Source organism: Mesocricetus auratus, unplaced genomic scaffold (assembly GCF_017639785.1).
Source record: "Mesocricetus auratus isolate SY011 unplaced genomic scaffold, BCM_Maur_2.0 Super-Scaffold_4256, whole genome shotgun sequence".
In the NCBI taxonomy this organism is placed as follows: Eukaryota; Metazoa; Chordata; class Mammalia; order Rodentia; family Cricetidae; genus Mesocricetus; species Mesocricetus auratus.
In genome coordinates, this window is record NW_024429182.1 from 116,286,669 (window position 1) to 116,430,418 (window position 143,750).

The following is a 143,750-nucleotide window of genomic DNA, read 5'->3' on the forward strand; positions in this document are numbered from 1 at the left end:
GGGGGTCGGTATCAGATATTTACATTGTAACTCATAACAGTAACAAAATTAGTTATGAAGTAGCAATGAAAATAATGTTACGGTTGGGGTCACCACAACATGAGGAACTGTGTTAAAGGGTCGCAACATTAGGAAGGTTGAGAACCTATACCCCACTCTTGCGGAGGACCTGAGTTTGGTTCCCACTCCAAGGGACATCTCTGATCTCCGTGGACAACTGCATACACGTGTACATATCCACACACTTATACATAGTTAAAAATAAAACGAATCTTAAAAAAAAAAGGAGCTGGCAACTTCTGAAGCTGGGGTTTTGAAGACACCATGGGGCCACTTGCAGAGATTGGGGGCTGGTGCTCTGGCTGTGAAGGGAAGAGGCTGGGGTGGCCTGGCCTGCGTAGTGTCTCTCGTTGGAGTAAAACAGAAGCTAGGGTTAGAGACAGATCCAGGCTTAGGCTGATTTGGTGGTGGTGGTGATGACCTCAGAAGGCCGCCAGGAAACTAAAACGGAATGGGTAGGAGGAGGCAGTGGTTAGGCCCCGGGCTGGTCCAATGAGGTCCCCAGGTACACTCTGGTAAACTCCTCAAAGTGAGGTCGGTCAGGTGGTAGCCGCAAACTAAATTACGGCTCGCTTGAAGAGGGTAGGTGAATGGGCACAACCCTGTCGCCAGCGAGTCACCTAAATCCCAAGGCCATCCCGGAGCTGGGGGTGTGGGCGGTGGTGCCCAGCGGCTCCCACACGTTGGCGCGGTTCAGCTTTGCTGGCTGGATGTAGGTGTGAGGGGGTCAGCAGCCTGGGGACAGTGGGCTGGAGCACTCGGTCCGCGCGCGCCGGAGGCCGGGCTCCGCGGCTGGGAGGCCGGGCTCCGTGGGCCGGGAGGCCGGGCTTCGCGGGCCCGGAGCCCGACAGGCGGCGCCGAGGGCGGGGCCGGCGCGTGGGGGCGGGCCTCGGCGCGCTCCCGGCCGCTCGCTGGCTCTGGGGCCGCGGCGGCTCCTCTGCCGGGTCGCGCCGGAGGACGAGGCTTCGGGCGGCGGCTTGGGCGGCCTGCGGACCGAGCGGGTGGGCCGAGCCGCGGGGCCCCGCGCCTGCCGTCTGCCCGTCCCGCTCGCGCGGGGCGCGCGCCATGGCCGCCTCGCCGGGCTCGGGCAGTGCCAACCCGCGGAAGTTCAGCGAGAAGATCGCGCTGCACACGCAGCGGCAGGCCGAGGAGACGCGGGCCTTCGAGCAGCTCATGACCGACCTCACCCTGTCGCGGGTGAGGGCCGGGGCCGGGACGGCGCGGGCGGTGCGGGCGGGCCCGCGAGGCGGGGGAGAGGTCGCCGGGGCCGAGAGGACGGCGGCGGCGATGGCGGGGCCGGGCGGGGGCCGCGGTGGCGAGCGGGGCCGGGGCGGCTGCGGCCTCGGTTCTTGGCGGTCTGGCGACGCCGAGCGCGGCTCGCGATCTCGGCGGAGGTGCGAGGGTCGCCGGGCCTTCGGTGCGGGAAGCTGGAAACCGCCGGGCCGGGGGAGGCGGGCGGCGGGGCCGGGCGGCCTAAGCGGGAAGATGAGCCCGAGAGGAAATCGCACGCAGCTCCGAGGCGGGACCGGGACGCGCCTGGTTCGGGCGGTGCGGCTTCTCCGTGCCCTGGACACCCTCGACTGTCGGCCTCGGGGGTCCGGGGGGTCGCACATCCTCCCCGGGGGAACGCTCCGTGCGCACGAGTGAATGGACGGTGCCTCCCGAGTGGCAGGGGGGCCTTGGTACCACGATGTGATTCCGTGACGGGTTGGTTTGTGGCTTTCTCCGTTTCGCCTCTTGGAGGTGCTTTTCTTGGTCCGGTGCGTTTGTTCAACATCAGATGTTAGTGGAACCGACGGGGTGCCGAGCGTAGACGGTGACCGAGGAGGGACCCAGAGGGAATAAGGAGCGAGTCGGGACAAACGCCCGGGAGGCTAGACGCCTGGAGCGAGCGAAGCTGCGGAGGATGGAGAGCCCCGCTGGTGTCTGTGCAGGACCGCAGCGGGTCAGCGTGAGTGGGCAGCAGCGAGGATTCTGAGCGCTGGCCTTGAAGGCGTGTTGTCAGAGGGAGAGGCCGTGAAGATGCTGGGGTGGGCAGCTGGGAGGAGACGTGAGAGCAGATTGCGAACTGGTTTCCCTGCTCCCTGGTTTGCAGACATACTGTTTTTTTGGCCATCACGGTGTTCAGGAACTCAAAAAAAAAATCTGTTGCCAGGGTTTTAAAATTCGAAGTGTTTTCTTTAAACATACATTTAGCATAAAGTGAACTAATATAAATTTATAATATAAACTAGATTTACTTTAAAATTGAGAGACCTGTTAACAACCTTGAATTCTCATGTTGCCACCCTCAAGTAGAGTATGAACTCTATTTTTATTTTGCTACAATATAATCCACACCACTCACTGTCACAGCTCCCCACACCGGGACCATTTATCATGTTTATGTAATGTTTTCTTTTGGTGTAGTTAAGGGAAAAGTGAAATACTTTCCGAGCTTTCATTCCTACTACACCAAGGTTAAAAAAAGAAAAGAAAAGAAAAGAAAGAAAAAAGGGATAGATAAAGACCTGACCAGCTCCACCCCTTACCAGTTGGCACCCACAGGCCTTTACATTTTGTGACCTTGGTTAGACTGAGCTTGACAGAGCACACTGAAGAGAATGTGTGGGTAAATGCTACGGATTAATGTAAGGCCTGTGTTGTGCTCTAGAGGCATACGATATGCACAAACACATGCTCTGTATGTGTCTGTGTGTCTACAGTTGACTCAGTCACTCATTCGATTTTGAGTAATGCACAGATTATTTTTATTTTTATGAGACAAGGTGGCATAGTCCAGCTGGCTTCTAGCCTGCCATCCTTCTTCCTTAGCCTCATAAATGCTGGGGTCATAGGCGTGTGCCATCATACCTGGTTCAGGTTTTAAGCAGGAAGCCCTCACAGATGCTTAGTGGTCACTTAGTTATGAATTTACTCCCGTGCTCACACATAAAACTTGTGTATGAACTTCTTCAGGTAGAACTTTGATACACCCATAAATCAAAACATTTATGTGTTCAATGTAAACTCAAGGTTACAAATGCAATAAATCCAAGTAAGATTTAAGTTACCATGATAAATGCTATTCTACTGAACTGAACTGAGGCTCTCTATGTGAATATGTTGACTTTAGCAAGCCTGATCAACTAACTGTGGCTTATAAGCCAACCCAATTGATATTTTCTGCTAATTACTACAAAATTATGTCACTTTGCCCTTTACCTGCTACAGGGAACCATTTGCATGTTAATTCTGCTTGTGTTTTCTCCTTGACCAATTGGTTCCATTGTGTTCCCATGTACACAAGTGACAACACTGAATTTGCCCAGGAGTTTTTGAGTATTTTATATCTTAAAGGATTATTTTCCCAAAGAAATCACATAGTGGAACACTTCTTATAAAGAACTCCCAGATCCTCAAATACATGAGTATATGTTAATTTGGAGAACAATCCATATAGTTCATAGAGGGTAGTTGGATGTCTGGCTGCTCTACTGATTTTCCTTGCTGCATAATTATAGCAGGCATGCTGTTGATAGACAGGCATTGATTGATGTGGGCACCCTTTCTTCTCAGACTCTGCCAGTCTTTCAGGGCTGAACTTGAACTTTACTTGCCGGGTAGGTAGGATGTTCAACCTTTGGCCTGCAACCTTACTGGGGTCTCAGTCTGATATTTACATTACAATTCATAGTGGTAGAACAATTACTGTTATGAAGTACAATGAAATAACTTTATGGTTGGGGTCACCGCAGCATGAGGAACTCTATTAAAGGGTCGAAGCATTAGGAAGGCTGAGAACTACTGCTCTAGATTTTGGAGAATTTTTTTCTTTCTAGCTTTAGCCGTTCAGCTTCATCAGGAAGCAATGTGAAAGATTTTGTTTGTTTGGTTGATTTTGGTTTTTTAAGACTAGACTTCTCTGGGTAGCTATGGCTATCCTGGAACTTGCTCTGTAGATCAGACTGGCCTTGAACTTGGAGATTCTCCTGCCTCTGCCTGCGGAGTACTGGGATTAAAGGATGCCTGGCTAGTAGTGAGAAAGTTCTGAGGCAGGTGTCCATGGTGGCACCTGGGATCTCCTGGTAGGAGAGGGAGGAGAGAGGAGGCAGGTCTGCTTGAGAAGAGTACCATGCTGCCCATCGTTTCTGTGTTGTTTGTGAGTTGGGTACCACCGGTGGGGTCAATGTATGTGTGCGCGCTGGAGGTAAAGACAGGTGTGCCCTGTGACGGTCTCCTCAGTGTGCTCACAGATGCTGTGCCTGTAGTGTGTGCCTGGGGTTATTATGGTTATTTGGGATGCCAAGTGGGCAAGCAACAGAGTCTTCTGAGGGACATTAGGATTTAGAGAGAAAGATATTTAAGAAGTAAAGACCCATTTTGGTGAATGTGATAAAAAGGAAGTAGCTGAAACCCTGGGCATGTATAGTCAAAAGTTCATGCCACTTCTGATGGCCTGAAGGAGCAAGGGGTATGAGGAAGGAATGTGGGGCTATGTGTGTGGGAAGGGAGTGTGCTTCAGGCCAGAGTCCTAAGGTCCATCCAGCAGGAGGATTAGAAGAGAGATTTGAGATGCTAGAGACTTCACAGGTTGTAGAAATGGGATTTGGGGCTTGGCCCTAAGAACAATAGTAGGCCATTGAAGAGGTCAGACTTGGATTGATCTGCATCTTAAAAGGATCCGTCTAGCTCCAGAGTAGTGGCTAGAATCTAGGAGGCCACAGTGGAGAAGCTGTTTGGAGGCTGTAACAGTAAGTTCAGGCAGGGGGTTGGTGGCATTGACTAGGGTGAGGGTGAGCAATACTTAGAAAGTGTGAGGAGCTTTAGAGAAGTGAGGACTGTGAGAGAGGGAGGGTCCAGATGATCCTCAGGCTTCAGGCGCCTCAGGTCCTTCATGGAGAAAACCCTGGCAGGAGCTAGGCATGGCTGTGAAGATGCTGAGTTTGAGGGTCTTCGAGGCAGGGAGAAAGCATGTTCAGCAGGCATTGGTTCATATGGATGATACAAATGTGGGGCTCTTTGGAGTTTAGTCACAGGAGATTGGGCTGCTTGGGAAGTTTAGAGGCCACATCCTGCAGGGAGGTCTCAAGATGTAGGTCAGGTCGCAGAGGCCTTGCACTGAATGCTCCAGGTTCTCAGTTTGGTCCCCAGCATAAACCAGGTGTGGTGGCTCATACCTGGAGTCCCAGCACTTGAGAAGTTGAGGCAGGAGGATGAGAAACGTAAAGTCATCCTGTGCTACATAAGAAGTTTGAGGTCAGCCTACCCTGTCTCAAACAAAAGAAAACACCCCCAAAACTGCAAACTGACTGTTTGCCTACACCCTATTTTTGGCTCTCTGACATGTTTTTATTTTGTTTTCTTTGCCCAAAATATGTGTGTGTGTATGTGTGAGTGTCTGTGTGTCTGTGTATCCGTGTGTCCGTGTGTGTCTGTGTGTCTGTCTGTCTGTCTGTGTCTGCGTGCTTGTGTCTAATGTGGGCCAACAATGAGCACTGGGGTTTACATTAAAGTCTGTCTCTGAATTTTGGAAAATGAGATCACTTAGCAGCACTCTTCTTTTTACATTAAAATGTTTATTTGTATTTTTATTTTATGTATATGAGTGTTTTGCCTGCATGTATGAAAGTATACCATATGGGTGTCTGGTGCTCATGAAGCCAGAAGAGGGTGCTGGATCCTTTGGAACTGGAGTTAGGGATGGTTACAAGCTGCCCCGTGGGTGCTGTGAGCCTCTCTGGGTCCTCTGCAACGGCAGGAAGTGCTCTTACCTTTGGAGCCACCTCTTTAGCTCCTCTTTGCATTTATTCACGTTGTGCGTGTTGGGGGAGGTATATACATGCACACGATTGTGAAGTCCGATGACAACGGGCAGGAGTCAGTTCTCTCCTTCCACCACAGGGGTCCCGAGGTCAAACTTACATCATCAGGCCTGGCAGCAAGTGCCTTTACCTGCCAAGTCATGTCCCTGGCCTTTCCATCATGTTTCCGAAAGCTTGGCAGTGACAGTCTGGTGATGCCCCATGAGATAGGACATATATAAGTGGTCTTTAGTTTGCCACAGTCCCCACCATCTCTGTGGCATGCCTCATGATGCTCTAGATTGCTACTGACTTAGCTTCCCTACCTCGGGTTTGAGTCTGTCCCACTGCTGTAAAGTGAAGTGTGAAGAGGGCCTAGAAGCCAAAGCGCCCTACCGTTTCAAGGGGGGAAGACAAGGAGCCATCAGAGACTAAAGGACATCTAGAATGGCAGGAGAAAAGCCCGCCGTATTACTGTGAAGAGAAGGGGTTGCCCACTGCTGAGTCGGTGCTGCTGCCAGGGTAAGGGCGTGCCATTTGGTCGAGTTGTGTGCAGATCGGTTACCACTGCCTGTGCCAGTGTGGTGGAAGGTGGATCGTGAGGTGTGGAGAGATGGATGGACAGAGAGGGAGACTGTTGGAAACCTCAGGGTAAACTGAGCTCTGAACCCCAAGTGTTGATTTGCCTTGAATGGTTGGAAAAAGCCATTGTCTTCTGTTTTGTTTTTCTTTCTCTCTTTTTTTTTTTTAAGACAAGGTCTCATGTAGCCTTAATAGTGGCCTCAAACTTATTGTGTCATCAAAAATGTGTTGAACTCCTGGTGCTCGTGCCTCTGCCTCTGGATTGTTGGGATTGCAGGTGTGTACCACCATACCTAGCTTACACAGCACTAAGGAGTGAGCACTGGGCAAGCCTCTCCAGCTGAGCCACACTCCCGGGCTCAGGCCATCCACTGGTCTTCTGTTAAAGCAAACAATGCATATGCTGTAGAACGGTGAGGCCTCTCAGCCAAGAGAACAGAAAGAAGCTGGGAAGACCAGGCTGGGGTTAAATCTGAGGGCTCTGACAGGCACTACACTGATCTCTTCCCATGCTATCTCAGACAGTCTTAGGGTTTATCTGTCTAGATTTTCCAACACTTTGGGAAGTTTCTTTCCAAGATCATAGGGCAGAGCTAGGACTGAATCCGGGTGTCACACTGGGTGTCCATGCACTCCAAACCTTTCTCCCTCTGTCACATTCACTGATCTTTCTCCCTACCCCACCTCCTGGGATTGAACCTAAGGATTCATACATGCTGGGCAGTGCCCTACCACTCTGCCATTACCTCTACCCTACACAGTTTTCACAACAGCACCCTGGGTGTACTATAGCTTTGTAATAGATCTTGAAACTATTAACTTAAACCTTGTAATTTAGCCAGGTAGTGGTGGCAGCAGGTGCCTTTAATCCCAGCACTCGGAAAGCAGAGGCAGGCGAATCTCTGTGAGTTCAAAGCCAGCCTGGTCTACAGATCTAGTTCTAGGACAGCCAGAGCTGTTACACAGAGAACCCTGTCTCAGACCCCCTCCCATTAAAAAGACTCTGGGGACTGGAGAGATGCTCAGTGGCTAAGAGCATGTGCCACTTTTGCAGAGAACACAAGCTTGGTTCCCAGAATCCACAGCGTATAACTGGCTGTAACTCCAACTCAGAGGACCCAGTGATCCTTTGGACTCTATATGCACCTACACGCATGTGTGCATCCCCCTACACAGACACATAATTTTTTTTTTTTTTTTTTTGGTTTTTACGAGACAGGGTTTCTCTGTATTGTTTTGGAGGCTGTTGGTTCAGCCCAGCCTCGAACTCACAGAGATCCGCCTGCCTCTGCCTCCCAAGTGCTGGGATTAAAGGCGTGCGCCACCGCCACCCGGCCACAGACACATAATTAAGAGTAACATAAACCTTTAAAGTTTCCCCTGTTAAGATGGGTCATTTGTACTTGCATAATTTTAGAATTATCTTGTCAATCTATAAAAACAAGACTGGCTGGGGTTTTTTCACTTTTATTTTTGTTTTGTCCTGGAGATCAAGCCTTTGGTATGTTAAGCTGTGCTCTGCCACTGAGCTCTGCTCATAGCTCCCTGCTGGGATATTGATGGAAGTTGTGTTGACTATTGGGAGACTTTTCCAGAAAAGAATTAGAGTAGATTCTATCTCATTTATGCAGGCATTAGAAGACATTCTACTGAAGTGTGTGACCTTAGGCCAGATCTTGCTAATGAAAGGTTAGAGTGAGGTAGAAGAGGAAGAAGAATGGAGGGCCAGGAATTGATGGCAAATGGTAGTTAACCCTTAGCCATCGGGCGGATAGCCAGGTTTATCAAGGCCTGGGGCAAACGGAACAATCCAGGCCCTGGCTGAGGAGCAGGCAGTGTTGTGGTGCAAGAATATGAGTTTAGGGCTAGTGGGATGGCTCTGTGGTGAAGGTAGCTGCTGGGAGCCTGCTGATGTAAACCCAGTCCCCTGGACCCACGTCGGGGAAGGAGATACTCAACTCTTAGAAATTGTGTTCTGACTTCTGCCCACACCAATGCACAACTATGCATTCAAAACTCAAGAGTGTGCATGCACCACACACACACACACACACACACACACACACACACACACACACACACACACACACAGTGTTGCTTGCTCTTTCAGTCAATAAGGTTAGAAGTCTGGATTTTATACAGTCTCCCAAGTTCTAAAATTGAAATTGAGAACATTGAAGGAGTCAGAGCTCCCTGTAGACTGCCAGTCTGTGACCTCTGCCTTAGTCTAGTCATATTTTAGTCTTATTTTCATCATCTGTAAGCATGGAGGTGTTGAATTCAGTCTCAGGTTTCTTTCTAGTTTAATGATTCAAAATTTCAAAAGAGGAAAGTGTCAAAATAACCAAAAGGTTTTTGAGGTAGCTGAGAACATCTACAGAATTAGTAGCCAGAGAACTTGTCCGGGTCTCTACACTTCACTTAACACCATCGTATTTTTTATAGTTATCCTTATATCCTTTGTGAAGGGCACGGGATGACTCGGCTAACCACATGAGAGCTCACTCTGGGGTCACACAGTCTTTGAAGGCTCTGGAGACAGGCTCCTCCAGAGGGCAAGCAGTTGTGGGGTCTTTTGCATGCGAGAGCCTTAAGTAGAGTGGAAGGCAGGTCCCTAGCTAGATTTATAACTGAGCCTGGTTGAAGTGTCAAGGCTTTTGGGTAACGGTTGAAGCCTTGGTGGGAACTCTCAGGAGGGAGGAGCTTTGGCACACATGTACCTTTGTAAGCTTGTGCCTTGCATGGTGTCTAACACACAGTTAAGTTTTTTGTGTACACCAAGAAATGGATTGAGTGATCCTTTGAAGAAGGAGTGAAAGGTTTTAGATCAATCTTGTCTTAGCATTTCAAGGATTGTGAATATAAGGAAGTTAGACACCCAAGGGCTTCATTCCAGTCATCCCTAAAATTCTTTTTTTGGTTTTTGGAGACAGGGTTTCTCTGCATTGTTTTGGAGGCTGTCCTGGAACTAGCTCTGTAGACCAGGCTGGCCTTGAACTTACAGAGATTCGCCTACCTCTGCCTCCCGAGTGCTGGGATTAAAGGTGTGCACCACCAACGCCCAGCTCATCCCTAAATTTTTTATGTACCTGAAAACTTTTATAATAGGTATTACTAAATCAGAGATTCATAGGCTCCACAATGTATTGAGTCTTTCAGACTTTGTAAATAGTATGGTCATTGAATTCTTCTTATCATAATTTCCTTACTGCCATTCTTTTAGAATATTTACCTTGTATTAGATAACCTTTGATAATTAACTTTAAGATTTATGTGTATGTGTGCCTGTGTGGGTTTATGTGTGTGGAAGTGCTCTTGGAGACCCTAGAACTGGAATTACAGGATGCTGTGGGATGCCTGATGTAGGTCTGGGAACCGAACTTGCATCCTCTGCAAGAGCAACTCACTTTCTTAACTGCTGAGTCACTACTCCAGCTCATACACCGTATCAGATATTTTAAGTAATAATAATAGTAAGTAGTGTGATCATTAAGAGGAAAATGGAAAGCAGGAATCGAGTGTGTTAGGAATGTGGGTGTTGAGTGAAACAGCTGTGGCGAGGCCTTGGGCAGGGCATTGCACGTTTCTGAATCTGGATCCCAGGACTGTACATGCAGTAATGCAATTTCCCTGCATTTCTGTGGAGAAAGCTAAGGGTGAAGAGGACCAAGAGTCTGAGGACAACACCTGGCCTTCCCTCAGGGCTCGGGTCTGGTATACTTTATTTTATAATTAGAGGGCAGAGTAATGGAAGGGTAAAAGTCTGCCTCAGGGATCTCGCTATGACTTTTCTTTCTTGTATGAATTATAAGTGCCAACGATTGTATAATACACAGTTGATGTATTATTTTAGAAACAGAACTCATGAAGATCAGACTGCATCACTGTAGGCCTTACAACAACTCTGACAGTTGACTATCATCTGAAAGTAAATAAGAATGAAGCTGTTAAGTCCGTAGGATACTGCCTAGTGCCTGTTTGCCTTGGCCTCCTTCCTTAACTATTTTTATTACAAATCCATGTATGTGCACATGTACACATGATGTGCACAAGCTGTCAGAGCACAGCTTGCTGGATGTTGGTTTGCTTCTTCCACTATATGATCCTAGGGATCAAACGCAGGTCATCAGGCTTGGTGGCAAGTTCTCTCACCTATTACGTTATCTTATCAGCCTGATGTGGCCTCCTTTAATAAATCCATGTCTAGAGATTTAATAATCATTCCTTAGGATGTCACATAGCCATTAAAATCACACACACACACACACACACACACACAGATTATGTAATGGTCTAGAAAAGGCTCATGATGAAAATATGCAAAATGGTACCTATGTTGGCTGAGTGTGGTGGTGCATACTTGCTATCCCAGGAGATGTGGCTGTGGGAGCGGGGGTGTTGGGAGTTCAAGGCCAGCCTCTGCTACATAGGGAGTTTCAGGCTAGCCTGACTATATGAGACTCCAGGTAAAAAAAGATAAAAAGAAAAAACCAAAACAAACAACCCTCCCCAGCAAGAGATATATATATGCTGGGGTCCCTCATACATAATTATGACACATAAGTGTATATTGGGGAAATCTATGGAAAAGGAAAACAATGTTTTTGGTTTTTAGATAGCTTAGTTTTCTTTTAAAAAGTCTTTTATTGTTAAATATTTATTATGCCTGCATGCCTACATACCATGGTGTGTAGGTCATTTGGAATATTCATAAATTCTAAAACTAATAAATTAAAAATAAAATAAAACAGAAAGAAGCCAGGCTGTGGTGGAGCACTCCTGGAATCCCATCACTTAGGAGTTACATAGTGAGGCTGAGGCCATCTAGGTTGTGTGAGACTGTATCTCAAAACAAAACTCAAATGAAACAGATCCCAGAAAACTCTGGGAACCTAAAGATTATGGTCACTTAAGTAGAAAAAGAAATCAAAACCGACCTTTTCTAAAAACGTTCTACAAAATACTGTACTTGGATGCCTCTTTCAGATTTTGCTGAACATTCTTGAAATTACTCTGTTTCCAGGTTCAGTTTCAGAAGCTTCAGCAACTGCGCCTTACACAGTACCACGGGGGATCCCTGCCTAACGTGAGCCAGCTTCGGAGCAGCACATCAGAGTTCCAGGTACCCACTTGCCTGTTTTTGTGATGCTGAATAGGGTACAGAGAGAGAGAGGGGGGTGGAGGGGGAGAGGGAGAGGGAGAGAGGGAGAGAGGAGAGAGAGATTATTGTTGTATGGATGTATGCTGTGTGTAATGTGTGTAGACATGGCCTGTGCCCAGTATGTGTATGGAGGTCAGAGGACAACTTTCTTTTCGTTTGTTTACTTTTTATTCAAGACAGGCTATTCTGGAACTCACTCTGTAGACCAGGGTGGCCTCAAACTCAGAGATGCACCTGCCTCTGTCTCCTGAGTGCTGGGATTAAAGGTGTGTACTACCATGCCCAGCTTTGGAGGACAACTTGGACAACTTTCAAGGGTCAGTTGTCTCCTACCATGGGTTCTGGGAATAGAACTCAGGTCATCAGATTTTTACAAGTCCTTTGACCTGTCGCTATCCTGCTGGCCCTTGCTTAGGGTTTTTGTGATAGAGTCTATGTAGCCCTGACTGCGCTGCAACTTCTGTCTAGACCAGAGTGGCTTCAGATTGTCCTGATTCTCCTGCCTGTACCTCACGAGTTCTGAGAATATGGGTATCTCACAACATCTGGCTTGTTGTTCAGCTTTCTTTCCTTCTTTCTTTCATGTATTTATTTTTTTGAGACAGGGTCTTATGGGTGTTAAGTAACTAAGCTGTGTAGCTGCGCATAGCTGAGGATGTCTTTGAGCTTCTCATCTTCCTGCCTCTGTCTCCAAAGTGCTGGGATGATTGTGCTGGGGATGGGACCTAGGACTTTTGTAAGTGTCATGCCAGGCAAATGCTCTGCCAGCTGAGCTGCGTCTTCAGCCCTGGTCTTGAGGTCTTGATTTTCTTACTGTAGCTCTCAAAGTCCTGGGATCACAGGCATGTGCTAGCATTCCCAGTTTTATTTCAATTGTTTGAATACTTATATCTTAATACCATTTCAGCATATAGTCAACATGCAAACCATAAGAGATCTCATATGTAAGTGTGTATTTTACACTTAGAGCACTTCTCAGTCTTGACTACCATCCCCAGATTCATGTGACTAATGATGGCCTCACTGGGTCGGTAGGCCAGAGGCATAGATAACAGTCCTGCTGCACTGAGATTAGTGCCGTCTCAGGCACTGTAGTCATTTACCAGAAGGGCCTTACTTAAACAATGTGGAATTAGTGTTGCAGACAATAGTGTCGGGTACTCTAGTTAAGATCTGAGTTAGATAGACCTACTCTGATATCCTATCAGATATCCTAGAAAAGTTAGAAGCCTGCTATTTTTAATTAAACAAGTTAGGATCTGATGTTAGAGCTGATATATAACCTTTGTGATAAAGCGTCATAACTCTGTGCCTTTGGATACCCTTCTATCTTATTTTTGGGATGTGTACATATGGTATATGCAATGTGTATGGTATCTGTGTATTTGTGTGTATGTGTGGTATATATGTGATCTGTGTGATGTGTGTATGTGGTGGGTGATATATATGGTGTGTGTGTCTGCATGCATGCACACCAGCTCTCAAGAATGCCCATGCATGTGCATGTACTTATGAACTTTGTAATGCTGGAGTCATGTGCACATGAAGCTGTTCTTAGCTCTTTACATGGGTACCGGGGATTTGAGTTCAGGTTCTCATGCTTGTGGAGCCCGTGGTCTTACCCGACTGTCTTCATAGCCCACCTCCCTTCAGTCTTAAAGCTGGCTCTTCTTTATTGAGGAGACTGAGTTTGTTGTTTTCATGATATCCAAAATATTATGGAGCATTTTGGATTTCTGGCTTTTAAAAATCTCTCTCTCTCTCTCTCTCTCTCTCTCTCTCTCTCTCTCTCTCTCTCTCTCTCTCTCTCTCCCTCCCTCTCGTGTGTGGTGTGTGTGTGTGTGTGTTGGGGGTGTGTGTGTTTGTGTTTCTGTGTTAGTATGGCCACAAGCATGTCGTGACACACATGTGAAGGTCAAAGGGCAACCTCAGTTGTTAGTCTTCATTGTCTGCCTTTTTGAGACAGGGTCTCTTTACAGCTGTGGTATACCAGGCTAGCTCTTTGTTGCTGTGTACACCAGGCTAGCTGCCCTGCAAGTTTCTGAAGATTCTTCTGTCTCTTTCTCCTACCTCATGGTAGGAGTACCAGGCTCCCAGATGCGCGTAAAATAACAGTAACGCTTTGAAAATGGTTGTTTGAGGAAGCAGAGGTGGCTGCCACACCGACGGCGCTTGGTGTGCTCACATTTCAGCAAGAAACACTGCCTCAGTACAGTGGCCCGAGACTGAGGCAGACGCCAGTGTCAGCTTCAGGTCTTCACGTACGCCACCCCCCACATGGGCCTGCACACACGTGACGAATGTGCTTTAATTTGATTTTTGATATGTATCTCAGGCTGGCATCAAACTCCCTATCTTCCTGTCTTGGCCTCTAAGTGTTGGAATCATAGGTTTGGTCACCATGCACAGTCAGAATATTGTTTTGGGGTAAGGATGCAGCTCAGTTGGTAGAGCACCTGCCTTACATCCACAAGGCCCTGGGATGGGTTTCCAGAACAACATGAGCAAGAGGATTAGAAGTTCAAAGTCATCCTTGACTCTGCAGCAAGTTTAAGGCCAGCTGCGATTGATGATAACCTGCCTCCAAAGAAACAAAAAACAAACAAAAAACCAGTTTTGACTTTTGTGACCTGACATTTTTGACAGCTACAGGCAATTGTTTTGTAGCCCAATCCCAGCTGTTTTTTAACACTTGGTGGTGCTTGAGATTGAACCCAGGGCCTCACATGTGGCAGGCAGGCATTCTCCAGCTCCGCACAGGGCTTGTGTTCCATCTTCGTGATGAGATTCAGATGATGAATCTGTAGGAAGAGCTCAGAAGTGATGGTTGGGTCCCATTAGGCGTGTGATTCCAGTCTGTCCTGTGACCTAGGCTGATCCTTTTACCAGCTGCAATCAGTCATTCAGGCTTCCCACTCTGAAGTTGCTTTCTCCTTGTAATGAATGACTGTTCTATGCACAGCTACCTTAAGTCTTCATTAAACTTCGTTAAACTTCGTATTACAAACACATATGCATACACACAAATATATGTATTTATTGATATATATATATAATATGCTTATTCATGTATATATTTATAGTGTATCTGTGTGTGATTTTATGAATTCCCATTCTGTTTAGTGGCTTATGGTCTGTAACTTATTTTTATTTTGATGATGATATAATCACTCATTAGACTAGTAGGAGCCTTCTTCCAAATAGGAAATTTTGTAACAAACTGATGTAGAAAGGGGAGTTTGGGACATAGGTTTTCTTCTGTCACCTTGTTTTGAGGTATAATTGACCCCTTTAGATGTGTAGTTCTGTGTCATGGAACCACCATCACAATCATTGAGGTATAGAATCCTTCTCTCACTGCAGAGTGGCTGTGTCCCTTGGTAGTCATTCTCCACGCCCTCCCCCAGAGTGCCCTGGGAGTGAAATCAAAAGAATGTGGTCTTCTGGCTTCTTGTTGCCTTTAACTGATCATTCATCTGTGTTGTTGCAGTCGCTGGCTTCCTGTGGCTGCTGGTACAGGGCACCACGTGGTGGCTTCCAGGAGCAGAACTTCACTTTCTCCAATTCTTAGTCTGAAATCACGGAATCAGCAGGGCCAAGCTCCCTCTGAATGCTCCTGGAAGTCTTTCCTTACCACTCCCTGGCTTTTTGTTAATAGCCCTGTCACTACAATCTGTGGCCTGTTGTCATGTGACCTTCCCATGTATTTGTGGTTAATAAATAGCCCCTTCCTCCCTCACTTATAAAGACACCAGTCCTTGGATGTGGGGCCATGATACTCTAGTATGACCACCTTCTGAATTAATGAATGTTGTGGAAAGATCCTGGGGTCTCCCTCTCCCTTCCCCTCCCCCCCTTCTTTTGTGACAGTGTCTTACCTGCAACCCAGGTTGGCCTGGAACTCACTATATAATACAGAGTTGCCTCAAACCAGGAGCAATGCTGCTGCCTCGGCCTCCTGAGTGCTGGAATTACAGGCACCCCTACATCCAGCTTCCGTGCAGTTGTGCCAGGTGGGGCTGGTGGCTCTTGTGGTAAACTGATCCCTCTCCCTCTCTGGCTCTGGGTATTTCTGATGCGGAGGGGGTGGGGGACTGACTGGCCTTGGCTTTTTAGTATGCTGACCAGGCGCCTTTACCCCAGCCCCTACCCCAGATCCTACTTTACCTTTATAGGAGGTTACCACCTGGTTTCCAGGGTGGCTGTACAGTGTCACACTCCCACCATTGAGACATGAGTTCCAACGGCCCGGTATCTTTCTTATCACTTGACGCTTCAGGCTTAAAAAACAAAAAACAGCCAGGTGTGGCAGCACGTGCTTTTAATCCCAGCAACTGCAGGCACAGGCAGGTGGATCTCTGTGAGAAGGGAGGTGTAGTAAGATGTTTAAAAAAAGCCGGGCGTTGGTGGCGCACGCCTTTAATCCTAGCACTCGGGAGGCAGAGGCAGGCGGATCTCTGTGAGTTCGAGGCCAGCCTGGTCTACAGAGTGAGTTCCAGGACAGCCTCCAAAGCCACAGAGAAACCCTGTCTCGAAAAACCAAAAAAAAAAAAAAAAAAAAAAAAAGATGTTTAAAAAAAAAACTGCCAAAACTAACTAACCAAACAAAAGCCAACCATATACACACTAACTTGCCACCTTAATAATTTTTAAAATTCACAATTCAGTGGCATTAAGAATATTCATATGATTGTGCAACCACTCTCCAGGACTTTTTCACTTTACAAAACTTGGTACTTAGTGAGAAAACATAGTTTCTGTTTTCCCTTTCCCAGCCTGATAGCCGCCCTCTGCTTTCTGTGCATGAATGGGGCTGCTCTGCGTGCCTCATTTAATCATACACTGCTTGTCTCTTTGTGACTAAGCTGTTTCGCCTCACGTAGTTTCCTCAAGTTTCATCCACATTGTGACAGGATTTCCGTCCCTTTTAAGGGTGAGTACTATTCCATTGTGTGTGTGTGCGCACGCGCCACATTTTGCTTACCTGCTCATCTGGTGGACACGGGCTGTGCTCCACCTTTGGGCTGAGGTACACAATGCTGTTGTGAATGTGCTGTGGTGTGCAGAGATCTCAAGTCTCTGCTTCCTGTTTTGTGACAAGGCTCAGGTAGCCTAGGCTGACTTCAAACTGGCTAGTAGCTGAAGATAACGGGGAATTTCTAATCCTCCTGCCTCTCCCTCCCAAGTTTTGGGATTACGGATGTGTGCCACACACCTGGTTTAAGAATCTTTTGTTTTAGGTATAAATGCAAAAGTGGGATGGCTAGGCCATATGTAGGTCTCAGGAACTGCCTGTCTTCTCTAGCAGCTACTTTAGCTGGTATTCTCGCCCCTGGTGAACAGGGTTCCAGCTGTCCCTCCTCCCCAAAGCCATCCTAATAGATGCTTTGGTGTCTCATTTGAGTCTTGAGTTTGCATTTTCCCAGTAACTGATAATGTTGAGCTTTTGTGTTTGTTTGTTTGTTTGTTTGTGAGACAATGCCCCTTACCTCTCCTTCCTTGTCTCCCTTCCTCCTGTAACATTCTCATTTAGTCTTCTTCATCTTTCTGATAACAACAAAGAGCAACTATCTTTACTGTTGTTTTCATCCTTTGTAGTCCAGGCTGGCCTTGAACTGCTAGTGATCCTCAGCCTCCCTGGTGCTAGGATTTCAGGCTGCGAAGATGGGACATCTTAATAATATGGAGTGTTTATTCTTGAGTATGGTTCCAATTCCAAACACTGTAGAAACACAGATTTTAATTAAGTTGCTTATATCATTTACTTACACACAGTCCTCTTTCTTACATGTTTTTTCTTTTACTTTCTTTTTCTTTTTTTTTTTTTTCCGGTTTTTCAAGACAGGGGTTCTGTGGCTTTGGAGGCTGCCCTGGAACTAACTCTTGTAGACCAGGCTGGTCTCAAACTCACAGAGATCTGCCTGCTTCTGCCTCCCGAGTGCTGGGATTAAAGGTGTGTGCCACCACCAAAAAATGTATATTTATAATGTACAACCTTTTTTTTTCCTTTGCTGGGGATTGAATTTAGGATGTAAACATGCTGGCTAAGCATTCTTCCACTGAGTTCCATTTCTCAGTGGTTACAACATGTTTTGGTGCATGGGGAATGGCTAATTAGCCATTCAAGCTAATTAGCATCCAGACTGCCCCATATCCATATCACTTTTTGTGAGACTATTCTCAGAAGTTTCTGTTATGCAATGTGTTGTTAGTTATTTTAGTCACTATGAGGTCCAGTAGATCCTCCTGTCCATTCATGTTTATGTTTTGTTTTGGGACTTGTATCTATATAGTCCAGGCTAGCCTACAGCTCACTATGTAGCTTCAGGCTGGCTTTGAACCCTGTTCTCTTGCCTCGTCTTCTGAGTGCTGGATTGCAGGTTGTACCTCCACACCAAGCACAACCTGTGATTTTGCTTGTTCTTACTATGCCGTTGGATGGCAAGTAGAGTACTATTTTAATGTGGTGAAAAGCCAATTCTTTATCCCAGGGGCCGATCTAAAAGCACTTTCTTTTCTCTATTCTAGAGGTCCCTCACAGGAGATACAGATTAGCACTGAGTAAACCAAAGTATGCCACTCAAGTTCTCTTCTGCTAGTCCTTAGCATGGTGTGGGCTGTCAGTCAAAGCTGTCTAGTGGTGGAACTGGCCTATGCATCCTGCAGGCAATGAGGAGGAAGTGGGCAAATCCATTGCCCCTTTTGGTCAGAGGAGGAGTAATTCTTCCACTGTCATCTTCCAGTCTGAATCACAGCTTGGGCACCTCTTGGCTTTGTGACCTGCTTATTAGGCAACCACAGAGCAAGGGACTGAAGGCTTTTATCTATCTAGACTGGGCTCTCTGAGTGTAACTGTAGCTTTTTGCAGCCTGCATATAACATACCTATCCTTTCAAATTGTATCACCAAAACCAGCTGCGAATTGTATCACCGAAGACTTCTGCATTGTAACAAAATTGCATCATCATGTTTGTAAACTGAAGGTTCCTAAATTCTGACTGAATTTGAGAACAGTTTGGTAGCCAAAAGAGAAAGCCCTTGTTGCATGGTGGCATAGGCTTTCTGGGAGGATCCAAAAAGGTGTGGATATAATGAAGCCAGAGTTTGCACAGCAAGTGTGTTAAAGAGCCAAGGCTTAAAGACAAAGGCTTTGATCTAGTCCATTCTCAGTGGGCTTCCTCTACTACATTTCCTTCCCTAATTCCATGAGGTTCTAAGAAAAAGGAAAGTAAAGCAAGAAAACAGATTGGTAAAACCCTGCTAGTACCCACAGCAGCATATAATAAGCTTGCACTGTGTGCCAGACACTGGATTAAACATATACTATTAATTCTTCCAGAATCCTCTTGGGGTTGCTATATGGATTTGGTAGTTGTCAAACAGCATAGAACAAATTGCCCAAAGCAAAAACCCCTCCCCTACTAAATAATAATGGGACAGTAGTACAATTATAGATTTTAAATTCTTTGTAATGGCTTAAGTCATTAGACAAAGATAGTGAGATGGTTGCCGTAAACAAATTAGTTGCTATCTACCAAAGTGTGTGTATGAATGTATATATATATGTGATTATTAAATTATTATTAAAATACACATATACATATATGTAAATTATTCTCTAAAAGAAAAATCACACTCTTAGATACTCATAGAAAAAATAAATTTTTTTTCCTGATTTCAATGTAATAGTTGGGTATTGTAGAAGCAAATAGCATCTTTCTTTGTATTTTTATTTTTTTCCAGTAGCTTTGCTGTGATGAGTGTTCTCAACAAATAAGTATCGGATTGTATGAATATTTCACATCTTCTCCTTCTTTCTGTTGTGAACAATGCCCCCTGTGTTTTAAACAGTTTTCTAAAGAATCGCCTAGTTTCTCATGGGGTTTTATCACATACATGCAGCACAGTTGACTTAACTGCTCCCCATGGTTGGGCATTTGGTTGCTTTTGTTGTTAGTTCAGCTGGCAGATACATGCTTGTGTAAGTGTGCATGGGTCATTTACTAGCAAAGTAGTTCTCAGGAGAAACTGAACCTGAATGATATAAAATTATAAGCCAAAGTTCAATTTAAAAAAATCCTGGCTCGGCAGTTAAGGGCATTTTTATTGTTATGAAAGACCCTGGTTTGATTCCCAGCACCCACATGGAGGCTCATCAACTCCTTAGGCACCAAGAACACACATATGGTGCGCAGACACAGACACAAAAAATATAATAGTAAAACTTTTTTTATATGTTTTGAAAAAAACTCAACCATTTGAAAAAAATTGAATTCTTAAAAAAAATCAGATATATTGTTAGAGACCAATTAGACTATGTCAGTCAGAAAAAGGACCACATTTGAATAGCTTATATATACATACAAAGTATATTATATAACTATATAGTTACATATTATATTAAAACAGAATGTATTTATATGCAAGGTACTAATTTTTATTTAAATCTAGACAAACTGTTCACACCAGGAATTCTAGCACATGGGAGATAGAGGCAGGAGGATTAGGAATTCATGGTCAGCCCGAGTTATATGAGACCCTGACACATAGAACAAACAAACAAAAAAGCCTGAACTGGGGGCTGGAGAGATGGCTCAGAGGTTAAGAGCACTGACTGCTCTTCCAGAGGTCCTGAGTTCAATTCCCAGCAACCAGATGGTGGCTCACACCATCTACAATTTAATCTGGTGCCCTCTTCTGGCATGTAGGCAGGACACTGTATATGTAATAAATAAATAAATCTTTTTTAAAAAGCCTGAACTGTGTGAAAAAATACAGCTGAGGGGTGTGTAACAATGACCCCAAGAATGTCTTCACACTGCTTAAGGCTGTGGATTTCTCTCCAGAGGGGCGGGGATGCACATGCATACCTCATTCCCTTCTCTGAAATTACATTTTTTTTTTCAAGACAGGGTTTCTCTGTGGCTTTGGAGGCTGTCCTAGAACTAGCTCTTATAGACCAGGCTGGTCTCGAACTCACAGAGATCCGCCTGCCTCTGCCTCCCGAGTGCTGGGATTAAAGGTGTGCGCCACCAACGCCCTGCTGAAATTACATTTTTAAAAAAGTTTTGAGATAGCATTTGTTAGCCTGGAACTCGCTCTGTAGACCAGGCTGGCCTCAAAATCACAGAAATCCACCTGCTTCTGCCTCCTGAGTGCTGGGATTAAAGGTGTGTGCAACTACACCTGACTTAAAAAAATATTATTTTAAAATTTATGCATACACGTGTGTCTTTGTATGGGTATGTACGTGGGCGGGTACCTTTAGAGACCAAAAGAGCTGATGTTATAGGTGGTTGTGAGCTGCCTGATGTAGGGTGCTGGGAACTGACCTGCTGAGCGTCTCTCCAGCCCCCAGTACCGCCTTTTAAAACAGACAGGGTCTGGCCAGGGAGCTCAGACTGGCCTTGGAGCTCCTATTTCTCCTATCTCAATCTCCCAAATGCTGGGACTGTAGAGATGCAATCCCCCTGAGAGAATACACCTTTGAATAAGTAGAACTTGAAGTGTCATTCTCATTTTTGTCTATATATTTATCCTCTGTCAAGAACTCTTGGCCTAAAGTGGTCTACACTGTAAGTTGTATTACATAGAAAAATATCACCAAAAATGGTGGCTTGCACTTGAAGCCGTCAGCTTCAGGAGGCTCGGCAGCACAGAAAAGGAGTGACTTAAAATGCCTGTTTCTCCACTGCCCCTTTAACCTCTTCAGTAGCTTTTGAAATCCTTTTGTCCTCATGTAGAAAATCCATTCCCCACTATGTGTTTGCATGTCAGCTCTTGGGAACTTGTGTTTTTGAATTTCAGAGAAGTAGCCTAAGTGTCAGGAACGCAGCCCCACGGAGCGGCAGAGCACACTTGCTTTCCAAGTGGAAGCTAACCTCTCAGCTCTCTGGCCCTGAGTGTTGGAAGAGGGATGCCTTGCTTTGGTTTCTGTGCTGTCATAAAGTACACAAAATCAGCTTGGGGAGGAAACGGTGTATTTGGCTAACATATTCCTGGTCACAGACCATTGAGGGAAGCCAAGGCAGGACCTCAAGTCGGGTCCTGAGAGACCTGAAGCAGAGGCCATGAAGGACTGCTGCTCACTCCCCATGGGCTTTCCCAGTTTGCTTTCATACTGTACTGGACCTCCAGTGCAGGGATGGTACGGCCTACTGTAGCCTTCACTTGACCGATGTCAGGTATACGCATTTTATCAAGGATACCTGCAAACTCAGGCTGGTACATCTTCACACTCTGTTGGGGGTCTTCCTCCTCCTACTGTGTGCACAAACTGGCCCATGAGGACTTCCTGTTCTGCTCTCTCCCTCTTCTGAGATAGTTAAATACTTTCTTTCTTCCTTCATTCCAAAGAAAGAAATTTGGCAAACATTCCCTCTTTCCTTTTTTCTTTTTGAGACAAAAATCTCACTGTGTAGCCCTGGTTGTCCTAAATTGTTTCCACTATGTAGATCAGGCTGGCTGTCAGACTCATAGAGATCCACCTGCCTCTGCCTGAAGAGTGCTTTGATGAAAATCCTGTGCCACCACCAATCTTTGTTGTTTGCTTGTTTGGTGATAACTAGGAATTGAGCTATGGCCTCATCTGGCGAATGTTTCTTGAATTCCAACTGTGTGACAGGCTCAGTGTAGGACCTAGAAACATGGAAATGAGTAAGACACCCCCCCAACAGTTGTGGCCCCATTAGTTCCCGTTTAAAATCCCCAGCTCTGCCTCTCCTCATGAAGAAGGGCTTCTCTGCTCCAGCCACAAATGGCCTTGAAGTGTCAGTCAGCGTCTGTGGAGACCACCCAGCAGTTAGTTCTTTGTAGCATCTTAAACCCTTTCCATATCTCTGGGATCAGCTCCTGCCTCCTCATGTCTCAGCAGCTCTCACTTTAGTCTTGTGCAGTTTTGCCTATGGCTTGCTCTCAACTGCTGCTTAGGCTGAGTCGTCTTCGAGGACGAGTGTGGCCTGGCATGTCACACAAACCTAGAGGGCATCATCATCTGTGAGTCTGTGCTGCGGGCATGACTCTCTGTTTGAGGGGAATGCTGCTGATAATTGAATGGAGGGTAAACGGAAACCACTGGAAGCAGGAGGCATTGACCAAGGTTTTGGGAACTGGTGTGTGTCAAGGGAACTAGCGTGTAGAGATAACGGATTCCTTCCAAAGCCACTGGCTAAATTCTGCTTATATATGCTCACTCGTCATAGTTTGTGGCTTTTGTGGCGGAGTCATCTGCTCAAAACTGAAGCGTGAGAGGGATTTTGTCTCCAGGGACATAGGCCTTGGTAGCCAGCCCTGTTCTCCAGCACTAGGCGCTCCCTGCCAGCCCCGAAGCGGCACTGCTGGTTCAAATGCTACTTCAGAGAACGAGGTAGGGCAGTGGCCTTGGTTTCTGCATGAGATTTAGAGGACCGCTTTACAAGTCATCTTAGTATGAATTATTTCCAGGAAGGACTTCCACTGGTTACTAACAGTATTTTGTTTTATGTTGCGTCTTTTTTTTTTTTTTCTTACAGAAAGTGACCTTGTTTCTAAGTTCTGTGTGGGAGTCTGTCCCTGGCAGCCCAAATGCATTTTGCAACTGGGACTTCTGTGTTTTGCTCACTGTTTGCCTTTGATTTCTACTTTCAGCAGCATCGTCGTCTTTTCTGCTGAAGGGAATAGTGAGAAGCACAGAAAGGGGCTTACTTAATACTTGTGGAATGTGCATCTGTCCCAAAATAGGAACTGTGACCAAGGATATAGTTGTCATATTTTAATACAAATTTGAGTTGTGCTTCCCTTTCTTTTTATCTAACCATATGTGTTGAATAAGAGACTTAGAGAATAAGAGAGAAAAGTAGACAGCTCATGAATCTCCACTAATCTGCAATAAAACCTTTGTTTGAAATTATAGAAGGAGCAAGGAAACGCTGGCCCCAGCCCTGAATTAGGAACATCTGTATCTATGAGAACTTGAGCAGGAACACTGAGCAACTGGAGCAGTGCCATGTGCATCTGCCCTTCCATGCGATCCCAATCGTCTCTGCACTGAGGTCAGCAGTGGCACAGATGCTTGAGGGGCTGGGCTGGAGCTCATTGGTGCAGTGCTTGTCTTACATCCACGAAGCCCTAGGTTTGATCCCCAGCACCGTATGTGAAGGCGCACACCTTTAATCCAAGTACTCAGGAGATAGAAGCAGGAGGATCCTAAGTTCAGGGTCACCCTCAGCTACATGGCAAGTTTGGTGTTAGCCTGGGACACATGAGACACTATTTTTAAAATAATATTCCATAGTGTTTAAAAAAGGCAGTTGCCAGAATAGCACCCACCTGTAGTCCCAGCTTTTCAGGAGGCTAAGGCAGGAGGCTCTTTGCCTAGGTGTGTCCACCTCTGAGCTGGGGTTAATGAATAATGCCGGTGTCATTGGAGTTTTTGTTTGATTGGGATGTATAAATGAGTTCTTACGTGTAACACCCTTGAACAGTGCTCGGCACAAGGTGAGCCAGGTAGGTGTTTCCTCAGTGTTGTTTCTGCTACCCCTGCTACCGCCCCTGCGGTAATTATTTCCACCATCACTGCCCCCCTACTGCACCATGCACACGGGCAGCAGCTCAGAGTCCAGTGTAAGGCTAGACATCACTTCTGCTGATAGTGCCTACCTTTGAGGACTGTGGTGGGGTGAGGTAGCATCTACATGGCAGTGTGGGTGACTGCTAGGTTGCAAGAAACACTTAAAATTGATGGTACCAGAGCTTGAGAGTTAATTTCTCTCAATGATGAGAGGCAATGAATTCAGCAGTTAAGCATGGTACTACTCTTGCAAAGGACCCAAGTTCAGGTCCCAACAACCAGATTGGATAATTCACAACTGCCTATGACTTCAGCTCCAGGGTCCATTTTCTCCCCCCTTGCAGTCATGTGCACATATCTCCATGTAGACATAGAGACACACATGCATACACATACACACACACACACACACACACACTTACACTTAAAATAATCTTTAAAAATAAATTAAAAGGCTAGGTATTGTAGTGTATGCCTTTAATCCCAGCAGAGGCAGGCTGATCAAGGCCATCCTGATCTACATAACAAGTTCAGGACAGCCAAGCCTCCATAGAGAGAGACCTTGTCTCAAAAAGACCCAAATAAATATATAGATAAATAAATATATAAACAAATAAATAAGAGCTAAATCAACGTTGTCTACATTCTCACATTACTACACTTCTGTCTTGAAAAATAGGAGGGTGTTTGCATCTGTAGGTGGGTCACAGTTTGGCTACACTCTGGGTACAAGGGTCCCACAGCTACTGGTGAGTTATTTGTATGGGCAGAAAAGAGATTTGAAAAGCACAGGCCTGGAGTCTGTGTTCACATTCACCATGTGGCAAGCCTTGGATCCTAATGATTGCCAGGCCAAAGCTCTATAACCCTGTACAGCCCAACTGTGCTTATCTTGTCCAAACATACTTATATGCCAGGAAATACTTGTTCAGATCATTAAAAATCACTTTTCTATTACATTAAGCAGCTATTGTTACTTGACCTGAATTTGTTTACTAATGTTACTGAGTGCCTGTTATGAATAGATCTGTGGGTTTATGAAGATAATTCAGAGACTATCTGTTTAAAAAGTTTATAGTTGGACATGATAGTGTATGGCTGTAATCCCAGCACTTGGGAAGCAGAGGGAGGAGAGGGCAGCCTGGGTTACATAGCCACACCCTGTCTCAGAAACTGCAATAAAAGCCACTTAGAATCAAGTCTGATAAACTGAGTATTTGCATAATAACTATAGCACAATATCATTGACTCTAGCATATCCCTCCCTCCCTCTCTCTCCCTCCCTCCCTCTCCCTCCCTCCCCCTTCCTCCCTCCCTCCCTCCCCCTTCCTCCCTCCCTCCCTCCCTCTTTCATGACAAGATGTGATAGTGTTTCATGTGACCCAGGCTGGCCTCAAACTTCCTATGCAGTCAGGGCTGACCTTGGACTCTTGCTCATCCTGATTCCCCTGCTCCTGACTCCTAAGTAATGCCTGGCAGTTTTAGCTTTCATTTTGAAGCTTAGTGTGTGTGTTGGGGGAGCGTGTATTTTTACTATTTTTAATTTTTATGTGTATGGGTGCTTTGTGTGCTTTATGTCTGTACACCGTGCTCATGCCTGGTGCCCATGGAGGCCAGAAGAGGGCATAAGATCCCCAGGAACTAGAGTTACAGATAATTGTGAACCGCCATGTGGGTGCTGGGAATCAAACCCAAGTCCTCAGAAGATCAGCCAGTGCTCTTGACTGTTGAACCATCTCTCCAGTTCCCTCATTTAAAGCCTTGTCTGTTCACTAAGAGTGTGGTAGTACCCACGGGTAATCCTAGTACTTGGGAGGACAAGACAGGAGGATCGAGACTGTCTCCAAAAATAAAACAAAATTGTTTATATTCAGGGAAAGTAATAAATACATTGCATTTGTGCGTAGCTTGCTTCTTAAGTCTTTCACTATAAAAGAATATATTCTCATTATATAAAAATCCAAATTAGAAAATATCCAAAAGTAAATAAAAAGGATGGATGTGGCACTTGGGAGGCAGAGGCAGGAGTATCTCTGTGAGTTCAAGGCCAGCCTGGTCTACAGAGTGAGTTCCAGGCTAACCAAGAATGCACAGAGAGACCCTATCTCAAAAGGGGCATGGGAGTGGGGACAGAAAAACTAGTCACATATTTATGTATATATGTATGTGTGTGTGTGTGTGTGTGTGTGTGTGTGTGTGTGTGTGTTTTGCTATTGAGACAAGGTCTTATGTAGCCCAGAATAGCCTGGAATTTGCAGTGTAGCTGGAGATGACCTTGAACTTCTGACTTTCCTGTCTTCCCTTCCTGACTACCAAGATTGCAGGTGTATGCCACTATGCCTCGTTTATACATCAAACCCAGGGCTTCAAGCACCTCAGCAGCAGAGCCACATTCCCAGCCCCCAGCCGTATCTTAGGAACTGGAAAATATTATTTTAGTGTTTCATTTTAGTCCTCGTGTATCTTTAAACAGATGATGTCATTCTCTCTCCCTGTCTGTCTCTCTCTGTGTGTACACACGTGTGTGCATGTGTGCACATCTATTCCTGAGCATTAGACTCAAGACCCTGTCCCAGTAATCAGACCTTAGCTGCTCCTCCTGCTTCAGTTTCTCCAGCCCTCACTTTCCATGCTTGTGCTCTGGCCCGCCCCTTTTGCTTCAGTGATTATATAATAATTATTCTCCCGAGTCATTAACATACTTTGTTAATACAGTCGTAAAAGTCAAACAACATTTCATCATCTTTGATGTATAATTCACACCCATTCTCAAAATGTCAGAATTTGATTTCCTTTGATTAGAAATAACAGAGTGGTAAGAAAATTTATGTGTGACACATCTATACTTTGATTATAAATTTCTGCCAATAAAATCAGACAAGGGAACTGTCTGCAAGGGTTTTTCTATGTGGTCTCATTGCTTTTGGCAAGGATGTTTAGTCTCACAAAATTTGTGGTGTTGATTGATATGGATATTTATTATTTAACTGCAAGAGACTCTTAGCTTTTCTAGAACTCACATTCCAAGTATGTGTTTACTATTCAAGATTAACTCCAAAGTCTATGACATAGAAGTATTAGTGCTTACTGAATGAAGCTCATGGTTTAATTACATGGACTAAGCAGCTGGGAGGTGACCAACCCCACTTAGCAAATGTCACTGGGATTTCCTAACCCTGTGCAGTACTTTTTATATGTTTATTGACTTAAATACTTACCTTTTTTAATATAGAGACCTTCTGTGGGGACTGGAGAGATGGCTCAGCAGTTAAGATTACTGGCTGCTCTTCCACAGGACCTGAGTTCAATTCCTAGCATCCACATGGCTAAAAACCATCTGCAACTCCAGTTCCCAAGGATCTGATGCCACCTTCTGGTCTCTGCAGGCATCAGGAATGCATATATGTGCACAGACATATATGCAGACAGAACATCTTAACACATAAAATAAAAAATAAATCGTTTAAAAAGAGAACTTTTACTGAGCAGTGGTGGCACATGCCTCTAATCCCAGCACTTAGGAAGCAGAGGCAGGTGGATCACTTTGAGTTCAAGGCCAGCCTGGTCTACACAGCAAGTTCCAGGATAGCCAGGGCTATGAAGAGAAACCCTGTCTTGAAACCACTCCAAAACACACACACCACACACACACACACACACACACACACACACACACACACACACACACGCACGCACGCACACACGCACACACACACAAGAGAGAGAGAGAGAGAGAGAGAGAGAGAGAGAGAGAGAGAGAGATGAAAGGAGAACTCTTGTGAAACTGGCAAGACTATTAGTGTATGGTATACAAACCCGTAGAGGAAAACTGTCCCTGCCCCAGAAATGTACTCAAGGAAAATCCCCAAGGACAATGATACTTGTAACCAAAGGCCTGCAAATGCCACATGGTTCCTAGTTGGTAGATTGTATGTATTCATCTTTTATTTCTAGCAAATAAATCTGGTTTTATTCTTAGTATCAACCAAACTAATTATTTTCTTTATTAAAAGTTATGAAATTACATGTGCAGGTAATTAAAGAGGAAAAATATATGCATCAATGAAGTTGTCATTTTTTAATTGAACTGCTGATGTCCCTCCCCCACTTACTTGCTTTAATTTTTTTTAAATACTTTATGTGGCGAAAATAGTTTTTTGTTGTTGTTGTTGTTCAAAGACCAAAATATATGCTGCTATGGTCATGGTTTTAAGGGTGGTTTAAGTAGTCTCTGGCTCCTCAATTGTGCAGTGTAGTGTAGGTTGACTTCAACCCTGGCTTCTCCAGCTTCAGTCATTTATTAAAGCTAGACTCATACCATAGAGGTACATGAAGAAACAGCAGGTAGAAGCCAAGCTTGATCATTGCTTCTTTCATGTGGGGCTTTAACTGCCCCAGATTGTGTATTCTGTTGGATCAAACACTCCCATGTTACCACTTGGCTCCATAATGAACCTATATATATATTCCAAGTGGCAGCAGGTAAGTTGAGAAGGAAGATGAGCCAGTGCAGTGAAACAGGCATTAGTGCAGTGAAACAGGCATTAGTGCAGTGACACAGGCATTAGTGCAGTGACATGGCATTAGTGCAGTGAAACAGGCATTAGTGCAGTGAAACAGGCATTAGTGCAGTGAAACAGGCATTAGTGCAGTGACACAGGCATTAGTGCAGTGACACAGGCATTAGTGCAGTGAAACAGGCATTAGTGCAGTGAAACAGGCATTAGTGCAGTGAAACAGGCATTAGTGCAGTGAAACAGGCGTTAGTGCAGTGAAACAGGCGTTAGTGCAGTGAAACAGGCGTTAGTGCAGTGAAACAGGCGTTAGTGCAGTGAAACAGGCGTTAGTGCAGTGAAACAGGCGTTAGTGCAGTGAAACAGGCGTTAGTGCAGTGAAACAGGCGTTAGTGCAGTGAAACAGGCGTTAGTGCAGTGACACAGGCGTTAGTGCAGTGACACAGGCGTTAGTGCAGTGACACAGGCATTAGTGCAGTGAAACAGGCGTTAGTGCAGTGACACAGGCATTAGTGCAGTGACACAGGCATTAGTGCAGTGAAACAGGCATTAGTGCAGTGAAACAGGCATTAGTGCAGTGAAACAGGCATTAGTGCAGTGAAACAGGCATTAGTGCAGTGAAACAGGCATTAGTGCAGTGACAATGGTGTGGCCAGTCAACTCAGGTGTTACCCACTTGTTTAATTGTGAGCAACATGACCTAATGTTAATGTAATCACATTCTAAATCAGACAGCATAATGATGAAGTAGACAGAGAGGAAGATGAGCGTGCAACAGTCGAGGAGCGAGGAGAGGAACACCATCGCCTCCATCCTCCCCCGCGCTCCGCCATCAAACCAGCTCCGGGCCGCACCGCCGGGTACTTGCTTTAATTTTAAAGGAGGTCCTTTAGGAAAGGAAATACGTAGAAAATAGTTTAATCAGTTTCTGAGAAAAATTTAGCAAGAGAGGCACTGCTTCGTCCAATTACAAGTTTGTATTAGTATTTTTGCTTAACCTTGCAAGTCTTTTCATGAACATGTGTATACTTTTTGTTTTTTATATGTGTACTTTTTATTTGTTTGTTTTGTTTTTTCAAGACAATGTTTCTTTGTGTAACCCTGGCTGTTCTTGGAACTCGCTCTGTAGACCAGGTTGACCCTGAACTCACAGAGATCCACCTGCCTCTGCTCCCCAGTGCTGGGATTAAAGGTGTGTGTGTACTTTTAAGAGAACAAGACCGTCTGTCAGCCCCCTGCACCACCGTCTAGCTTCCCTCCTTCCCTCTGCTGACAAGGCGGGTGGTGAGCTACGGTTGCCTCTTGTCTGGTCCCCAGAATGCTTATCTCCTTTAGTTCATAGTCTCAGGAAAACTTGTACCCCCAATCCTTCCTTTGATCTTAAATACACACAGAATGGTGCTTCTCTTGGCCAACTTCATCTTCATTTCTGGTCTTTCATATATGATCTGTTCCAGGCATGAACTTGATCTGTGACGTGCCAACCTCCCCCAGTGTTACGGCTGTTACAGGGGTATAAATGGAGTCAGGTCTGATTGGCTTCTGGTTCCTGTTGTTGCCTCATTCCCAGGCTCCTGGGCTACTTGACCCCCAACTAGCCTTCATCTTGCCCATCTCGAGGTTCCTGTCAGAGCTGAGGTAGAGGGGCTCAGAGTGCTGCACATTCTGTAATTTGGCCTCCAGTCACCGTTGTTGGCCTTGTGCCTTAGCTCTGAAAGCTGGACTCTGGTCCAGTCCTCTGTGCCAGAGTCCCATGGAAACAGCCTCATTTCTTTGTGGCTGGTTTTGATCAGCCCCATTCCCAGGGACTGAATCCAGGGCCCATTGCGCTTTCCTGGTGTCAGCCTCCAGCCTGCCGTTTGGACTGCACTCTAGAGCACTGTTGATGCTTATTCCGGTGCCTACAGCCAGAAGTCCCTGTCCTAGACACTTACCTCAGCAAAGGGCAGCTGCGCTCTTCCAGCTCTTCAGACCAGAATTTTGGGGTCTTCCTTCACCCCTCTTACTCATTCACATCTGCTTTTGAGCCTCCAGCAAATTCTTGATTGTACTTTAAAAGCACATTCAGTGCTGAGGATGTAGCTCCAGTGACCGAGTGCTTACCTAGGTAGGCAGCGTGCATAAAACCCTGGGTTCAGGCCCTGTACTGGGTAAACAAGGCCTGGTGATACATGCTTGTACTCCCTGCATTGGGACCAAAGGCAAAAGAATCACAAGTTCAGGGTTATCTTTGGCCACATAGTAAATCTGAGGCTAGCTTGGGTTACATGAGACTCTGTACCTCCCCAGAGCTCTCTAAAATGAACACTACAAGTTGGATCTGATAGTGTACCCCTGTGATTTTAGTACTTGGAAATTGAAGTTCTGAGGATCAAGAATGCACGGTCATCCTTGGCTAAATAGCTGGTTTGAGTCCAGCCTGGGCTCCATGAGATCATGTCTGAAAATAAATAAACAAATATATCCATACAACAACCACAAAAAAAGAGCCCTCCGGAACCTTGACTACTCTTGTCTGGCCTCCATCCTCCCTTCCCTGGATTCTTGCAATAGCTTTCCCGCTGGGTTCTGACAGGAGACTCCTGCTAAGGTCCATCATATTTTCCGAACTGCCTCTGAGTGATCCTTTAAAACATGGTCCAGATGTATCAGTTTGCAGTCTTGGAGTGGCTCCATGGCGTTCCAGCATCCCGTGCCCCACAAGCTCCCATCACTCTGCTCTTACCTGCCTGCGGGCCCCCCACCCCCCATGCTCTCATCACCCTGCACATTTACATGGTTCTTTGCCTGTAGCCATCTCTAGGAATTCTCTGACAGGGCCATTCTTCCAGCTCTTCGAATGGCGTATTTCCTCACTTTGCCCAGCTCTTCAACCCATCAGGTCCTGAAAGTTACACTCCAATCCCAGTCTTTGTGGGTGTGTTTTTCTCCTTAGCTCTTATCACTGTTGAATACATGATACGTTTTTATCTGTCATTTACACCCTGTCTCTTCTATTAGAATGTAATCTCCAAGAAGGCAAAGGTGCCGAAGTCTAAAGCAGTGCCATCTCCAGAGCTTCCCAATTGCTGACTGGCTGAAGGAATAAGAAGTTGAGAGTATTTTGCCTGTGTGTTAATACATTGTGTCTGTGTTAACAGATTCTTACAGTGCTCTCAGGATTCACATTTCACATGTAGAAAACAGGCTAAGTGACTTATCCAAAAGCTTCTGAGTCCCCAGATAGATGTTCAGTGTGCATCATGACCGAAGGAGCAGACTTTACTGTGTTACTAACTCTATCTATGTTCAGGCCTCAGCCCTGTCAATGATTGAGTTTAAAACTTTACAGTCTCCTTACATATAAAGTGTGGGCAATGAGTCTTCCTCTCAGATTACTGGAAGGGTTATGGGAGGTCTTGAGTATGTCCTTTTATTATGTATTTCTCTGATTATTGGTAAGGTTGGATTTTTTACATTTTATATTATTTTTTATTTACATTTTACATTTTATTGGCCATTCAGGCCAATAAAACTCTCTGGAGAGTTTCTGTCTATAACTTTACCCAGGTTTATTTTTGGTTTCTTTCTAATTAAGTTGGGAGTTCTTTGAGTACCAGAGATCTGTGTTGTCTTACAAATAGTCTTTCTCATGCTCTTTCACTGTTTAATGATGCTTTTGGTAATAGCTTCTCTTCATGTGGTCACAGGTCTAGTGCTGTTGGTAATGAAGTCAACAAGAATTCACTCAGCAGATATTTCCTTAGGGTTAGAACATTTGGGGATGCCCATACAGCTAGGACAGCTGTAAACCCTGACTTCCAGTTTGCGCCACTGATGGCAGCCCTTCAAGTTGGTTTTAGCAGATTCTTGAAAGAGAATATATTTTCACAGAGCCAAAGAGACCCAAACATTTTCCACATATTGGCCACATAATCAGAAATTTCAAAAGAGTTCTGGAATTTATGGGCTGGCCTCCAAGTTATCAGGCATCTGCTGTCTTCTCTGGGAGCAGTTCCTTTCAGCTTGCTCCACCCTCCCCCAGCTGTGCAGCACAGACGGGCAGATGATGAATGCTTCACATGTCCCCTGTGGGATGAGCTCCAAAGGCAGTCTCATACGGTCAGAACTTGGCAGACTCTTCTGAATCATTGTGACTTCCTATCAGACCACCGGCTCTGCAGACCCTCCAGGTCTAGGTTGCAGCTTTGGGGAGTGAGTGTGGCACCCAGATGCTACTTTCCCTAGCTCAGGTGTGCTTGCAATTTGAACAGAAAATCTGGAGCCTTTGACTGTTGCCCCGAATGGCCCTCCTAGACCAGATTTGATTTGTGCAGATGTCTCACACAAGAAATATCTTGTAGGTTGTACCACTTGCTGTTCAGTGAAATAGGTCTTTAAAATACCTCTTAAAAAAGATTTATTCTTTTACTTTTAATTAGTGCATGTGGCAGGGGTTGGGGAGGTATGTGCACAGGAGGGCAAGTACTGTTGGAGGCCAGAGGCGTCCCTAGAGCTAGAGTCACAGGTGCTTTGAGCTGCCCAATATAGGTGCTGGGAACCAAAGCGCTCTTAACCACTGAGCCATCTCTCCAACCCCTCAGATACATTTATTGCGCAAGTCCATCTATTCCTCTTCTTTCCTCTCAACCCCCACGTGCATAGTGTGTGTGTGTGTGTGTGTGTGTGTGTGTGTGTGTGTGTTTCTGTCTTTCTTTTGTTCTTTATTTAGACAGGGTTTTATGTAGCCTAGACTGACCTCAAACACACTATGTGTAGTCTGGGATGACTTTGAACTCCTGTTCTTCCTGCCTGTACTTTCAAAGTTTGGGATTATAGGCACATACCAACATTCTAGGTTTATGCAGTGCTGGTCAAAACCAGGGCTTCTTCACAGGCTAGGCAAACACTCTACCATCTCAGCCACATGCCCTATCTAAGGGGTGTGTGTGTGTGTGTGTGTGTGTGTGTGTGTGTGTGTGTGTTTCTTCACATGCTACGCAAACACTCTACCCACCCAGCCACATCCCCTAGCCAAGGTGTGTGTGTGTCAGAGGGAGCTGAGTTACACATGGTTGTGTGGGTGCTGGGAACTGAACTCAGGTCAAGAGCAGCAAGAACTCTTAACTATGGAGCCAGCCATAGACCCGTGGCACATGTCTATAATCCTGGCACTCTAGAAATTGAAGTAGAAGGATCACAAGTTTTAAGTTTGCCTGAGCTACATAGCAATACTCTGCCTCAAACAGTACAAAAAGATTAAAACTTGCCAGTCAGTCTGGAGGTGGTGGCGCACACCTTTAATTCCAGCACTCAGGAGGCAGAGGCAGGTGGATCTCAATGAGTTCAAGACCAGCTTAGTTTACAAACCAAGTTTCAGGACAGCCAAGACTGTTACATAAGAGAAACCCCATCACAAAAAACCAAACCAAAACAACAAAAACAAAGTTGCCAGCTATCTGATGCATGAGATATATAAGTTTCATGTCCTGATTTGGTGTCTTAGATTGACCAGTATCTGGAGTGTTGTCCCTGTATTAAGCTGGATCTCATCACCAGCTTCTCAGTAACAAATATTGGGACCTTAGGCAAGATTGTTAGCCTCTCTGCATTTGGCTTACACATCAGTAAGCTCTGGTGACTAAGAGGACCTAAGGTAGACTGCAGGATTTAATTAGCTAATACATGGATATCCTCAGAATAATGCCCGCCATGTAGTGATTGCTCAATGAATGTTGCACAATTCCTGTACCAACTTCTCTTGAGTGAAATGCTGGAGGCTGGGCATGTCAGCCTTCTTGTGTGATCTCAGTAAATTGTTGATACCACTCTTCCTCTCTGTGTAGGTATGCTGTCTAGGGCTAGAGAACTAAATTTTGCTATTTATATAAAGCTTCTTTTATTTTTATTTTTCTAAGGTGAGGTTTCATGTATTCTAAGCTGCACTAGAACTCTGTGTGTGTGTGTATGAGAGAGAGAGAGAGAGAGAGAGAGAGAGAGAGAGAGAGAGAGAGAGAGAGAGAGAGAGAGAGAGAGAGAGAGAGAGAGAGAATATATCTCTCACTGTGTAGCCGCTGGCTGGCCTGAATTGACTTTGTAGATCATACTGGCCAGGTCTTCATAGAGATCTGCCTGCCTCTGCCTCCGAAGTGGTGTTTGGGCTAAAGGTATGAGTCACCAAATCTGGCAACCTTGAACTTCTTCTGACCTTCCTGTCTCTACCTCCCAAGTGGTGAGACCACAGGCAGTGCCACCTTGCCCAATTTATGCCTTGCTGGGGATTGAACCCAGGGCCTCACGCATGTTAGGTGAACACTCTACTAATTGAGCCACACTTTAGTGCCCTCTCCTTCCCCTACTCCCATCAATCAGATCTTACTGTGTAACCTAGGCTGGCCTGGAACTGATAGTCCTGTGTCAGCCTCTTGAGTGCTAGAATTACAGGCATGTGCTCCTACAGTGACTCTTACATAAAGCCTCCTAGATTCTGTGCAGGCTGGTTAACATCTGAGTGATTCCTCATTGGCTGGATAAAAATACCCCTGCTGGAGACTTAGCTGGCCCTGTCCAGGGTCATGCACACTGTATGTGAATGCCTGGACTCACTCAGTGCAGCTTTTGGAGAGGCAGGAACTACCAGAGAGAAGACACACAGAACAGTGACTGAGGTGGACAGGGGCAGAAGCTGTTTCTCCAGGTGGCCTTGTATTTGGACTCTGGAGTGCAGTGCTCCTTCCTCGGTCCGGAACCGGCTCTGATTGCCAGGCCATTTAAGAGAGGGGGAGGGGCAGCAGTCAACACAGTGGCTGTCTCTAAACTTCTAAGTCACCACATATTTTGGCCCTAGAATCAGCCAAAGTTTTGTTCCAGTTCCTTACAGAATTTCACAATGTTCAGGCGTTAGAATTGGTTCCTATGTTGTGAAATGGCTAAAGATGAAGACTTAGCTGTTGATTATTACTTTGGATGTTTTCCAAGAGTCAGAATGCCATCTGTGGAAGTTTCTCCACAGGCCTTAATGCCAGATACTGTAGCGGTTTCCCTGTTCAAAGACAATAGTCTGCGTTTCAAGGCACTCCCCGGGTACAGAAATTGGTTGCCTTGACAACAGATAGCTGATGTCTTAGCTCTTTTCTTTACTCCCAACCTCTTGGGGATGTGACTTCAGAAAGCTCTGCTCTCCCATTTTCTCCCGGAAACCTGTTTGTAACAGTAGTAACCATTTTGTGTTCTAGTTCCTCTATCTCCTACCCCCATCTCCCAGGAGTGAAGACTGAGCACAGTTTTTGCTAAGTGTCATATCATTGAGCCATCTCCTCATCCCTTTTTAGTTATTTTATTTTGGGACAGCATCTCAGTGAGGTGCCCAATGTGGCCTTGCACTTTCTCTGTAACCCAGACAGACCTTGAACTTTTAGCTTTCCTGCCTCAGTCTCCTGAGTAGCTGCAATTACAGACTAGACCACCAGGTCTACTTCAAATGTCTCTCTTTTTTTTGAGTGGGGTTGTGGGTGTTGAGAGGTAGGGAGGGTTGAGATGCTGGGTATTGAACCCCGAACTTCATGAGTGCTGGCAAGTACACTATCACTAATATAGACTGGTAGCTAGTTTTTTTAGTTATTTGGTATGTGTGCGTGCGTGCGTGCGTGCGTGCGTGCGTGCGTGCGTGTGTGTGTGTGTGTGTGTGTGTGTGTGTGTGTGTGTGTGTATAGACATTGCAAGCCACAAAGCATGTGTGGAAATTAGAGGACAACTTGCAAGGGGAATTGGTCCTTTCTTTCTACCACGAACCATCATGCCCGCCCCTATTCCCACTTGTGTGTGACTTTATGTGGGCACATTTTATTATTATGTGTGACATGTGTGAATGTGTGCACGCATGCCCCACCTCCACCTAGCACACATTTGGAGGTTTTCTTCTTTTTTTTCATGGGTTTCAGGATTGAACTCAGTCTTGGGTAACAAACTCTTCTGTGCACTGAGTCATCTCACCAGCCCCATTCTAGTTTTCTTGAGTGAAAGGAAAACACTTCCCACAGATGTTACAGATGTTAGCCAGGAGGTAGTGGCTTGATTGAGACAGTCTTACTATGTAGCCATGACTGGCCCAGAATGCTCAACATAGACCTTGAGTTGTGTTGATTCTCCTGTCTCTGCCTCCTGGATATCTGGGACTCCAGGAATGGGCCATTGCAGCTGCTGTTTTCTGTCTTGTTTTGATGCTCTGGACTGAACCCATCTTTGCAAGTTGCACTCCAGCCTCTAGGCAGGAGTCTCATGATTAGCCGACAGGACCACTGAGTACTGAGTTCTACTCTGTATGTCCTGTTTCTTAATTCTCCTGCTGGAATAGACACTGGTACCTTATCCCCATTTTACTGCTGCTTGGACAGTAACACACCTAAGGTTACAGTGGCAAGATTCTGACCCAGAATTTTTATGTTTTTGTTATCTTTTCCAGGCCTGTGCTCTTATTTAGCAAATAAAATAGGACACACAGAATCAATTTGTTTTCTGTGGAAGTGAATTTTATCCATTTCCAGTCAGTATAAATGCCCTTTTCTGGCCTCTTGGAACCTTCAGATGGCTACTTAGTATTACTTTTTCTTCACTCCCTTAGTCACCTGAGATATATTTTTGTTAATATAACCCTACTTTAAGCCCTAAGCAAACTTCTCTTCCCCCAGCCACCAAAGCAGTGTTTCCTTTTGGCAGTCCCAAGTCCCCTGCCCTGAGGATTTCACACTGGAACCTACTCAGGAGAGGCAGAACTGGGAGTCTATAACCCTCATGGAAGTGGTCCGTTAACTGGGACCAAAGCATCCAGACCAGAAGGACAAGCAGGGTCCCAAAGGTCAGAAGGCCAGGGAGACTGAGTGGCCAGCAAGGACAGACATGCCACACAGAGCTCAGTTCCTTCCCTGAAGTGTCCATGCCAGCACTTAATCTCCTCGCCATCTTGGCATTCATGAAATCGCTCAACAGACCCACTGAACCAGTCTGTGCCTGTTTAGGCTCTGAGTAATTTTTGAGGTTTGCTTAGAGTTAATTAATTAGGGTAGTCATTTAAAAGTCTTAGTGTGTGTAGTCATTACATGTTAATTAAAAAGAAAAAAATTAAAAGCTTAGAAACAGCTCCTGAGTTAACATGTAACTTAAACAGAGCGGAGAGACTGTTGGAACAGGGTCGAGGGCAGCACAGCTCAGCCTTGACTGGGTGTCTGCCAACAGCAGTGGCTCCGATTTGTCACAGCTCTCTTTCCACTTTGATTACTTGCCCTGGAATAACAGAATTTCTAGCACCAGAGGGGACTCTGTATTCTTTCAGTGCACAGGTGGGAAACTGAAAGCAAGAAAACCAAGCAGCTAGCCAGCCAGAGTGAGGGCGTGAGGACAGGTCTGCCCCAGTCTGAAGTCTTTCAAGCACTATAATCTTTGCCATCATATCTGCCTTTGTTTCCCCATTAAGTGGAAAGGGAAATTTTACTTCTTTCTTCTTTTCTTCTCTCCTCTACCCTTTCCTCTCTTTTACCTCTTTTGTTTTTGTTTTGCTATTGAAACAGGATCTTGCTATGTAGCTTTGGCTGGCCTAGAACACACTATGTAGACCAGGCTGGTCTTAAACGCGTGCTGATTCTCCTGCCTCTGTGTCTCTCATGCTGGGATGACAGGTGAGTTTCAACTTCACAAGGCCTGACTCCCTTCCCTCCTTTCAACCAAGTTTCTATCAGGAATATTGTGTGTTCCTGCTAGTGTCACTACCATCACGGGTTAAAAAGCACGTTCAGTCTGTACCATGTGTTACACATGTGTTACACACTGTGGCTACGTGCTTTGCATGTTATTTAGTCCTCCCAGTAACTCCTGCGTAGTAGGTGCTGTTACCGTACCTAGTTTATACACGGGCAGAGACTGGGGTAATAGGGCTTCAGGACCTCCCTAAAGGCAGATTTAAGCCAAGCACTTTCTTCCTAGAGTTTATGCTTGTAACCGAAGCTGTCCTGCCAGGAGCTGTTTTCTTTTGTTGGTTTTCCGAACCAGATCTGTTTTCTCTGAATGCAGAAGTTGAAACCTGTTAAGGAAATTCAACCAGCGTATTTCTTGAAGAAAAAAGAAACCATTTCCTGATTTCTTCATTTGTTAACTCCATGACATCATCAGGGCTGGCCCACTCTGCCCTCTCAACTTCATACTAAGAGAGAAGTGGAGATAGTCCTTGGGGACCCGGGGAGCTGTGGGGGCAACACTTGGCACCCTTTGACTTTTTCTTTCCACCCTCTGTTTGATTGTTTTTCTGTGTTATGTTTGGTTCTTGAAGCTTGTGGAACTGTGCCTTCTTAGTCATGGAGTAAAAGCGGGAGGTCTCCATTGGTCCCTGCAGTGACTGAGGTCTTCTGATGTGCTAAGTTGTGACCCTAGTCTGATACCTCTGGATCCAGCTATCTCTGACCCTTTGCGTTTGTTTGTATTTTCCCTTGGGTAGAAAAATCAGGAAACAGGAAGCTAAGCCCCAAAGAAACGCTTGGGAGTGTGTTTGTTGTCAGTGGCATGCCACACTGCAAGGCTTGATTGGCAGAGCTGGACTTAGAGAGCCTGGTTCAGACATTCTCCCCATCCCAGGATTCGCACTCAAGACCTGGAGCTTTCCAAGCCTCAGTTTCCCCGTCTGTTTGATGGGGCAGTACTAGGCTCTCTTCACAGAGTTGCTGTGAGGAGTAAATATCAGAGTGTGAGTGTCAGCACTGTTCTGGCACATTCTGAATGACAGTACAGGTTCATTATCAGGCCAACAGTTAGTTACAAGACCATCTGAGTTACTCTTTGGTGCTGGTGAGAATACTGAAATTTGTCCCTAGATTTATTACAGACACTGTAATTTGTTACATGTCTTTTAAAAGCAGTTTAAGACCATGTTTCACATTAGTATAAAGAATATTAAGACGTTAGCTTGGTGATGGCAGCGGCACACGCCTTTGAGCCCATCACTTGGGAAGCAGAGGCTTGCTAGGTGAGTGCCCCACCCTTGGTCTCACACTCCAGAGTAACTCACTTTTCAGCACATACTCAAGGAAACTTGTAGTAGTTTCTTCAATAACATACATATAATGCTACTGTCCTAATGACACCCAATAGTGATTACTATAGCTAACCCAGAAGGCTATAATTTAAACCGTTATCTTTTAGAGCTACTATTAGGACAGACATAGTGGTGCATAGCTGTTATCCCAGGTCTCGGGAGGCTGAGGCAGGAAAATATTCAGGACTACATAGTGAGTTCTGGGCTAGCCAGGGCTATGTAGTGAGACTCTGCTTCAAACAAACAGACTGGGTGGTGGGGGTGGGGAAGAAAACAAGCAAGGCATGGTGTACACAGTTTTTAAACCCAGAAACTTTGGAGGCAGAGACAGCAGAAATCAGGAGTTCAAGACTGTCCTGGCTACACAGCAAGTTTGAGGCCAATCGGGACTGTATGAGACCCTGTCTGATAAAACAAACCAACAAAAAGAAGTGATTTGGAAAAAATTTTACCACATCCTCCTAAGAACTCAGCAATGCTGTCATGCTAAGTACAAAGTCAGTCTCCAGGAGTGACAGCAAGGTGACACGTTTGGCTTGCATGTATATTACTTGAAAATAAAAGGTGCTCTTTATTTTGACATAGAAAGGCTCGGGCTTCAGCAGGACACAGCAAAGCATTCCCTAACCAGATGGCTGTCGGAAAGGTCCTGTCACAGTGTCCAGCTTGGGAACACAGCTAAGAACAGACACAGGGACAAAACCACTGGGTACAAACAGTGCTTGTATCTGGATGGAAGGAATACAGTCCTCTCTCCTATGTGGTAATATATTATTTATGATTTATTAAAGCTTGCCTGAGGAAAGCAAAGTCAGCCTCAAGCTATAGAGATCAGGTAGTGGTGACATACACCTTTAATCCTAGGACTCAGGATCAAGAGACTCTCATCTCTATGAGTTCAAGGCCACCCAGATCTACACAAGATTGATCCAGTCTTAAAGAGAAACAGCTCACACAAAGATGAGCTCAGCACCTGGGATCACATGCCTTTAATCCCAGCGTTAGGGAGGTATATAAGACAGGAGCAAGGTCTCAGGATCAGGTGTGACTCCAGCCACACTGAGGAGAGGCAGCAGGATCAGCCCATTCAGCCTGAGATAGGTAAGAGCTAGTGCCCAGCTACTTTGCTTTTCTGATCTTCAGCTTGAAGCTTGAACCCCAGTATCTGTCTCTGGGTCTTTTATTTATTGTGTTTCACCCCTCTCCTGTCCCTAAATTATATATAATGTGGTTATGTTTCTTGACAGTGAGAGTCTTATTCAGCACATTGTAACCCAGGGGTAGGGAAGCTGAGGCAATAAGACTGTCACAAGTTTGAGGCCAACCTGGGCAACAAAGTAGGACCCTTTCCCAAACAAAGCAAAATGCTGAAACAAGAAGCCTTCAAATATTTATTGCATACAGTTTATAGTCTAGACACTCTGCTCGATACTAGGGATACAGTCATGACCCAGACATGCTGGGTCACTGCGAGGCGGAACTTCAGGCCAGAGGGACAGATGGATGATTTTACAACTTTTAACACCATGTGATAAAAGCATACAATTGAGGGCAGAGCTGGAGCACCTCAGAGTGGTGCCAACTCCAGACTGCAGCCAGGAGGCCTTCGTGGAGGAGGAGGTGTTGAAGTGTGACCCAGAGGCAGTGCCACTGAAACCTGGAGCAGGGTTCTAACAAGAGAAGCACTGTTTGGCCAAGAAACCCAAGAGGTAGGAGAAAGCTTGCACTGTGAGGAACCGAAAGTGTGGTGAGTCTGAAGTGGCCATCGCTGTGAAGAAGGGGGGGTGGGAGCCAAGCCAGAACCATACCTCTCTCCTTTAGAAGGACTTCCCAGTTTGTCGTGAGGACAGTGCAAGGGGTGTTTATTGCTGTCGCTTACTTATGTGTTTGTTCTTCCAAATTATTTAAAGTAAGAAATACATTCACACCTATACTTAACTAAATAAACTCAAATAAGAGCCAGGCAACTTGTTGCACACCTTTGATCCTCCTAGCACATGGGAGGCAGAGGCAGGTGGATCTCTGTGAGTCTCATCAGAATCACGGGGGATCATTTTCTCCTCCCTCAGGGTAGCCAAATTGACTTTGTGGGTAAAGCACTGCAGCATCCTTTTGGAGCAGCAGCTACTCTGAGTTCCTCGAGGCCATTTCATGTCATGTGGACATCTCCAATGTCTACTTGCTGCCCAGCAGCTTATTCCTTAAAGCCAGGGAAGGGGAGGCTTGCTAGTGCTTCTGCTAGGAAAACAATAGTGTTGTCCTGGGGACGACGCACCATCACCATAGCTGTATACCGTCAGTAGGAGCATGTTGCAGGGAGCCCTGCCCATGGTCAAGGGCTGAGGATTATGCCAAGGCATGAAGGCATGAAGACTGGGAAGTGGGCATGGTTGGGTTCCCCTTTGCCTTGTTTACAGCAGTCTTCTATGTATATTCTAAACAACCTCTCCATTCAGAATGTGTCTGGGAGTTTTCTACTCAGTATATCCATGACACTGGTATTTTGTAATGCTGGGTTTTCATTTCTAGTACGCTTCGAATAGACTGCACTCTGCTTCCTCATTCACTCTTTGCAAGATCCATGTTCTATCCTAATGCTATTACTGTTTTGGAATTTACTTATCACCACTGCCACCTTTTGAGACAGGGTCTTGCTTTGTAGCCCAGGCTGGCCTCAAAGTTAGAGCCTCTGTCCCTCAGTCTGGCATTACAAGCATGTGCTACCATACCTTATTTATTATTGTGTGTATGTGTGTCTGTAGTGTGTGTTTGTGAGTGTGTGTTTGCATGTGAGTGAAGGTCCGAGGACAACTTTCAGTAATTGGTTCGGCGGGGTCAAACTCAGGCTACCAGCACACAAACCCTTTTACTAGCTGAGCAATCGTGTTAGTCCATAATTAGTTCATTTGTTTTTCTAAAATATTTATTTTTAATTATGTGTACTTGTGTGTACCTGGAGGGGGCACACAAGCTTAGGTGCCACTGGATGCTAAAAGAGGGTATTGGATGTCCTAGAGCTGGAGTTATAGGTTTTTGTGAGCCACTATGTGGGTGCTGGGAACTGGACTCAGGTTCTCTGCAAGAGCAGTGTGCTCAAACTGCTGAGCCAGCTCTCCAGCCCACCACCATTTATTTCTTACATGTTGTTGTTGTTGTTTTACAAGTTTTCTTCCTATTTTGATCCACTGGTGTGGCTGTCCATTTGTTAGTGTGTCTTTGTAACTCTGTATTACTGTAGGTTTAGAATATAGCCTTTGAGTTTAATTCTAGTTGTATGTTTTTCAGTTATGTGAATACATGTTCACATGGTCCAGAATTAAGAACAAATGAAGGCTGTTCAGTCCAAGTATACTGTAGGACTTTGCTATAGCTCCTAGTTCCCTTCTCACCAGCAACAGTGTTTTCACATTTTCTTATTCCTTTAGGGGCAATTTACATATACATCAGCAATGGTCCTCTGGCTCTTTTACCTATGTTTCTGGACCTGGCTTTTTCCACTTAACATTTATCTTAAGGATCTCTTTATACCATTTTTAAAAGTGTGTGTGTGTGTGTGTGTGTGTGTGTGTTTGTGTGTGTGTGCGTGGTGTATTCATATGTGTGTATGTTCATGTTTGTACATGCAGGTACTCATGTGTCACCAAGTGTGTATGGAAGTCAGAGAACAGCCTCAGGTGTCAGTCTCACCTTTTGCTTTGAGTCAGGGCCCCCTGTTCACTGTTGCATGTGCTCCCAAGGGTCCTCGTGTACCCACCTCCCATGTTGCTGTCGGAGCCCTGGGATCACAGATGCTGACTCCATGTCTAGTGTACAGAGATTCTGGGGATCTCAACTCGGCTCTTTATACTTGGGCAGTGAGCTCCCCAGCCCAGTCCACCTTGGTTTTTGAGGCAGAGTCTCTCACTGCTTTGGAGCTCACTGATTCAGCAAGGCCAGCTGGTTAGTGAATGCCAGGGATCCTCCTGTGTCTCAGCCTCCCCCCTGCTAGGGTCACAGGCATATACCACCAGGCCTGGCTGTTAGTGCAGGTACTGGAGATCCAAACACAGGTACTTTGCTTGAGTGGCAATCACTTTACCAACTGAGCCATTTCCTCAGCCCTCTTTAAAACAAGACAAAATAAGACAAAACCCAGTCTTCTAGATGAATGGTTTACTCTTGCTACACACATATGGTTTCATATACATACAGGTATAGCTGCAAATACAATTTCTAGAAGTGAATTGACGGAACACCTGTAGATTTACTTTGTATTGTCAGTTCATCCTCCCTAAAAGGTGTACCAATTTATACCCGTGCTGTTTGGTTAGAGAGCCTGTTTACCCACATCCGCCCCAGGGGTTTGAAAACTTTGTGGTCTTTGCTAATCTTTTGTAAGCTTATAAATGGCTCTGTGTGTGTGTGTGTGTGTGTGTGTGTGTGTGTGTGTGTGTGTGTATGTGTGTACAGGTTCACTTTCATGTGGAAACTTAGGTCAACCTTAGGTGTTATTTCCCAGGAGCCATCAACCTTGCCTTTAAATTTTTTTTTTTTTGGTTTTATGAGACAGGGTTTCTCTGTATTGTTTTGGAGGCTGTCGGTCTAGCCTGGCCTCAAACTCACAGAGATCCGCCTGCCTCTGCCTCCCGAGTGCTGGGATTAAAGGCGTGCACCACCACCGCCCGGCTGCCTTTAAATTTTTTTGTTTTCCTTTGGAGCATGCACTTGTCTGTATGTGTGTGTGCATGCTTGTATGTTCATGTGTGTGAGTACAGGTGCACATGTGTGTTCTGTGGACAACCTCGGGTGTCAGTCCTTGCCGTCCACCTTACTTGAGGCAGGGTCTTTTAGTTATTTGCAGCTGCACAGGCCAGGCCACCTAGCCTGCAAGATTCTGGGGTTCTGCTGTGCTTCTCATCTCAATGGAGGTAGGAATGCCAGCTTTGTGTGGGCTCTAGGGAACCCAGCTCCAGTCTTTTTGCTAGAATGGCAGACACTTTACGCACTAAGCCATCTTCCCAGACCCTTGTGGGTTTTTGGTTTTCTTTGTTGACTGATTGTTTTTGAGAGAGGCTCTCTGTAATCTGGGGTTGAATAATTAGGCTAGGCTGGATGGCCAGCAAATTTTAGGGATTCGCCTGTCTTTGCCTCCTGAGTGTGAGGACCCCAAGTGCACGCCACTATGCCCACACTGTACATCAGTACTGGGGATCAATTCCTAGTGTTCTACCAACTGAGCTGTCTCTCCAAATCCTCTATCTAAGTTTTCTTTGTTTGGTTTGGTTTTTTGTTTTTCAAGGCAGGGTTTCTCTGTGTAGCCCTGGCTGTCCTGGACCTCACTCTATAAACCAGGCTGGCCTTGAACTCACAGAGATCCTCTGCCTCCTAAGTTCTGGTATTAAAAACATGCACCACCACTGCCTGGCTCTCTGTGTAGTTTTAATTTGTATTTCTCTAATAAACAAAGTGTGCATTTTCCCCATGTTTTGAACCATAATTTGTCTTTTGCCCTTAATTTTGGTGATGGGTGTTATGTGTCAGAAAATGTGGCTATTCTGTGATTTGAATCATACATATTTTCACAGTTTATCATTAATTACTAGACTTTATGATGGGCTTATTTTCATGTAATTTTTTTTAATGAACAAAAGTTTTGGGACCTGGAGTATAAGGTGACATGGTGCTTGAGTTCCAGACATGTGCCATACACAACTTCCTTTTTATTGATGTTTCTGTCCTTGTACCAGTGTCATACTGTTTTAACTAATTATTGTAGGTTTATATTGCATTTTAAAATATTAGTCTACTTTCATGTGGTTTTTCAGTTATTTTTCTTTCTAGGGTTTTCTTGAATGTTTGTTTTCACGGTGACTTTTAAGTTGGCTTATTTGGGGGTTGCGGTGGTTTGAAGAGAATGACCGCCATAGGCTCATGCATTTGGTCCCCAGTTTTTGGAACTGTTTGGGAAGAATGAGAAGGTGTGACTTTGTTTAAAGGAGGTGGTGTGTCAATAAGGAAGACTTTGAAGTTTCAAAATCCCATCATTTCCATTGAATGCTCTGCCTCATGCTTGTGGATCTAAATACACCCTTACCTACTGCTCCGGCACCATGCCCATCTGCCTGCGGCCATGTCAAGATGGTCATGAAGTCTAACTCTCTGAAACTGTAAGCCTCCAAAAGTTGCCTTGGTCATGGTGTCTTATCACAGTAACTAAGAAGTAACTAAGATAGAAGATTTTTCTTGTTGTTTTTTTTTGTGGGGGGGGTTCCAGACAGGGTTTCTCTGTATTGCTTTGGAGGCTGTCCTGGAACTCGCTCTGTAGACCAGGCTCTGCCTCCTGAATGCTGGGACTAAAGGCATGGGCCACCACCACTCAGCTCAGAACTGTGTTGTTAATAACTTTACACTATTTAGCAGTGCCATCAGATTCATGTTTTAGGGACTTATTCTGACCGTAGTGTGGAAGCAAGGTAGGAAGTAACAAGAAGTTATAGCTCAGCCTGGTGGCACACACCTGTGGATCAGGTGCCTTTTGGCCAGGCTGGGCTATTCAATGAGACTTTGTCTCAAAACAGTCAAAAGTAAAACACTGAGTCACAAGGCTGTTTCACATTTCTTGGGGAGAATAAATGGATGGGGATTAAGGGTCAGGGTGGGTGATGGTCCAGATGAAGAGGAAAGGGACAGGTGTTCTAGGGAGATAGCTAACGTCGTGGGTTAGGCAGCCGGATAGGGCTGCTCCATGAGGTCCAGAGTGTACAAGTCAGGGCTGGTGTGAGAGGATGGAGTGTCTTGTCAAGGCGTGCGGTTGGAAACGTCCTCTGACGCTCTCAGCACCTGTCCAGGGGGCTGTTGACTACAGTCTGAACCTGGAGAAACGTGGGCTGCAGGTGGAGTTGTGTGGCTGCCCCTCAGGGATCAGGATGTTCGGGGTTTAAAGGATGGGTTATGTTCAGAATTCTGTGGAGGAAGAAAGACAGGAGAGCATGGAATCGTGGAACAGAAAGTTTCAAAACAGAACAAATAATCCCGCTTTCAAGTGCGTTTAGGATGGCACTAAGACAGTCCGTGTGGATTTGGTGGCAGGGAAAGGCTGGGACTGCAGTGAGGAACTCAGTGCGGTAGGAGGGGTGGGAGCAGTAAACAAAAGCAGTCTAAGAAATCAGAAGCAGCTTCAGGAACTCAGTGAACAGGTAAGTTCACGGAGCAAGCACCAGCAAGGTAGCTCAGTTGGTGAAGGTGATCGCTGCCAAGCCTGCGAACCCGAGTACAATCTCCAGACACACAAGGGGAAGTGGAGAGCGACTCCTGAAAGTTGTGCGCTGACCTCCACTGTTGTTGGATTTTCTTTACTCTAGCCCCATGTTGGAATGCCAAAATGTAGTTGGTTGTTTTTACTCTGTTTTTTGGCTCTTCGGGGGCCTGCCACCCAGCTCCCAGATAAGTCACACAGGGAGTCTTGTTCTTACTGATAAACGCCCAGCCTTAGCTCGGCTTGTTTCTTGCTGGCTTTGAACTTAAATTAACCTGTCTACCTTTTGCCTCTGGGATGTTTCCTTCTCTTACTCTGTAATCTTACTTCCACTCCTCCTGCTCCATGGCTGGCTGTGTGGCTGCCCCTGCTGTCCTCCTCTCTGTGTTCTCTCTGGCTCCTTCTCCTTCTCCTCTTTATCCCCTCTGTCTGCCAGCCCCGCCTCTCCTTGCTCCTGCCTCACTATTGGCCGTTCAGCCTCTATTAGACCTCAGGGGTTTTAGACAGGCACAGAATCACAGTTTTACAGAATTAGACAAACCCAGGATAAGCAAAAGCAACACATCTTTACATTGTTAAGCAAATGTTTCAGAGCAAAAATAAATGTAACACGCCTTAAAACAATATTCTACAACATCCACATATTGGCTGTGGTATATGTATCCACCCCTCCACACTACCCCAACCTACCCTCACACAAAAATAGACACATCTAAAAACTTAAAAAGCAGAATTTAAGGGCCAGGAATGTTGCTCAGTGGTACCCTACTTGCCCAGCATGAATAGGATCCTAAGTTCAGTCCCTGTTACTGAAAAAAATAATTTGAAAAATAAAAGGGGTTGGGATTTCTCAGTTAGAAAAGTGCTTGTCACACAAGCATGAGGACCTGGGCTCCGTCCCCAAGACCCTCATAAAAGCCAGGTGTGGTGTGCATGCTTGTAATCCCAGCCCCGAGGAGTCAGGTCACTGACCAGTCAGCCCAGCCTACTTGGCAAGTTCCAGACCAGTGAGAGAGTCTCTCAAAAAAGAAGAGTGCTGAGTGGTACTAAAGGTACCAATGTAGACCTCTGGCTCGCACTTGGATAAATAAGTAACAAGCAAATTATACTATATTAATATGTGACTGTGCTAAGAGAGGAACAGAAGTAAATCTACTCCTATTTGCCGTGCATGCATAATCGTTATTTGAAGGACTCGTGAAGATTTTACCCTGGCTATATATTGGGAAACAAGAAAGGGAACTAGGATTGGAGGTTTTCTCAGCACCCTCCAGCTTTATATTTTTTATTTGTTGAGAATGTAAATAAATACTTATTAAAATAATTTGATAAAAATAGTTTATTGTTTTTAAAAATAATAAATCCAACAAGACCTAAATATTATTTTTGAGACAGGTTCCTGTACATGCTAGGCAAGCTATACTCCCAGCCCCAGCCTGGATTTTCTTAGCTACTCCTGGCTCTAAGTCCCTGATTTGTTTGTTGAACATCTAAGAAACAAACTCTTCTTGCTTTTTGTCTGAGAGAACTTTGCCTTTATTTGACTCTCCCTGTCTGGGGACCAGCATCCTTGGGGAAGCATTCCTGAACCCCTGGGTCAAGGAAGAGGCCTGCATCTGCCACAGCTGGTTCTCTTAACTGTGGGCTTTAAGGCTGTTTTACAGCCCCTGAAAGGAGCAAGCGAGAAGTCAGTATCTTGATGGAGCTGACACTCATCCTGGCTCTCGACATCCCAACTGTGACACACGCCGGTGGCAGTTAATCTTTCAATTTTTGTCACCCGTCACCATTATAAATGATTCCCAGAAACTACAAAACCTCAAGTATTTCCCCCAAATAAGCAGAAGTAAGAAACACAGAAAATTGAAGCAGGGAAGAAGGGTTCTGGCATTCCTCATTTCATTCTGGGGTTGGAGCTAACAGTGAAATGATTTCACGGAATTAGTGTATTCCATTTTCAGTGTCTAGCTCTTACATTCCCCGCTGATTGTGACACTCACTTGAAGTATCAGAGGAACTACAGAAAATCACCTCAGATCTTGGACAAAGTAAAAAGCTCAGTAGCAGAGCCCTCCCTAAATTCATGTATGACCCTGGTTTGCTCTCCACTTCCACAAAGAGAAGAAAGGAAAACAATTCAGGATATGAAGACAGTAAAATTCCACAAAAATACCAGTGTCACTAGTGGCCATTTCTCTTTATCTTTTTTAGTGTACCACGCACAGTAAATCATCTAGCCTGAGGGCTGTGTTAAGAGTGTGAATGACAGGAGTCAGCATTTAGATTTCTCCCATTAAAACCCTCAGGTGCTGTACATGTCTCAGTTCAGAGACTAAGGGGCTTTTTAACCACTGTTCTCTGGTCACTGCTAGTGAGCCAGAGAGAAGTCAGTGAAGGGTCAGTTGTCAGCTTTGTTTATGGTGGCTCAGGTACTCCTAGATCTGTGGGCTGGACTGTGTGAGTGGATCATGCCAGCTGAGCCAGCAGTCACTGGGCTACCAGGGCCTACCAGCCCCACCCTTCCCAGCTGGAGAAGCTGAGGGATGATGCTACATTCCTTGCCTGGGAGAGCTTGCTAAGACTGTTCGGAACTAAGAAGTTGAGGCTACTGCCCAAGCTCATGACACATACACTGTTCAAAAGAAAGGCTCTCTCCAGCTCGGTTGGAGTGGTCTGTTTTCCCTTCCATGTCTAGGCAGAAGTAAGGGCTTGCGAAAGGAAAAGATTCCAAATGGGTCCTACAAGTTTGGCTGTTTGACAAAACAGTTTCAAACCAATTTAACTCATCTATAAATAAGCAACAAGATCTGATTTTTTGTTGTTGTTTTGTTTTTTGTTTGTTTTAGTTTTTGGTTTTTCAAGACAGGGTTTGTTTCTGTAACAGCCCAGGCTGTCCTGGAACTCACTCTGTAGACCAGGCTGGCCTCGAACTCACAGAGATCCACCAAACTCTGCCTCCAGAGTGCTGGGATTAAAGAACTACTCCACCACCGATGGGGCAGATCCAGTTTTGGTTAAATGAAGAATCCAGGAAGGAGGGAGGGAAGAAAGAAGGAAGGAAAAATTTAAAAATCAAAATGGAAACCAACAACCCAAGAAGAGCCTGGTTCTGCCAACCTGTTACTCACTTTTGCTAGCTTGGTTCCTCATGGGGACAACGACTGTGAATTTTTAGCAACCTCTCATCTGGGCAGTCACCCTCAAGAGATGGTGGTGGGTCGGAGGACACTGCTGCTCAGCACGAAAGAGAACATACCAGAAGCATGCTGCAGGGCAAGGGACTGCACTGTGAGAACGTGATGTGCGTGTGTCCCCATGTTCAGCAGGACCTGGAGGCAGCCAGCTAGCCAGTGGCAAGGATGCTGCACGCTTGACTTGGCTGACCTGAAAGATCATCATAAGCTCCTGTGACTTGGTGAATCCTGGAGAACAGGACACTGTGTGTCTCATCATGAACGAGAAGCCAGATGAGGATAGTACCCTGTGCTCGTTTAAACCAAAAACAGGATATAAGGGTTTCGGGGATTTCAACCTGATATCTTTATTTAGAATTACCATGTGCTATAGCTAACTGAATGCTCTAGATTATTTTATTCTTTCCAGATACACTTTTTCTTACACTTTAATACTTCTTTTGTGAAATTAAATACTTGTCTTGTTCTTTTTTAATTTACTTATTTTTTTTCCAGTGCTAGGGATCAAACCCAGCATGCTTGACAATTGCTCTGCTCAGCAGCTAAATACCCTTATTTTGTTCTTCAGAGACATCAGCAATGAGCCAGTGAGATGCTCAGCGAGTAAAGGTGCTTACTGCCAAGTATGACCACCTGAGTTCTAGCCCATGACCCCAGTGGCAGAAGGAAAGACCCTGCCCCCACAAGTTGTCCTCTGACCTCTACACTCATACTATAGTGTGTGTGTCAGTATACATAAGCATACATAGAAATACATGTTTATAAAAAAGATATCACTAGTAAAATAAAATAGCAACAGATAAGAAAGAAAAACAAAACATAAAGATATACATACTCTGTACAGGTAAGGGGAGCCTTTTTTGTTATCTAACTACTTGTACTCATTACTAGTAGTACTCAATATCTTCCAGGGTTTTTCCCCCCCTTTGCTTGGTTTTAACCTAGGACCTTGTGCGTATAGACAAATGTTCTACCATTGAATGAACTTTATTCCCATCCATTTTGTATGTATACAATGATCTGCCTGCAGGTCAGAAGAGGGCACCAGATCTCATTACAGATGGTTGTGAGCCACCATGTGGATGCTGGGAATTGAACTCAGGACCTCTGGAAGAGCACTGAGTGCTCTTAACTTCTGAACCATCTCTCCAGCCCTATTTTGTTCTTCTTAATTTGAAACAAGATTTCACTAAGTTGCCCCAGCAGACTTCGAACTCACTTTGTAGTTCGGCTGGCCTTGAACTTTTGAGTCCCTGCTCCAGCCTCCTAGAGCTGGCCTTGCAGGCCTGTGCTGTCAGGCTTGCTACAGTATCTTTCGCATTTGTATCTCCTGCATTTTGCTATTCTTGTTTCATCTACTCTTCTTAGGTCATTTTTTCCTTTTAATCTAAAGTCTAGATCTCTCTGAAACTCAGTGAAGTGTCTCACTGAGTGTAATCACAGCGGTGAATCTGCTGTGAGTCAGAATGCAGCAGGGCTGTAAGGGGGGAGCAGGGCAGCAACCCATGACTGTCTCCTCTACCCATTCCCTATGGCAGGTGCCTTGATCCCTTCCTAAAAGGGGGGCCTAAAGTCTCTGCCTGACCCTTACATCCGGTGGGTGCCTTTTGCTGTCCTCTAGGCATTTGCCCTCCTGTTGATACCGCTTCTAGGTCTGGCTCCTGCGTTGCCCAGCCCTGGCTCAGATCAAGCCTTGGTTCATCAAAAACCAGTTCTGTCTGAGGACTTTCTGTCCTACAACAGAACGGTCCTCTGCTGGATGTGATGGCACAAAACCTGCAGCCCTAGCACTTGAGAGGCTGAGGCAGGAGGATGTCCAGTTTGAGAACAACTTGGAAAACACCCAACCAAACAGAAAACCAAACCATTTCTTCCCTTCCCAGTTCTTTCTGTCACCCAAAGAAGCAAATGAGCTGGAGATGAGTGGGCAGACCGAGTGTCCCTAGAACGAAGGTCTCTAATCTCACTCAAAGTCAAAAGGGAGCTACACTGAGCAGATGGCCGTGCTCACCACCAAACACACCGCACCAGGCACCAGGCAGGGAGGTGGGAACAGGCAACTTCTCCTCCAGGAGCCAGAGCAGCTTGGCCTGGACATAGAGTAAAATGCCACTAAACTCTGTTCAGAGCCTGCATTATCGGTGCCCCCTACCCCTCCAGGATTTGAGGTTGAAGTTCTTCATTTTAATATGCAAATTTTAGCTGTACACAAAAGTAGAAAGACTAGAATAATAAACCATCATCACTTTTAATAATTATCAGCATCCTGCCACCTAAACTTTTTGATCACTCATGCTAATAATAGAAAGAGTTTTGTGTCACCAATTTGGACATATTGTTTGTTTATAAATTGTATGCATATGGCACTTTCCTGTTAAACACACACACAGACAGATATAAAACTAAGTGGGAACAGAACTATATTCATGCTGTGAATCCCTTGGGGGACATACTCTGCTTTGGAGTCTGAGTTGTTAGAAACATTAGATAATTAACCAAACATGTTGGCACCCGTTCCATGGCAGGCACCATGTGGGTGCTGGAGGAGGGGTTAGAGCTCTCAGTGCTCAAGTCTTTTCAGCCAGGGTATCATCTCCCCTCTTTAGGACAGAAGCCTGGGGAACCCTGCCAGAGACACTGCCCTTTTCTTGTTTTGGTTTCTCGAGACAGAGTTTCTCTGTTGCTTTGGAGTCTGTCCTGGAACTAGCTCATGTAGACCAGGCTGGCCTCAAACTCACAGAGATCCACCTGCCTCTGCTTCCTGAGTGCCAGGACCAACGGCATGTGCCACCACCTCCCAGCTAGAGATGCTGCCCTTTCCATCCTCTTCTTAAAGGCAGCTCCAGTTTAGCCCGAGACCCCACACTCTAAGCATGCTTTGTGTGTTGTTCTTTGTTATGCTCTTGTAATTTTTTCTCTCTTGAGCCAGGGTCTTGCTGCGTGGCCTGGAACTCACCTGCTGCCTTGGCTGCTTGAGTAGTAAGATTATAAGCATTTGCCACCATGCCCCGGCCTTTATTTCTTGTTTGGACAGATTATTTTGCCTGGCTCTTTGTAATCTCATCTGCCTTGATTGTGACCTTAGCTGCCAAAACAAATAACCCAGCAATCAAAAACATGTTATAATTTTGACATTTTGTAGAGTAATCTTTTAGGTTGGTTTTTCTAATTAGGCTTACTTTCCTTTTATGTGGCATTTAAGAGTAAGGACAAGAGGAGGTGACACCTGGGGAAAAGCATGACTCTAAAACAGTTAAGAGTTTGTGAACTGAAATCCCATTCTCTGCTGAGTTCTGATGCTGCAGAGAGCAAAGGAGTATGGGAATTTTGCAGTCAGGGAGCCTGGCAGGGCATCGGCACATCTGGCTGTGGGCGGCTTGGTTTTAGTCATGTGTACTGGTTCATTTTTGTCAACTTTACACAGCCTAAACATACTGAGAAAATGCTTCCATCAGACTGACCTGTCAGCAAGTCTAGGGGACATTTTCTCGATTAATGATTGATGTGGGAGGTCCCAGCTCACTCGTGTGTGTGTGTGTGTGTGTGTGTGTGTGTGTGTGTGTGTGTGTGTGTCTGTCTGTCTGTCTGTCTGTCTGTCTGTCTGTCTCCTGAGCAAGCTGGATTGTGTAAGAGGCTGAGCAAGCCGTGAGGAACAAGCCAGTCAATAGCTCTCCTCCATGGTCTCTGCTTCAGTTCCTGCCTTGACTTCCCTCAGTGGACTGTGGTGACCCGATACATATGCCAAACTCCTCCCTGCGTTGCTTTGGTCATGATGTTTTATTGCAGGAACAAGAATTCTAATGAAGACATCATGAGAATCCAAGGGGCTTCTGGAGGTGGCTGGAACAATCTCCTATTGGGTCCTCAAGAGACACAGTTGTTCTTATTACACATGCCCTTCTGAAAAGAGCCAGCCTGTCACATATCTCCATGTTAGCCCAAGTAGAAATGAACCCTACTCACAGAGCTTGCCTCACCACCTGTTCTTCCTAGCTGAAGGAGGTTCAGTATCGAGGGCCAAAACTAAAGAAACAAGCTAAAGAGCTTCACTGTGATAGGCTAGTTGAGGGGTCATTTTGTAGAGCTCAGTGATCCATTTAAGTGTGACCTCAGGCCAAGCATTAACTCACCCTGTCTACTATCTATCACCTTCCAGCCAAACTTGCCTCCAGTCTCCTTGCTTACCCTTATCAGGGAAGTAGGAGACAGCTGTGTACCGAGGACAGAGAGCATGTAGGGCTGTTGAGGTAGCATTTCAGTCTAAAGGAGGAAGCATGGCTTGACCAGTAAACAGCTCTAGGGCTTTTAGCAGCTGATCATTGTGAAATACTAAGTTGGTTACCTACCTCAAGTGAGATCATACATGCATATCAAGCCATAGGTGTGTTATATACATTATAGCATAATCAGTATCTTACGAGGCTATTATCACTTGACTTTAAGATCTTCAGTAGTTTTACAAACATTTAAACAGTGTGTGTGTGTGTGTGTGTGTGTGTGTGTGTGTGTTGCTGAGGACTGAATGAATGAACTAAGGGTCTACCATTGAGCTACAATGTAAGGGATGTATATCTCCATCCATCCATTCTCTGGAAACAGAGTCTTACTATGCAGCTCAAGCTGACTTTGAACTTGTCCTCCAGCTGCCTCAGTTCCTCAATGCTGGGATTTTACGCAGGTACTAATATGCCTGGGTAGAAAGAGTCTTAATAAGGATTTATACATCAGCCGGGCGGTGGTGGCACACGCCTTTAATCCCAGCACTCGGGAGGCAGAGGCAGGCGGATCTTTGTGCGTTCGAGGCCAGGCTGGTCTACCGAGCCAGTTCCAGGACAGGCTCCAAAACAATACAAAGAAACCCTGTCTCGAAAAAAAAACCAAAAAAAAAAAAAAAAGAATTTATACATCAGCTAAAACTCTGTTTATAAAATCTCAAAAGTGGTTGGTTATATGTAGATCATTTAGCAAAGAAGGCAAAGAGATAAGGTGCAAAGATCACTGAACAAGGCTCAGGGATTCAGAATTCAACCTGGCCTGGGTGACATACACCTGTAATCCCAGCTCATAGGTGGCAGAGGCAGGGACCTTGGCTACGTAGCTTAGGGCCAGCCTGGGCTGTGTGAGAGGCTGTCTCAAAAACAAACTATTTAACTAACAAAAACATATTTCTAGCTCTGCCTTCCTGAGAAAAAAATCGCTCTATCCCTCTGGACCTAGTTCCTGCCTGTAGAAGGAAGAACAGACCCAGATTGCTGTCCGTGGCAGTCCTTGCTTTATTTGCCTGATGCACACCGACAGACCAACAGCCCTGCTCCCTACCTGTGTCTGCCCTCTGGCAGGCTAAAGACGCCTATGTGCAGTGTAAGAGAACCCCAGGGGTTCCCTTCTTAGTGTTCCTTGGCCCCCATCTGCCACTGTCATTTGGTTTCTTATTTACTGCTGAGATAGTTGAAGTTGCCACATAAATGATACTGAATCATGCTATTTTTGGGTGTTATTGAAGTTTCAGGCCAGTATGCATTTCTGGCCACTGATGTTGGTTTCTGTCGCTTTTTGATCTCTGTTCATCACTGTGTTATACAGCCACTGAGAACTGCCTATATAGATTGCTTCTGTTTGAGAATATTGATTGTACAGTGCTCTGTAAAGATGCTGAGGTTTTGGTATTGTCAGTCAGAATTTTCAAGAGGTCCATTTACAGGCTAAGTCTTGATCTCCTGTCAGGTGTTTTTTGTTTGTTTGTTTGGTTGGTTTTGGTTTTTACGAGACAGGGTTTCCCTGAATTGTTTTGGAGGCTATTGGTCCAGCCCGGCCTAGAACTCACAGAGATCCGCCTGCCTCTGCCTCCCGAGTGCTGGGATTAAAGGCATGCGCCACCACTGCCTGGCGTCCTGTCAGTTTTTAAACTAAGCGTCTGTCCTTAAACTTCTGGGCTGAAGCAGTTCTCCTGCCTCAGCCTCTGGAGTAGCCAGAGTTCCGGGTACATGCCACCAGTGCTGGCTTAATATGCATGTAAACATCCAGATGTGTGTGCATGCACGGTGTGTATATGTGTCTGTCTGTCTGTCTTGGTAGTACTGAAGATCAAATTCAGGGTTTCATGCATGCTAGGTGGGAACAATTTGTTTTTAAAATGTTAATAGAACTCCTTACATACAAGAATGTCTAGTACTGGGCAGTGGTGGTGCCCATCCTTAATTCCAGCACTTGAAAGACAGAGACAGTTGGATCTGTGAGTGAGTTCCAGGATAGCCAGGGCTATACAGAGAAGCCCTGTCTCACCCCCCCCAAATATTAGTACTTAGAAGCCCATATTTTACTTGAAAGTATTATAGTCATATTTTTCTGTTTTTAATAACTGAATAGCCAGATGATAGTGGTGTACACATTTAATCCTGGTATTGAGGAGGCAGAGACAGGCAGATAGATCCCTGTGAGTTTGAGGCCTTGATAAAGTATGTCTTGGTTGATTATAAATAAATTGTACACTTTCATATGTGTACTTTTAAAATTTACCATTTATCATTATTATTAATTATGGTTTTTTAAAGAATTTCTTTCTATATATCCCTGGCAGTCCTGGAACTCACTCTATAGACCAGGTTGGCCTTGAACTCATAGAGATCCACCTGCCTCTGCCTTCCAAGTGCTGGGATTAAAAGCAATGTCACACTATACTGAGTATATTTTTTAAGGCTTTGTTTATTTTTATGTGTATGAGTGTTTTGTCTTTGTAGCACATGTGTATAGTGTCCTCCAAGGCCAGAAGAGGGTATGGACCCTCTGTCAGGGACATTGTGGGTTCTGGGAACTGAACCTAGGTCCTCTGGAAGAGCATCCAGTGTACTCTTAACCCCCCGAGCTATCTTGCCAGCCCCACACAGCCCTTTAATAGTGTTAACACCTTTAAATTAACATACAGCCTTCTGACTCTAACACTTGCAGCTCATTGAATGACCAAAACGGGGCTTACTAGGAATACCTATATGTTTGCCAGTGAAGTAAGAAAGATCTGGAATTCTAATTAACCACAAATGTAATGATAGGCCAGCAATGTTGTATATCCCCTGAGAGAGTAATGGAAATGTGTCTTACTGATGAGCAGTAGTATCTATGGTAGAGGCAATGTATTCCTCTGGTCACGAGACTGGACTAGCATCTAGTAGAAGGTAAGAAAACAGCTGCAACAGCTGTAGCTTTCAGAACCGATATGATGTGGACATCCATGTGCTGTCACTTAAATATGGTCCCCTACACACACAAAGAGCCCTAGCCAGGGCTGGGAATGCAGCCTGTGGCAGAGTGCTTGCCCAGTGATGTGAAGGGGAACAGCTGTAGTCCAGCACTTGTGAGGTGAAGGCAAGAGGCTCAGGACTTCAAGGTCATCTTCAGCTAAGTAGGAGGGCAGCCTGGGCTATATCAGAATCTGTGGAACCTATTCCTTCTGTGGAACCCCGCCCACTCCAGCAAATTGTTTCCTCCTTTTCCCTAATAAATCTCTGTGTGTGTGCATGTCTACACATACACAGCTGTGAGAGGGATTGAGTCCTATCCAAGTTCTAGGTCCCCTTGGGGGAGTGCTCTGAGAGTATACTACAGTGTGCTAGTAGCTCTAGATTTCTTCACTGAAATCCACAACTTGCAGAGGCCTAGGGTTGTAAGTCTGCAATTTGGGCTACTGGGGAGGCTGAGGCAAGAGAATCACAAGTTCAAAAGCCAGCCAGAGCAACAATTTAGCAAGACCCTACTAGAAAGTTAAAAAATAACAACCACCAAAACAAATTCAACCAGGTCTGGGAGTATAACTCAGTGTAGGAAGCTTGCCTAGTCCTGAAGGCTTGGGGGGTGGGGAGTGGTGAACAAATGAACAATACTGCAATTTCACAAGAGTCATGTCAGAAAGGTTCTGCTGTCCGTATTAGCTATGGCTCCCCTGCCTTGTCAGCCACTTAATACCTGCAAGGCCGGGACGATTTGTTGCCCTTGTAGATATGTTTTTCAGAAAAATTTGGGAGTTCACATCTTACAAGATGAGGAGAGCCTGAGAACAAGCAGGGTTCTCTGCATGTGGACTTCCAGTCCCACAGTAGTTTGAACTGCCCTGAGCATCTCATGGCTGTCCCACAGAACCAAAGGAAGAAGTGGCCTTAGACGTCTCCCTGTCCACCTGAGTGTCAGCCTCAACCCAGTCCCTGCCTGTGGAGCGCCATGGAATCTTGGGTTTTGGAGCAGGGTCTGCTCTCAGTTTGCCCTCCTGCAGATTGGTGACTTAGGCTCAGATCTTTCTTGTCCCTTGGTTGCCACCCATCCTGTAAGACAGAATCAGCAGGCAGCCCTTGACTGCTGAGTTCCCTGCTGGCCTCCTGGTGTTAACTTGCACTTTCAGGCTATTGGTGTTGTTTTAGGTTGCCACTAACAACAGTGTGTGCTCCCTCCCTCTGCTCTCTGGTGCTCGGGGACCCACTTGACCAGCGCTGCCTCCAGACCCTGGGGAGGTTATTTGGCCAGCCCTCCCGTTATTGTTTCAGAATAAAACTAAGTTATCCCAAACAAACAAAAAGCCATGGAAATAACTGAATTTGGGTTTCTCACACAATGAGTTCTTGGAATTGTTAGAAATTCTTTCAGATGACTTTTCCTCCTCCGTTGCCCATGCTGTGCTGGCCACATGCTCCTCTGCCTCAAGTGGTCGGCACTGTGCCCCACATAGCTTTTAAATACAGGCACTGAGGTCTCCTGAGTGTCAGGTTCTGAATCATTACCGTACTCCTCAGAGCTGAGCTGAGGACCTCTTAAAAGTATATAGGCAGCAGTTTGTACTGTCTTCTGGCTTTATGCCTCCTGGTTTTCACTCTGCTCTCCTCAGTGCAGCCCCCCCCCCCCATCACTACCACAGCAGAAGGGTTGCTACAGGAATCCAGACCCTGGAGCTCTCAGCAGACATCCACTTTTCACTTGGATGACAGGTCAGTAGCTTCAGGGCACCCACTGAAGCCCTCCTCCCATGTTTTTCTGCAGTCCAGGCGGAAGGAGCAAGCTTTATTTAGGACCTAGCATTCTCACAGCAGAAAGAAAGGGGTATGAGAGTTTGTTTGGACAAGATATACATCTGTTTGCTTCTAAGTTGTTGACCACTGCGGCCTCAAGTCACTTGGTCCCTTACCTCCCTGCTCCACAGGCATTCACGCTGGGCTCTGGCTAGCTCTTAGAGGTGGTGTAGCGTTAGCAACAGGTGGTGCTTCGGGAAGGTCTAGTTGTGTTGAGGGAGATGTAGGGAGGCTGCCCATGCTGGAGAAGACAGTCATCATGAGAAGAATCTGCAGGGTGACCTTTAACATAATGTTTCTCAGCATGCCCTATCACCTGCTCCTCCCTTCTAACGCTCAGATAGGTCTGGGACAGGGCGGTCCACACATAAGGGATCTCATCCCATTTTATAGTTATCTTTTTATTGCATTCATTTACTGACTTGTTTATGTGTGCCACGCATGGCACGTGTGTGGAGGTTAGAGGACAATTTATGGGAGCTGGTTTTCTCTTTCCACCATGTTGGCTCTGGGAGGATCCATCTCAGGCTTGGTAGCAAGTATCCAAACCAATTTGAGCCATCTTACTGCCCCATCTCCTTTTTTTTTTTTCCCAGACAGGGCTATGTGTAACCCTGACTGCTCTGGAACTCGCTCTGTAGACCGGGCTGGCCTCAAACTCAGAGATCCCCCTGCCTCTGCCTCTAAGTGCTGGGATTAAAGGCGTGTGTCACCACCACCCATCCTCATTTCATATTCTTAATGTACCTAAATGGAAATTATCTTTCCTGTCTTATAGGTAAGGAAGCCAGAATAACTTGTTAGCAAGTGGATGATATTAAGGTATCTCCAGATCAACAGTTTTTGAACAACAATGTGTATTTCTGACTTTATGAACATTAGAAATGAAGTACTATGTGATCTCTGAATTAGTAAATAATGTTAAGTACAGAAACTAGATCTCAAAAATATATTCACTCTCCAGGTATCACGATGTAAAAGTTATACACAAGTAAGCAAAGAAAAAATTAAATACTTTAGGGCAGCAGAGCTTAATTTCTTTTATTTATTTATTTGTTTGTTTGTTTGGGACAGGGTTTTAGTCTGTGGCCTTGGTTGACCTTGAACTTGTAATTCATCTGTCTTTTCCCCCTCAAATTCTCAGCTCAATATTGTGTTTTTAAATGTGTGTGTGTGTGTGTGTGTTGTGAGCTTCAGTGTACACATACTCGTGCATGCACATGCCTATGGGTGTACATTCTGTGGCACTTGTGTAGAGATCAGGACAACCTGGTAGAGATGGTTCTTCCTTTAATCTCTGTGGGGCCTGGGGGTAGAACTCAGGTTCAGGCTTTCAAGGCAGGCATCTTTCCCCACTGAGCCCTGTTGCTGGCCCAGTAACTACGTTTTAAAATAGAATTTTAGCTCTCAGAAGAGCCTGAAGCTGATTCTCCATTCCTAATTGTGACAATTTCTATGTCTGCTCCCATATTAACACATTAAGTACTGTTTTTGATATATTCTGTAAGTATGTAGAAATAGAGCCACATGTGACATTTTATTTACACAAAGCAGCAACACGCAATAGTAAAATTAGCTTCTCATGTGTTATCAGTTGCTCTTGAGAGTGAGTGGCAATTTCGTGGTCAGAGACCAAACGTTCTTCCATTCTCTCTGCAGCCGTCAATTCATCAAGCTGATAATGTTCGTGGAACCCGCCACCATGGACTGGTGGAGAGGCCCGCCCGGAATCGCTTCCACCCGCTTCACCGAAGGTCTGGGGAAAAGCCAGGGAGACAAATATCCTTTTTCACTGAGGAGAGTGTGAGTTCTGAAATGCTTGAGAAGCGGACGCTCAGGCTTTGTCTCACTTCAGTTCCGTCTGATCTGCTGAGAAGAAGCAATAGAGTAGCTGAGCTCCAAACATGAGCAGGTCTGCAGCCGGGCTGGGGAAGGCCATGGGAGGTGTTTATGAGAATATCAGGGAAGTTCTGTTGGATGGAACCACGACATAAACATGTAATCCTGGCGTGCAGGGTGTCCTCAGCATTGTCTTCAGAAGTCAGCAGAGTTCAGCTTGACTGGGAGTCGACTTAGAGAGATTTAGTCCATCTAGCAAAAACAGGACAGTAGTGTTTGTCTTTCTGTTGACCTCATGACCTGCTTTTGGATCTTAAAGGAGAAACCTCATAAGATTGTCTGTTTGTATAGCTTCAAACTCAGTAAATGACAAGAAAAATGTAAACTTGGTATTTAGGAAAATTCTTTTTTTTCTTTTAATTTATGTGCATTGGTGTTTTGCTTGCATGATGTCTTTATGAGGGAGTTGGATCCCCTGGAACTAGAGTTACAGACAGTTGTGAGCTGCCATGTGGGTGCTGGGAATTGAAGCTGGGTCCTCTGGAAGTCGGTGCTCTTAAGCACTGAGCCATCTCCCCAGCAGTATTTAGGAAAATTCTTAAACAATGATGTGACCCCAATCTCTGTGTTGCTAAGTAAGTAATAAGAGAAGGGGGCCGATGAATTCATCTGGCAATTTGAGTTAAGTGCTGCTTCTTAGGAGTGGGATAGGCTGGGGTGGCATCTTGTGGGCCCCCCAGTGCTAAGAGTTTGGGGTAGACAAAACTGAGCTGGATGCTGTGGGAGAGGGAGAACTGGCCACGTGCCAGGAGCTTTCCTCACTTCACTCTTCGTGGCCAGGCATGGGCTGAGGAAGGAGCAGATGGGCGTGGCGAGTCTCCTGCCGAGAGCTGGTTCCTGGCAGTGATGGTAGAATTGGCCTCATAAGCTTAGAAACCAGGAAGTGGGGGAGGGCACTCTGTTTACTGAGCACCTACCCATGCCAGGCACTATGCTGGGCAATTTATGTCATTTAGTCCTCAGAATTCAATGAGTCGTTTGTTTTTTTAACCCTTATTTTCCCACGAGAAAACTAGATGTCAGAGTAACTTGCCTAGGAGTCTACTGCTGTGACTCACGTAGCCAAGGCTTGCCCACTCAGTGGCAAGGAGAAGCAGGTGCTGGAGAATCTTTCTATTCTCCTATCTCAGGGACTCTCAGAGGAAGTCCCAACTTTTCTTGCCTTCAGGGCCCCTTGGTTTTACTCAGGTGAGAGGTGAGGACAGTGATCCTGGCCAGGAGTCCTCCCATATGCTCTGCAGACACACCAGATTTGATTCACGAAGGTCTTGCCTGTTATATGATGCAGTCAGGGAAAAATGAAAATGACAGATGATTTTGAGAACTCTTTCCTGGAATGTGTGATGACTTCACATAGAATGCAGAAGATAAAAGGGAAACACAATTTATCTAACTTGCACATGTGAGTGATACACCAAGCAATTGTCCAAACTGCTTGGAATTCTCTAGCAAAAGACCTGATGTTTCTCTGCCTAATTTATAATACATGGGTGGGAGAGTACTTGTCTAACATTCTCAAGATTTGAGGTTCAAGAAAAAATGGCTTTTCTTGCTAGTGTGGCTCTGTGGCAGAGAAACTAGCTGGTGTAAAGCAAGCCCTGGGTTCAATTCTCAGCACGAAAGAAAGAAAGAGAGGGGAGGGGGAAAGGAATAAAAAGGAAAGGGGTAAACCGGACGGTGGTGGCGCACGCCTTTAATCCCAGCACTCAGGAGGCAGAGGCAGGCGGATCTCTATGAGTTCGAGGCTGGGCTCGACCGATAGCCTCCAAAACAATACAGAGAAACCCTATCTCGAAAAACCAAAAAAAAAAAAAAAAAAAAAAAAAGGAAAGGGGTAAGGAAAGGAAGAGAAGGAAGGAAAAGAAAAAGGAAAGGAGATTGAGGCTTGAGTAAGAAGTAGGGTGTGGTAGGTCCATTCATTAAACACGCATTCATGGAGACCCTTCCCTGAACCAGCACTGAGGACAAAGTAATGAATGACATATCATCCCTGTGTTCTTGAGTTTTACAGTCCTTTGGGAGGTAACAGATAGCTAAGAGGCAAATAATAATCAATTAAGGAAAGTAACTTCAGATCCTAGTTACTTTTCTGTTGCTGTAATAAGATACCATGACCAAGGCAACTCAGAAGAAAGAGTTTATTGGGGTCTTAGAGTTTCAGAGGGTTAGAGTCTGTGACCATCATGGCAGGGAGCATGGCAGCGTGCTGGCAGGCATGGCGCTGGAGCAGTCATTGAGAACTCACCTCTTGAGACATGACCCCAAAGCAGAGAGAGCTAACTGGGAATGTCGTTTGAAACCTCAAAGCCAGAGGCATCCAGTAACACCTCCTCCAACAAGGCCACAACTCCTAATGCTTCCCAAACACGCCAACGGGGCACCAAGCACTCAAACGTGTGAGGCTATGGAGGCCGTTCCCATTCAGACCGCCCCAGATGGTAATACATACGAGAGTGGCCGTTTCCAAAGAAGTGCTCTGGCAAAGGGAATATATAAAGTTCCGGAAGGGATCACACTGCATGTTCAGGGAACCTGTCTTTTCAGGTAGCACATCCTACAGGATAACCTGACTCTAAATCAGCCCGTGAAGAGCGTCAGCTCCAAGGGACAGGAAAAACCAAGTGGATGGACAGAGAGGACGAATCTGAGTCACTGGGCATGAACCATTTCTCTGTGATTGTCTCCTAAGCCCCTAATTTGGATTCCGGGCCTAGACATCTGTTGATGTAGAGAAAGTTCATTAGCCTAAGTGTGCCCTCCAATGAACTATTGAGTCCTGTTTGAGGGGTCAAGAAACTGAGCATCAATTGAAAAACAGGATGATTTTACAAATCAGGTGGAAACATATTCAGAATTTGGAGGGAGATACTGTGGCCTTGTTTTCCCGGCTGGCATTCTGTTGGCTGTTAAGTAACTCACTTTAAACTCTTGCCTTTCATATTTGTCTAAGTTTAAAACTATATATATGTTTTGCCTGTGTACCATGTGTGTGCCTGATGCCTATGGAAGCCAGAGGAAGATGGGAGATTTCCTGGAATTGTAGTTACAGTCAGTTGTGAGCCACTATGTGATGCTAGAAACCAAACTCAGGTCCTCTGAAAGGTCAGCCAGTGCTCTTGACCTCTGAGCCATCTCTCAGCCCCAAGTTTTACCATTTTAAAAGTCAGAAACTGGTTTGAATCTTTGTTGATTCAAACAGAAAAGATGTATTCGGAATTCTTTTATTGTAGTTGTTTCCTAGCGTGGTATTGTTTTAGGGTGGGCACTCTGCTAACAAGGGTTTGGTCCAGGGCTACAATGGTCACAGATAAAATGGACATTGTTCAGCAAATACTCCAGCTTCCTCCCCGAGTAGGCAGCCCCCATCCACAGGGTTCAAGCACAGGACACTCCTTTAGCAGTGGATGGTGTTATTGGCATGCATAGCTGCCGCAAGGCCAGGGCTTTGTCACAGCCGGACCTGGTGACCCCTGCCACTTGCAGGCAAAGTAGAGGCACCACAAAGGCTATTCTTGACCAGGGGCACTCAGTCTAGGAAAGTATACCTTTTGGCAGCAGTCCATGCCTTTGGCACCCCCCCCCCCCCACACACACACATCCAATGGTAGTAAACTTGAGCCATCCCAAAACCATTTTTGGTTGAGTTTCTGGACTGTTTTCTAGAAAACATCATCTTCTAAGAGAGGCGTGTTGTTATGAAAGGAAGAAAACAAATGTTTGGAAAGTCCCCAGCAGAGACAAGACCCTGGCCTGAGCAGTCCGGAAACATGTGCCTGAGGACCTGATAGGACCTTCTCTCCTCTGCAGTGGGCCTTGACTTATTTTGTCATAATAGGATGGAAATTTTAGAACATGTGACATTGTTCTTTGAGATTCAACCTTATTCAACAAAGCAACATCTGGAGGCATCACCATCCCTGACTTCAAGCTCTATTATAGAGCTGTAGTCCTGAAGACAGCTTGGTATGGGCAGAAAAATAGACAGGTAGACCAATGGAATCGAATTGAACACCCTGATATTAACCCACACACGTATGGACATCTGATCTTCGACAAAGAAGCTAAAAATATACAATGGAAAAAAGAAAGCATCTTCAACAAATGGTGCTGGCATAACTGGATGCTGGCATGTAGAAGAATGCAGATCGATCCATGTCTATCGACATGCACAAAACTTAAGTCCAAATGGATCAAAGACCTCAACATAAATCCAGCCACACTGAAACACTTAGAAGAGAAAGTGGGTGGTACCCTTGAATGAATTGGTACAGGAGACCGCTTCCTGAACATAACACCAGTAGCACAGACAGTGAGGTCAACAATTAATACATGGGACCTCCTGAAACTGAGAAGCTTCTGTAAGGCAAAGGACACAGTCAAAGCCTGTTAAGTCTAGGAAATACTAAGTCGTGTGTCTCCCCCTTCCCCCCACACTGGAAGTTTCATAGTACATAGTAGGTTCTGAGAAACTTTGTGGAGTTAAAAATGTCTACCTTTATGAGTTTTCAAATTCTATGTGACCTCAAAACTCCAACCCTTACACAACATTCCTATCAGAAGGCAGAGAAACACTAGACCTTAGAGTTCTAAGGTAGAACAATCCTGGCTTCATAATGTCATGTGCAGCCTGCTTCCCCCTCAAATGTGCAAGACTTAGAAAGATCTCATACATTTCTTTTAAGATTTGACTTGAGGGCTGGAAAGGTGGTTCAGCAGCTAAAGCGACTTGCAACCTGACTTCCATCCCCAGAACAAAGACAGACAGAAAGAATTTACTCCATTAAGTTGACCAATGTGCCTTGGCATTGGTGTCCTGCCCCCATCATGCCCATACACATACACATGTGAATTAATAAGTTAAAATTGTTTGACTTGATCCATTCTTTTTATAGGGGTGTGTTTGGGCTGAGCATGAAATGCAATTCCAGTGCTCAGGAAGCCGAGATAGGATGATTGCAGTTCAAGGCCAGCCTGAGCTATGCAGTGAATTCAAGGCCAGTCTGGTCTAGATTGAGACTTTGTCTTAGGATGGGAGCAAAAAGAAAGGGAAGGAAAGGAAAAAGAAACCGGAAAATAGAGTAGCAATAAAGATAGAGCATAGACAATGGGAAGGACCCAAATAGTGTCCATCTCTTAGAGAAGCCTGGCTTCTCCACTTTCCATGCCTAGTCCCATCCTTGCTGAGGTCAAAATCACACCAGCATCCTTCCTCCCTGAGTCCCTGCAGTCAGCAAAGTTAGACAATCCATCGACGGGGCTGTGCTTCTTGGATTTTAAACTATCCACTGAATTAGGTGAGAAAGAAGTAAAGGGGAGAGCAGTATTGTGGGCTCACCCCTACAGGGTCTCCCTATATAGCCCTGGCTATCTAGGAACTCACTGTGTAGACAGGTTGTCCTTGAACTCACAAAGATCTGTCTGCCTCTGCCTTCTGAGCAGTGAGACTAAAGGTGTGCATCACCACGCCTAAATGGGACTTAGTGACTTTAAAGGTGACAGTGTGCTTGAAAAACCGTGCTAGACATCTGCTTTATGAACTGAACTTCTGCAAGCAGAGGTTCATTAAATCTTTCAGAAGAAAGAAAGGCAGATAGGCACAGACTGCGAAACTTAGGGTCTCCTCCCTACAGGCTTTGCCAACTCCAACACTGATACACTCATGTTTCCTCGGGCTTCTTGCTCCCTCCTCACCTCTCCTGGCAGGCAGACAGCTCCCCTGAACTTCATAGGCACTGAGCCTAATCAGGTTGAAGAAAGATGTCTCTGGAATATATCTCCATTTCATTGTGTTAGCTCAGAGTCAGAGTAAGAGATAAGGTAATGAGACACGACAAAGAAAACAAGTTTCTGGAAGACAAACTTAGCAGTCATAATGTATTTCTTGGCAAAGGAAATCATTAAGATCCCATTAATACCCACATTTATCTAACTCCATATTTTATATTCACTTTAAATGCCCAGCCTGGGCTTCCATGGCAGGTCCCCACCCCATCTCCTCCTGAGCTCATGCAAGTGATACTGTTCTTTCTAGGTTTCATCTTCTGAGAATACTCCAAGTACATGTTTTCTCTTTTCTGGGGCCCATGGTGACAGTTCACCACCTCCCAAGAGGCAGTATGGCTTAGTACAGTCTGAAGCATTGGAGTCAGTGAGTGGTAGGTTTGACCCCAGTCTGTCATGCCATCTGTGGGATTGTAGATCTCTTCTGGGGCTGAACCTCTGCTTCTTCCACTGTAAAATGGTGATCATGTCATCTACCTCCTAGGACTTTTCAGATTATAGGGAAGCTACCTGTCAGGCAGTGGTGGAGCATGCCTTTAATCTCAGCACTCGGGAGACAGAGGCAGGCGGATCTCTGAGTCTGAGGCCAGTCTGGTCTTCAGATCAAGTTCCAGGACAGCCAGGGCTTTACAGAGAAGTCCCCTGTCCCCCTCACATGCAGCTCTCTCTCTCTCTCTCTCTCTCTCTCTCTCTCTCTCTCTCTCTCTCTCTCTCTCTCTCTCTCTCTCTCTCTCTCTCTCACACACACACACACACACACACACACACACACACACACTCACACAGAGACTATAGGGAAGCATGAACTTGCTTACTACAAGCCTGGAACACAATAGGTGCTTATTGTCTCCATTTTCCTCTCTCTGACATCTTAGTGTATACCTTGCGTATCCTATACTATTTATCCCTTACGTATAAGAAATAAAGATTGGGAGTCAAAAGCAGTATTGGGGATTGTTAAGTGTGCATTTGATCCAATCAGTGACATAGAGACAAAAAGAGTGGGTTTAGTGATGGTAGTCAGAAGTGAACCAGGTCTTTAAGGAGGCTGAATCCACCAGAGAGGGCAGGAGAGGGACCTGACGCTAGCAGAGACAGAGGTGGAAGAGGAAGTGGTAGTGGAGCCCAGGCCAGAGTGGAGGTGAGAGAAGCCTGGGCCCAGCAGCCACATTGTGGGGTGACACGGTTATCACCTGTGAAGTCCCATTACCCTTCCAGCAAGAGAGAATGTTGAAAGGTGGGCTTTTTTAAGATTTATTTTTATTATATTTAATTATATGTACAATAGGAGAGGGGCGTGTGGACATAAGAACAGATTCCTGGCCGGGCGTTGGTGGCGCACGCCTTTAATCCCAGCACTGGGGAGGCAGAGGCAGGCGGATCTCTGTGAGTTCGAGGCCAGGCTGAACTACCAAGCGAGTTCCAGGACAGCCTCCAAAGCCACAGAGAAACCCTGTCTCGAAAAACCAAAAAAAAAAAAAAAAAAAAAAAAAAAAGAACAGATTCCTGAGGGGACCAGAGACATTAGGTCCCTAGGATCTGGAACTGCTTAGGTAACTGTTTAGCCATTTCTCCAACCCCCTTTTTAAATTATTAATTGTTTATTTCTTTTTGAGACAAAGTCTTACTGTGTAGCTCTGGCTGGCCTGGAACTTACTGTGTAGGCCAGGCTAGTCTTGAACTCAGAAATAAGCCTGCCTCCAACTCCCAGAGTGCTGGGATCAAAGGAGTGTGCCACCACACCCAGCTTTTTAATTTTTTTAAGCAGGAAAATAATATTATTTAAAATATCTTAAAATAGTCTTCTGAGTACAATTCGCCAAATCAACACTAACAGCTCTGCTATACTCAGTGTGTGTAGTAAACATTCCATCTGTGTTTCCATGTATTTGGAATGGGCCCTTCGACGTGCTAGACCCAATAAGCAACACAGAACCTAGAAAACAACACCTTTTCTACCAGAAATTAATGTCCACTTCAAGTTTAATACAGTTCTCTTTTGATTTAGAAGTAATTTGAACTCACCTTAATTTGGAAAAAGAAAAAAATTTAGAATAGGTATGCCTATAATCTCAGCATTCATGAGGCAGAAATGGAAGTATTACTTTAAGTCTGAGGCTAGCCTGGACTACATGATAAGTTCTAGGCCAGCCTAGGCTATTTAGTAAGAGTTTATCTCAAAAACAAACAAAGCCTCCCAAAAACAAACTCAAAAAAGAAGCACCCCCATCACTGGGGATTTAATCTCAGGGCTTACACATGCTAGATTCGTGTTCTATCACTAGAATCGTGTTCTACCTCTAGATACGTGTTCTACCTCTAGATACGTGTTCTACCGCTAGATACGTGTTCTACCTCTAGATACGTGTTCTACCGCTAGATACGTGTTCTACCGCTAGATATGTGTTCTATCGCTGCGCTGTTTCCCCATGACTCCTTCCTTTACTTACTTTGAGAGAGAGTGTCACTAATTTGCCAACTCTGGTCTCAGACTTGCTGTGTTCCTGCCTCAGCCTCCTGAGGGAAAAGGAAGTATATTGGCTTATGTCACTGGAAACCCAAGGGCTATGGCCAGGAAGCCATATGATATCATTAAGACTATGTCTGTGGTATTGACTTCTTATATAGACAAGCATTCTGCACAAGGAGCCACCTGGACTCAAATAGCTCATTCCCATCTGGAAAGTACTTTCCTTGGTCCTGTTTGTGTCTTGAGCTTATCCCAGAACCAGTTATTGTTTACAGGAGAATGAGATTAATACCTTGACTAAAACTAACTGGGCCTGAGTCCATCCATCCCATGAGACAGGGAGGCCTGCATCGGATGACCTTACCAGTGTTTGTAATGCACATAGATGAAGTTCCTGAAGACAGATGTTGGGCAGGATGCGCAACAGGCAGAGTACTTACTATACAAACTTGAGGGCCTGTGTTTAATCCCCAGAATCCATGTGAAAGAACAGGACATGGCAGCACACACTTACAATTAGAGCGTTGGGCAGGCAAAGACAGGTGGATCCCTGGGACTGTCCCGTCAGCCCTGTCTACTCACAAGGTGCAGGCCAAGGAGAAGCTGTTTCTCAACAAACGAGCCAGGTGTGGTGGTGCAAGCCTATCTTAGCTCTCGGTAGGTAGAGGCAGAACTTAAGGCCATCTTAGTCTATATAGCAAGTTCCAGAACACCAGGAGTACATAAGGAGACCCTGCCTCAAAACCCCGGATCAACTTGGACCTGAGACTGATGGCTGAGAGGCCAGCATGGGACTGATCCAGACCCCATGAAAACGGGTGTCAGTGAGGAGGCCTTGGCAACCTAGGGGGTTTGGGTAGTAGATCAGTATTTATTCCTGGCACACAAATGGACTTTGGGTGCCCATCCCACAAAGAGGGATGCTGTCTCAGTCTGGGCTCTTGGGGGAGGGTCTAGGCCCTGCCCTGAATGAAATGACAGACTCTGGACACCCCCATGGAGGGCCTCACCCTCCCTGGGGAATGGAGTGAGGATTGGGTGGGGGGGATTGGAGGGGTAGGGGAGGAGGGGGAGAGAGGGATTGACTTGTGAAGCAAGCTTGTTTCTAATTTAAATAAAAAAAATCAAACAACAACCAAAAAAAGAAGCAAAACCAAAAAATAACAAGGTAGATGGCTTCTGAGGAATGGCATCAGAGGATGACCTCTGACCTCCACAGCCGCGTCTGCACACACACACACACACACACACACACACACACACACACACACACACACACACACGGCACAAAGAGAAAGAGCTCGCTGCACGTGAGTCTGGTGAGGACACTGGTTAGAAGGTGGAGAGTGGAACGCATGGGAGTGGCCGTCGGTGTGGGGAGCACAGCCAAACCCCACCCTCACCTCAGTGTCAGTGTCTCGCTCTGCTTTCCTTTATTAAAAACTCTACTTCGATGGAAATGCTCTTGCAGCCAGTTATTCTTCGCAGCCCCTGGATGAGAGCTGGCCAAGGTAAGAGCTCTATAGAAGTGTTTTGTGTTGTTCTGTTTCATAGAAGCATTGCAACAGAAACTCTTTTTAAGATGGTCTAACTATTTTACCATTTTGAATGCTGCTTTTGACTTATGCATGTATTGTTTTAGTTTTTTAATATTTGAGTCAGGGTCTCTTGTAGCTCAGGCTGGCCTGAAACTTGTGATATAGCCGAGGATTGCCTTGAACTCCTGATGCTCCTGCTCTGCCTTTCCAATGCTGGGAGTAGAGACATGTTCCACAATGACTTTTTTTTTTTTTTTGAGACAGGGTCTCTATGTAGTCCAGGCTTGAACTCACAGCAGTCCTCCTGCTTCTGCTTCTGCCTCCCAAGTGCCTGAACTAGCTGGAAATTTTTAACACCAACTGTTGTTTTGTCTTATAAAATTTAAGTCATGAGGTGGGTGTGGTGGTACATGCCTGCAATCCCAACACTTAAGAACCTGGAGAACCACAAGTTTGAGGCTAGCTTGAGTGACACAGTGAACTCTGGGTAACCTAAGCTATGACATGAGACCCCCCCATCCCAGATCACAACATGAAAAAACCTCAACCTTTCCGTATATAATTCTGAGCTTGTAAGAAAATGTAGAATAAAATTTACTTAAGCAACTCTGGATTCAAATGGGAAACAACTTGCCAACAAAATATTTGGCAGTCTTATAATAAACATAAAAAAATAAATTCCTTCTCTGGCGTTTCTTAGTCAGTTACTGAAAGGAGGGAAAGACTCTAACTTGAATACGGTGAATTTGGTTTAGAGTCTGTATGTCTTGTGTCTGGTACAATGATGACCATCATAACATTAACAGAAGGAGGGCTGCCTCTCTCTGGTGTGAATGTGGTATTGCTTCACACCTCCATGTCAGACGTAAGAGATTCTTAAAATGTATGTGTCACCAGGAGCAGTGGCCCACAGAATTCCAGAACTTAGGAGGCTGAAGCAGGAGGATTGCTGTGAGTCAAGGCCAGCCTAGGATATAATGTGAGACCCTGTCTCAAAAAGTCAAGACATTGGAAGGGGGGGGGGCTTTCTTAGTCTCAACTTTGACTCTTTTCCTCATGGTTCTTTGGACGAATACCGACTAAACCCTTATCATAGATAACATAGTCTGGGTCCGAGAAAGGAAGTCACGATGGCCAACACTGGCCCCACCTCAAGCAGGTTTCAGCCTCCTGAGGAGTCCCGAGTTTCAAGTTTGTAAGATAATACAGCATTATACAGTCTAGTCAGAGAAGGCAGACTCAACGGCATGTGCTTCGTCCCTGTATCCCAAGTGTCCTTCACTTCTCAGCCTAGGATGGGTCAAGTGAATATTTTCACAGGACAGTGAGCAATGTATTGCACTCATGGCCTCCACATGAGAGAGCAACATGCTCACATCCGGGGTTGCCAGCCCTGCACTCCAGGTGCGTGGTGAGGAGTGACTGTGCCCCGGAATAAGGCCCACTGTCCCTCAGGGAGGGTCATTCTTCCTTTGACCGGTTCCCGCCAGCATCAAGTGCACCCAGCTGGCTGATGCTGTGCTACGGACTTGCATTCGTTATCCTGGAAACCAGAGCTGCTGGCTCCCGAGAGCTCTCCACAGTGATGAGCTGAGCGAGGCCTGAGCATTTTAGGTAACTTCGGGCCTGTACGGCTAGGTTAGAAGAGCCATCTGTCAAGTGCTCTTTGGTCCCATAGCTTAAGCATTTTCCCTTTTTATGTCGTTCTGGTTTCTAAAGGCAACAGCCTCCTTGGAAGGAAGACAAACACCCTGGATTCAGGCTGACATCTGCACTTAACAGGTATGTGGGCTGCTCCGTAGTAGAAGCACATTTTTAAGAAGGAGATGATGGGTTTGGGCTGGTAGTCTCTACTGGTTATCTTGCTGCCCAGTTTGTTTATATCAGTTGTGTTTATAGGAAGTGATAAGGAAAACAAAACAAAAAACTATTGAGTGTAGGAGATGGTGTAGTAAGAACATGAAGTCGGGAGGGGACCCCAAAGTTTGTCTCTGACCATGTGATCCTGGGCAGAGGAACTCTGTCTGCCTTAGTTTGCACAAACGAACATGGTGCTGGTAATTGTACCCATGATGGAATTGGCTGTAAGGATTAAATAGAATGCTACATGGAGGCACTGTACAATATATAACAACTGTTCTTGGGGTTACTTCGGGCCATACGTTAGCAATGACCCAGGTCACTTTTCAGTCCTGACACTGTAAGAATGAGTGTCCTTTTCTGCTTTAAGAGGACAAATGACTTTACCCAGGAACCTTTAGCTGATATGCAGAGGGGACTGGAATTTCAGTTGGGCATGGTGGTTGAGGCTATAATCTTAGTATCCAGAAGCTGAGAGGAGGAGGGCTACAGGTTGAAACCAGTATAGGCTATGAAGCTGGACCTTGGGAAATAATTGGAAAATTAAAAAATCTTTTAGTGGTGCGAATTTTTCAATATTTGCAGGAGAATTAAAGTTGTAAAGAGCCCCTGTGCCCATCCGAAGCGTTTCTGTCTTGATGGCATTCTGCCAGTCTCATTCCTTCTCAGCCCTCTTCATACGTCATTCCACGACCAGCTAGATGAAGCTTCTCACCTGTGAATGCCCTAACAGTAAAGGCCAACGAGAGGCTCAAAAATAATCTGCACTGTGATTAACAAAATTAACCATAATTTTCTCTCCATGATCCAATAGCCAGTCTACACTCCCGTTCTCCTTATCATCTCTCTGTTTCTGGCTGATGTTTTCTGGGTTTCTGTGACTCTGAAGGAGCAGGAACCCTCAGGGCACGCACAGTTCCTGTAGTATCCCCAGAGTCCTTCCCTTGTCGCCTCTTCCCTCCTTGGAAGCCACGTGGCTTAAGTCACATGAAGCCGTTGCCTGGAGCAGAGCATGCAGAAGCACTTTAGGCTGACTTGAATTCAGTTGTTCATGTGCCCCTTTACGACAAACAGTTTGACCTTTGGATGGGATCAATAAATAGTTGTCTTCTGGACTGAAGTTGTACATACACTAGAACTATCAGACAGCATTTGAAATGCTTGCTGTTGGTCAACAGCTCCCAAACCTTTGTCACACTGTAAAACAACACTAAAAGAACACGTACGTCTCTATGAGTATACCCAGCGATACTCAGCCGCTGCTGGCAGGAAGCTGACTGGGAGATGTGAAATGTCCCCTTTGGTGCATTTTGGCAATAAACTGAGTACATGCCAACACAGATAATACCTTAAAAAAAAGATAACGCAATAGCATTTTCTAAGACAAACAAAAGGGACACAGAATAGCTGCATTATTGTGCCTCTTGCAGCCGTGGCCAGTGCCTGCATTCGGTCTGTTGTGCCATGACATATCTTACAACTGCCGGAAAGCCCTGCTGTGCACCAGAGGGTGAGATTGCAGACAAGAGGCCTGGCTGTGGTATTCCAACCCTGCATTCCCCCAGAAAAGGCTCAGGGATTCTCAAGAAGCCTAGTGCAGCCGCAGATTGGACTGGCCATAGACCATCTTCTAAGATGCAGAGAGCAAAGGGTTGGTCTTAGGGAGGCTGTGAATCTGAGGCTGGCCTTGCTGAAATAGTTCACTGTGCCATTAGTGTCACAGTGTAAGGCTATCCAAGCTCAAATTAAACTCTTTTTAGTGTATGGTGGTCCTCAGGTGCCTTCTTGGTATAAAGGACTGCAGGTAGGTCCTAATACTTCATTGTGTGGATGTTTGTAAGTCAATTATTCTCTCCTGCTGGTAATATTCAGAAAAAAACCAACCTGCATTTCATTGAGGAAAAAATGGATTTTCAGCCAGACTTTCTCCTCCCCCCCTTAGGACCAATTCTGACTCTGCTCTTCACACGAGTGCTCTGAGCACCAAGCCCCAGGACCCCTATGGAGGAGGCGGCCAGTCACCCTGGCCTGCCCCATACATGGGTAAGACACAGGCCCCTGCTTACAGCATCTGTGCTTTCTCCTGCGCTGTAGGAACTGAGAGAGAAGAGTGTGCGCGGTGCATGGGTCTTGAGAGCCAAGCTCCCAGCAGGGGAGTGCGTGTGCTCATGATGCAGACAGAGTGCATCCCTTGCACGCTTCTTCCCTGGCTTCCGCTTCTCTGTCGGTGTCTCTTGGCTCCTGACCTGCCTCTGCCTCTTCTAGACACTCGGCATCTCTTACACAGGCTCTAGCAGTAGCATCCTTGATGGTCTTTGTCCTAGCTTACATCCTTGCAGTCCGATTTTACTGGGTTCTCCAAGGCTTCCTTTTGTTACTGCTACGACCAGGTTGGAGGAAGGAAGTGGCTTCACTTTGTAGGTTCATGGACTTTGTATGGTTGAACCTCACGGTGAGGCAAACCCTCCCAGGGGCCAGCAGAACTGACACAGACTGTTCCTATGGAAGGAGTAATCAAGACCAGGGCCAGGGAAAGCCAAGAAGACCTTTCTGCAGAAAGGCTTGGCCCAGAGAACAAGGTGAGGGAGGGAGAGCAGAATGGAAGCTGGGTGTCATCATCTGCTCCTTGGTCTCCACTTCTGCTCAGAACATTGGGTTTCTGTCTGTGGGCCAGAGAAAGTCTGAAAGAGAAAGGCCAGGAACTGAGAAAGGCCAACTCACGCCGCTTCACGCTCTCTGCTTCCGCTGTTAACCCTGTCTGCTCCTCATGCTCTCCTGTCAAAAACCATCAGTACATGTCCCTTCAAGACCTTCGTCTGGGGTGACATGAGCATACTTCCCCTCCCGGGGTCCCCAGCCTACTCCTCACAACTGTGAGAACTTGCTGGGCTCTCCTGCTGTTTCATCCTGCCCCGTGTCTTCCCCTCCTGCCCAGTCACCACTTTCTCGGTGCGAAAGCCTCGGCTGTGCCTGCACTTTAGTGGAGCCTTTTGTGACTCTCCTCCTCTGCTGGTCCATGTCCTCCTACATGCAGGTGTTGTGACCACTGCTTCCTCCTGTGAGAATGCTTCCCTCCCTCTGCTTAGGGTGAATTTCTTGAAGGCACTATCTTACAAGTCTTGTCCTAGCCAGCACCTGACACAATGCCCAGTACAGAGCTTCCTGCTGGGGAGGCACGAAAGAAATCACAGAACTGAGCACTTGTCAAACTTGCTCCAGATGCCCACATCTAACCTGCACACAAAGTGAGGATGCTTCATTCACATACTTCCCAAGCATGTCTGTCTGGGCCTCTTAATCTAGAAAGAACACAAGCTTGACTCATCCGTTCCATATAAAGATTGACTCTGAGTGTAAGGACTGTCCTAGATACTAGCTTTTCCGGTTTTCTTTACAGTTTTGATTTATTTAAAGCCTAAAAGTCTGCTCCTTCCAAGGAGAGCCATTCATGGGCTTACTTCCTTGCATGCAGTAGAGATGGGATTTGGTAGTAATTGTTACTATGTTTGTTCCCTTGGTGCAATTCGTTTGCTGAAATGAAGCTTTGTAAAGCCTGAGAGCTTTGGAATTGGTCAGGGACAATGTGCTGTATTTCCACACATGGGAATATGAGAGTGAAGTTGGCAGGGAAGTTGGAATTGGATATGGGTCACTGAACAGAGCTTAGAGAAGTGGGGTGTGTGGGGAGTTACAGGAGATTGGCTTCAGGGTAGGTAGAGATGGGTATGTATAAACAAAGCCTTAAAAAGCAGAGACTAACCAGTGGGGTGCCTGTGCACACAGCAAGGTCTTTGTCACCCTGACTGGGTGCCAGCTAGCCTCGCATGTTCTTCCCTGGAGCCCAGTGTCCCTGCCTTGGCGTTGCCCTCTGTGCTGAGATCACCCTTTTCCAGAAGGGACTAAAGGCCTAGACGGGACAAGGGACCCATTGGTAATTTAAGGAGCATTTGAGCTCCCATGTAAAGAGAAAGAGAGTAACTGAAGAAATGGAATTGACTGTTTATTCTAAGAATAACGTGGTCTTTGAGGGAGAAGTGAGAGTTGTCAACAGGTGTGAGGCCAAGGACGAGGTGCAGCAAGTCAGACACTGACGGGGAGGGAAGAGCAAGTCCTGGACAGGGCTCCTGGGCTCAGGGTTAGAAACCGCGGGGCCACAGTATATGCCAACTGCAGAAAGGGGGCCACCCCCCAGCATGATGTCTGCACTGTGGGCCTGCTTCTGCAGCCGCCTTCAAGTATCACAGAACTCAGAAACACATCCAAATATGGACGTGTTTACATGGGAAAGCCAGTGTGTTTAAAATATTATTCAAGTCTCCAAGGATGGGAATTATTTCTGGAGAATTATATTTGTTGGTGGGAGCTATTTTAAAGGGTTTTATGTATTTTCCCCCTGTAATTCATTAAAGTTTTTCATTTTCTTTCCTTTTGGATTTTAAAAATACCAACTAGCTTCACAAAAAAAAGTATTTCTTTTTATAGGACCCACCAAATAAAGTAAAGATTTTAAAAGTGATGGGAAAATATGACCAAAACCCAGACCTAGATTCTGTAGTAGGAACAGTAACAAGGGCCCCTTCCTGGGAATCTTTGCTGAACATAGTGATGGAAGCCGGTCATCGTGGTTGTTGTTGGGAGCAGATGATGAGGGAGTGCCCTCTCATAGTTTAGCTACATGAGCCATCAAGTATATGATCCATTTGCCAGCTCAGTTTGTATCCCCAGGAAGCAAAGCTGTTAGCCTGATACATGGTTGGTACTTTCCATAATGGTTATTGAGTTATACAACAATTAGACATAAATGATATGAAGTTGTAAATGACAGAAATAAACTTTTATACACCAAGCAGGGTCTTTATAATTTCTGTCTTGTTTAATTGCCCGTTTTCCTGGTAGCATGTGCAGTTTCAATACTGTTTCATGTATACCTGTGGATGGATCAACACAGTGACTCTCTGCGACCCTGGCCCTGTCCCACAGCCTGGCTTTATCTCCAAACTGTCCTCCTTCAGAGTGTGCCTGTGGGATGAGCTAAAGCAGTCCTTGTTCTTCAGGGAGCAGGCTAGGAGCTAAGGGCAGAGTGCAGACTGTAGCTGCAAACTCTGTCTCTGAGAACAGTAGTCCCTAAGTCTCCTCTGAGGGGTAGAATGTGATGTGTATCTCAGTGACCCTTCAACCAGCAATAAGCCCCGACTCACAGTGAAGGAGGTGGTTAGTGACACAAAGAGTCGCCTCAGCTGGGAAAAGGCTCAGCAGGTGAGACACTTGCCATGCAAACCTGAGAACCTGTGTTCGGCTCCCCAGAATCCATGTAAAAGCTACATGTTGCAGTGTGCACCTGCAATCTGAGTACTTCTATGGGAGGTGGAGACAGGAGAATCCCCAGAAGTTCCTGGGCCAGATAGCCTGGAGAATGCAGCAGCAAAGACTCAAGGAAAGTAGATGTTGAAGAGCAACGCCCAAGGGTGTCTTCTGACCTCCACATGCACGCGTCATGGCTCATGTGTGCGCCCACACACGCATGTGCACACACACACATAACAGAGAGAGAGAGAGAGACAGAGAGACAGAGAGAGACAGAGAGAGTAAGCATGGTCTCAGATGTTCCTAGTTAGATCAGCCTCTAGAGCGCCAAGGATACGAGTTCCCTGACACAGATGTGATCTTGGTCTTTGCTGTCCTGCTCCCTGTGGGCTGTAGTGAATTAATTTCCTCTTTTTCTAGACACCTAGTCATAATTCCCTGCTTTTTGTTTATAACCCTTCTGTTATAGTTGTGCCCTTTGGTATTTTGTGTGTGCATGTTTGTGTGTGTATAATTGTGTGTAGTAGTAATAGCAGTACTAGCAGTAGAAATCTAAATTTGGCTATTTTATGATATGTTAATTTCAAATAAATTTGTCAGTCATGGTTGCCATGGTCCTTGCCCTCTGGTCACTTAAGAGGAACACCTGCGAGTGATATTTAATCTCTTTTATTCCCTTCCCCTTCACCCCCACACAATAGACAAGCTCCGCTCTTGCTCTCCCTGTAATGTGCCTTGTATTTTTGGTCTTCACGGCCAAGTACCGCTTCTTGTCCAGTCTATTGGTTTTCTATCTGGTGTCCTGGCCTTGAAGCTGTCCTAAAGCATCTCATGTTCTGCCACAAGAACAGGCAGTATCTGAGGCCTATTACTAACCCACAGTCAGTTCATCCTTCCAGCCGGTGTGTCTCCCATAGGCACAGCAGACCTCACCCTTCCCGGCCCTGCTGCGCATGCCCTCCTCTTCTCCTTACTCCTTCCCACCCCTCTGTTTTCACCGGGGCAGCCCCTTAGCCTTACTTCCACTTGCCTGAATTGCATCAGGCACAGCGCATTGGCTGGGGACATGGACTTTCTGAAGGTACCGTGCCCAGAGTCCTGGTCCCAGAACCCGCAGTGTGATGTTGGGCGTGGTGAGAGCCCATGTCCCGTACAGTTGCTCCAGCGATTGCATGAGATCACTGTGTGAGCTGCCTGGCACAAGGCAAGAGTTTCTCCCTCTCTTCTCCTCAGTCAAACAAGGGGGGAGCTGCTCCTGGGCCAGTCTAGGGAAGAGGGTGACACAGCAGGATGCCACTCAGGGAATCTGCTCGCCTCTGAGATTCACATGGTGACTCCCAGTTAGCTCCTCAGGCTGTGGGGACTGGTCAGCCTTAGTAATTAAACGTAGAGTGTCTTCTTCAACATACCATAATAGACCATTTCATAAAATGTCATTTGTCATTTCTAATAGGATAATCACATTTTAGTGATCAGGATGGTCAAGTCCCCTGCCCTTTCTCAAAAAGCCACAGTTTGAATGAGAAGCTCTCGTCCTCTCCTCCTGCCCGCGCTGACCCCAGACGTCCTCTCCTCCTGCCCGCGCTGACCCCAGAGCGTTGCCTTTGTCCCTCTGCACTGCGTTTTCTGGTTTCCTCCTGTCCACAGTCTTTCCCCAGAGTGCTAAGTCACAGGCTGAACAAGCAGCGCTTAGTCCAGCTCTGTGCAGCTTGGCCAGTTTCCTCTTTTCTACTTTTGACTGTGTGCGCTTGGTGGTGCTGGGCTCAAATGCATGGCCTCAGCGTGCTAGGCAAACACTCTGCTGAGTGAGTAACATGCGATTCACACACCTTCTGCATCAACACCATTTAAGGTTGGGTCCAAGAATCCTCATCTTAACACATTTACCCTAGTGGCCTGGCGGTGGTGGTGCACACCTTTAATCCCAGCAGAGGCAGGCAGATCTTTGTGAGTCCAGGGCCAGCCTGGTCTACAGAGCTTCCAGGACAACCAGAGAAATCCTGTTTCAAAAGATGTTGTAGGTGCACTAAAACAGTTCTCAATCACTAACTTGGAGTCTGTCAGGGAGCTGGGAGAAAGTCTGTGTTTTATGAGTATGCTTAATTAATGAGCTCTTGGTGCCCTTGGGAACGCTTAATGTCCATCTGCCCCTAAGACTCCATAGCTCTGCCTCTTCCTGCCTGCCCTGCACCACCTGCCCCCTCCTCTAACACACTGAAGGAACTGAGCAAGTATCTGTTGAATGAATGATTATTACATATTTAAGTTTTGTAGACTAATTGGGCTAATTTATAGTTTAACCATTTCATCTAGAAACTTACCTAAGCTGAGCTGTGTTTAAAGGCTTGGATTTCAAATTTTATCCCAAGTATAAGCTGAATACTCACTTGGTGTAATTCATTGCTCTGAGGAGAATGGTTAGCTAGTCTATATTGGGGCGTGGCTCTTTAGTTTTGGTTAGTCAGTAATCTGCAGTATAGTCATAGGCTAGCTGTTCTTCATTCAGTCAGGATTGATTCCCGTCTTTGAATAGCTATCACATGCGCCCTTGCCTTGGCTTAGACTCCAGATATGCATTTTTTAAAATACATACTTGTGTAAGAATCCAGAATATGCCACAGTGTCCATCATGGAACTTCCACCCATGGAAATGTCGGAACAATGACAGGACTCCAAGTTACCTACCCTCCCTAGGCTGACATATTTGGAAGTATGACAGAACAAACTTTTTTGCTTTGTATTTTGAAAACAGGTTCTCAGACTGTCAACCAGTGTTCTCTTGAGACAGGGCCAGCAAGGATATTTAAGACAAAGAGCCTTCTAAGGGACAAACACGTGGGCATCAGCTCTAGACTTGGAATGACTGCATCTGTTTGTAGTGTGAAAATTAAAGTGCCTTGAATGCGCTTTGTTAAAACTGCCTTTCGAAAATCGTATTTCACATCAGAGCATCATTCCAATGCATGAACAAATGAAAGCCCCACGCATAAAAATGTTCTTTTTTCTCTTTTCTACCAGGTTTCTGTGATGGAGAAAGCGATGGCCATGGGGAAGGTATGAGCAGGCATTGGGGTTGACAGTCGTATTTATGTGAAGGCTGACATCTGTTGCCTGGATTACTTATCTGAGTTGCTCTAAGAAAATTAGCCAGACATGATCAAAGCCATGAGAGAGGAAATGTATGACTAGACTACAATGGTCCTTTGTTACCCAAGTCCCCTCAGCACCACGGTCACAAGGTTGTGCAAGGAAGGAAGAGTTGTAACCACATGAAAATGTGAATTAATCAAGTACTTAAAAAGTTGTTCCACTGCCTTCTCTCAGCACTGCCTCAGCCCATGTAGAAAGTCACTGTGAGTGACTGATAGATTTAAGTGACAGTGAAGGAACATGCAAATTTGCACTAAGACCGCTGTAGTTCAGATGCTGGACTGCTCAGCTTTCACACATGCATGCAACCCAGAGTTCAGTCTCCAGCAGCAAATAAGCCAGGCATGTTGTGCACTCCTGTAGCCCTCCACCTGGGAGGCGGAGGCAGGAGGACCAGAAGCTCAAGGATAACCTTGGCCTCATAATGAGCTTGAGACTAGCCCGGGATCCTGTCTCAAAAAAAGAAAAGTAAGTGCACATTTATTATAAAGTAGAATTATGCATTTTGCATAAGACACTGATTTTGTTAAAATCAATTAAAATCATGCTAGAGATCTACTGACATGAAACTGAAAGTCATCAATAGATGGGGGTCTAACCCTGTTCATTTAGTCATTTAGTACCTGACACTGTTAGATCTTTAGAAGCTGAAATGTAATATTCATATTCTGAATTAGCTGAGTGACCAGTTTGTGTGTCACACAGACCAGGCCTGTGGAGAGCATGAAAAGAGGGATCACTTGCATGAGAGACAGAACCCCCTGACATCACCCTGTACCTACGTTTCAGGTGTTAAATAAAATCATAACTGATCATTCAGGGCAGAAACGAAGACGTGACTTCACTAGTTTACCTTGTGAAAAAGGCTGTACATGGGAAGAAACTACAGACACTGAACCCCTCAAAGGAAGCAGTCTATTGAGGCACTGTGGCCTGTCCCAGGCCCAGTCCTGTGACCCCTCTCTTAGGCTGCCTTGCTTGGCCTCCTGCAGAACCTTCAGGGAACATTGCTGTCCTGTTCTCCCTCTTTTCTTGAACCATAAGGTCCACAAAGCTCATTGCTCCTGTCACCCAGCCGTGGAGAATCCCTGTGGGTCTGTGTGTCCCAGGAACTGTTTATTAAGCATCACAGAAGCTGAACAGCCTAAGAGCCTCCTGGGGCTCACATCTCTGCAGCATTTATATCCGTGATTAGAAAAAGAGAGCCAACAAGAACTTAGACAAAATATGCTCTTCAAAAGAGAATAATCCATCTAGGGTGATTCAGTAACGGAACGCAGGGCTTTTCAGGGCCTATCCTTAGCAATACATAAAGGGAATCAAAGAAAAAGAGGGTAGAAAAGGAGAGAAAGAGTGAGTGGGTTGAACTCCAGGACTGAGAGACCCCGAGGCACACTGATGAGTCCGGTTGTCTCCAGAAGTGGCATTTGTTGCACTGGCGGTGGGAAGTTAGCCGTGAGCACTGCGTGGTGCTGTGCTAGCACTGGTAATAATTCTGGGAGTTCACAGTTATGACTATGTCCCAAGTTTTATTAACTTACAAAAAAGAAAAATAGAAGCAAGAGTATTTAAGCCCTTTTCTCCAAGTTTATTCTGAAATCTTGTCCCCTATTTTGTTGTTTGTTTTTCGAGATATAGTATCATGTAGCCCAGGCTGGCATTGAACCCCTGATCCTCCTGCTTCTACTTCCTTCATGCTGGGATTACAGGCTTGTGCCAATGTGCTTAGCTTTGATCTCAGGTTTAAGTGACTTCCTGGGATGTATTACTCATCTTATGTGAGCCAAGGGCAGGACAGGCAAGACAGTCACAGTGGAGCTACGTGGTCCCCAGACCTGCAGCATCCCTCATTCTGAGCAATCTCCAGGGTCTGCTGTTGAATAACCTTCCTGACAGTAGATCACATAGTTCCTCAGAGCTCGCCTTTGACCTCTGGTCTGTGTCTGAGAACAAAAAGCCTTCACTTGGTTTGTGGGTCTGCCAACCTTCTCACTTTCATTGGTATGACTGGGAGTGTTAACTCAGACAGCCAAGGACAGTCCCTTCAAGTAGAGTTAGGCTGTCCTATACATTAAAGACCCATTAGAACCCCATCAGCCCAACGTGCCTGGTGGGTTATCAGTCTTTTATTCTCAGTCCCAGCACTTTACCAAGTAGCTTCACTGCCACTGTGATTTCCATACATTGTTCCTAACTCCATTTGTGTATGTGCACCCGTGTTTATGTATGTGGACACCTTGGGGGGTACTTGCACATACATGCACATTCATGTTGAGATAGGCGTCTTCTTTGACTACTCTCCGTTTTATTTACTGGAGCAGGAGACCTGTGGGGTCCATCACTTGCTGATTTTGGCTAATCTAACTCATCAGCTTGCTCAGGGAGCAAAGAGCCTGTCTCTGCCCCTGGTGCTCTGGGATTATAATCCTATAGGCAGCTGCCAAGCCTGTCTGGCTTTTACGTGGGTTCTGGGGATCCAAACTCTGGTCTGCACTCTTGCAGGGCAAATGCTCTGTTCACCGAGCCATCTCCCCAACCCACCTCTTCATTTGTTGTTACCGTCTTCTTTTCATCTTCTCTTGATTAATGTGTGCTTTTCCTTATCTCTTTTCCCATGCCTGCAGGGCCCTGGCCTTGTCTCAGACTTCTACATTTTATTTCCTATCACTCTCCTTCACCTAGCCCGCAGAGCACTCTGGCTGGTGGTAGCCACCATTTCTTCTCTAAGCCTTTTACTTATCCCCCACTCTTTTGCTTGAATGCCCTTTACTGTGTCTCTGAAGGGAGCCCAGAGCACCCAGCTCCAAAACCGCAATGTTCTTCTCTGCAAGCAAGGGTGTATTGCTCTCCTGGACTTCCTTCCGTTTTACTGGCCGTCTTAAGTGTGTTGCCTTCATCCCCTGGCTAGTTTATACATTTCCCAGAAGACTGCCAATAAACATTTGATAAAGGGGCTGGAGAGATGGCTCAGTGGTTAAGAGCACTGCCAAAGGACCTGGGTTCAACTTCTAGCACCCACATGGTGGCTCGCAACCATCTGTAACTAGTCCCAGGGGATTTGATGCCCTCTTCTAGCCTCTATGGGCACTGGCATTCATGTAGTACACAGACACATGTAGGCAAAATACCCATATACACAAAATAATACAATAATTAAAGAAAAGAGTATGTTAAAAATAAATATTTGCTAAAGAAATCCTGTTCACTAGGCGGATGGCACATGCCTATAATCCCACCGCTTGAGAGACAAAGGCAGAGGATGGCTGCAAGTCTAGGTCAGCCTGGGCTGCATAGCGGGTTCCAGGGCAGCCACCTCTGAATGCTAAGAGCCATTTAAAATCTTTTTCCTTTTCTTTCTTTCTCTTTTGTTTGTTTCAAGACAAGGTTTTTCTATGTAATCCTGGCTGCCCTTGAACACAGAACACAGAGATCTGCCCGCCTCTGCCTCCTGAGTACTGGGATTAAAGGCGTGCGCCACCACCCATCTCTTTTCTCTTCTTTCGAGACAGGGTCTTTCTGTGTAGCCCTAGCTATCCAGGAACTTCCTATGTAGAGTATACTGGCCTCAAACTCACAGAGATCTGCCTGCCTCTGCCTCCTGAATGCTGGGATTACAGGTTTGCTCCCCACAGCCCCACCCCAGCAGTTTTAAACTAAGCTAATTTATTTGGTCAAAAGTCGGGTAGCTGCTTCTAATTTTAGTTCAGTGAATGTGCGTCTTCTCCCTTTTAGTAGCATCTTTCCCTGGTCTGTTGAAAGAAGAGAGCCTGCTAAATGTTCCGAAGCCGCTGCCTAAACAACTGTGGGAGACCAAGGAGGTGGGTGAGCCGTCCCCAGCTACAGTCATCGCCCTGGCTGCCTGCCCTGCAGAGGCGGAAGCCAGAACTAGGGAAAAGGGAAGAGCGGAGTTGGCTGGACACCCAGACAGGGAAGACAGCAGGAGATGGGTGCCGTTCCAAGCAAAGTCATGATCATGGTGGTGAATTAGCACAGTGGTCTTGTGGCTTCCTTGCTTGTGTGTGAACCTTACCCGAGCCCTACCCGGTCTGGAGCTTGGAGAGCTGGCACGAGAGGGCAGACCTCTCTCTGCTTTTGAGAACTGCTATCGTGCCAGATGATCCTTTCTAAAATCAGAGGCCTTCGACCCTGGCTCTGGAGAGACATCTGATGAGTCATCTGTTTACTATGCTTTCTCTGAGATCCGAATGTTAGGATCTAAAGTCCTACTGCTGGCCCCCACCTCGCTGTGCAAACCTCGCCCACTGAGGAGAGGGAGGCCCCCAGCTTAGCTTGGCCTGCCTCCTCCCAGCCCTCAGTGATGCTCAGTCAGATGTAGTTGGTTGTTTGGTCTCTGTGTCTAACTGTCCTCATCTATCAGGGTCATTGGTCCTGCTCCTTTTCCTCTATCAAATCTACCAAAGTCTCTGCTAGCATTAAGGTGATCTTGAAAGGATATATATATCATATATATATATATATATATATGATAAGTAGTTGGTGTTTTATCTTTAGGGGCCTAAAAGAACTAAGATTTAAAATCCACTTATTTAAACAGCTCTCCATCCTCTGGGCTATGAAAGGTGACTTTGGAGACTGTTTGTAGAAGACAGGAAATGGGTGTGCACCCCCCCCCCAGTACCTGGAGCTGCTTTCTCTAGAGAGATGAGCTCGTCTCCCTTGGTATCCATCCCTGTCCCCACCAATTTACATTCCAGATTGGCCTTTTTCCTTGACTTTCATTCCTTCCCTGTTGTGCTCCTTTATTTTCTTCTTTTTCTGTCTTGCCAATTGAAAACAAAATCTGAATGTGTAAAACATTTGACTCTTTGAAGGAAATAACCATTTAACTAGAAGACAAATTAATAAAGAATTAAAAAATATGTTAATGTTACACTTCTCTTTTGACTGGAAACTCCCCAAACTCACATGGATGCTCTGTGAAGATGCCCTTGACCTGTTCTGTCTGTCACAGGCTCTAACTTGGGTGCTCAGAGCCCCCTTTTCAAGCATTTGAATTTGGCTGCATTGACTAAGCCTAGCTTTGTTGTCTCTTTCCAGATCCAGTCTCTGTCTGGACGCCCTCGATCCTGTGACGTTGGTGGCGGCAAGTAAGTCACTTCTGCCAAGAGTTTTGAGGGTCTTCTCTACTTTGTCACAGAGCTGAGAAATGGAACTTGCTCTATATAAACCCAAGTCAACTGCATTTGCATAAAAATACCCATTCTCTTTTTTACACATAATTCATGGGCAGTTCCCATGTGCCCCAAATCAATAAAACCACCATAAATGTATTTAGGAATAGCCCAGTTGACTCTGGGCACACACAGAACCTACCTGGTAGAAACAGAAGTGTACACGTGTCCACTGGGGCCTCTGGCAGGCCGTTGGGCAACAGTTGACAGGGTAGGAAACTATCAGTTACCTTGATTGGCTACATAGAAGTTGATTTTAGAAGTTCTGAGAATGTACTCAATGCTTCTGATCTGCGCATTGCAAAAATGGTCAGAGCAGTGAATTTACATAGTATGCGTATTTTACTACAATGTATAAAAAGGATGAACAGGAAGATTTGTGATTTTGAATGAGTCTGTGGCACTAATCAATATTTATTATTTGGGTTTTTTTATTTTGTTGTTGTTTGTTTGTTTGGAGGTATGAGTCTCATTATATTACCCTGGCTGGCCTAGAATTCACCATATTGACTAAGTTAGCCTTGAACTCACAGAAATCAGCCCGTACCTACCTTAATAAATGGATTTTATGACATACAGATTTATTACCTAAAAGATTTTGGATAGATTATTAAAACACATATAGTATAAAAATACTTGTAGTACGAACAGTTCTAAAAAGTCTGTGAGAAAGGTGAGCATAAGGGAGATTAAGGGGGAGAGCAGTTGTGAAGCCTAGGTATTGACACTCAGAAGGAAACTGGTGTAGGTGACTCAGCTGAGGACCACGATTAGCCTACTGCTAAGGGAGCCACAGCTATCCCTTCCCTTTGAACCAGCTGGATGATCTGAATGGGTCTTCATAGGGAGGACCCCTGGGCTGGGCAGTACCCTGAGAGAGCACTCAGAAAGCTACATGAGGTTTGTCACAGTCCCATAGCATGGGACAAAGCCAACTCAGGAACAGTAAGTCTTCCTAGACCAAAACAGTGTGATTTGAAAATGAGACCTTTGCATGATCTCCTTGACACAAATACCCATTTTAGAAGATGTCACAAAATCATGATTTCACAGCAGTGCATCCGAGCTTTTTTTTTTTGGTCAGTTAAATATATGCTCCTGTAGTTAATAGCCTGTGGAGCTGAGAAGAACAACAGAAATCCTGCTAGGGACATGGCAAGACAAAGAAGACCAGCCCATCCAGAGATGTAGGACCTTCCTACAGATGGGGCCAAGATTTAAGAACCAAAAAACTGGGGGCTAGGCCTGTAGCTCAGTTAGCAGAGTGCTTGCCTAGCATGCACAAAGCCTAGGTTCCATCCCAGCCCTGCATAACTAGGTGTGACAGTGCACGTTGCAGTCCTGCAATCCAGAGGTGAGTACAGGAGGATCTGAAGTGTAAGGCTATCTGAGACCAGTCTGGGATAATTAATACCCTGTCTTGAAAAAGGGGGGACTAAAGAGATGACTCTGAGGGGAAGAGAGCTTTCTTTGCAAGCTTAAAGACCTGAGTTCCAATCCCTAGTACCCATTAAGAAATGGCATGGTTGTGTGCATCTGTAAGTCTAGCACTGTAGAAGGGGTGGCAACATGAGGATCACTGGGGCTTCCTGACCACCAGCCAAATTCCAGGTTCAGTGCGAGAGTGTGCCAAGGAAGTAAGGCAGAGAATGACTTACTAGCAGGATACCCATCATCCTCCTGTAGCCTGTGTACGCGCGTTGCACGTGCGCATGCACACACATACGCACCACTCAAATATACATAATTAATTAATTAAAAGCATGTCTGGGCTGACACCTCACCTTACAAATCACACTCCAGGCTCCGGTGCTTACACTGTAGAACTGGGACTGCAATCTTAACCCTGAAGAGCTCTGGAAGTAGCATCTGCTAATTAAAGGAAGTTGCCTTCTTGATTTTATGTTAAAGATAGCGTTTCCATCAGTGTTCTGTTCATGCAGATGGTTATCAACTCCTAATTTTAGGCACCAGATCCAACAATAAACAGAGCAGGTCAGTCCCTGCTTGTAAAAAGCCATGTTCCTAAAGAAAGACAGGAAAAAGCAGGTAACTCAGGAGCACAGCAGGGAGATGGACTTGCTCATCCTATCTCCTGGGCCTGCCCTTGTGCCTGGCAGGCGATGGCCAGTCAATGGTTTTAATAAATGAGTGGCAATATGTTTCCCCTGCTTTCAAGACTATGGAAACTTGACTGGAGAGATGGCTCAGTGATAAAGAGCACTTGCTGCCTGCTCACAGCAGATGGATGGCCTACAACCACTTGTAGCCTCAACTCCAGGAGTCTAGCACCCTTTCTTAGGCAGGATCACTATTGCTGTGATGAAACACCATGACCAAAAGCAGCTTGGAAAGGAAAGGGTTTGTTTCACTTGGCAGTTCCATGTATCAGTTCACCGACAGAAGCAGTGAGGCAGGAGCCTGGAGACAGGAGCTAACACACAGGCTGTGCAGGGTGCTGCTTACTGGTTTGCTCAGTTTGCTCTCTTATGGAACTAAGGACCACCAGCCCAGGGATGTCCCCACCCACAATGGGACAGGTCCTCCCCCATCAAGCACTAGCTATGAAAATCAGGCCCGCAGCCTGGTTTTATAGTGGCATTGTCCCCCCCCCCCCGAGGCAGGGTTTCTCTGTATTGTTTTGGAGACTGTCCTGGTACTAGCTCTGTAGACCAGGCTGGCCTCGAACTCACAGAGATCTACCTGTCTCTGCCTCCCAAGTGCTGGGATTAAAGGCGTGAGCCACCACTGCCTGGTTCAAGCCTGGCAATTGTATCAGAGAGGGTGGGCAGTTGACCGCATTCTCGGGCGAGGCAGGGACTACAGTCCCTGACATGGAAAAGACATCGTGTGTCCCGTTTCCAGCAGCCAAATGCATGGTGTGAAGCAGGGCTTCTTTGTCTTCTCAGTGTGTTCCCACACAATGGCCAGAACATAGGCCTCTCGCCGTTCCTGGGGACCCTGAACACCGGAGGGTCATTGCCAGATCTAACCAACCTCCACTACTCAGCGCCACTGCCAGCCTCCCTGGACAGCAGCATGAGTGTGGGCAATAGTGTGGGCAACCTTCCCGCTGCGATGACTCATCTGGGCATAAGACACTCCTCTGGTAAGTACCCCGATCTGGTGCATCCCTGAACGAGAGTGGTCCTTACACTCGTCAGGGTCTGCTCCGGGTCCCACCTCTGCTGGTTTGACGAGCACTGGAGCAGTTCTGCTCCACCTCATCCTTTGTTGTCTTCACAAGCCCGTGTGTGCAGAGAACTTGGGGAGGAATGTTTGGGAGCAGAGAAGTAGGTGCCATTCCGTGCCAACTGAACAATGTTAGCAGTTCCTGTCAGCATATGGTAATCTTTTATCATTTAATCCATTTCCTTAGCACCCCAGTTCCCCCACTGGATTTTAAAAGGACAATACTTTAAATTTTAGAAAATTTACAATGGGCATGATGAAAATACTTATACTTAGCATACATAGAAATCTACTACAGTTCAAAACTACCCAAGTGCTCAGAAGCGCTTGCAGATGTGGTACTGGCTGTAGTCGTGTTGCTTGTGATGTGATGTGGTGTTCCTCCGCAGGCTTGACTGTCCACAGCCCAGACCCTACGTTGACTTCATGTTGAACCAACACTGCTCTTGTTAGCACCCGGAGCAGGCGGTAGTCCCTCCTCTACAGTGGTGTGGTACAGCCCCAGGTCAGGCGCCTGCTGTGGAATGTTCCATTTGGAAGGCTCCTCAGTGACAGTGTAGGTGGAGGAAGTGGTTTCTGGTTTCCACTCTGGGTTCAGTGAGACTTGCTGAGCAGAGCAGAGCCTGCCTCCTGGGAGTGGCCCCCTAGGGTTCCCTGCCTGGTCTCCGGTGGTGCTGTGGGACTTCTGCTGAGCAGTGTGGTTTATGTTTTACACAGCTGGTTGCAGAGATCACCTTTACTTTTGTTTTAGGAGGGAGTGTCATTCAATGATAAACTATCTTTTATTTCTTAAGACTAAGTTTTGATTTTTTTTTATATAAATCAAGTTATGTATGGGCAGACTCACTGTCAAGAGTGAGTAGTAGAGCCATGTTACAATGTCTTAAATGCAGGGTGTTCCCAAGTGCAGTAAGGAACCTGGGGTACCCTTTAAGAAGACACCAGTCTCTGAGCTCTGAGTTTCTTTGATTTATTTCAAACTCTTTGAGAGTTCTAGACTCAGCTTGGGCAAGACCCCTTTTAAATGAATTCTCAGTGAGCATGATGCCCAGGGTCACTGAAACAAAACAACATCCCTCCTAGCTCCTGGTCCTTGAGGAAGCTGCCACCTGCAGACTTTACCCTTTGCTTCTGGCCGAAAACCTCGTGTTCAGTCATTGACTGTCACCTGCATCGTTTTATGAAGAACGCCATAGCTCACGTGTCTAGCTTTATAGTGTCGTGCACACCTTAAACTGTGTGGCACTGAGGCTATGGAGATGGCTCAGTGGTTAAGAATATTGCTGCTCTTTGCAGAGAACCCAGGTTCAGTTCCTAGCATCCCCCTGATGGCTCATAATCACCTGGGACTCCAGTTCTAAGGGATCTGACGCTCTCTTTTGGCTTCCACCAGTACCGAGCATGTGTAGACAGGCATTCATATACATAAAATAAAAATATTTAAGTATATGTCATATACAATGTAAAAAGCTAAGGCAGGTGCATTACCAGTTGCAGACCAGCCTGAGCTACTTTTCTAAAATAAAAGATCCTGGGACACATGTTTTTGAAAACTATCTAAGCTTTCTTTCTGAAGGAGGCTTCTTTTTAAGTCTGACTCAGACCCTTACCTCTCCTTACTATTTGAGCTACCTGAGTCTCATGTTTGCATTGATTGAGTGGTGGGGTAACGATCAGGATCCTACCAGAAACATAATTTCTAACTTTAAAAATGTTTCTTCAGGCTAGTAAAATGGCTCAGGAGGTAAAAGCGCTTGTTGCCAAGCCTGAGTTCAATCCCCAGAACCCACATAAAGGTGGATGGAGAAACCGACTCCACAGAGTTGTCCCCTGACCTCCACATGCACCAGGGCTTGTGTGCCTTCCCCGTCATGTACACGTCATACATACTGAGTAAACCAACACTTTTAAAGTTACTAATCTTGTATTAGGTACAGTGTTCCACACCTGCAATCCCGTGTTCAAGGCCATCCTCTGCTATAAATCTAGTTCTGCTCAGGCCTGGTCTACATGATAGATGCCCTGTCTCCATTTTAAAATTTTAAATTAAATCATAATAATTTTGCCAGTTAAAATAGTTGATTTTGTAATTTCTTCGTTTCAGTAAGTTTTATCAAACAATCTTTCTTTCCATTATACTTGTACTTGGAGCGTGTGTGTGCACGCACACGCGTGTGAGCACAGTACACATGTGCGAGTCAAGGAACACTAGGTTTGGCACCAAGTGCCTTTCCCTATTGAGCCATTTGCTGGCCCTGTTTCTGGGACATCCCATGTGGCTCTGGCCGGCCTCCAGCTCGCAGGTCCTGAACTCTTGGCCCCCTGCCTCTACCCTCAAGGGCTGCTTGCAGGGTGCTGTTCTTACTTGTTTCCACTTTTGTTTTGTTTGGTTTTGCTCAAGGTGCTAGAGATTTCACCTAGAGCCGCAAGAATTCCAGGCGTATGCTCTGCCACTAAGCTATCCTGACCCCCCACAAACAAATTTTTATCAGCATAAACACACATTTCTGCTTCCCAACTTTGAGCACGAATGTGGTGGGCTGAACTGACCACGGATGTGGCCACAACAGCAGCTTTCTCCTTCACGGAGTAGAGCTGTTCCATCTGGGCTTGAGCTGAGTGCCAAGGTCCAGTGGTGTCCCAGCTTCCTGGAACTCCTCTCTCAGCTGTCTGTGCTATGGAGACACCATTCCCAAAAAGTCTTGCTCGCGACAAGATTCACCCCCTTTCACCTCAGAGGAATAGGGACCAGAAGCATCCTTTCTGCCGAGTTTGGAAACATTGTTTACAGAAAGCTTGTGAAGAGGCCAAAATGTAAGCGTGAGGGACTGCCTGTAAGGCTGAGAGGTCTGGGGGCGGGGCAGGGGGGCGTGTTCTTCAATGGCCATAGAGGATCCAGGCCGTGTGATGCGGCAGATGCACAGGGGCTCTAAACTGGGGGTGTAGCTGCCTGAGGCTCCTCACCGCCACTCACCTGCTCCAGCTTCCACGGGGGTGGCTTTCTCGGTCGTTTTCCTCTTTGGAGGCAGTGATTCTCCTCTCACCCACGCTGATGCCTGACAGCATCTTTCTACATACAGTGCTTCCTTTCCTTGTCGTTGGTACACCCGAGACATTCCCAGCAGGAGAGCTGCCCAGAAACCTCTTCACACACAGTCTTCACATAGCTGGTAGGAAGTTTGCTTTGGAAAACAAAACCTTTGAACTGAAATCATAACAAGAAACCTGTGAATTTGTTTTCTTGCAGGTCTCCAGAGTTCTCGCAGTAATCCTTCCATCCAAGCCACACTCAATAAGGCCGGGCTGTCATCATCCTTCAATAGTCACCCACAGACATCTGTGGCCACTGCATCTGCTCTTCACCCCTCGCTCCGCCTCTTCTCCCTTAGCAACCCATCTCTTCCCACCACAAACCTGAGTGGCCCCTCTCGGCGCAGGCAGCCTCCAGTCAGCCCTCTCACGCTGTCTCCTGGCCCCGAAGCACATCAAGTGTTCGGCAGACAGCTTTCTTCAACCAGCCCCTTGAACCCATACCCTGCCTCCCAGGTAGGGAGACCTGCGAACCGCCTACAAGCAGCAGGCTGAGCAGCACATGGCTCTTCCTCCTGGGTCATTTGGGGCCTGGTCCATTGCTATTACATCCCTGAGATGATTGCAAATGCACTCACTTCTGTCTTATTCCTAAAATAAGAGAGCAGAGGTGTGCATGAGTCAAAATGCACTAATGATTTTCTCATAGCAGGCTTGTGATATTTATTGCCCTTAAGCAAAGATTAAACAATTTGTAGTCATTAACTCATGAAGTTGGGGCTGGGGAAAGGAGTACAGTGTGGAAAATGAACCGCAATTCAGGGAAACCAGGTTTAAATTGCAAACTGTACATGGGAAATCAAACATTGACCTAGTAACTACAGTAAGTCACAGAGAAAAGCCCAAAAAAACACTTGTCTTCCCTCGTTCTACTGCCCACTTGAGAAACAATACTCTCATTATGTGAAATACTAGCTCTGACAAGGGTGACAGTGCTGTAAACGGAGTCTGCTTAGAGAGAGGCACATTTGGGACTCACAGTCGTGTAGAAGTAGAGGAACGTCATACTGGACTTTCTGACTTTGTTTTTACTCTAAACTCTTGGGGCGTTTCTCCTTACCATAATCATTGGTAAATATATTTTTGATCCATTTACCACACCCTAGACACATTATAACATCATTAACTACTCACTGCTTCATGTAAATGAGTAATGGTTTGTAAAGAGCAGTCGGTAGAACACCAGGGGAGAAGTCACATGATCCGGTTATTAGTCACTCTACCGGTTACTGGGATGGGATGCTGACATTGTGAGCCACTTCTTCTGGGGAAGATGAGATAGCATTTGGGAATTTTTAAAAAATTAATTCTTAAACATGCTACTGGAGCCGGACGGTGGTGGCACACACCTTTAATCCCAGCACTTGGGAGGCAGAGGCAGGAGGATCTTTGTGAGTTCGAGACCAGCCTGGTCTAAAAGAGCTAGTTCTAGGACAGCCTCCAAAGCCACAGAGAAACCCTGTCTCGGAAAAAAAAAATAGTTAATGGATTGCCAGGCAGTGATGGCACACACCTTTCATCCCAGTGCTCAGGAGGCAGAGGTGAAACTGTGAGTTCAAGACCAGCCTGGTCTACAAAGTGACTTCCTGGACAGCCAGGACTGTTACACGGAGAAACCCTGTCTGTCTTGAACCCACCCCCCAAATGTTACTGAATTCTGTTCAGTTTTTCTTTGTGAGATTATTTTATGAGCTGTAAAAGTGTTCTTGCTTTCTAACTGCATTTTAAGGGTAGAGAACATTGATTCTCTAATTTTATTTTATTTTTTGTTGTTTTGTTTTTGGTTTTTGAGACAGGGCTTCTCTGTATAGCCCAGGCTGTCCTGGAACTTGTTTGGTAGACCACACTGGCCTCAAACTCACTGAGATCTGCCTGCCTCTGCCTCCCAAGTGCTGGTATCAAAGGTGTCCACCACCGCCACCCAGCTCTGATATTTTTATTATTATTATTTGTATAATGTTTAAGCTTTTAAAAGACTTTCTCATGCATGTACTTCCAAAAGACAAATAGTTCTAAAGGGCCTGTCTCCCCTAACCCATTAACCACAGTTTTCACTGCCTGGAGTTGGCTTTTCCAACCACTTTAGCTAATCCCTTTGGCATAAACATGCTTCTTTTGTTGCAGATTTTGCTGCTAAGCATTATCTAATGACACCCTGCCATCCAAGATTGGGATTTAGCTTTCTTTCAACACTCCCATAGCCCTTTTCACTCACACCTTATCCAGTCTGCTCGCTTATTATAATTTCAGTTAGAACAATATGTGGTGTTTGTGTTTCTAGTGCTACAGCGCTTAGCTTGACTTGACCCCATAGCACACGATGAAATAACAAAGTGAGTAGTTGTTTTGCTCCCAGATGTTAATGTCCTGCTTTCTGTTGTTGATCTGGCTTTCTAGCTGTGTGTTGGTAATTCAGTGCCAAATGGTACTGGAAAATCTATTCTGCCTTCCATTTAGTTAATAGTTGGCTAGATAGAGAACTCTTAAGATGGGATATGTCCATCTGGGACTTTAGAGGTGTTGATTGACCTACTCCAGTCATACACCTAAGACTTGGAATGGCACCTCCTTCACTCCTCTGGAAGCATCTAGGATGGTTCTTCCTGTCTCCAGGATTGTGAAACTTTGAGATAATGTGGCTTGGAATGAGTGTGGAGGTTTGCTGAGTTTCTTGTGTCTGGAGACTTGTGTCCATTATTTCTGGGAATTTTAATCATTTCTTCAATGACATTTCCCTTGACTTTCTCCATTCCTTTTGGAATTCCTGTTTGTTTGTTTGTTTGTTTGTTCGTTTTTGGTTTTTCGAGAAAGTATTTCTCTGTGGCTTTGGAGGCTGTCCAGGAACTAGCTCTTGTAGATTAGGCTGGCCTCGAACTCAAGAGATCTGCCTGCCTCTGCCTCCCTAGTGCTGGGAATAAAGGCATGCGCCACCACCGCCCGGTTTGGGATTCCTGTTTTACAAATGTTGAACATTGTGAAATTTTCCTCTGATGCCCATATTTCTCCTCTCTCTTCTCATTCATTCTCTCTCCTCTCATTCTCTCTCCTCTCACTCATTCATTTTTCCTTCTTTTTATTTGCTTAGTTATTTATTTTTGGGTTTTAGGTTTTTGTTTTTTGTTTTGATACAGGGTTTCGGTTGGAGAGATGGCTCAGAGGATAAGAGCACTACCTGCTCTTTCAGAGGTCCTGAGTTCAATTCCCAGCAACCACATGGTGGCTCACAACCATCTGTAATGGGATCTGGTGCCCTCTGCTGACCTGTGGGCATACAGACATATGCTATATACATAATAAATAAATAAATAAATACATTTGATACAAGGTTTCTCTATGTAGCCCTGACTGTCCTAGAACTCTCTCTCTGTATACCAGGCTGATCTTAGAAATCTGCCTGCCTCTGCCTCCCATGTGCTGAACTTTAAGGTGCGTGCTATGCACCAGGCCAAGATAGGCCTAAATGTTACAATAGTAGACTTATTTCCTTGTTTCTTCCTGCCTATGTTTCTGGTCTTTATCTCTTTGGGTTCTGATGGGCATGCCGGGTACCCTGCCCACCTGGAGATGCGGTGGTCTGGCAGTCCTTGGTTCTCCCATCACATTTAAGAACAAGACACTGAATTGCTGACAGGCTGCTCTGAGAGTAGGGGCTTACTGAGGCATACCTCATGACAGAACTCTCTCTCTCATTTCTGTGGGGAACTTCTGTCTAGTACTTCTGTTTAGAGAAGTCTAGGGCTGGTTCAAAGCCCTGAGCAGTACTATATACTGTTTGATATGTGGACTTGTGTCTGGAGAGCAGTCTCTGGGGCCAACTTGAAGGTAGATAGTTCACCTTGTGGCATGCAGAGACCTTACCTTTACTCTCCAGAGCCAACCTCCACTCCCCAGCCAGCGTCAGGGAGGGCCGCTAGCTGCCCCTCACAGAAACCCTGGACAGTGCTCCGAGGTTACTATCAACCCTGCTCCCTGCTGTCTCCAAGCCTGGAGCTCTTTAGAGACTGGGTCACATGAATCAGGGTAGCTCTTGATTTTCCTGGATGACAACACATGGCCCTCTCCGTTCTGCTGTGTCGCCATTTTCTTTTCTCCCATTATCTTTCCCCTCCCGTCAGTGTTGCCCACGGTTGTGTGTTGATGTTCACTGTTGTTGCTGTTGTGTCAGTGTCTCGCTTTAGTAGAGTTTAGGATGGTAGTGCAGCCGAGAACTGTCTTCAGTTCCCACCTCTCACCAGCACAAATGAGATGCAACTTTCACTGAGAAAACAGGAAATTGGCTATATTCTTGTTTGTTTAAACAATAGAAGTGTCACTGATGGGAGATGCTTTCAGGGGTGTGAAACCGAGATGAGTTTTAGAAAAGCAGGAGCAGGGAGACAGAAGAGCAGGAGCAGGGCACCTCAGCGTGGCGGGGAGACGCTCAGCCTCCCCTCTCGCCTTCACTAACACGAAGGATCTTGCCACTTGGAAGCTAATGAGTCCCTTGATTTATTTCACAGGTGGTATCCTCAGAGCAAAGCCCACTTTCCTTCCTGCCCACAGAAGCTCAAGCCCAAGTGTCCCCACCGCCTCCTTACCCCACACCCCAGGAGCTGCCCCAGCCACACCTGCAGCAGCCCCATGCCCAGGAGGCCCCTGCTCATCCGCCCCAGGCAGCCCCCTCCCTGCCACAGTCGGACTTCCAGCTCCTCACTGCCCAGGTAAGTCCCTGTGGGACATGGTGAGGTGGGGATGTTTGTTTCGCTCTACACGCCAACTGTAATAGTTACACCCTGTTTCCCAAAGGGCTCGTCTCTGACCAACTTCTTCCCAGATGTGGGCTTTGACCAACAGCCCATGAGACCCAGCCCTGCCTTTCCTCAACAGGTAAGTGACTGCTCCTGCCCTGAGGTATAAAATGCACTACCCAGGTTGTTCTGTGTGTAGACCCTTCAACCTAAGAGATGAGGCCTCCCTTCTGTTTCAGTCATGTTCCATGGCCAAGAGAGCCTTGTGTCTTCTCTCTTAGTACCAGTATGGCTGCCTTATACCTTACATACTTTGTGTAGTAGGTCAGGTCTCGGCAGAGGAACTGTTGGAACAATGGTGGATTTTGATAACACCCTAGTCATAGAGTTGGGGAGATAATTTAATCAGTAAAGCACAAGGATTTGAGTTCCATCCCTGAAACATGCATTTAAAAAGAAGTAGACCAGGTGTAGTGGTGCACATCATCAACCCCAGCATTTGGGATGTAGAGGGAGGCAGATTTCTGTAAGTTTGTGATCGACTTTGTGTATGTAGAAGTTCTAGGCCAACCAGAGCTACATAATGAGACCCCTTCCAGAAAGAAGAAGCCGGGGCTGGAGAGATGGCTCAACAGATAAGAGCACTTGCTGCTCTTTTAGAAGACCCAGATTTGATGCCCAGCACCCACATAACAGCACAACCACCCATCACTCCAGTTCCAGGGTGTCTGATGCCCTCTCCTGGCCTCCTCCAGACACCAGGCATCCACATGGTATACAAAGTATATGTAGGCCAACACTTATACACATAAAAATAAACCTTTTAAAAACAAAAGATAAAAGAACGAAATCCTAGGTGTGACTGTGAACACTCAGAATCCCATCACTGGGAAGGCAAGGATGATCCCTAGGGCTTTCTGCCGGCTAGCCAAGCTTAGGTGACGAGTTCCAGGTCAATCTTAAATCCAGAAAGTGGATGGCATCTGTGGAATAGCACCCAAGGTTGTCTTCCTGCCTCCAGATGCACACAGAACACACATGTACACACGGGGACCATAGCAGCTAACTAACTAGTCAGTCCTCTGTGTTGGAGACTCTGAAGGACAAGGAGGCACAACACCTGGCAGCAGTAGCAGAGTTAGAGAATGGTGTAGCCCTGTGCCTGCGAGCCCAGCTCAGTGCGTGGCCTTCTAGGAGAGCTTAGCCCAGGACTGGGGCGGGGGCGCACGGGCGCTCCTTCTACAGGGCGTTTCCATTCAGCCACTTTGTTTTGCTTTTGTGTTTTTAATAGTGTTTAGTAAGGACTGGTCAGGCTCCAGGATGGATTAAAAAGTGAAGGGAGGTTGATCCACCTTCAGAACTTAGCAATAGTAACACCGATAAAGACAGCTGTAGCCAAGTAGCCAGTAGTGATCCTGTGGCAGGAGTCAGTAGTCCTCACCTCTCTGCATTGTGTTTAGTTGCTGGTATTGTTTTATATTTTGTGGTGCTTGGCATCAGACCCAGGGTCTCACACATGCCAGGCAAGCGCTCTGGCACCAAACTGTATCTACCTCACAGTTTCAGCCCCTATCGGGCTAGGTTCGGACCTGCACTTCCCTCAAAAGTCTTTCTTTTGAGACTTTTTTTAATGGTGTAAAAAATTAATTTCAGCAAAAATTCCTAAATCAGTCCCAATTCCTCGTTAGGCCTTAGAGGCTTTGTTCTAGAGAGGTGCTGGCCAGGTGTGAAGGGAAAGTTTGCTCTCTCACTTCCCTGGAAGCCAGAGAGCAGGGGGAGTCTGAGACTCAGAGAGAGTCTGAAACTGTGGCCTCTGGTGTCTCTTGGGATCATGTAACAGGCAGTGTATAGGCAGAAAAAAGCCACCCACGCTGTGGTCCTCACAGAGTCCTCCTGATGCCCAGGAGTGCTATGTTATCACACAGCAGAGTCCTCCTGATGCCCAGGAGTGCTATGTTATCACACAGCAGAGTCCTCCTGATGCCCAGGAGTGCTATGTTATCACACAGCAGAATCCTCCTGATGCCCAGGAGTGCTATGTTATCACACAGCAGAGTCCTCCTGATGCCCAGGAGTGCTATGTTATCACACAGCAGAGTCCTCCTGATGCCCAGGAGTGCTATGTTATCACACAGCAGAGTCCTCCTGATGCCCAGGAGTGCTATGTTATCACACAGCAGAGTCCTCCTGATGCCCAGGAGTGCTATGTTATCACACAGCAGAGTCCTCCTGATGCCCAGGAGTGCTATGTTATCACACAGCAGAGTCCTCCTGATGCCCAGGAGTGCTATGTTATCACACAGCAGAGTCCTCCTGATGCCCAGGAGTGCTATGTTATCACACAGCAGAATCCTCCTGATGCCCAGGAGTGCTATGTTATCACACAGCGGAGTCCTCCTGATGCCCAGGAGTGCTATGTTATCACACAGCAGAGTCCTCCTGATGCCCAGGAGTGCTATGTTATCACACAGCAGAGTCCTCCTGATGCCCAGGAGTGCTATGTTATCACACAGCGGAGTCCTCCTGATGCCCAGGAGTGCTATGTTATCACACAGCGGAGTCCTCCTGATGCCCAGGAGTGCTATGTTATCACACAGCAGAGTCCTCCTGATGCCCAGGAGTGCTATGTTATCACACAGCAGAGTCCTCCTGATGCCCAGGAGTGCTATGTTATCACACAGCAGAGTCCTCCTGATGCCCAGGAGTGCTATGTTATCACACAGCGGAGTCCTCCTGATGCCCAGGAGTGCTATGTTATCACACAGCGGAGTCCTCCTGATGCCCAGGAGTGCTATGTTATCACACAGCAGAGTCCTCCTGATGCCCAGGAGTGCTATGTTATCACACAGCAGAGTCCTCCTGATGCCCAGGAGTGCTATGTTATCACACAGCAGAATCCTCCTGATGCCCAGGAGTGCTATGTTATCACACAGCGGAGTCCTCCTGATGCCCAGGAGTGCTATGTTATCACACAGCAGAGTCCTCCTGATGCCCAGGAGTGCTATGTTATCACACAGCAGAGTCCTCCTGATGCCCAGGAGTGCTATGTTATCACACAGCGGAGTCCTCCTGATGCCCAGGAGTGCTATGTTATCACACAGCGGAGTCCTCCTGATGCCCAGGAGTGCTATGTTATCACACAGCGGAGTCCTCCTGATGCCCAGGAGTGCTATGTTATCACACAGCGGAGTCCTCCTGATGCCCAGGAGTGCTATGTTATCACACAGCAGAGTCCTCCTGATGCCAGGAGTGCTATGTTATCACACAGCGGAGTCCTCCTGATGCCCAGGAGTGCTATGTTATCACACAGCAGAGTCCTCCTGATGCCCAGGAGTGCTATATTATCACACAGCAGAGTCCTCCTGATGCCCAGGAGTGCTATGTTATCACACAGCAGAGTCCTCCTGATGCCCAGGAGTGCTATGTTATCACACAGCAGAGTCCTCCTGATGCCCAGGAGTGCTATGTTATCACACAGCAGAGTCCTCCTGATGCCCAGGAGTGCTATGTTATCACACAGCGGAGTCCTCCTGATGCCCAGGAGTGCTATGTTATCACACAGCGGAGTCCTCCGGGCGGAAGGACCGTGGGGCAGACAGTCTGGGGACACGCTGCAGGAGTTACTTTTGATGCTTCCAGGTGCCTTTGGTGCAGCAGAGTCACCGAGAGCCGCAGGACTCATTTCACTTGAGACCAAACCCGTATGCCAACTGTGGGAACTTCCCAAACACCATCCTGGCAGGTGAGTGTGGGCCACCCCTCAGCTGTGTTGTTGATCCCATTTCACAAGTGTGAAAGAGAGTTTAGAGCGTATCACATTCTATAAATGAAACAGACCCCCCAGACTCTGTCTGACTTGAAGATGCAGGGGTTCAGCCGTAGAGACAGAGGCAGGCAATGAGGAAAGGGCCTGGTGGTCAACACATTTCTGAAATATTTAGTCTCAGGTGACTGGAAACAATTCAGAAGGGGAAAAAAAAACTACAGAAATTCAGAGATTTACTTGGCAGTGCACAGCTGTAATTCAAGCCCTTGGGAAGCTGAGACAGCAGGGTTCCCTTGAGTTTGAGGCCAACCTTACGCTACATAAAGAATGAGACCCTGTCTTAAAAAAAAAAAAAAGCTAATTCCAGGGCCAAGAGCTGTGGGCCTGAGAGTGGTCAGCATGTGGTGCTCACTGGCCTGTCTGGGAAGATGACAGATGACAGAATACTGGGGACTGTCACTCTTTAGAAGTCTCAGTCCTCCTGTCCCTAAATCTCCTCTCTGCCCCTTTCAGAAGATCCAAGTGCCAGTCTCTTCAAAGGCCTTAGTGGGGGGCTGTCAGGCATGCCTGAGGTTGGCCTGGACATGGACACTCCGTTTCCATTGGAAGAGGAGCTGCAGATCGAACCCCTGAGCCTGGATGGACTCAACATGTTAAGTGACTCCAGCATGGGCCTGCTGGACCCCTCCGTGGAGGAGACGTTTCGAGCTGACCGGTTGTGAGCGCAGTGGAGTGGAGCAGGGGGTCTGAAAGGGCCGGAGCAGAGGCTACAATGGAGGGCGCCATGCTGTCCCAGGCCCTCCTCGAGTCCTAGCTCAGATATCATGGCTTTCTAGACACAGCTGCATCCTGCCTCTCCGACCTGTGACACCAGTTGTACTGCCACAAGCCAGCTGCTTTGGAGCTTCTGATGACTGCGAAGCTCACCGTGTCACCTTCACTCTTTCTGTTGTCCATCTAGTCAGTGTATGACTGCAGAGCGCTGTGTAACAGGCAGACTCCGCAACATCCTCAGCCTCCGAGCCACAGATCCCAGCCAGCACTGAAGATGTGACCCAGTGTGGGACTCAGTTGGGAGCCACAGGCCTGAGGAGTTGGTTCAGCATCACACAGTGATGGTACCAGAGCACTGTGATGCCTTTGTGTGTGACCAACAAGGTCAGGCACCCCCAGCTGGTGCGTAGCCTGGGCCTCGCCATTGCTCTGCCAGATGGCGTAATGAAGTGAGGCAGCTTACCCACCCGTCCCGGGGCGGCTGTCCTTAGGCAAGCTGAGCTCAGTTTGCTTTCTCCCAGCCTGTGACCTCTTTGCTGCTGCTTTCCTGTACACGGACAGGAGGAGAAGGAGACCCATTTGCTCACCGAAGAAAAGTCCCTGGAAATAGGATGAGCCTAAAGAGGGAGGAGCTCCCTCTAGGAGGCTGCAGATCTGTCACCTGCACAAGACATCCTCCGTCCTCGGCTGGCCCCCTACAGCCCCACTGGGCAGAGCTGCTGGGCCGCGTGTCAGTGACAGCAGCTGGACCCCTTTTCCTCCCCAGCTTTCTCTGTTTAATGCGATCCCACTAGACTGTAAGCTCCAAGGGAGCAGGAGCTGTGCCTTGTTCCTTCTTGAACCCTAGTGCCTACCAAGTGCCTGGTAAGAATGAGTGCTGTGTGACTGGGCGTGGCCACCAGTGGTGAGGGAGTGAATGCATATGCCATGTGGGGGGCAGTCTGACCTGTAGCATGTCTATTCCCTGCCTAAGCTCAGAGCTTAACCTTCTCATACTGGTGCCTTTAATTCATACTCACCTGAATATGCCTTAACACACTAGATGACATCCTAGTGACGTCCTCCTGGGGATTATGTCCCTCAGCAACTAGGTGGGAATCATCCAGGATGGCTGAGCACACCAAAGCCCCTAAGTGCAGGGCCTCTGGGATCTTCACTGGCCCCACAGCAAAATCTTCCTACTCAGATCCATGTTGTATTCTAAATTGCCTAAAATAGAGGTGCGTACTCTGAGGTTAAGAAATGAGTTTATAGTAAAGGAGGCCTGATTCGTTACTCATTAACACCTTATCACACAATAATTTGACCAGATTCTACCACCACTGCCCGATAGCCCTGAGTGGGAAAAGTGGTGATTCCCACAGAGCACATGGGGAGGAGCCAGGCATGGGAGAGATGGAGGCGGGGCAGGGACTAAAGGTGAGTCTTTGCTTGGACCGCAGCTACCCTTCCTGGAGACGGGTGCAGCTAAGGCCCAATGACTGTTTGCACCCGGCGAGCAAGGATGAAGTAGAAGGAAGCTGACATTACCGTGCTTGTGGACGAGGACCCTGGCCCCCGCACCTCTCCACGGCTTGTCGGCATCTCCTCATAGCCTTCGTTGTGACCCTTCAAACAACCCCGATGGTGCCGTACTCCGCCTTCCTGTAGGACCCAAGAATTTTGTGTGCCTGTTTACCTCAGTCTCTGCTGTTGAATTGGGAAACTAAAGTGAATCCTCTCTATCCCATCCCACCCCTACTGGCCTCTGCTTGTGAGCCCTATTCCCAGTGGAACCTCATATGCCTTATGCCTGAGATCCCAGAGCAGAGCGACTTTAGTTCCAGGGAAAGCGCTGCATCCCTCATGCTGCCCAGCACCCCACCATGCCCACGGAAGCCAGCTCCTCTGCCACAGGCCCCTCCAGTCGGGTCATAGCCTTCAGGCGGGGATCTGTGCGTTGTAAGAGTTTAGAGGAAGGGGGTCCCAGCACAATTTGCTCTCTGCATTGTGCCTTATGCATGGGTTCATTGCATCAGGGGAAGACTGCCTTGTTACAGGAGACCCCAGGACCTCATACCGTGAGTTGCCCTGCCCCCGGGATATTCTCCAGCCGATGGGGAAGTACTGGCTATGGGGGAAGTCGATTAAAAAACAAAAAGGCAAAACAACGCAATGTAGCACTGAGTCAAATCTGCTGCTAGGCCACTAGAGTGTCTAGACGGTATTGAGGACACCGGGAGACCGTGTCGCCCCACCCCAGCCATGTAAGCCTGTACTCGCTGCTGGCTTCGTGACAGACAAACCTGTCTCAGCACTGCAGTGGCCTCAGGTGTCCCCAAACCGGTGCGTGTTTGAACTTGGCCACACCAGCTGTACTCATCTTTCTGGCCATGTGGCGGTCTGGGTTTTCGAGGAGAGTGTGAGATGCTCTGATGGCGTCAAACGCCCATCTCCTTTGCCCTCTCCCTTCTAACCCTACTGCAGTCTCTGAGCGTGTCTGAAGACACGTCCTGTTGGGACTCTCCAGGGCCCTTCTGGTTTACGCACAGATGGTTCCCAGCATTTCCACTGCTCCAGGATGGGGCCATCCCAGCAACTAATCGGACTTCCTGCCAGCCCTAACTCCCGGCCCTTTGTTAAGCAATATTGAAAGGTTGGACTTGTATAAAGTAGCTTCCAAGTTTTATAATGCATCATTTTACATCTTTCGTAATTAAAAGCAGCACAATATGGTTGTATCTGCTCTCCGTGTTTCTCTTCGACCTTGGGCACCCGGCTTGGGAAGCTTCACTGACTGTCTCTGTCTACTTGGCTGGCAGTCCCTGATTTCTGAGCATTGCCTGGCCAGGTCCTTCACCAGCCATTGAGCTTTCTCATTGCATACGCAAGGTGCACAGTCCCTTTGAACCTGGTAACAAGGACAGGGCAGGACACCCTGGATGGCTGTCTTCTGCTTCCTCCTGCCTCCACCGAAAGCCCCACCCTCTCCTTAGCCCTCCTCCCAGTGCCTTCTGCCCTCATCATGAGCCTCCTCTCCTTCAGAGGCACTCCCCCTCCGCTACACTGACCCTTGTCTTAGGGTGACTCCTAAGACCTTCAGAAATCTCACCTCTGGGCAGTACCTTTGGAGCCTCCATCTCAGCTCTGACCCCACCAAGAATCCCTCCCTTCTCTCACCACTTGTGGCCACTTCCCTTTCCCTCTCTCCTGACTTGGTCCCCAGGGTTGGTAGCCTCCGGGATGCCCTCAGGAAGCCCCTTTTGCTCTGACTCCCCGCACCTGGCCATCGGCCTTCAGAAACTCAGCAAGGCCTCCGCGCCCACTATCCCAGTCTTGGGCTCTCCCCAGGACCCCCCGTTGACCTTGTTAGACCTTCCCTGTCGTCCAGCCGCCCCAATCAGCACCAGCTCTCTCCCTCCTCGGTTCCCTATTCCATCCTCCTCAAGCTCAGCTTCTCCTCAGACCACAGGCTGTCTCCTTCCTTTCCCAGAAGGCAGTGCTGCACAGCCTTTGCCTCATCTGACCTCCCTTTGCCTGCGCACACTGCGCTGCTGGCCTTGTCAGGCCCTGCTCCATGTGTTCCTATCCTGCTGAGCCTTCCCTGACGCTGACACACCCCTTCCCTCCAAACCCTCTCTGGCTCCAGTAAACCTTTCCTTGTTCTACACTCACAGCCACCATGCCCCATATGGACCCCGGCCACTGCCCAGGGTACCTGATCCACTTCCTCCAAGCTGATGCCCTCACCCTCTGCCCCCATCTTCCTGCTGCTTGACTCGTAAATCTCTGTGTGAGAAAGCATTCTTCCTTGCCTGCCTTCCAGGCCCGCCTTCTCTTCTGAGTTCTGGGGCCTCAAGAACAGTGGTCGTGGCTTTATTCCACGTGCCAATGCTGCCGCGTCGTCTTCGTTCAGCCAGAGCCTCCAGCTGCTGAGCCCTGTCTTTCTCTGTCACGGCCACCACTCCCAAGCTCCAGCTGCCGCACAACCATTCTCTCCACATCATCAATGCAGCCTGAACCCCTTCTCCAGCTCCCTTCCCATCCCCTGCCTCACCCAGCCGCCTCTGCCTACACTCAGAAGAGTGGTAATTGTTTTTGCCATAGTTTTTGCTCATTTGAGAATTTCACACATGTATGCAATGTATATTGATTATATAACACCCATTCCCCTTTCAATTCCTCCCAGACCCCACCACCGCCCCACCCTCCTAACGCCGTTTCCTCTATTCATAGCCCACGGAATCCAGTAGGTGTAGGGACAGCCACTGGGACATGGACATCCTAGTGGGCCATTCGCCCTCAGAGTGACAGATTTTATCTCATTTCTCTGTCCCTCTAAAATGAAACAAATACCACCATTTCATGACACTGGCATGTATGAAATGAACATGCACAATTCAAGAACTTAGGACTGTTTCCAGTGCCTAGGAATCTCTTGGCACTGTCAATTTTTTTGTTGAGACAGGGTCTTACTGTGTAGCCTTGGCCGGCCTAGAATTCACAGATCTGCCTCTGCCTCTGTCTCCAGCGCTGGAATTAAAGTGGTGTACCACCACGTCTGGAGGTCAGTGTCATTTCTTATGATCCTTTGTTACACAAATCTGTCCCTTTAAGGACAGTAAATCCCAGATATTCGCACTGGAGGATTGCTCCAAGTGGACATCACTGTGGGCTTCTATGGAGCTGTGGAAAGTAAGGTCTTAGAGGTGGCTGTGTCCCCATGTGGACACTAGATGGAGCTGAGGCTCCAAGTGGTTCTCAGGACCCAGAAACAAGCAGAGAGAGCCACTTGATCCCCTTGGTCTCTGGAAGAGTGGCATCAGTAAGGAATGACTGTCATGATGACAGAAGGTCACTAGCTCCTTAGTGACCACTACAGACTATCAGACACTACACATCACACATCCCTTCCAGCCACTAAAAGCAATGGAGGGCAAGGTGACTTTTCCATTTTACAGAGAAGCTTAGGGTCACCAGCTGCTGGTGGGGACACAAGACCCTGACCCTAGGGAGACTGACTCTCTTCTTATCTCTATACTTATGATGGCACCAGATTCTCAAGGCTTAAAGGTACATCCTAAAATAGGGCAAGGTGTTGTACACATGTAAGCCCAACACTGGGGAGGTAGAGCAGGTATTCAAGGCCAACTCCAGCTATATAACAAGATTGAAGCCAGCCTGGGCTACATGATACCCTGTCACAGAAAACGCGCACGCACACACACACACACAGACACCAGGGCTGGAGAGAGGACCTGTGGTTAAGAGTACTGACTGCTCTTCTAGAGGACATAGCATCCACATGGAAGCTTTCTGGCCTTTTGGCACTAGATGCGTGTGTTGCATAGACATACATGCAAGAAAAACACCTGTAGCCATAAAATAAAAAATAAATTTGTAGAGCCAGGCATGGTGGTGCCCACCATTAATCCCAGCACTCGGGGAGGCTGAGACAGGCAGATTTCTGCAAGTTGGAGGCCAGCCTGGTCTACAAAGTGAGTTCCAGGATAACCACAGAGAAACACTGTCTCAAAAAAGAAACCACAAAAAATGTTTGTTTTTTTAAATGTAAAATCGAAAAATGTTTTAAAAGGCTTTACTGGCCTGGAGAAACTGTGAGACCCTGAATTTGATCCCCACCACTTCCAGGAAGAAAAAGTTTTGATGTTATAAAAGTAGGTGCACATTCCTTACTGCAACTGCAAAGTATCATGGAGCAATTCCAAAGGCAAGGCTTTCAAGTGGTTTGGAACCTAGAACTCCCAGGGCTGACACCCAGAAGGCACCCGTGGAGAAGTCCCAACCAAGGATAACTAGAAAAAATGATAGGCGGGTATAGTACAGAGATGGCATCCTGTAATAGTGTGCTTTTTAGGAAAAAAATAACATTCAGTTTACAGAACAAAAGGAAATCTACACATGAGGAAATTACCAAACCACAAAGAGTCACGCTGCCTCTTACGTTTCTACAGTATTTTCCAAAGAGAACTACTAAGCAGTTTGGTTTGTGCCTTGGCAGGTTGGGAGCATAGAGGGCATCTCTCTGAAACCCCAGACTTCAGGAAAGGAAATGAGCTCACCACCACTTCCTAGTTCCTTCCCCTCCTAAATTTTACAAGTTTGAGTTTCACATTGTCAAGGCTTATACTATTTACACCCTGTCCGGCCACCTTCATTCCCACCATTGTTTGGCCCCTGTTCCGGCATTGGATTCCTTGCTCCAGCCTGTCCCTTTAGAATGGGCTTCCCATTCCTTAACTATTGTCATTCCTCTTACGGCTTTGTCATCGGGATCTTTCCGAGAAGGGCTGAGCTGGTCACAGCCACAGGCATCTATCTGGCCACTAGGCTACAACGTGGAAGTGAGTTAGACAACATTTTCCAATGCGCTGATATATGTCTAGGAAAATGGATAGAAAAGACACCTGTAGTGGTATATAATTTATGATTTATTAAAGCTTGCTTGAGGATTCAGAAAGCAAAGTCAGCCACAAGCCATAGAAGCCAGGCACACACCTTTAATCCCAGCAGCCAGAAGCTAAGAGGTGATGGTACTCACCTTTAACCCTGGAACTCAGGATCAAGAGGTAGACGGATCTCTGAGTCCAAGGCCACCCGGATCTACACAAGACTGATCCAGTCCTAAAGAGAAACAGCTCACACAAAGATGATCTCAATACCTGGGATCACACGCCTTTAACCCCAGCATTAGGCGACATATAAAACAGGAGCAGGGTCTCAGTATCAAGTAGTCATTCTCCAGCCATGTTGAGAATAGGAATGCCCCAGCCCTGTTAGAGGTAAGAGCTCTCTGGTAGCTTGGTTGCTTTGCTTCCCTAATCTCCAACTTGAATCTCAGTATCTGTCTCTGCGTCTTTTATTTTTTTCATGTTACAGGCTCCATCAGTGTACCTCCCAATCGCATTAAGTGCTCAGAACGGGAGTCCTGAATTTGGACTTGGTGAGGTCTGCTTGAAGTTTTAGAATTTGGAACTAAAGAAAGGAGGCAGGGGAGGGGAGGAAAGGGTCGTGCCCAGGGCTGCTCAGCACTGGGGAGTCAGGGCTGAATTAGACAGCTCTTGCCTCAGGTTGTGCATAGACCAGAGAGGAAGCAAGACTCTCTCCAACTAAACAAGCTGTTCAGTAAGACAAGGAAAGCGGAGAACAGGCTGTGGTTGCACACACATGCCTGCAATCCCAGGAGGATCTGGAGCTCCAGGTCATCGCCTGCTACCCAGTGAATCTGCGGCCAGCCTGTGCTGCATGAGATGGACTCAGAAACAAAAAAAGTGGGAAAACAAAGGTGATCTCTGGAACTTCCCACTCACTATTGCTGGGCTGTGAGTGTCAACTCATAACTGCAATTGCAAAAAGTGACACCACGACTAAGGACACCACACACGCCCACGGATACACACACAGAGAGTTCCAGGCCAGGCCAGACTATAGTGTCTCAAAAGCCCAAGACAACAAAAACAAACCACCCCCCAACAAGAAATATTAAGAAAAATGTTCTATAGTTCTATAAGAAGTAACAGTGGCTTCTTGCCTGTCTGGACCCCTGTGTACAACAGGTACATGTAGTTCAAACCTTATCTACTACCTCAAACCCACACCTCGTGGAGAAGAGAAGGCCCCTTTCCAACTTAAAAAAAAGGTAGTGGAGAAGGAGGCAGGAACAGAGGAAGACAAATGACGCCTCCATGTGCGTGCACACCAGCACACGAAGATTGTGTTATGGTCATGATTAAGTGTATGCTAATTTTTTATTTTTAAAATGCTATTCACTTTTTTTATTTAAGTTAGAAACAAGTTTGTTTCACATGTCAATCCCAGCTCCCTCTCCCTCCCCTCTTCCCCTGCCCTCCCCACCAGGCCACCCAGCCCCCCATCCAATCTTCACTCCAGCTAATTTATATATTTATTTGGTTTTTCTGTGTAACAGTCCTAGCTGTCCTGGAACTCAGAGATCCGCCTGTCTCTGCTTCCCAAGTGCTGGGATTAAAGGCGTGAGCCATCACCACTCCTCAGTATATGCTAATTTAAACACCTATGATCCAATATATTGCTCATCATAACAGATTTTGAAATTCCACCTGTGCTCAGAAAGAGCTGTACCACAGGTGGACTGATGCTCAGGACAGCAGCCTTTCTGGGGGACAGTTTGGCCCCCACTATCAGCAGAATCACTGAGGTCTTGAAAGGAAACATTTTTATATTCTTGGAACAGAGAATCTCTAAGCAAAATCTTTAGAAATCCTAGGATTTGACCTCATAAGGAGGAAAAGCCACATAGAGCTGGAACCCACAGCAGAGATAAAGAACAAATGACCAATACTTCATGCAACATGCATAATCACCCTAAGACACAAAGAGCCCCTCACGTCAGAGGATGCAGCTTCATAGCCCAACACAGACACATCCCGAGGATAAGAACAGTCAGTTCATGGGGAAGAAACTCCATGGCCAGCAGTTGAGAAAAGACTTGCTGCTCACTGTGGATCAGAGAAATGCACATTTTTAAAATGGATCGTATCTAGCCTCTGTGGGAGGAAGGGAACTCGCCTGTAGTTCGTGGGCATTGCTTTTGTTTAGCTTTCTGAAGGGCCTTTGGAAGACCCTGCCAACATGTCAAATGTGCAGATAACTTGTAGCTATTTGGCTTTTGGCAATCCAGACTCAAGTACACTTGGCAAGGAATGTCTGAATCGGAGAGAAAACGGCATCGTCGGAACAGCAGGAGTGGGAAGAAAGGAATAGCTCACTTTTGCAGTTTGTGTGTGTGTGTGTGTGAGAGAGAGAGAGAGAGAGAGAGAGAGAGAGAGAGAGAGAGAGAGAGAGAGAGAGAGAGAGAGAGAGAGAGAATGCACAGGCGCAAGCTGTGTATGCGTCCATGGGGAGGCGCACAAGAGGCTGTGTGTGTGTCAGAGGGCAGCTTTTCTATCTCGCCCGTCTCTTCTTTGCTTTTATGGTTTTGCTCACGGACAATCTGACTAGAGTTTAAAAGAAGAACTCCAGGGTGGACAGGCTGATGGAAGGAGACGGAGAAGAGGGAGGGAGGCGGCCATGTCACTGGTGAGCCATGTGGTGGAAGCAGGAGAGGAGGACTGATCCAAAAGAGACAGAAAAGGAAAAGTTGGGGACCGGGGCTTTGAGCTTTTCCCAGGCTGACTCAGAGCCATGGGCAGACCTTAGCAGAGCCCCGGGTGGCTCCTTCAGCCATTGCCCCTCCCACGTTGTGTTTTAACAGATCTTCCTATTGTTCTGCTGTCCATCTGGCCAGTGAGCTTCCAGGCTATTCTCCCAATTCCAAATGCGCACCCACTGCGCCCAGATTTTTTTTTAAGCAAGTGGGTTCAGGATCAAATTCGGGTTGTCAGAGGCACGCTTGCATGGCAAACATGTTTCCCTGCTGAGCCACCCCTCTGGCCCCTCTTTTGTCTTGTTTTGGAACAAGTGTATCAGATATCCCAGACTGACTCACAAAGTATCTAAGGATGACCTTGAACTTCCGACCCTCCTGCTTCTACATCCTGAGTGCTTGGGTTACAAGTGTGCCCCACCATGCCTGGTCTGTGCGGTGCTGGGGAGGAAATCCAGGGCTAGGTAAATACTGAGTTACAGCCTCAGCCTAGTTTGGTACTTTATCTTGTAATGAACACTGAAAAGGGAGATTGATTTTTTATCAAAAAGGGAAAATATTCAATATCTGCTTCCAGGAAGTTGGAAGACTGAGCTGAAATTCTGGCACCTTCTGCACAAACGTTTACCCAGACCAGATGTCAGCCACAGCCAGCACAAAGAAGGCTGAGGGAGGCAGAGCACCTATGCCATCCAGCCTCTCCAAAGGGGAGGAGGAAACGGCAGAGGAAGCCACTCCCCAAGGAGCCCCATCCCCAACCCCCCACACACCTGGCTGGAGGCTGACACAGGGCAGGGTGTAGCCACCAAGTGGGCACCATCTCGACAGAGAACAGTCCAGGGAACAGACCCACAACCTAGCTCTCTCTCCAGCTTCTGGTGTGGATTGTTCTGGTGGAAAGAAGACAGCTCACCCACATCATGCCCAGGTGCAGAGCATTTGCGGGGAGGACATAGAAACTCAGGAGCCCAGGAGAAAACCTGTGTGCTGAGGGCCAGGACTACAGTGAAGATGGGCTCGATGCTGGTGACTCTGTGGAATGCGCCCCTTCTCCTTGCCTCCCCCATAGTCTTGGCACCCATTCCTGCTAGACAGGATCGTCAGCACAGCTAACACCTACTGAGCATGGGCACGGTGGTGGTGTGAGAGTGGCATCCAAAACCTCATGTACGTGAATGCTTGACCCCAAGTAGGTGGGATGGTCTTGCTGGAGGAAGTGTGCCGGAGGTGGGGGAGGCTTTGAGAGTTTGGAAGACTCTCACGGCTTGTTGGTGTTATCTCACCCCTTTAATCCCAGCACTCAGGAGGTAGAGGCAGGGGGATCTCTGTGAGTTCAAGACCAGCCTGGTCTACAGAGTGAGTGCCAGGGCAGGCAGAGCTGTTACCCAGAGAAACCCTGCCTCAAAACAACAACAACAAAAACAAAACAAAACAAAAAAAGCAGACTGAGCAAACCATGAGGAGCAAGTCAGTAGGCAGCACTCTTCCATGGCCTCTGCTTCAGTTCCTGAATCTAGGTTCCTGTCTTGAGTTCTTGCCATGGCTTCCCTCAGAAGACACAGAAGCCTAAGATAAAACGAACCCTTTTCATCCCAAGTTGCTTTTGTGCAGTATTTTATCACAGCAATAGAAAATAAACTGAGAGGCCAGGCGTTGGTGGCACACGCCTTTAATCCCAGCACTCGGGAGGCAGAGGCAGGCGGATCTCTGTGAGTTCGAGACCAGCCTGGACTACCAAGCGAGTTCCAGGACAGCCTCCAAAGCCACAGAGAAACCCTGTCTCAAAAAACCAAAAAATAAAATAAAATAAAATAAAAATAAACTGAGACACCCACCAACCTAAAATATTTTCATTAACAAGAATGTCCATAGTCAAAGGCTCACAGCAAATAAAACCATCATGGACACTTTTCTGAGAGTCAAAGCCTCAGCCCAAGGAGGGGGGTTCAGAAGAAGACACTGTCATCATAGGAGGTGATAGTCCCATGGGTGTCACTGTCCCTAAAGACCAACCAATAGGACAAGCACAGGAGGGGGTCTTTTAATTTTTCAATTCCGTGTGTGTCTGTAAATGCAGTGTCCTTGGAGGTCAGAAGAGTGCATTAGAGTCTCTGGATATGGGTGATAGGAATAAAACTTGGGTTATCTGCAAGAGTAATATGCCCTTAAAAGAATGTATTATGTGCATGCATGCTTTGTCTGCATGTATATCTCTATACCACATGTGTGCCTGGTGCCTGTGGAGGTCAGTAGAAAGCATCGAAGTCCCTGAAACTGGAGTTACAGCAGTTGTGAGCTACCATGTGGTCTGGGAATTGAACCTGGATGCTCCAGAAGAACAGTCACTGCTTTTAGCCACTGGGGCATCTCTCCAGCCCTTGGGGTCTTAGTGTTTAATAAAAATGTATAAAAGGTTTTTAAAGAACTAAGAATAGAAGTTTCTGGAATAAGGGCAGAGATGAAGACTCTGACTAGCCCATCTTGTCTGGTTGCACAAAGACACTTGCTGTGTCCAGGCGAGTGTCTGTCCAGCTTCATGCGGAATCTGTCTCCTGGAGGGCTAAGGCTAACAAGCTGAATGCAATGCAATGGCATCCATTTGAGGACTGATCCTAATGTCTCCCTGCAAGACTACCCCATATGGTCACAGTTACTCATGAAAATTCCTTAAATTACCCTCGAGTTTCTGTATTACATAGTACTACCTATCAGCCAATTTTCCTCCTAGAAAGGGGACAGATGGCTGTCTCTCTGGATGACACCAGATGAAGTAGAAGGCTTGCCTTATGGGTCATGTTGTTTGAAAAATAGAGATCTGTCGACATAAGAGCCCCGCTTCTCCTGAAGAGCTGCTCGCCGTGTGAGAAGCGTATGAGACCCACATGGAGGACCTGGGAGATGCAGGGTCTTCGATGTCTTCTGTCTCTACTCTCTCTCGGACTCTCTCTTGTTGAGGAACTATAGTTGGGGTTCTGGCCCTATCTGAACTGTCCCTTCCTTATTCTCTTTATTTCCCTCAATTTCCTTCTGAACACGGCGTTGAAAACAATCGCCCTGTTGCTCTTGTTGGGTTTACACACAGAAAGAGGTCTTGGTACAGGAAGAAAACTAATCTGACACCTTCCAAGAGCCCCTGGCTCCAGGAAAGGTTCCTATGGTCCTGTCCCCTGAGCCTGAGTGCTCCTGTGGAATATAGGGAGATTTGAACATACAGAGTTGCTCTCAGGGAGATCAGACAAGGATATTGCAGAGAAGGGTGCTTCATCATGTTTGACGGGGCCTGGAGCTGGGATGAATGGGCTCTTAGGAAACTAGGTTATTAAAGGTGAGACAGACAGGAGCGGCCTGTGGCAAGTGGGGGGAGGCGTAACTGAAGAAGTCAAGGGGAGTGGGAGCACCAGGCTTTCAGGAGAAAGGGTGACGATGCGGTGTGAAAGGGAAGGCAGACCTTCAGTTTCTGGATAAAAGAATCAAAGAGAAGAGAGCTACTTACAAAAATGTGTGTGTGTGTGTGTGTGTGTGTGTGTGTGTGTGTGGTATCTCTCTCTGTGTCTGTGTGGTGTCTGTGTGTCTGTCTGTGTAGTGTCTATGTGTGTGTAGTGTCTCTCTGTGTGTGTGTGGTATCTGTGTGTCTATGTGGTGTCAGTGTGTGTGTGTGTGTGTGTGTGTGTGTGGTATCTGTGTGTGTGGTGTCTGTGTGTCTATCTGTCTGTCTGTGTAGTGTCTATGTGTGTGTAGTGTCTCTGTGTGTGTGTGTGGTATCTGTGTGTCTATGTGGTGTCAGTGTGTGTGTGTGTGTGTGTGCGTGTGTGTGTGTGGTGTCAGGGTGTGTGTGTGTGTGTGTGTGTGTATTGTGGTTTGTATCACAGTTGTGTCCCAGGTGTACATGTGTGCTTGGTCTCAGTGGGCTAGCCTTTAGGAGGCAGAGTCTTGTGGAAGTCTTCAGGTGCTGGGGCATGCCCTTCAAGGGGACTGTGGCCCTCAGTCTCCCCCTCTCTGTCTTTTGCTTCCCTGCCATGAAGTGACTGAATTTGACACACTGCCTTGATGTACTGCCTCCCTGAGGTTCAAAGCAATGAGACCTGTAAACGGGTGAGCCAAGATAACCCTTCCTCTTATACATTGAGCAATGAGACCTTTAACGGGTGAGCCAAGATAACCCTTCCTCTTATACATTGACTATCTCAAGTATGGCTATAGTGACAGAAAACAAACTCATACACAGTTGCAAAACCCACAGGGACCAAGTTTTATGTGCTTTCTTCACCAAATTTGGTGCTAACTTACCTGTGTCCTGCTTCCAAATCCCCAGGTGGAAGAGGGTCACTGGATTTATCTTGAAGCCACTCCCTCTGTATCACAGCCCCTTTTGTCCTGTGACTGCTGTGGCTGGGAGCAGGAGTGTTTGGTGGGGACAGAGTCCACTCACGGGAGTGGCAACGGATATGGGAATTCTCAGATAAAAGGGCAAAATTGGGAACATCCATCAAAAGCATCTATTTTGGGCTGTTTGTGTCACTCTGTATTGTTCTAAACCCACAGAACACACCAAGAGTGACCTTAATGTAATAGGAACTGAACTGGGAAGCATCGGTGTGGGCTGTGATTATAATGAATGCCATTTCTGGTGGGGGAGGCTTTTAAAGTGAGGGGGTGGCACTAAGCGTGCAGAGGGCCAGCATTTAGGAGAACCCTGTGCCTCCCTGTCTGTTTTTCTATATAATAATTGAAAAGGTTCCAAGTCTCCAGAAAGACATGCACCAAGAAGTCCCTGGGGAAACACCTCCGTGCAAGCCATCTGAGGCCCTGCGCTTCCTCTCAGGGGCTTTATAATCACATGTAAATTCCTAGGCTAGACAGAAATCACTTCCACCCATGCCTGCAAATGAGGTGGCAGGCATCCTGGTGCTCCCAGATTCGGGCAGAAAGGTTTGCTCAGCTCCCCATGCTGCAGCAGCATCTTCACACAGCTTCTTCCTCATTTAAAGATGCTGTAATTATACATCATGTCCTGACATTGCTGAGAGTCCACGTGAAAACTTGGCCCATGAAGAATCAAACCACGATATGCAGTTTCCATGATTCAATGTGGCCAAGATTTTTGTCTAAAAAAATAATAGTAATAAAATAAACTGCATGTTGTCAAAGACAGCTCCAGGAGCAGAGCTGTCTCGGGAGACACCCTCCATGGAACTCAGAGAGGCACCGACAAGGAAAGCTGGTGGGCAGCCAGCAGAAGGAACCTCCCCAAGACACAGCTGCTGGGGAGGCAGGCGGTTCATAGGCGTGGGCTCGGCCACAGAGAGGAAGCGTCAGCTTCTGTCTCTGATGTTAGATAAACCCCGGAAGACGGGATGCCCGCTTTGCCCTCTTCATAAAAACAACGTGCAGCTGAGTTCCTCGACCTGCGCCTGCATCGAAGAAATCATCTGGAGTCCAGATGAGGACCTTACCAAGGCCGGCGCTGGCCTTGTCCCTTCTCAGAGGCTTTGGGGAATGCATGGCTGCTCTGTACTCAAGCTGTGCTCTCAAAGGCAGGTGCTGGCATTCGGGACCATCCTCCTACCGTGAGCAAAGCAGCTCCAATTGACTCCGGTTGATTCATCTCCTTATTATAATTGTTGTTTGATTTGTCATATTTTAAATATCTGTTAAATAGCAGCTTTCTCCTAACCCAGCCCTTCAAAGGTCAAACTCAAGTGATTTACATGTGGCTATTTATTTCTGTAATTCAGAATACTATGCTTCTATGACTTTTGGAGTCTTGGGGGTTTTATGGGCTTGCTTGCAGGGGTGGGGCATGTACGGCAGTGTCAGTGTAGAGGTCAGAGGATGGCCTGTGGGAACAGTTCTCTCCTTGTACCACTCGAGTCCCAGGAATAAGACTCAGGTGGCCATGCTTGGTGGTAAGCTCCTATACTCACACAGCAAGCTTCCCAGCCCCTGTGTTTAATTTTTGAGATGGGGTCTTAGGCAGCTCAGGTAAACCTGTGCTTACCAGGTAGCTGAGGATGACCTTGAATTCCTGATTCTCTTGCTTCTACATCCCAAGTGCTACAATTACAGACTTTCACTACCGCCACTCCTGCTAGACGGTGGGTTTTTGTTTTGTTTTTGAGCTGACACCTTATTTCTGACTAAATTTCTTAAAATCATATATCCTGTCCCCATCTATAATCCAGTACCAACACACAAAGATGGGATTCCCCTCCTATTGTCCCCACAGAGTAAATACCACAGTGTTTAATTATGCCGGTAGTGTTTATATTATTACGACCATAGAAAATGTCATTAGGCTCTGTCCACCATGGGACAAGTGAGGGATCCAGGACAGATTTCCAGAAGAGGTAACAAAGACTATGATAGTAGGCCAGGGGACAGGAAGGACAAGAGAAGAGACAGCAGGTGTCTGGTGGTGTGAGTGAGGACTGTCCCTATAGGCGCTGACCTGGGTAAGTTTAGGAGGTGTGTCACTAGGGGCAGGCTTTGCAGTGTCAAAGCCCTGTGTCTTTCCCAGTTTAGTCTCTGCTTGCAGTGTGCAGATGCGAGCCTCCAGGCTCCTGCCCCAGCAGATACACCTCCACTCAGCCATCATGGACTCTCATCCCTTTGGAACCATGAGCCCAAATAAACCCTTTCTTCTCTAAGTTGCCTCGATAATGGTGTTTTACCACCATGATAGAAAAGTAACCAATACAGGGCATGAAGAGAGTGGCAGCGGTTTTGGTTCATCGTGAGTAACCAGGCGGCTAGCGCACAGTATGAGGCAGGGAGCAGTGGCGCATCAGCGGGGAACTGGCTGCTCCCTGAGGAGGGCGGCGTTCCATGGTGTTCCGTACAGACCGCGTTTGTGTAGAGCTGTGAGGATGGATGTGAGGGTCGAGTTTGCAGCAGTGCTCAAATAAGCAATGCGGCTGGCCTGAAGGTGGCAGTCAGGCTCAACCCAGGAACCCAGGCCATCGGGTCTTCAGTCAGGAGTGTGAAAGGAGATGATGAGAGAGGATCTGACTCAGACACCCAAGGTTTGGTGCCTGTGGAGTATGTGGGCCATAAGAGGGGAGCAAAAAAATGGGACTGGAACAAGGCGGGGAAACGCTTTTCTAAAGTTAATAACTGACTTCCAATTTTCTGTGAAGAAACTGGTTTTGTGTGGGGAAAATGTCACACTAGGGGTTCACCCTCGCTGGGAAGCACCCACTCCAGAAAGGCTCGGAATTAATCTCGATATTCGGGGAAGAATGCTTCAATGACTGAAAGGGTGTTGGAATTGCCACGGCAAGTTGTAGATGAAGGGTGAGAAGCTAAGAGAGAATGAAAGAAATCAAGATGGCAGAGGCTGGCCAAGGAAGGCCTCAGAGCCTTGGGCTTGGAACACTCCCTACCAGCGCAGGCCAAGAACCCAGAGTGGAGTGTGGCCACATCCTTCAGGAGAGCTGGGGCAGAGGCGGAATTGTCTGTCAGTGTCCCTGGTGCAGATAAGCAGGATGGAAAGAGGACCCAGGCATCAGAGCACCAGGGAGACCTTGAGTTCTCCCAAATGTAAGATAGTTGACTCCCTAGAATTCTTCACCTGAATCAGCCCAGGAAGACAGAGTAAACACAGTCCCAAGATGGAAGTGGAATGAGGCAGTCAGGGCCTCACTTAGCTTAGGTCTGTGGGTGAGCTGCCTGAGGGGGGAGGGGAAAGGGACATTTCAAGGAAGAAGAGGTCCAGGTGGTACCAGGAAGCCCAGAATAGTGAGACCTGAGGAGGGCTCTCAGAGGTGAAGGGATACCAGACATGGGGGAGGGCAGGGGGGGCTGCACCACCCTCTGTTCATATGACGAACCCCTAATTCCCGTGAGACAGGCAGGGTGGCACAGTACTACAGCTCTAGCATTTGAGTTAAGAGGGGGAGGGAGGATCAGGAGTTCAAGGTTATCTTTGCTACATAGCAAGTTTGGGTCCAACCTGTGCTATAGGAAACTCTGTCCTGCAGGAAGTAAAATATTCAGAAATAGGGCCGGAGAGATGGCTCTAGCCATCAAGGCTGGCTACCTGAATTCGATCCCTGGGATCCCCTGGAGGAAGAGGAGAGCTGGCTCGCACTAGTCTAGTACCTCTACACAAGCACCGTGGCCCATGCATGCTCCTCAGGCACCCTCTCTCAATAAATAAACAAAATACATAAATCTTCTAGGGCCTGCATGAGACTTGAAAAAGAGAAAGAAAGTAAAGAAAAGAAAACCAAAACTGGTCTGTTGTAGCACACGCCTTTAATCCCTGAGGCAGAGGCAGGTGGATCTCTGAGTTTGAGGCCAGCCTGGTCTACAGAGTGACTCCAGGACAGGGGGAAAAAAAAAGAAAAGGAGAAGAAAATCAAAACCCCCAATTTCCAAGGTGATGAGGTCATGAGGATGGAGCTCTCTCTAACGGGATCCTGTCATTATGAAATAAACCCAAGGATAATCTGACTCTCCTGTCTTCTCTCTCGTGCAGAGGACACAATGGGAGACCCGAGTTCTGCAATTCAGATCAGGGTCCCACAGGAAACCGGTCTCTGCCACATTGCTGTCATCTCCATAAATCTGTGTGTGTGTGTGTGTGTGTGTGTGTGTGTGTGTGTGTGTGTGTGTGTGTGTGTGGCTATGCAGTACTGGACAGTTTTATGTCAGCTTGACACAGGCTAGAGTCGTCTGAGAGGAGGCAGCCTCAACTGAGAAAATGCCTCCATAAGATCTCACAACAAAACGTTGCAAGACTTTTTCCTAATCGGCGATTGATGGAGGAGGGCTCAGCCCACTGTGGGTGATGCCATCCCTGGGCCAGTGGTCCTAGGTTCTATGAGGAAGCAGGCTGAACAGGTCATGAATAAGCTGGTAAGCAGCTCCCCTCCATGACCTCTGCATGAACTCTTGCCTCCAGGGCTTGCTGCTTGAGTTCCTGTCCTGACTTCTGTCTGTGAACAGTGATGTGGAAGTGTAAGCCAAACAAACCCTCTCCTCCCCAACTTGCTTTTGCTTATGGTGTTTCATCACAGCAATAGTGACCCTAGCTAAGACATAGCCTGAATCAAATACATAATCCCTGGGTCTGTCTCAACCTCTCAGATAACAGGATTTCAAGTTTGCACTACCGCATTTGACTCTGAGTGGACACACACTCACTCACACACACACACACACACACACACACAAACCCTCTTTAAAGAAACCATTAGTGGGAGAGGTGAAGACCCCAGAGCAGCCCCTCACTTTGACATCCCATTGCTCTGCCTTGAAGGAGCCCCACAGGGGCTCTAGATTGCATTCTGCCCCTGTCTTCCACCCTCTGCTTAGAAAGATCCCGGAGAGGGTGGGCAGTCTTGTGATACAGATGGTGAACAGGCTATACTGGAATACTGAAGGAACAAAGAGAGAAAAACAAAAACCAAGGAAGGAATGGAAACTCTACTCTAGAGACATAACTACAAGCAATAGCCAAGACAGGAACTAAATAAAACCTTCTGTCATCAGAACGTTAATACACAGAGAGTGATGACCTAGAGTGACCTATAGGACAATGACAAGCTAAAGGGGGCTAGAGAAGACCCCTCCCAACTATTTCTGGCTAAGATTTCGCCAGTAGAGGCTGTCACTTAACTCCAGGGCGGAGCTGTATCCACACTGGAGCAGTCTGTCCAGAGCTGGCAGGTCCTTTACAAAAAATCGATTCCAAAGTGTGGGTGGGTTTTTCCTGACAAGTCAGTGCTCAGATGGACCTCCCCACCAGGCTTACATTTGGACCAAGAAAATAAAAGGAAAGCCCTGATGGATTGTTGGACGTCTTGAAGCGCTTTCTCGGGGACAGATGGGTGCAAGGCTGTTGGTTGACATTTAACTATAGCTCCAAATTGATCCAACGTCTCCCTGCAGGCTGTCTAAGTCAGTTCGGACATGGGCTACACTCCACTGTCTGGTCTCCAGCTCATATGGGCACAGACCTCTACTTCAGTATGGTCAGCTGCCCAATCTCCCACCAAGGGCACTTCTCTGTTAAAAACTGGTCCTGTCTGTTCTTGCTACATGCCACATGGTGTTAGTCTTCTCAGATCACAAGACATCATAAGACAGGTAGCTTAAATAGCAGAAATTAATTTGAGAAGGTAGGGATATCCAAGATCAAGGTTCTGGCAAACTCGTTTTCATTCTGAGGCTTGTAGGTGACTTCCATCTTCCTTAGTGTTCATATGATGGCTTCTTTGGGAATTCCCAGAGATTTCTGACCTCGTTATTCTTATAAGGCCCCACCCTTATGGCTTCATTTAACTATAATGCTATACCAAGCTCTTATCTTCAAATATGGCCCCACTGAAGGGTCAGGCTTCAACTTAAGAAGTTTAAAAAAAGATGATGATGGTGAAGATAGATAGATGACAGATAGACAGATAGATAGAAGTAGATGTGTCTCTGTGTGTATTTATTTGCACATGCACATATTTGTGTGAGTGTGTGCACCTGTGGCCAGGAGACGTTCATGTGTAATCCTCCAGCACACATAGCCCTTTGAGACAGCGATCTCCTCATGAACCTAGGGCATGAGTTTCTCAGATAGGCTGGAAGCCAGCAAGCCCCATGGTCTTTTGTTTCTGCCTATCCCATCCCAAGCTGGAGTTACAAGCATGCATGGGAGGCTTGGCTTGTGACATGGATACTGGGAACCACACTCCAGTCTTCCTGATTGTGAAGCAAGCACTCTTAACTGCTGTGCCTCCTCCACAAGCCACAGCGCAAACATCTGAAGTTTGGGGTACCACAGTTCAATCTCCATCATAAGGACAAAACAACTAGTTGCTCGTACTCTGATCTGTGGCTCTGAGAGTCAGAAGTGCTGAATAACCTGTGTTGTTTCCTGTCCAGTCTGTGTGTATAAGAGCTTCCTGGCTGCTGTGAGGTGAGCATCCCCTGGGCCTTGCCTCAGACCAACAACACTGGATCCAGCCAATCTTGGACCAGGATCTCTGAAACCATGTCCCAAAATCTATCATTTCTCTTTTAAATTGTTTCTCTTAGGCATATGTCTCAGAAAAAAATCTAATGCACTATATGCATGCCATACTCCTATTTAAAAATACTTTGGAGGGAGGCTTCAATCTCCCTGTGTAGCCTAGGATCCTGGGGTCTGAGGCTACAGGCATGGACTATCATGTTTTTATGCAGTGCTGAGGATCAAACCCAGAGTGCATGCTAGGCAAGCGCTCTGCCAACTGAGCTGCATCCCCAGCCCTAAATCACTCTTAAAATGAACAAATATACATAAGTGAAAGAAATTAAACCCCAGAAGCCTGTAGGAATCAAGAAGGAGGTCCACAGAGCCTGTAGACTGAGAAGTGACTCCAAGGACTGACTTGCAAGAAGGAAAAGAACTTTTACTGACCATTTAGCTTCATGAGAAAAGGAATACTGGCCACTTACAGTAGGCAAAACTGGGATTTAAAAAAAGCCGATGGCAACCAAAGAAGAAAGGAACTTCCTCCCTTTTATAGGAATGGAGGGTAGGGGTCTCTGAGCTCAGAGGGGAAGCGTCTCTGAGTTAGTAGATTAGTGAAGGTTACTGGATGGGACGGCTATAATTTAGGAAGTTAATCCCATTGTCCCATTCTGCCTTGGGGCTGCTACGTGCTCAGAGTTTAGCCCTTAAAGAAGCTGTTAAGATCAAATATAAGATGTGGCCCATCTCTACAGAGGATACTCCCCACCCATTTATTTACCCCTCCTCCGTGTGTGTATGTATGTGTGTGTACATGCCGTGTCTCACATGTGAAGAGAGGCGGGGGACAACTTGCAGGAGTTGGTTCTCTCCTCCCACTATGTGGGTCCCAGGGATCAAACTCAGGTTGTTGAGTTTTGCAAAACAGCACCTTTACCCACTGTGCCATCCTGCCAGCCAGCCCCATTTACTCGGTCTGTTTGTTTGTCTTGTTTTTTTAAGATTTACATATTTATTGTGTACACAGTGTTCCGTCTGCATGCATGCCTACGTGCCAGAAGAAGGCATCAGATCTCATTAACCTGTGAGCCGTCTCTCCAGCCCCTCTGTGTACTCTTTTTAAACAGAAAAATCTTGTGCTTCTTCATGTCTTCACCGTATCTAGAGGCCTCTCCATTAAGTCAGCTGGTGGCCTGGGGACCATGTGTCGCTTGGGCACTGGGGTCAGTTTGGGTTAGGGCCTGGTTTCTCAATCTCTGCTCTCCCGACATGTGAGCCTTGAGCAGGGTACAGCATCGGCCCTTCCCTCCCCTCAACGCTGCATGCCAGCTGCCCCTCCCCACTGTGACAACCAAAAATGTCCCAGACATTTCCCAATGCCCCTCAGATGGCAAAACTCCCCCTCATTAAAAACCACTGGCTGTCCTCTGGGATTCTGGGTAAGGCTTCCTGGAACAAGTAAGGGAGATCTAGCTCCTTAGGTGATGGTTTTGGTGCAGTCTGGCCCGGCTGTCTAATTGGGATAACATCACGGGACGCTGTTTAACCTGCAGTGAGTCGCCTGTGAAAAGTGAGGGGTGGAGGCTGTTCAGAGCACCACCCTGCAGCCAGACACAGCCCCGTGCTCAGAGGACAGATCGCAGCTGACCCAGGGGACTCCGGGTCCCCAGGATTACTCAAATGCCCAAGTGCCTTCAGGCTTCCTTTTACTGTTCAACTTGTTTAATCTTCAGTTTTACTGTCACCAAGAGAAAGTCCCTTTTAATTCGTACCAGATGCTGGGTGAGTTGCATGAATCAATACGGCATCACTAGAACCCACCAAATGAATCACACGGGCAGACAGTGTTTTTTCCTCTGTAAAACTTAGTCACTAAAATAGTGCCTTGCCATTTAGGAAAAAATATACAAGGTTAAGAAGAGTCCTGCGGGCCCGCTGTGTGAGCCACGTGTTTGTGAGTGGGAAATAAACCGTGGGTCCTGAGAGACTGGCAGCTGAGCCGGTGGGTGCCTGCTAGAAGAGAGGGGCCCACGAAGAAGGTTCTAGAATGTGCATCCAACAATCCCCGAATCATTTACGTGATCTGTTTTCATCTGGGTCTCAGGGGTGCCTGAGGTTCGGTGACCTCCTACTGAGGTTTGCATGTCATTTGCCCCTAAAAGGTTCCTTGTGAGAAGCTAGGTCCCATGTGTGTTAAGAGCCAGTGGGGACTGCTGGGTATAGAGACAGAGGCGTGTGAAACCCACTCTCAGGAACCAGAGGCAGGCAGAGCCTGAGTTCAAGGCTAGCCTGGTCTGGGCTAAATAGCTGGTCTTAGACGAGGAGGGGGAGGAGGAGAGGGAGAGGGAGGAGGAGTAAGTGGGAGAGGAGGAGGGGGAGGGGAAAGGGGGAGGAAAAGGAGAGGAGGGGGAGGGGGAAGAAAAGAGGAGGGGGAGGGAGGAGGGGAGAAGGGGGAAAGAAGGTGGAAGAGGAGGGAGAAGGGGAAGAGGGAGGGAGGGGAAGAGGTGAGGAGGGGGAGGAGGTGATAGGGAAGAGAAAGAGAGGGGAAAGGAGAGGAGGGGGAGGGAAGAAGGGACAGGGAGGTCTTTGAGAAGTGGTAACTGCAGGTCACTGGCGCATTGCCCTTAGAAAGGATTGACATTTCGGGGCAGTGGTGCACACCTTTAGTGCCAGCACTCGGGAGGCAGAGACAGCCAGATCTCAATGAGTTTGAAGCCAGCAACAAAGACAGGATTAGCATTGATGGGAGTGAGCAAGTGAGCTGTCCTGTGGGTGCTGGGAATTGAACCAGGTTCTCTGGAAGAACAGCCAGTGCTCTTAACCACTGGGCCATCTCTCCAGTTCCCATCTTTCTTTTCTTTTTTTTCTTCTTTTGTTTTTCAAGACAGGATTGCTCTATGTAGCCCTGGCTGTCCTGGAACTCACTCTGTAGACCACACACACACACACACACACACACACACACACACACACACACACACACACATCCATCCAAATATGCAGGAAGATTCCTGGGAACCGGAGAGTACCTTCCAGAAGCTGATCATCCCAGACCTCTCCTGGTAAAATTGCTTTCTTGGCCCTGTTCCTCCTTCCCTGACTCTGGGAGTCTATGAGAGTCAGAAAGAGTTAAGTGGAGGGTGAAGCGGGGGTACCAGCCCATCTGGACATAAGGAAGGAAGGAAGACATTGGGGCAGGTGAATCCTGTAGGGACCAGATGGGACACAGTCAGTTCCTGGTGAGGGCCCTGGGACCTCTCTCGTCCCTGCTTTCCCCAGACCCAGCTCTTCAATGTTCCTTTCCTCTCGGTAAGGGGCTCCGCACCCTGAGATCAGGGTCCACACTGCTGCTTGCCACCTCAGCCCTGAGTAGCATGTCCCCTCCAAAGCCCCTAGAGCTGCATCTCACACATTCCCCACGGCTCACTTCTGCAGGAACACGCAGAGTTGCAGTCTCAGCTTACGTGCTGTCTGTCTACACGTCAGCAGCCCTGTCATGTATCAAACTTCTCTCTTCCTAGGATTATTGCACTCTCCCATTTGCTCAGGTACCCAAGGCCCTCACATCCTCCTACTCCCAGGAGATGAGGCTCTCTCTCTCTCTTTTTTTTTTTACTTAATTTTTTTTTCGACATACAGGTTTCTCTATAGCTTTGGAGCCTGTCGTGGAACTCGCTCTGTAGACCAAGCTGGCCTCAAACTCACAGAGATCCACCTGCCTCTGCCTCCTGAGTGCTGGGATTAAAGGCGTGAGGCTCTTATACCACAAGAGGTTCTAATCATCTCAGGAGTTCCACTAACTTCCTCAGACAAACTCCACACCCTCCACCCCTCTCAACTGCCTGCACATGGTGGGGTATTTAGCGGCCTTGCTGGCCTTTTCACACTAGACAACCGCACTAGAGGTACATCCTAGTCATGACCATCAAAAAAGTCTGCAGACAGTAGGGCATGACAGCGCACATTTGCAATCCCAGTGCTCCAAAGGTACAGAGGCAAAAGGACAGGGACGTCTGGGTTATATAGTGAGACACTCAGACACATGAAGGATGACCTGGAGCAATAGCTCAGCTGGTAGACACTTGCCTAGTATTCACAAGGCTGGGTTCCGTCAGCACCACATACTCCAGACCTGCTGGAGTGCACCTATAATAATCTCAGCACTTGAGACTCAGAAGCAGGAAGATCAAGAGTTCAATGTCAGCCTCAGCTTAACAGTGAGTTTCAGGCCAGGCCAGACTACATGAGATCTTGTCTCAAAAAAGGATTAAAAAAAAGTAAGAGTGAAGCGTGTAGTTGAGTGGTAGCGTGCAGGAGGCTCTAGGCTTAACCCTCACTCCCATATGGGGTCCTTTTACTGAATGTGGTGGTTACGAAAAGATTGTTAAAAGTTTCTGCATATACAACCACAAGTTAATCAGAATCAGACATATAATAACCCCAGACATTTCTGGCAGTTCTCACCGGTACGGCATCACGCAACTTCACCGCAGCCTCCGTACAGAACACACGGCACACTGTCACACCACCTGACACTTACCACAGTGAGTCGCCAGAAACGTCCTGGCTTAGTGGCTTCACCATTCATACAAAACTCTCTGCTTGCCAGGCGTTGGTGGCACACGCCTTTAGTCCCAGCATTCAGGAGGCAGAGGCAGGCAGATCTCTGTGGGTTCCGGGCCAGCCTGGTCTACTGTAGGAGTGAACCCACAATACCATTCACGACCCAAAAGGGGCGTGGACAGGGGTACGGGCACAGGTGAAGATAAAAGGAAAGGAAAGGCAAAAGCTTGCTCTCTCGGAAGCGGGCCACGCTTCTGATCTTCCAGCTCGTGTGTAAGTTCTTCCTCTGGTAAATAAATATATTAGTTTCCATATTGCATTGACCTCCCTGGTCAGTCTACAGAGTGAGTTCCAGGACAGTCTCCAAAACAATACAGAGAAACCTTGTCTCGAAAAACCAAAAAGTAAAAAAAGAGAGAGAGAGCTGGGCGGTGGTGGCGCATGCCTTTAATCCCTGCACTCGGGAGGCAGAGGCAGGCGGATCTCTGTGAGTTCGAGGCCAGGCTGGACCGACAGCCTCCAAAAACAATACAGAGAAACCCTGTCTCGTAAAAAAAATAAAATAAAATAAAAGAGAGAGAAGAAGAAGAAGAAGAAGAAGAAGAAGAAGAAGAAGAAGAAGAAGAAGAAGAAGAAGAAGAAGAAGAAGAAGAAGAAGAGGAAGGAAGGAAGGAAGGAAGGAAGGAAGGAAGGAAGGAAGGAAGGAAGGAAAGAAGGAAGGAAGGAAGGAAAGAAGGACAAGAAGACAAGTCCAGGCAAGTGTGGTGGCACACATTTTTTTGTTGTTGCTTTGTTTTGCTTTTCGAGACAGGGTTTCTCTGTATTGTGTTGAAGGCTTCCGAGTGCTGGGACTAAAGGCATGTGCCGCCAATGCCCGGGTGGTGGCACACACTTTTTATACCAGTGCTAGGAAGGCAGAGGTGGGTGGACCTCTGTGAGTTCAAGGCCAGCCTCTCTACATAGAGAGTTCCAGGACAGCCAGACTACATGGTGAGACTCTGCCTCAACAACAAAAAAAGATATTTTCCTATTGTCATTTCTCAGCATGCAAGTTTAAAATTAGTATATTTTTGGATTGTATTGTATAAAATGCTTAATCTTAAAAACTGATTTCTGAGGGCTAGGGAGGTGGCTTAGCAGTTAAGGGTGCTTACTGCTCTTCCAGAGGACTTGGGATCAGTTCTCAGCACCACACTGGGTGGCTCCCAATTGCCTATAATTCTGCCCACTTGGGATCTAACACCCACCGTCTTCTGATCTCTGTGGGCATACTACACATGAGGCATAAAAACAGGAGCATGTGCACACACACCCACACACACTCACAAAATAAAAGATAAAATAACTCTTTAAAAGACTGCTGCTGGAGGGGCTGAGGATAGGGTTCGGCGCTTGTTGAAATGAGCTGAATGCTTGTTAAATGCTTGTTGTGCAAGCATGAGGACCAGAACTCAGAACCCTACACCTACATCAGCCACCGCGCCTGCCCATAACCCCGTATGCAGTAGGTGGAGACAGGATCCTCCACCCGAGCTCAGAGCTGGACTCTGAGTTCAAGAGAGAGACTGAATCAATATGGAAGGTGGAGAGGGACCGAGGAAGGCACCTGACCGTAAGCCCTGGCCCCCACGTGTGCAACCACACACATGAAACATGCAAGGCGATAAGAAGTACCGTGTGAGTTGATGACTTGAGTTTCATAAGAAGTCATTTGATGAATCTTGGCTGGGGTTTAGTACCAGATTCCCAACAATCTGAAACGGCCTTAAGCACACCTCTGCCATTTTGTACTGCATGTTTATGTGAGGCAGCATTCTCAGCCTTGGCAGTCATAAAATCAAAATGTCAATCAACTCTGAAAAATGTTCAAAATGCTCTTCAGCCTGCAGCGTCGTTCAGCCCAGATTTGATTTTTTTATGTAAAACTAAGCAGACACATCTCTCTCATTGGTATGCAATTTTTCTTTAATCTTTTATAAGTGGTAAAAATGATATGTAGCCAAAAATATTTTAAATACAATTATTTATAATTTATCATCAATAAATGCTTGATTTGTGTGTCTATATCTATGGACCAAGGTCATACACAATTACAAAGTGGGTTGTGAGTGGAAAAGTTGAACTTTTTAACTTTGTTTATTTGTGTGGCAGACACACATGTTAACAGCACATGTGAGGAGGCCCGAGGACAACTTCTACCACATAGCTTCAAAGATCACAGGTAGGTTGTCCAGCTCAGTGGCAAGTGCCTTTGTCTCGCCAGCCTGGTTGGTGTGCCTGTGTTATATATGTATAAACCAAGTCACATAAACATTTCTTGGGTAAAAGGGGGTGTGAGTACTAAAATTGGAGATACCCTGCTCTAGACCAGCTCCTGGTCACCCCCTCTCACACCTGTGACCCCCCATTCCCTCCATGCCTTGTGATCGTCCCTCTCAGGACACACCCCTGGGTCCCTGGCTCCAGGGGCCACCCTTCAGTTTCCCGTGGTGTCCCATAGGAGGCTGAAGCCAGCACCAGGACATCTTCCTCACCCTGAGACCTCTTGGAAACCTTCCCCCTCTTCACAAGTGGGAAGAGGGTGATCAGTCAGTGACTCAAATCATTCTGGACATTTCTCTTCCATGTCCTGTGTGGTGGTCTAGCACCCCGTGATGGAACTGGGGGGGGGGCTGCCTCACTGTGTGGGACTCAGCCAATGCTGAGCCAGAAAGAACAGCCAGTTAGTGAGAACAGGGTCCTGAGGGCTGTCTCTTCCTCCTGGGAGTCCTCTCACGACCGTTCATTCCATCTTCCTTTCTAGCTGGAACCTTCCAGCTGACACCTAAATACATTTAAGTCTCTAAAACAAAAACCAAAAAGCTGCCTTCACCCCAAACCGTCACCTCAAGTTTCCCCTCTCCCAAAGCTAAATTTGAAAAGAACAAAAACAAGACACCTGCGTCCTCACTTCCCACCTGGGCTATCTGCCTTCCCTCTCACTGCTCACCCCAGGAAGCTGTCTAGTGACCTCCACAGAAAGCAACTGAGCTGAGCTAAGGCTGGAGAGCAGTGACAACATTGGCAGTCAGTACCCCGCCATGGGAAGGTGCCCCTGGAACCACCTAGAGTCATCAACGGGAACTGCAGACCATAAAATTGCACCCGCTGAGGAATTTCCACAAAGATAGAGTCCTGAGAGTATGTCAATGATTCTTCCACTCATTCATTCATTCATTCATCCACCCATTCATCCATTTATTTATTTATTCATTCATATACTCACATATCTTGGGCCAGACACTGAGGCAGGCTCTTGGTATTCTGTAGGTGACCAAACATGGTCCATGAGGGATAGAGCTACCTAAGTTTTGGTCAAAGAGTCATGAAACCTTTCAATAATAACAATAACACTTGCAGGAAGGAAGTAGAGAGTGCATGTAGGGAGCCTGGTATGACCTGGACCATCACAGGCTGAGAGATGGCTGCAGAGCATTGAGGTAGCGGCTAAGATTGGTGGAAAGGCATTCTAGGAATGGGCAGGGGTGAGGCAAGCCAGATGGAAATTCCAGTTTACCTCTGCTTCCCATGTTTGTGGCAGACCATTCTCCTGCTTATTCAGAAGGTCCTCGGTACTTCAGCTCTCTCTCCATGGTTAATCCCTTTTATCCCTTCTCCCTGGACAATGCACTCCCTGGCCTACCTCTTTCATGCCCCCCTTTTAACATGAAGACAAGTGTCACAGAGTCCCCCCAGGTCTTACTATCTCCCCTAACATCGAGTCTCACTTAGGGGAACTGTTAACGCTTCTCTTCTTCCTCTTTGTCTGTGCTGGGCATTGAATCCAGAGCCTCATGCTTGCGAGGTAAGAACTAAGCCATGACCTTAGTTCTTTCTTAGTTAAAAAAAAAATATCTTCGAGATAGAGTCTCACTGGGTTGCCCAGGCTGGGCCTTAAGCTATCTCTGTAGCTCAAGCAGGCCTTGAACTCTGAGTCCTCATACTATAGCTTCCCTCAGGAGCTGGAATTGCAGGCCTGTAGACTATCATTTCTAATAGATCATTGCCCTATTCATCATCTTAAACCTATTACAGAATTAAGAAAATACCTTTAAAAGACAACTTTTTTGTGTGAGATGAGATACATTTTAGAAAATGTTTGAGGGGGGTGTAGGGTGTGTGCCCCATGTGTGTGGTATCCCTGGAGGCCAGAAGGGGGTGTCAGATCTATTGGAGTCAGAGTGACAGGCAGATGTGAGGGACATGACGTGAGTGTTGGGATTCTGAACTCAGATCCTCTGGAAGAGCCATCTCCTCAACCCTAAGATTAAATACTTCCTTTTAAAATGGGGGGTGGGGTGGGGGTTCAGGTCCCAAAGAGGATGTGTGGAATCAGCGGGGTGAGGAATAAAGAAGGTGAGGGACAAACATGCCAGGCAGATAGAGCTTAGGTGAGAAGTTTTATTAGAAAGGGGAGGGAGGGGGAAGAAAAGAAGAGAAAGAGGGGAGACAGTTGGGGAGAGAGAGAGAAGAGGAAGGCAGGAAAAGTCCTGCCTGCCCCTTCAGAGGAAGAGGGAAAGAGAGCAGAGCAGAAGTGGGCAGGAATTTTTCTTTTTAAAGGGTTCTTTGCGCCGGGCGGTGGTGGCGCACGCCTTTAGTCCCAGTACTCGGGAGGCAGAGGCAGGCAGATCTCTGTGAGTTCGAGGCCAGCCTGATCTATAGAGTTGAGTTCCAGGATAGGCTCCAAAACAATACAGAGAAACCCTGTCTCAGAAAACAAAGAAAAAAAAAACAAAAAAAAGGGGTTCTTTAAAGGGTTCTTTGCACCTGTGTGCAGACTACGTAGTGACATAGCAGTCATGAAACCCTGGGCTGACCAGGGCACTGCCTGAGTGCATTCTGCCAGGTGACAGGTGCAGACCAGCATAATGCCTGAATCCTTAAATCCTTACAAGTGGGAGGGATTGGGGGAAGGGGAGGGAGGAGGGAGGAGGGAGGAGGGCAAATTGAAATGACTGACAGCAACCTTTAATTGAAAAAGGATTATACCTTTTATATTCTATAGTTGCACATAGGATTAACCCGGAGACATGTGAACTGAGGCATGCCTTGAGATCAGGAGTTGAGGAATCTAGCATTGATGGTGACAATAGGTACCAGTCATGTGTTAATGGAAGGACTCTTGCTAGAGATAAGAATGACTGCTTTATCAAGCAGGACTTTCCTCAAGCCCCTCAGGGAATGAAGACCCTTACTCAAATGCCTTGGGAAAAGGACATCTTCTGGGGACCAGACACTATACTACAATTTTGTTTTTGTTTTTGTTTTTCGAGACAGGGTTTCTCTGTAGCTTTGGAGTCTGTCCTGGAACTCAATCTGTAGACCAGATTGGCCTCAAACTCACAGAGATCCTCCTGCCTCTGCCTCCTGAGTGCTGGGATTAAAGGCGTGTTCCACCAATGCCTGGCATATTATACTACAATTTCTTAGTCTTACTATATGGGCCTGTTCCCCTCATATGCTCCCAAAAGGGAAGGTTTTGATTTCTTACTCTTTTTCCAGTATACTGTATCTGTTAGGATCCATGAGAAGTCCCACAGAAGACCAGCAGCCACGTATGCAAGAGCATTTATTAAAATTCCAACATGATGGGGTGGCTCATGATAGCAATCACAAGAGAAGCCCACAGGCTCCTTTTAAGCAAGATGAGGGGAGTTCCAGGGAGGATAGATTAGTCTGGGGACTCACTGGTGGCTTCAAACAGTTTACAGGTTGCTATAGGATTGATTGGTGACTCAGTGGCTAGGGGCTTTTCAGCTGCAGGGTGGGAGAAGCTATCTTTAGTTCTCTTAAGCTTGCACAAGATTGTAGGTGCCCTGTGATTGGTTGCCCCGGGGCTGCTGCTTTCCCAAGAACTGCTTGCTCAGCTGCAGCCGGTTCCAGTGAACGATGGCTTGGTCCCTGGGAGGCTACCAGCAGGGCCTGTCATGGCCCTTGCCTGGCTTCCTGGCTCTCTCATACCATTCTGATTCTCTGTATTTATTGACTGAACTCTTGCCCCTAATGGCCTCAGGCTCTGGATCTGAATTGTAGGCATTTCATCCCTGGGATCAGGTGTGTCTAGTAAATCTCTAACTTTCCTATTCTTGGTGTAATTAGGAGGGCACAAAGGAATTCCTGGTTCCACAGTGGTGGGGATTTTTTCCAAAGAATTATTTTGTTTAGAGATGCTATCATTGTACACATTTTTTTATCCTTTACCAAAGCCTGCACAAAATTCCCCAAAGGGAAAGGCATTAATATTGAGAGTCATTTAAAAAAATGAAAGCAAAAAGGTACTGGAAAGTGTGGCCTGCAATGTCGAAAGGCTGGAACTTTGCCAAGCAGCAATGGTTGCCATGCGGTTCATACCAGATCTGTTTATCTTTTTATTTTATGTGTATGTGTGGGTGCATCACGTACATCCTCACATCCATGAACCGGCTAGAAGAGGGCATTGGATACCCTGGAACTGTAGTTACAGGTGATTGTGAACCACCATGTGGGTGCTTGGAACTGAGCCCAAGTCCTCTGCTAGAACAGCTAGTGCTCCTAACCACTGAGCTATCTCTCCAGCCCAGAGTTAGAAATATTCTTGCCAGGACTGCTATCATAGGCCTATAGTCCCAGAACTCTGGAGGAGGCAAGTTTTGGAATCCAAGACCATCTTCTGCCACACAACAAGCATGACACCAGGCTAGACCATGTGAGACCTGGTCTTAAGACAACAAAAATGAAAAACAAAAGATAGCCTGCTTTTCATTTAAAAAAAAACTATAGGAAAAAAAACAACAACAAAGTCTTCTTTTTATTCTTAATTAAAAAGGGACCACCTAGGCTGTACATAGTAGCAAACATTTATAATCCTAGTCCTGGAGGCCAACACAGCGGCATCAGGAGGCAAGACCAGCCGAGGCAACAAAACAAGACTGAGAGAAAAACAAACATATAATCACCTAAGGCCATGGATCTCTGCAGAGCCTGAGAACTTGACCGGACCCACAAAGTATGGAGCAGATGGTGACTGGTGAATAGCTTTTCTTTATACTGATAAGGAAATTGAAATTAAACAAAGAGCTCTGCTTAACCAGCTAATCAGGTTGGAGCTAGCTCCCAGCAAAGTCTTGCTCTAGATCCCAAATTGCAGACTTCCTCTTTTATAATTCTTTCCCACTGCATGGAACTGTATTGTACAGCATGGGTGATGGGGTGTGGGAGGGATTCAACACACTGTCCTCTTGTGTGAGTTTGAACTTTTTAAAAACAATTCAAGTTAGAATTGTTCTCTCTCTCTCTCTCTCTCTCTCTCTCTCTCTCTCTCTCTCTCTCGTAAGTGAAGGACAACCTTGCAGATATTGGTTCTCTCCTTCTATCATGTGGGTCCCAGCAGGGACTGACTGACCTCAGGTTTTTTAGGTTTGGCATAAGGCTACTTTACCCACTAAGCCATCTCTCCAAACCCAACTTTTTTTTTTAAAGGCAAACTATCATTCTGTTGCCCAGGCTGGCCTTTGATTCGGGGACAATCCTCCTGCCTCAGCCTCTTCAGGGCTGAGGTCAGAGGTAAGAAACACTACTCCTGAAAAAGAAATGTCTGTTTCTCCCCACTCCCACACACCAGCCCTGGCTCGCTAATTAGTTTCTCACCTGAAATGTAACCCTTGCTCTGAGAGCATTCTGGATGAATTAGTTTTCATTTTGCTCCTTTGTTCTAAGCATATGTGTGTGTGCATGTGCCGCTCTGAGAATCTCTGAGCAGGAGGAAGTGCTGCAGCCTGCGTCTCTGAGCAGCTGTTGGCTTTCAGAAGAAAGGAGCGGCTCTGCGTTGTTTCGGAATCAGATGCTTGCTTTCATCCCCATATCTAAATTTAAACGCCTGCCTTCTCTCCCTGGAAAGCTCTGTGCTCTCCCTCCATAGGGGGGGAAATGCCTTTTAGTGGTGTTTGGGTTAGACCCGCAAGGGGTGTTGGTATGGAGGAAAAGCCAAGGAGGACCTTCTTGATGACGCAGCAGGTAGAGGAGCACGCTGTTGAGACTCTGAGTCAACCCCACCCTGTGGAAAGAGAGAAGCGATGTCCTCAATTGTCCTGTGGTTCCCACGCACATGCCGTGTGGCCTTCCCCCTACCCACCCCGCCCCCCAAACGCACACAAAATAAAATACAGAAAAATGTAAAATAAACAAATAGATTCCAAGGGAGATTGCTAACTGGCATGTGTGGAAACCTGATGCATGTCAAAACGCTCCGGGCGACAAGGACGTGGCATAGCCTGTGTGACATCGAGGTCAGCGGGAAAGTACACTGGGACCACAACCAGCCAAGGTCATGGTGCAGCTAAGGATTCGTCCTTCTCTCCAACCATGACTCTGTTCCTTCTGGCGCCCCTCCCTCTCCTGTCATCGCACCAGCAGAAAAAGGCAGGCGGGCTCTCTGCATGGAAACTTGGGGCCTGAGTTAGCATCGGTTTGCACATTTCTCCCACTTTGTTTAAATGTTTATTTTGATATAATTTCAAACATACAAAAATCTTGTCTATATGGAGCAAGTGGGCTTTTATGTTGGCTATGGTTTAGTTGTTTAGCTTAGTTTTAGTTTTTGAGACAAGTTCTCCTGAGCCTTCTGCGTTTGGTGATTTTACTATGCTACGATAGCCCGCCTACCTTCTCTCTCCTCAATCCCCTTGCCTCCTTTTATTGAATCTTGCTGGAGTTTATCAACATATTCAGTATTTTCAAAGAGTTAAATTGTAATTTTCTTTTGTTGGTTTCCTGTTTATTTGTTTGTTTTTTTGAGACAGGGTTCTGTTTGTCCTGGCACTCACTATGTAGACCAGGCTGGTCTGGAAACTCAAGAGCCCTGGCAGCCTCTGTCTCTTTGAGATTAAAGGCATGTGCCACCATGCCTGACTGTTGGTTTCTTGTTTTTTTTTTTTTTCTGCAAATTTGGATTGAAATTAGTTTGTTTTTCAAGACAGTTTCTCTGTGTAAAAGCCCTGGCTGTCCTGGAACTTGCTCTGTAGACCAGACTGGGCTGGAACTCAGAGATTCACCTGCCTCTGCCTCCTGAGTACTGGGGTCAAAGACGTGTGCCGCCACCGCCGCCACCACCACCACCACCACCCAGCTTGCTTGCTTCCTTCCTTCCATTCTTCCTTCCTTCCTTCCTTCCTTCCTTCCTTCCTTCCTTCTTATGATGGAAGCCCTGAGAGCTACAAATTTTCCTCTGAAATGAGTCTCGTCTACATCTCTTAAGTGTTGATGTGTGATTAGTTGATCCCTTCCTCCTCTTCATCACTATTTGTTTTGTTTTGTTATGAGACTTGGGCTCTCTACGTAGCCCAGGCCAACCTTGAACTCTCCTCTCCTGCATTTATCTTGGCCAGTATGATTTTTTTCCTTGATCCACAAGTGTGATTGCTACAGCTCTGGAGTGAAAGGTATCCTGAGTCATTGGGAAGTCAGGAGCTACCTGAAGCTGGGGGTGCAGTGGGGAATGGTCTCCCCCCAGGATGGTGCAATCTCGGTTAACAGCTGAGCTCTGGTCTGTTCCCCTAAGGGAACCTCCTAGTGTAAGTGTCTATTGCTTCTGCTTCACTCAGCTAAAGGGGAAACCCCTGCAGAAATGTAGCAATCTCCTCTGGCTCAGGTAAAAAGTTTCTTGTTTTGTTTTTCCTGCTCCACTCTAAAGGGAGTTTCCCAGCAGATGTAATTGTTTCTTTGTGGTTTTTATTTTATTTTATTTTGTTTTGTTCTTTTTTTCCCTACTCAGCCTCCTTAAGGGAACATCTCAGCAAAGGTTCTGATCTTCACCCAAAATGCTTTTAAGAAAGCGATTTATTTGGGAAGGAGGAGTCCAGGAGAGTGGTTGCCTCTGTTGGAGTGGGAAAGGACAGCCAGCAACTGAACAGGCAGAGGGGCCTATATAGAATTCCAGGTCAGTGTGACGCTGACTTAAAAAACAAAGGAGAATGGATGGTGCATGAGGAACCACAACAAGGTTGTCCTCTGGCCTCCATGTATATCCGAGCTTCCTTGTATATCTGCATGTGCGCTCAGGTGGGCGTGCGCGCACACCCGCACATACACGCGCGCACATACACGCTCACGCACACGCAACCACACACACACACCCCGTGGGCTGTCTGGACTGACTGAGCAAGAACACTATGATGACACAGGGAGAAGATGATCTTCAGACAGAACTAATCCTTCCAATTCCCTATTCTTAAACATCTAAATCCCAGGACTGAGAAGGTGACTCAGTGGTTCCCTAGCACGTAACAATCCCTAGATTTGGTGACCAACATCAAAGAAGCTGTCAGTGGTGGTGCACACCTGTAATCCCAGTACTCCATAAATGGAGACAGAAGGATCAGAAGTTCTAGGTGGGGCTGGAGGGGTGGCTCAGCAGTTAAGAGCGCTGGCTGTTCTTCCAGAGGACCTGGGTTCATTTGCCAGCACCCACATGATATACAGTGTGGCTCACAACTGTCTATACCTTAGTCCCAGGAGATCCAATGTCCTCTACTGATCTTAACACCACACACTCATGTGGCAAACATATATACATGCCGGCGAAACACCCATATGCATAAAAGGTTTTTTTTAAAGAAGTTCAAGGTCATTCTCAACACAGCAAGTTTAAGGCCAGCCTGGATACTCTAAACTCAAAAACAAAGAAGAAAAGAAAAAAATTCTCCTTACATCTGGTAACAAGCCTTATCTTGAAGTTTACTTTTATATGACCTTTATCACCACACTGGCTTTCTTATTCCTGTTTGTACTTCTTATTATTAACTTATGATATCTACATAATATCATAATATACATTTTCCCATTCTCTTACTCTTATTTTATCGGTTCATTTGAAATAAGTCACTTAAGACTGAATATATTTGAGTCCTTCTTATCTAGTTTGATATTCTCTGCTTATTAACTCAAGTGTTTAATCTACTTATAGTTAGTGCAATGCTTGGCAAGATTGGTTTTAAATCTACTGCCTTGCTATTTGTTTTCTATTGGCTCAACTTTTTTTTTCCTAATGTTCCTTTCCAACCTTCAATTAGTCACACATTCCTAGACCTCTGTTTTGTTTCCTGTTATGTTTTGATTAGCTCAACCTTGTCATAGTGTTGTCATTTTAGTGTCAGATGATCAGAATAAGCATCTGTTATTGATCAGTTCTGCTTGAAACTAATGTATGCCAATTTCCATTAAAATGTATATTCCCTGGTTGTTGGTGGCACACGCCTTTAATCCCAGCGCTCAGGAGGCAGAGACGGGCAGATCTATGTGTGTTTGAAGCCAGTCTGGTCTACAGATTAAGTTCCAGGACAGACTCTAAAGCTACAGAGGAACTGTCTCTAAAAACAAACAAAGGAATGTATATTCCCAAGAAAAGTTCCATTTACTCTCCCTATCATTCTGCCATTCTTTTTTGTTTGTTTTTTTGTTTTTTTGGTTTTTTGGTTTTTCGAGACAGGGTTTCTCTGTAGCTTTGGAGCCTGTCCTGGCACTTGCTCTGTAGATCAGGCTGGCCTCGAACTCACAGAGATCTGCCTGCCTCTGTCTCCCGAGTGCTGGGACTAAAGGCGTGCACCACCAACGCCCGGCTCCTTTTAATTTTTTTGAGATTGTATTTACTTTTGTTTTATGAGTATAGTATGAGAATATGTTCCTGTTCACCACATGTGTAAACTGCCCTTGGAGGGCAGAAGAGGTCACCAGATTCTCTGGAACTAGAGTTAAAGGTGGTTGTGAGTCACTGTGTGGATGTTGGGAATTTGAACTTGGGTCCTGGCTTTATCACTTTATATTTTTGTGTGTTGGTGTATGTATGGTGTGTGTGTGTGTGTGTGTGTATGGTGTGGGATGTGTGTGTGTGTGTGTGTGTGTGTGTGTGTGTGTGTGTGTTTACATGTAGATGTCAATGGCAGGTATTTTTCTCTATTACTCTCCACCTTTTTTTTTTTTTTTTGGTTTTTCGAGACAGGGTTTCTCTGTACTGTTTTGGAGGCTGTCCTGGAACTCACTCTGTAGACCAGGCTGGCCTCGAATTCACAGAGATCCGCCTGCCTCTGCCTCCCCAGTGCTGGGATTAAAGGCATGTGCCACCAATGCCCGGCTTCCATCTTCTTTTTTTTTTGTTTAATTTTATTTTAACAACAAGGTCTCCCCTTGAACCCAGAGCTCATCGATTTGGCAAGGCTAACTGGCCAGTGAGCCTGGAGACCCCCCTTGGTTCCACCTCCCCAGTGCTAGGATGACAAGCATGTGCGACTGTGCCTGGCCTGTACTTGGGTACTAGGGAACTCCAGCGTAAGGCCTCACGCTTACCAACAAGCACTTCTCCTGCTAAGCCATCCCCTGAGCCCCTCAGTGCTTGGCTTTTGTTTCTAACTGTCAAGGGCAAAGTTGTTCTTGCCAGAGCCCTCCCTGCAGTTCCACCAGAGCCCCAGCCCTTGTGGAATGGGTCGGTGATTATCTGGCCACACTTTCAGCCAAGCTTCTCCCAGGTGAACACTGATGTATACCTCTAGGAGGTACACAGCAGCAGTGCTTGTCTGAGCCGGTTTCTTCCTTTGTCTTTCCCCCTGAGGTTGGGGGCCTGAAAGCTAACATAGACAGGGACTGTGTGCAAGTGATCTATTAAGGAAGGCTCCCAGCAAAGACAATAAAAGGAGCAGAGGAAAAATGGGAAGTAGGAAGCAAGTGTGTGATGCTGGCCAAGCTCCTGCCTCAGCACCACGGAGGTGCTCTGCCGGGTCAGTCACTCTTCAGAGCTTGTCCAACTTCAGACAAGGAGCGGCGCTTTCCCACTCCTGACAGTCAGAGGCCACAACCACAGGCAGGGAGCCACACAAACACATAGGCAGTGTAGGGAAAAGGGACCAGTCAAAGAAACACACCCTGAGCAGAGCCAAAGAAACACACTTTGGCCCTGCAACCACAACCAAAGAAATGTACCCTGACCCTAAAACCAGTGCCAAAGGAACATACTTTGTCCCTGGAATCAGAGTCAGTGAAAGAAGTGTACCCTGGCCCTAAAATTGGAGCCAAAAGGCTAAAAAGGACCAGAGAAAGAAACACACTTTGGCCCTGAAACCAGAGCCAAATCTGACCCTAATCCTGTGTAAAAAAGTAACCAATCCCGGAGCAGAGCTCTAGCCAATCTGAGCTCAGCACTGAAATCGGACCAATCCCTACTCTGGAAAAACTTCCCCAACCCCAGGAATCCCTATATAAACCCTGTGTATGTTCAGCTTGGCTGGTCCAGCTGTCTTCCAATAAACCCCTTTGGATGAGCTTCGGGTGAAGATCTTTTGCGGCGGCGACAGAACAGAGGCGACCCTGGGCAGAGCAGAGCAGAGCGAGCAGCGCTGTAACACTTGCCCGGGAAACCTTCCTCGGCAGAGCAGAGTTGTTACACTCTGCTCCCGGCTCCCTGCTCTCCGCTCTCCAGGAGCAGAGCTGAACTGTAGCAACTTCGCTGGAGAAACCTCCTGCGGAGCAAAACTGCTACACTAGGCGAACATCCCCAGCTGGAAGACCCTGTCCTGCCGGAGCAGAGCTGATACACCGGAGAAGCCTTTCTCTGAGGCAAGGCTGTAAGCTGCCAAGCTTACTGCAACCTGTGGTGGTCCTTGGCTCCCGAGCTCCAGGATATCTTTCCACCTGAGCTGTGTAACACTCAGTATTCTGTGACTCCCAAGTGCCAGAATACCTGACCTACTCCTGTTCCATCCTGTCCTGACCCATCCCGACAAAACGCTTTCAGGCAGCATAGCCATGTCAGCTCAAAGCAGCTCAGGAGCCCACGTGTGTCCAAACAGGGCCACAAGGTAACGCCATTAAAAACAAGGAGCTCAGTTGGATTCAACCCTCAGTCCAAAAGGAAAAGAAAACAAAAAAGAAGAAAACATGGTTGTGTTTGTAGCTAAGTGGAGAGTACTTACTTAGCATGATTCAGGCTGTAGGTTCAACCCCCAACATGAAGGAAGGGAGGAAGGGAAGGAGGGAGAGAGTGAGGGAGGGAGTAAGGGGTTACAGAGGGGAGAGAAAGGCACTGGGAGAACACACACTTAACACATGATTTATTTTAAGTGTGTTCTCCTGGGGACATAGTGGGAAGTGTCCTGGCCATGGCTATTCATATTTCAAAATAAAGCATTGTCTTTTTGATATCGACACATCTCATACTGACAAGAACCCTGAGTGGCATCTAGGTGGTTAGGTCAGGCTTATACACATATCTTGACCAATTTAGTTATCAAAATCCTATTCTGTTTTTTTTCTGCCCATATTGACTTAATCTACCATGAAAGGCTTGTCTGATTCACAGATTTTATTTCCTATTTAACTTAGATGGCCAGTGAACTGGCCATCTAAGAGAGTGCTGGGCAGTGGTTGCACAAGTCTTTGATCCCACCACTCAGGAGGCAGAGGCAGGAGGAGCTCTGTGAATTCCAGGCCAGCCTGGTCTACAGAGCGAGTGCCAGGACAGCCAGGACTGTTACACGGAGAAACCCAGTCTCAAAAAAAAAAGTGCTGTGCAATAATTCTTCTGTGCAGTGTAAATATGTATTACTCTTATTGACAAGCCAATAGCCTGGCAGGAAGAAAAGGCGGGACAGCCAGACACAGCAGACTCTGGGAAGAAGAAGGGCAGAGTCAGAAGAGTCACCAGGAGCTGCAGAGATAGCAGAACACTGGAGGAGAGGAAAAACCACAAGGCAGAATGTAGATTAGTAGAAACAGGTTAATTTAGGTTAGTAATAAGTTTGGGCTATTGGCAACTGTGTGTGTTAATTTTGTATATGATGATAATTCTTTCCTTTATTTTTTAAGTTTTCAGTTAAGATGTTTTTTATTTCTTTAAAGTATTTTTAGAACATCTATTCATATCCTCTTTATTAAAATCTCATTTTCCAAAATTAGATATTCTAGACTTAAAAATTAGCATTCTCAAAGATACTTTCTCTTCAGTTGTCAGGAGGATGTATTTTTTTCCTTTCTTCCTTCCTTTCTCTCTCTCTCTCTCTCTTCCTTCCTTCCTTCCTTCCTTCCTTTCTTTCTTTCCTATTCTTGTTTTTTGTTTTTTGAGACAGGGTCTCTCTGTGTAGCTCTGGCTGTCCTGGAACTCACTCTGTAGATCTGACTGGTCTGGAATTCAGATATCCTCCTGCCTCTGCCTCTGCCTCTCAGGTGTAACAAGCATTCTTCCCACCATTCTGGTCCTAGAACCACGTCAGTCCCAAATGAACACGCAGGATGCTATATTAATTATGAAGCTGTTGACCATTTGCTGTGATTTCTTGTTGGCTAGCTCTGACTTAATTATTAACCCATAACTGTTAATCTGAGTATTTCCATGTGGTCTTCTCTTACTGGAGACCATTCTCCATCACCCGGGTGCTGGAATTAAAGGTGTGTGTCACTACCACCAGGTAGGAGGTTGTATTTTTCATTGAGTGTGTTGAAAATGAGGAAAACTGATGGTTCTGGTTAGGTCACGGTATTTAGACTATTGTTTTGACGGAACCTGGTTTTTCTGATGTGACTTGAGAACACTTGCTCCCTTCCAGCATACTTGAAGGGAAAGAACAGGGGTCTGGGGAGAACATGCCATACTGGCTGGAATCGGTTTTGTACATAATCATCTGGGGTTTGGACTGTGAGGAGCGTGTGTGGAACATCTTGGATCCAACATACAGAAAGACACAGGATTGCCAGGCATACTTGGGGCTGGTGGTTCAGGTCTCATTTCCACATAGGAAGTTGAAGCGCTTTCCTAATGGCGAGAAGTCTGGCGAGGGCCCGTCTCCTCAGGAACAGATGAAAAGCCGAGGCAAGGACAAAACCAGGACAATCCGTGTTGAGTAAATTTATGGCCCGACCTGGGGAGTGAGAGGGTGGGTGCAAACCATGCGTTTTCCAATTGTGACATTTCTGTATATCTGTGAACATACGTTTCTATTCATGTGATCAGCATGTTTTCATCTGGATGATATGAGCAGAATAATGCCATTTTGGATTGTGTGCCTTCCACTATAGGCTTAAAAGGGGGAAGATGGGGGTTGAGGTGACACATACCATTAATCACAGCACTCAGCAGGCAGATGCAGGTGGATCTCTGTGAGTTTGAGGCCAGCCCGGTCTACAGAGTGAGTTTCAGGACAGCCAGAGCTGTACAGAGAGACCATCTTGGGCAGGAGGTGGGGGGAGGAAGATGGGACAGTTCTTAAGTTCACTGTAGAACATACTGAAACACATCAGCAGTGTCTGTCTTACCCCTTTATTCACTGGAGTCAGTCCAGGAATCCTGGGAGTACAGCAAACACTCTGGAGTGCCACTACATGGCTGCCTGGGATGACGGGGATAATAAGATCACGTGGTGCAGGACATTCGGTCTCAACAGTTTCCTCCCTGTGTTTGGGGTCTGGTTTTGGAGTGCAGAAATGCTAAAGTCAGTTGTCAAAGGAGCCTAGCCGGTAGATAAAAATAGAAATAAATCATGGTCCAAGAAAGGAAAAATTGCTACAGTAGCCAGGGTTTTCTTTTTTTACAATATTTTTTTGAGAAAAATCAGTTTCATAGCAAAATTAGGGTAAGGTACCAGGATATCCTATATCCCTGCCCCACATATGCACAGCATCCCCGTGATCAGCATCCTCCACGGGAAGGTACTTTTCTACAGCTGATGGACCTTCGCTTTAGATGGCATATCTTCATCTAAACTCTAAACTCTAGTTTAAGATTTGCTCAGGAGCCTGGAGAGATGCTTCATGGGTAACAGCACTCACTGCTCTTATAGAGGACCCAAGTTCAGTTCCCGGCTCCCCAACTAGGCAGCTCGGAGCTACCTGCAACTCCAGCTCCAGGGTGATCTGATGCACTCATCTGGACACACACACACACACACACACACACACACACACACACACACACCTGCTAAGCTGTCTTTTAGAGTAATGGTACCATTTTTTTTTTTTTGCAGTCCCAGCAGGGTTTGGTACTGTCAATATTCTAGATCTTGGTCATTCCAGTGTATGTAGTGGTATCTAATTATTGTTTAATTTGCATCTCCCTTGTCACGTATAATATAGGGCATCTTTTCATATACATGAAAAAGTGTGGCAGTGTGTAGGTAGTGCATGCCTAGATCCCATCAGTTGG

General features: G+C 46.6%; 1 protein-coding gene and 1 pseudogene across 3 annotated transcripts; one reads left to right on the forward strand and one right to left on the reverse strand.

The window, feature by feature from the left end:
- The first annotated feature begins 1,004 nt into the window (after positions 1-1,004).
- Crtc3 (CREB regulated transcription coactivator 3) lies at positions 1,005-104,641 on the forward strand. 3 transcript variants are annotated; one of them, XM_040729595.1, is made up of 15 exons: positions 1,005-1,257; positions 11,449-11,547; positions 60,838-60,957; positions 70,778-70,839; positions 72,586-72,648; positions 74,669-74,769; positions 81,049-81,084; positions 84,916-84,998; positions 86,239-86,288; positions 89,282-89,481; positions 92,812-93,110; positions 97,154-97,354; positions 97,440-97,520; positions 101,021-101,123; positions 101,661-104,641. In XM_040729595.1, the coding sequence occupies exons 1-15, from the start codon at positions 1,126-1,128 to the stop codon at positions 101,867-101,869; spliced, it is 1,839 nt and encodes a 612-aa protein (XP_040585529.1). In that variant the 5' UTR covers positions 1,005-1,125; the 3' UTR covers positions 101,870-104,641. The 3 variants fall into 3 exon arrangements, with proteins under 3 accessions (XP_040585529.1, XP_040585533.1, XP_040585522.1); XM_040729588.1 differs by having other exon boundaries at positions 1,006-1,257; positions 84,913-84,998; XM_040729599.1 differs by lacking the exon at positions 81,049-81,084 and having other exon boundaries at positions 84,913-84,998.
- On the reverse strand, positions 28,300-28,658 carry LOC121135502 (annotated as a pseudogene).
- Positions 104,642-143,750: the final 39,109 nt, after the last annotated feature.

Bases quoted from the DNA above. Each gene is read 5' to 3' on its own strand.
- Crtc3 (XM_040729588.1), top strand. From the start codon at position 1,126: ATGGCCGCCTCGCCGGGCTCGGGCAGTGCCAACCCGCGGAAGTTCAGC. The intron at 1,258-11,448 runs GTGAGGGCCGGG...CTCTGTTTCCAG, and splicing joins CCGACCTCACCCTGTCGCGG to GTTCAGTTTCAGAAGCTTCA. The intron at 84,999-86,238 runs GTGGGTGAGCCG...GTCTCTTTCCAG, and splicing joins AACTGTGGGAGACCAAGGAG to ATCCAGTCTCTGTCTGGACG.